Here is a 144,179-nt window from a genome sequence, read left to right on the forward strand (position 1 = left end):
TTAGTTTTGCTTTTCATGTGCAAAATGTGATGCAAATAATAAATACTTAACCCCTTAAGGACGCAGCCCTTTTTCACCTTAAAGGGGTAGTCCAGTGGTGAAAAACTTATCCCCTATCCTAAGGATAGGGGATAAGTTGGAGATTGCCCCCTGCAATCTCTCTGTACGGGGACCAGGCTCTCCGGCCAGATAGCGGGTGTCGACCACCGCACGAAGCGGCGGGCGACACGCCCCCTCAATACATCTCTATGGCAGAGCCGGAATTGCCGAAGGCAGTGCTTCAGCTCTGCCATAGAGTTGTATTGAGGGGGGCGTGTCGGCCGCCGCTTCGTGCGGGGGTCGACACGCCCCCGTCCAGCGGGCTGTCGGGGCCCCGTACAGGAGATCGTGGGGGGTCCCAGCTTTCGGACCCCCCGCGATCTGCAACTTATCCCCTATCCTTAGGATAGGGGATAAGTTGTTCACCACTGGATATCTCCTTTAAGGACTGAGCCCTTTTTCGCAATTCTGACCACCGTCACTTTACGCATTAATAACTCTAAAATGCTTTACCGAATATTCTGATTCTGAGATTGTTTTTTCGTGACATATTCTACTTTATTTTGGTGGTAAATTTTCATCGTTACTTGCATCCTTTTTTGGTGAAAAATCCCCAAATTTCATGAAAATTTAGAAAATTTAGCATTTTTTTTTTACTTTGAAGCTCTCTACTTGTAGGGAAAATGGATATTCCCAATAAATTTTATTTTTATTCACAAATACAATATGTCCACTTTATGTTGGCATCATAAAATGGACATATTTTAACTTTTTGAAAAAAGTTAGAGGGCTTCAAAGTAGAGCAGCAATTTTCAAAAATGTCATGAAAATTGCAAAATCTGAAGGGACAGATGTTACAGAACTACAACTCCCAGCATGCCTTGGCAGTCTAGGCATGCCGAGAGTTGTAGTTTGGCAACATCTGTAACACTGGTCTCCAAACCGTGACCCTCCAGATGTTGCAAAACTACAACTCCCAGCATGCCCAGACAGCCTTTGGCTGTCTGGGCATGCTGGGAGTTGCAGTTTAGCACCCACTAGAAGGGCAGCAGTAAAGATCGTTTACTGCCCACTTCCTCCCCCCCCCCCCCACACTCGTTTCCCTACCTGCGCCGTGATCTTCGCTGATGTCTCTGATGATCACCGGGCCCCATCGCATCTGGTCCTCAGGTAAAGGCCTCCATCTTCTCCCCCCGTTCTGCCCGACATCCAGGGTCACCCACTGTCCTGCGCTGCCATTGGTCAGAATTCAGTTCTGACCAATGACAGGGGATAGGAGGAGATCGCAGCATTGCGACCTCGCTCCTATCCCTCAGGATGATCGGGGCTGTCACTGACAGCTCCGATCATCCCTATTTTCCGGGTGATCGGGTCACCAGAGACCCGATCAGCCCGGAATAGCAGAAAATCACATGTCTGAATTGACATTTGATTTTCTGCGATCGCCGACATGGGGGGTCTCAGGACCCCCTTCGGCGATGTGCCGGGATGCCTGCTGACTGATTCAAGCAGGCATCCCGGTCCGGTCCCCAACCGGCTAGCGGCGGGGACCGGATTTCCCACGGGCGTATGCATACGCCCTACGTCCTTAAGGACTCAGGATGCAGGGCGTATGCATACGCCCTAACGTCCTTAAGAGGTTAAAGAGGTACTCCAGTCCTAATACATCTTATTCCCTATCCAAAGGATAGGGGATAAGATGTCTGATTGCGGAGGTCCGGCCGCTGGGGACTCCAGCAATCTGTCATTCAGCGCCCATCTTTGTGAGTTCTCTGCAGCGCTGGAGGCTCCGAGTGTGCAGCGTGACGACCACAGGGCCGGAGTATCGTGATGTCACGACTCTGACTCCGTGTGACATCATGCCCCTCCCTCTCAATGCAAGTCTATGGGAGGGGGCTTGACAACAACCCCCGCGATCACACATCTTATCCTTTAGACAGGGGATAAGATGTATTAAGTCTGGAGTACCCCTTTAATTTAATGGTGAAATGTTCAATTCTCTGAAAGGGGGAGCTTGCATCCTTTAACTACCAAGTACCAAGATACATCAATTTTCTGTGCCAGCTACTGGACCTTTATGAATGTGTCCCTTCGGATGGGACTGACTTACATTTCAGTAGACGCTGATGGTGTTGGGACTATCCATCCCCCATTCTGGAACACGACAGTGTGTTCCTTGGGGCCATTTCTTAAACCTCACTTAAAGGGGTTATCCAGGAAAAAACTTTTTTTTATATATCAACTGGCTCCAGAAAGTTAAACAGATTTTTAAATTACTTCTATTAAAAAATCGTAATCTTTTCAGTACTTATGAGCTGCTGAAGTTGAGTTGTTATTTTCTAAGTGCTCTCTGAGGACACCTGTCTCGGGAACTGTTAAGAGTAGAAGAAAATCCCCATAGCAAACCTCTTCTACCCTGTGCAGTTCCCGAGACAGACAGAGGTGTCAGCAGAGAGCACTGTTGTCAGACAGAAAAGAACAACTCAACTTGAGCAGCTGATAAGTACTAGAAGGATTAAGATTTTTTAATAGAAGTCATTTACAAATCTGTTTAACTTTCTGGAGCCAGTTGATATCTAAAAAAAATTTTTTTCCTGGAATACCCCTTTAATGTTGCAGATCAAACAAGCAATAGGAAACATGGATGTGGCCAACCTGCAATGACACCCTGAAAATGTTAACCTGTGTACCTGTCACTTTCAGAAATTTTTGGCATGTCATAGAGACACCTGAAATGTTTTGTTTGGCCTGGGTCTTGGTGTTTAGACCCCCACCATTCACTAGAGGATACAGGCCTATAAACTTAATTTGGAAGTATGGCACATGCACAGAGCCGGGAGAGAACTGTTAGCGTATACTCCTCCTGGCTCATTCTAGAGATTGGTTGGGGGGGTCTGGACACCAGACCTCGGCCAATCAAAATGTTTGTTGGAAGTGACAGTGCTCATTTAAAATCCTTCTTTGTCCCAAAATCTGTTGTTTAATCTTCGACTCAACAATTGTGATGGGAGATATTGAGGACAGCTCCCAATTTAGGCATAACCAATATATATGGGTACCTTTTCTCTTCTTCATGACCCCAAAGCAGCCATAGGTCCTTACTCCGGGATATACATTTACAGTGACCCCTCGACCTACGATGGCCCCAACATACGATCATTTCAAGATACGATGGCCTCTCAGAGGCCATCGCATGTTGAAGGCAGCATCAACATACGATGCTTTTGTATGTCGGTGCCATCGCATAAACGGCTATTCGGCAGCGCAGGCTGCTTCAGCTTCCACCGGATAGCCGTTTACGGTGCCCCGTGTGTTCCGCTGACGATCACTTACCTGTCCTCAGGGCTCCGGCGCATCCTCTTCAGGATCCCCTGCATCGTCGGCGCTCTCCATCGACATCATCACGTCGCTGCGCACGCCGTCCCGTCATCCAATAGGAGCGGCGTGCGTAGCAACGTGATGGCGGCGACAGAGAGCGCGGATGCCGGGGAAGCAGAGGCCTTACCGGAGCGTCGGGGACACCTCGGGGATGCGGCGACAGCGATGGACGGTGACATCCCGGGCAGCGGTGACGGTCCGGAGCGGCGGGGACAGGTGAGTACAACTTCCTATACCAGTGGTCTACAACCTGCGGACCTCCAGATGTTGCAAAAGTACAACACCCAGCATGCCCGGACAGCCATTGGCTGTCCGGGCATGCTGAGTGTTGTAGTTTTGCAACATTTGGTGGTCCGCAGGTTGTAGACCACTGTCCTACACTTTACATTGCACGGATCCCTCAACATGCGATGGTTTCAACAAGCGATGGTCCATTTGGAACGGATTACCATCGTATGTTGAGGCAACACTCTACTTAGTATAAGAATAATCAAGTTCAGAAAGGTAGATAACCGCTTCTCACCATGGCCTCTGAAATGTATTCTGCTATCCCCATTCATGGGATATTACCTAAAAAGTAAAAGTCCAAGTGTAAACATACAAAATGCCTAAAGAGGATTCTTATTGCTTGTACTTAGCATTAGACTTTTCTTTAGTTTCACACGTGACCACCATTATATAACAGCTAACTTTTTGCATGCTACAAGCCCCCAATTGTGACACATTAAGCATCCCGGTGATTAATTCTACCTCTGCCTAGAAAACACGGGTATTGCTTATCAAAATGATTCGAGGAGGATTTGCTCCACATCCTTCTCTGTCAAGGCTGCTGGCAGTAGTAGAGTTTTGCTTTCAACTTTAACCAGAAAAGCCTTTATTTCCCTTTGTTGACAGTGAAAATGTATTAATCCTGTCTATTGTATGACACCCATCATTAATCAGAAGAATTTACCCTCTGTGTGATGACAGCTGCCGGGTTTCTTTTCTCTACCATGAAGAGAATTACATAGCATTTCGGAAGGAGAGGAACTTATTTAGTTCTAATGAAACAGTATATGATATTCGGGGTCCGTGTCCACATGGGAAAGGAGGGCAATGTCCATTGGGAAGTAGTCATTCAATTCAAAGACCAAAAAAGGGACCCTTTGGAAGTCACAGAACATATGCAAAACGTAATATGAATACACGGAGAACAAGCGTATAATGAATCAAAGATAGAAAAAGTTTATTTCAATATAAATCATTAAAAACAGTCACAGACAAAAAAATAACCTTAAAAGCAAGGAAAAACTGACAGTGAAAACCGAAGAAATGGAGTCCAGCACTTGGAAGGGAATCCCAAATATAGTCCCCGAATATAAAACCTTGATCACCAAGGTAAACCAATAGTGAGGGAAACGGGATAGTTGGTACCCACCCAGGGGTTAACACAGACAAAGTTAGTAAACAGTGATCACATAGTGTGAAATAACATTACCAAACAATGCAGACCAAGTACAGGACGCCACTGCCCGACGTTTCGCCACTCAGGGAGGCTTCTTCCGGGGTGTGGTCTTAGCTACAACTGTCCACCATTAAATATATGTCCCCATCCAATCACAGGGCCGGTGCAAATCACATGTGCGTTACGTCAGCGCTCAATGTGAGTTGTCAGGAACCAGGTCCCGAGGCCACCCCAGACCACGCATGCATCCGTAAAGTGGGCCCGGCCCGGGCTCCCCACCCACAACCAATCCGCGGACACCATGATGTAAACAAACCTACACGTGCATATTACATCCGCGCTGTACATGAAGGACGCCGGCACCAGCCCCGCCGCCCGAGCGTGCAAGCGCACAGGCGACGGACCAGGAGCCAGCCCCCTCCACCACAGCGACCAATAGAAAAGTACAAGTTGTATGGGACATGCCCTGCAACAGCAGGAGGACATAAAACTGGGCCACCCTGAGTGGAACCCAGTAATGGACCGACCACTCCCCGCAGGATGAAGACCCACCGCATCCCCGCCCCCCAAGGCAAGCGCGACCGGGGGCGACGACACCAAGCACATAGCGAGGCAGCGTCGACCCCGGTCGCGCACACCCAGCGGGGACCAGCGGTACAACAGCACACGGGGAGCAGACAGTATCGGCACCAATTAGAAAAAACCTGATAGTTCAGAAATAAATAAGTAAATATACATGTATTTCAATGTGGGCTCCAAGTCCCTCAGGGATCATAATAAATAATAAATCATCCAATATACAAAAGTAGAAAATCTTCATACATATAATAAATACTCAAAAGTGCATGTCATATCCGCACAATGTGTATATGTGCATACATCCTAATAATCCATAAATCACAGTGCAAATATATAGACTAAAAGTATAAAAAAATAAAATATATATATATATATATATATATATTGATTTAAAGGATGCTGACCCACAGGAAATAAGATCAGCAAAGCCTATGGTGAAAATGATGAACAGTAATAGACAGTTTTTAGAGAAGTTGATGTACAACGTCCACAGGAAAGAACATGGCCAATGTACGTGGTAAAGAAGATGGAGGGTTTACATATGGAAGAAAATGACTGATGTCCATGAGGAAGATGTCTGATTTCAATGACAAAGAAGATGATTGATTTCTGTAGGAAGAATATAGGCAATATCCATGGGAAAGACGATGGAAAAAGCTGACTGATTTCTGTAGGGGGAAAATATCCATTTCCATAAGGAAGAGGACAGATACAATCTACGAAGAAGAAGATGGGCAATGTCCGTGATAGAATGCCGGTGGGAAGATTTACATGGGGAAGAAAGTTGTTACTACAGACAGAAAAAACTAAAGACAGAGCTTCCTATTGAGTAGTATGTTTAGCGCTGCAAGTGTGCAGGGTAGGGGGTATAAAAATAGCCGCTCACCTTGTGAGGTTGTGTTTGGCACACGACAACCTTATAAGCCTTTAAACATGATAGAATCGCAGAGCAGCCCTTCTGGATTTTCTCGAGTGAAAAGGCATTTCCACTCGATCTGTAAGCTTCTCAAAATGGCAATAGTGGGAAAAATTCTCCAGATGAGTGGCGCAAACCGCTTGAGGAAATAACTTGAATAAACTTGTATATGATCCAAGAATATTTTTATTCTTCTTATCAAATGCGTTTCGAGGAGTATTACCTCTTTCTCAATGACCACAGCAGAGGTAATACACCTCATTGAGAAAGAGGTAATACACCTCAAAACGCGTTTGACAACTTACAACTTGACAACTTAAATCAGAGTTGGTACCCATGGACACAGACATTGCATCTACATCATGAATACTGTACATTGGTATCATTTGAAGTACTCCACTGAGTTCCAGTACAGTCTCATTATTCTCTTCAAATTCCTCTTGTATAGACGTCTGCAAGGATACACGTCTCATGTTGTTACACAGACTGTAAGTAATCCATAGCATCATTTGTATGTATGACCGCTATACAATTTCTCTTCTGTATGCCTGATTGATCCTCGCTTTCTCTTCATATTCTGTTCACGTGGACATCTGAACAGGTCGCTTTTTCCTCGCTATACTGTGGATAACCGTTTCAATGCAGTTACTTTGTAAAATCTCACAGATGTAGCAAGATGGAATATGTTATTGAACTCAGTCTCTTGTACACCGTGACAACTCTCTCAGATCATGTATTAGGTTGGCCTGCAGTCCTATGTAAAACCACATAGAAATCATACAAACTTAAAAGTGGCTTACAAACCATTTTCCTATTCTGAAGGGGTATTTCTGCTATTACAACAGTGGACGCTTATATACAGACCTATTGTTTCAAATGGGATGGGGGTACAGTACTAAAGTGCTGAACTTACTTTAAGAGCGCTTATATTCCTGCCTTAAACCACAAACAGCACATAGTGTTATAAGAATTATGAGAACAACCACAGCTATGTAACCATTTTGGTTCTGTGGGATGAATGCCATTGGGGCTGGCCCAATAAGGCAAGGACCCTTGGACTAATGTGTACTTTGGCATAGCCATCCAGAGGGCCTTCATGCAGCACCATAGCCATTGGAGAAGAGACCATCAAAATAAAGTGATAGCACCTCTCCTATGCTGTGCCCTCAGATGGCCAATTGCTCAAATTACTTTTTAACCCTCTGTGGCCTCTTGGAGCATTAAGGGGAACTTATCAAACAATTTAGACTGCTTTTTTTCATCAAAATTTGTTGCAGGGAAAGTCGCAGGCTGGTCCCGTGAGACTTTTCCTGCGACATTTCATTAACGCTGTTTACACTGACCTGATTTAAATCACTTTGTACAGTGGTCACTAATTTATCATGTGCGACTTTTCTGTGAAAAGTCGCAAAAAAGTTGCACCGACCAGATATAGGAGAAATCACAGGCCAATTCAATCCTGCCCCCTATCACTCCATGCGACAATTGTATTAAGGTCTGTGCGGCTTTTAATATAGTTGTCGCACCATTCGCATAGCAGTTCAGCGGGCAATTCCTCATCGTCTGTGCGATATTTGATAAATTTGGCTCATGGACGCCCCTTTACCAGCAACATTTTTCATCTAAAGTGAACAAAAAACAAGTTCACATTTGATAAATGCCCCTCATTGTGTGTATAAGATCCTATTGTCTTACTTTGCCGGTGAAGATAAGAGGTTAAAAGACTTGGTAGCTTTAGAGAATCAGAAGTGTTTCTCAGAGAATGAATGACAAGGCCTTATGAGTTACTGCAAACAAGGGCTCCTATGCATCTCTGAAGTGGCGCCAAGTCTAAAGCCTTAATGCTATAAGACTCTCACACCGGCCTGGATGTAATTACCTGAGCTTGGCTATTATCATGCCACTGTATGTGTCACAGCCTGGCATCTGCGAGAGGTGATTTACATGTTGAATGTTTGGATCCCTGCCTTCTCCAGCACGAATATACCAAGCTGACTGATGAAGGTCACCACGTAGGAGTCATTTGCATGAATATCAGAGTGGCTGCTCCGCACATCTGCTTGTCCCCTGCAGAATAATTCTCCATGTGCCTTTGCTGCCTGCAAGATAAAGCACAACTCCAGCTGTGACATTCTACCCGTAAGTGGCATCTCTCTAGGTGCCTAGGACCAAAAGGTGTTGGAAACTGAAGAATGGAAAAACAGAAACACCCTACTTAAATGTTTTTAGTTAGGTCCCATGATGCATTATTTCCCAACACTGTTTGCAGACCTTACTTTTGGGCAGAGCTCAGCTGGTGCATGACTGTGGAGACAATCTACATTAAGGGTAGGGTCACAAGTGCGCGTCTGTAACATGTTTCACGCTGCGGAGGCGCTGACAGCAGTTACAAGAGCGAGCTCCCTGCTGCGGCCGGGCAGCTTTGTGTGTCCGCTCGTAGTTACGAGCGGACACACAGAGCTGCCCGGCCGCAACAGGGAGCTCGCTCTTATGACTGCCGTCGGCGCATCCACAACGTGAAAGACGTGGCGGACATGCTTCCTGTGACCCTACCCTAAGGGTGTATTCACACATACAGTATTGATGCTGGAGATTTGAAGCTGTGTACAGTCATATAGTTTACATTGAAATTTGCTGCATAAAATCTGCAGCTTCAAATCCTGTGCATCAAATATGCGCAGGATACTGTATGTGTGAATATACCCTAAAAAGGATCCTAAAAGGGTAGGAATAGAAATCCCTGATACTCTGCAAGTGATTATCCTAGTTCTATAGTGAAAGATAACTTATCCACTATCCAAAGGATAGGGAATAAGTTATAGAAGATCGCTGGGGGTCGGACCGCTGGGACACCCCGTTATCTCCTTAAAGGGGCCCCGGTAGTCTGCTGTAAAGGGGCGTGATGACTTCTGCACGGAGCGGCAGCCAACACACCCACTCCATATATGCCATAGAGATACATGGAGGGGGTGTGTCAGCCGTGGCTTCCGGCGGGGGTTGGAACAGCCGCTTCCGGCAGACTGCTGGGGCCCCTCTGGAAAGGGGATAAGTTATGTCCTGCACTATTCCTTTAAAGCTGTGATGGGTCCACTGCACAATGAACCTCACTGACTTACAATGGGGTTCATCAGGTTCTGCTGGGGTGTCCATCTTTTTGGTTTGTGGCCGAATAGGTAATGGAGTGGTCAATGCAGATGTGAATACGGCTTTATATGCAGACCTGTTACTTCATTTTTAAGGTTTGTTTCAATACTATCCAATTCTCTGTCAGCTAAACACATCAACACATCTCTCTACTGCCTTGAATATTTGCTATAATGTATTAGTACAGGTCAAATATATTACCCCATGTCACGATGCCGGCTGGCAGGTAGTGGACCCTCTGTGCCAGAGAGGGATTGGCGTGGACCGTGCTAGTGGACCGGTTCTAAGCCACTACTGGTTTTCACCAGAGCCCGCCGCAAAGCGGGATGGTCTTGCTGCGGCGGTAGTGACCAGGTCGTATCCACTAGCAACGGCTCACCTCTCTGGCTGCTGAAGATAGGCGCGGTACAAGGGAGTAGGCAGAAGCAAGGTCGGACGTAGCAGAAGGTCGGGGCAGGCAGCAAGGATCGTAGTCAGGGGCAACGGCAGAAGGTCTGGAAACACAGGCAAGGAACACACAAGGAACGCTTTCACTGGCACTAAGGCAACAAGATCCGGCAAGGGAGTGCAAGGGAAGTGAGGTAATATAGGGAAGTGCACAGGTGATAACCCTAATTGGAACCACTGCGCCAATCAGCGGCGCAGTGGCCCTTTAAATCGCAGAGACCCGGCGCGCGCGCGCCCTAGGGAGCGGGGCCGCGCGCGCCGGGACAGAACAGACGGGGAGCGAGTCAGGTAGGGGAGCCGGGGTGCGCATCGCGAGCGGGCGCTACCCGCATCGCGAATCGCATCCCGGCTGGCAGCGGGATCGCAGCGCCCCGGGTCAGAGGACGTGACCGGAGCGCTGCAGCGGAGGGAGTGAAGCGAGCGCTCCGGGGAGGAGCGGGGACCCGGAGCGCTCGGCGTAACAGTACCCCCCCCCTTGGGTCTCCCCCTCTTCTTGGAGCCTGAGAACCTGAGGAGCAGACTTTTGTCAAGGATGTTGTCCTCAGGTTCCCAGGATCTCTCTTCAGGACCACAACCCTCCCAGTCTACTAAAAAAAAATTTTTCCCTCTGACCTTTTTGGCAGCCAAAATTTCCTTGACCGAGAAGACGTCCGAGGAGCCGGAAACAGGAGTGGGAGGAACAGATTTGGGAGAAAAACGGTTGAGGATGAGTGGTTTGAGAAGAGAGACGTGAAAGGCATTAGGGATACGAAGAGAAGGAGGAAGAAGAAGTTTATAAGAGACAGGATTAATTTGACACAAAATTTTGAAAGGACCAAGATAGCGTGGTCCCAACTTGTAGCTAGGGACACGGAAGCGGACATATTTAGCGGAGAGCCATACCTTGTCTCCAGGGGAAAAAACGGGGGGAGCTCTTCTGCTTGAGGAGGCCAGGACTTGGGATCAGCATTTTTTTTGGTTAAAGCCACGATAGGAGCCACAATGGTAGAAAAATGTGGAATAAATTGCCTGTAATAATTGGCGAACCCCAAAAAGCGTTGGATAGCACGGAGTCCGGAGGGGCGTGGCCAATCTAAGACGGCAGAGAGTTTGTCTGGATCCATCTGTAGTCCCTGGCCAGAGACCAAATATCCTAGAAAAGGAAGAGATTGGCATTCAAACAGACATTTCTCAATTTTGGCATAGAGTTGGTTGTCACGAAGTCTCTGAAGAACCATACGGACATGCTGGCGGTGTTCTTCTAGATTGGCAGAAAAAATTAGGATATCGTCCAGATATACAACAACACAGGAGTATAACAGATCACGAAAAATTTCATTGACAAAGTCTTGGAAGACGGCAGGGGCATTGCACAGTCCAAAGGGCATGACCAGATACTCAAAGTGTCCATCTCTGGTGTTAAATGCCGTTTTCCACTCGTCCCCCTCTCTGATGCGGATGAGGTTATAGGCGCCTCTTAAGTCCAATTTAGTGAAGATGTGGGCACCTTGGAGGCGATCAAAGAGTTCAGAGATGAGGGGTAAGGGGTAGCGGTTCTTAACCGTGATTTTATTAAGACCGCGGTAGTCAATGCAAGGACGTAGGGAGCCATCTTTTTTGGACACAAAGAAAAATCCGGCTCCGGCAGGAGAGGAGGATTTACGGATAAAGCCCTTTTTTAGATTCTCCTGGACGTATTCGGACATGGCAAGAGTCTCTGGGGCAGAGAGAGGATAAATTCTGCCCCGGGGTGGAGTAGTGCCCGGGAGGAGGTCGATAGGGCAATCATAAGGCCTGTGAGGAGGTAGAGTCTCAGCTTGTTTTTTGCAGAAAACATCCGCGAAGTCCATATAGGCCTTAGGGAGACCGGTTACTGGAGGAACCACAGAGTTACGGCAAGGGTTACTGGGAACCGGTTTTAGACAGTTCTTGGAACAAGAGGACCCCCAACTCTTGATCTCCCCAGTGGACCAATCCAGGGTTGGGGAATGAAGTTGAAGCCAGGGAAGTCCAAGGAGAATTTCTGAGGTGCAATTGGGGAGGACCAAAAGTTCAATCCTCTCATGATGAGCTCCGATGCTCATAAGAAGGGGCTCCGTGCGGAAACGTATGGTACAGTCCAATCTTTCATTATTTACACAATTGATGTAGAGGGGTCTGGCAAGACTGGTCACCGGGATGTTGAACCTGTAGACGAGAGAGGCCAAAATAAAATTTCCTGCAGATCCAGAGTCCAAGAAGGCCACCGTAGAGAAGGAGAAGGCAGAGGCAGACATCCGCACAGGCACAGTAAGACGTGGAGAAGCAGAGAAGACATCAAGGACTGTCTCACCTTTGTGCGGAGTCAGCGTACGTCTTTCCAGGCGGGGAGGACGGATAGGACAATCCCTCAGGAAGTGTTCGGTACTAGCACAGTACAGGCAGAGGTTCTCCATACGGCGTCGTGTCCTCTCTTGAGGTGTCAGGCGAGACCGGTCGACCTGCATAGCCTCCACGGCGGGAGGCACAGGAACAGATTGCAGGGGACCAGAGGAGAGAGGAGCCGAGGAGACGAAACGCCTCGTGCGAACAGAGTCCATATCTTGGCGGAGTTCCTGACGCCTTTCAGAAAAACGCATGTCAATGCGAGTGGCTAGGTGAATAAGTTCATGTAGATTAGCAGGAATTTCTCGTGCGGCCAGAACATCTTTAATGTTGCTGGATAGGCCTTTTTTGAAGGTCGCGCAGAGGGCCTCATTATTCCAGGACAATTCTGAAGCAAGTGTACGGAACTGTACGGCATACTCGCCAACGGAAGAATTACCCTGGACCAGGTTCAACAGGGAAGTCTCAGCAGAAGAGGCTCGGGCAGGTTCCTCAAAGACACTTCGGATTTCCGAGAAGAAGGAGTGTACAGAGGCAGTGACGGGGTCATTGCGGTCCCAGAGCGGTGTGGCCCATGACAGGGCTTTTCCGGACAGAAGACTGACTACGAAAGCCACCTTAGACCTTTCAGTGGGAAACAGGTCCGACATCATCTCCAGATGCAGGGAACATTGGGAAAGAAAGCCACGGCAAAACTTAGAGTCCCCATCAAATTTATCCGGCAAGGATAAGCGTATCCCAGGAGCGGCCACTCGCTGCGGAGGAGGTGCAGGAGCTGGCGGAGGAGATGACTGCTGAAGCTGTGGTAGTAACTGTTGTAGCATAACGGTCAGTTGAGACAGCTGTTGGCCTTGTTGCGCTATCTGTTGTGACTGCTGGGCGACCACCGTGGTGAGGTCAGCGACAACTGGCAGAGGAACTTCAGCGGGATCCATGGCCGGATCTACTGTCACGATGCCGGCTGGCAGGTAGTGGACCCTCTGTGCCAGAGAGGGATTGGCGTGGACCGTGCTAGTGGACCGGTTCTAAGCCACTACTGGTTTTCACCAGAGCCCGCCGCAAAGCGGGATGGTCTTGCTGCGGCGGTAGTGACCAGGTCGTATCCACTAGCAACGGCTCACCTCTCTGGCTGCTGAAGATAGGCGCGGTACAAGGGAGTAGGCAGAAGCAAGGTCGGACGTAGCAGAAGGTCGGGGCAGGCAGCAAGGATCGTAGTCAGGGGCAACGGCAGAAGGTCTGGAAACACAGGCAAGGAACACACAAGGAACGCTTTCACTGGCACTAAGGCAACAAGATCCGGCAAGGGAGTGCAAGGGAAGTGAGGTAATATAGGGAAGTGCACAGGTGATAACCCTAATTGGAACCACTGCGCCAATCAGCGGCGCAGTGGCCCTTTAAATCGCAGAGACCCGGCGCGCGCGCGCCCTAGGGAGCGGGGCCGCGCGCGCCGGGACAGAACAGACGGGGAGCGAGTCAGGTAGGGGAGCCGGGGTGCGCATCGCGAGCGGGCGCTACCCGCATCGCGAATCGCATCCCGGCTGGCAGCGGGATCGCAGCGCCCCGGGTCAGAGGACGTGACCGGAGCGCTGCAGCGGAGGGAGTGAAGCGAGCGCTCCGGGGAGGAGCGGGGACCCGGAGCGCTCGGCGTAACACCCCAGAATCCAGAACAAACACTTTTTGGAGACGGACCAGTAAGCTTCACGTCCTAATGCAAAGTTATTTAAGGCTAGGAAAGGAGAGCTCACTGTTTTTCATAAAATAAAAATAAAAACTATTGAAGATACACTTTAAATGGCATACCTACAATATTTAAATGGTTACTGTGATATCAAATAATTTCTTCCTTTTCATAGCCTATGTGATTCCTAACATATTTATAAATCACTTTATTAACTATATATGAGTCCTTCCCCAGCTTTGTTGTTTTGGCAACTAGATATTTTACTCCCTGCTATTTTCTGTCCACTCTCAGGGGAAATCTGTCACTAGTAACAGCGAGATCAGGACAAATAATTGGGGTGGAGCTTAGCATGTGCTCTGTGCAGGAGAGCAGAAGAAAGCCTGGGCTGTATACCTGCAAGCTGAGTTGCAACTAGTCTGCATGCTGAAGATAATTCACATTGTTTCTCAAAGTTAAATCAAGGCTTCCTTCTCATCTCTAGCCAGCCATAATGCTCTAGGCAGCTGCCCCTTGTGTAGATAGCACTGTATATATACTACTGTATGTCCTCTGTAATCTCACCCCGTCCCCAGCTTGTCAGCATCAGTACCTGCACAGTACTTAGTGGCAACCCTTTCCTTGTTGAGATCCAGCTGTTGTTTCGGTTTCTTAAATTCAATGGCAAATTAATATGTGCCAGGGTTACATACAAAATATTATAGTGCATGTGATTCAGTGTAGCTTTATGCTGGGTCCAAAATGATCCCAGGACATTTAAGCCCAGGAAATGCCCAGGAATGGCCAAACCCGCCATACTCTGCCCCTCTGGAGTAGCCTTGCCTCCTTGGCACCTGTTGAACGGACATATGCATTAAAGTGTACCTTTCATCAAATAAACTTTTGATATATTTTAGATTAATGAATGTTGAATAACTTTCCAATAGCATGTTAATGTAAAATATGTTTCTTTCTATTGTATTTTTCCCGATCAGTCCTGTCAGCAAGCATTTCTGACTCATGCTGGAGTCCTAAACACTCAGAGCTGCCAGCCTGCTTTGTTCACAGCCAAACAGGCTGTGAACAAAGCAGGCTGGCAGCTCTGAGTGTTCTCCTTTGTGAACAAAGCAGACTGTAAGCTTGTAGTGTTTAGGACTCCAGCATGAGTCTGAAATGCTTGCTGCCAGGACTGGTAGGGTGACCCCTAGTGGTCATTTCTTCAAAGTGGAAAATTAAATAGAAAGAAGCATATTTTTTAATAACATGCTATTGGAAAGTTATTCTGCATACATTAATCTATAATATATCAAACGTTTTTTGATGAGAGGTACCCTTTAAACACCCTGTGTTCCCCACTATCAATTTGCCCATGTTTCTTAAATATCTTGCCCACTGTGACTTTACAGATGTTTCCCACTTCATAAGGGAATAATTTTAGGGGTGCAGAGGTAGAAAAAAGCAGTATTATAAATGGTATAAAGTAGGAGCCGAGGAGATTTAATGTATGTGTCTGGCACTACAAGACTCAGCATGCCCTGCCAGGTAATGGCTGGTGCATACATGTGCTCATAACTGGGCTGCTGCAGGTTGCCCACCACCCTAAATGCGCACGTTCCTGTCCTCTCAGGCAGCTGCACCCGGGTCTCGAGCAGCGGTAGGGTTGTATTAGTATTCCACACCATTAGGAGATGAACAAGGTTGAAAGGAGAGTGTTTAATCCTGGCTCTGTGCTCAGCCATATCTCAGCTCCAGAAGGTGGAAGAAATTTGCCCCATGTAGTGAAGACGAACAGACAGCACTGCTAACCAGAGGAGGTGAGCACGGGGGTCTCCCACACCTTCTACGTCCTTTCTCTCATGCATATTTTGTGGCGTGTTCCCCTTCTGGCAACTGGGGTAAAATCTCCTTTTACAAATTCTCTTTCAACTACTCGCCTGCTGAATTGTTATTTTGGTTCCTCGGATTCCCAGCCTCTGTTTTATTTATCAGTGCCCGACTGCAAGAATTTTCTGACGTCAAGTCAATCCCAGAGCTCGTTCCCTTATAAAGTGCATATAAAAAGAGGAAAGTGTCATTGCGCCACCCAGCTTTCTTGCCCCTGTCAGTAGAGGGCATTGTATACGTTTGGATTGTAGGGTCATTCATGGTCTCTAGCCCCTGCAGTAAGGGTTAATCATAGTGGCATGAGCTGGCTGAACATCACAAGCTACCATTGATTTGAAAAGTATTCAGCTGTGATGGCAGCTCCGGACAGGGACCATGCTGCATCATTTAGATTCAGGTCCGACAACTTTTTACCCATCATTTCCTGTTGTCAAGGTGAAAGCTTCTAAACGGGTTTTTGTTGATCTGAGGTGGGAGGGGCTCTGGCTTTTGGAGGAATCTTTTTTGGAGCAGTCTATGGGGGAGATTTATGAAAACCTGTGTGGAGGAAGAGTGGTGCAGTTGCCCATAGCAACCAATCAGATTGTTTCTTTCATTTTTAAAATGGCCTCTGAAAAATGAAAGTAGCAATCTGATTGGTCACTATGGTCAACTGCACCACTCTTCCTCTACACAGGTTTTCATAAATCTCCCCCTATTTTCTTTCATTTTGGCTGTTGGGAAGTTGTATTCCCAACTCCCTCAACAAGGAAAACTACACTAGGCCATCATCCCTGTTGTAGACCATGAGGTAGGCCACCATCCCTGTTCTAGACCATGAGCTAAGCCACCATTACTGTTCTAGGCTACCATCACGGTTCTAGAACATCATCATTGTTTTGCCACGATAACTGCTCTATGCTACATCTGTGTTTTAGGCCAATATTACTGCTTTAGGTCTCTATCACTTTTCTAGATCATATAATTCACAAAATCCAAAAAGGAAATGCTGCAGCACACATCCGATATTACTTCTTTTTTTGTAGCAATAGGAGGTTGCAAAAGTGACTCTTTAGGCAACGATTGTTTCGCTGTTACTGCAGCTTCATCAAAGCCTCAATAGGTCTACACACTCCACCCCATCTAAAACACGTATTCACACAACTTTATTAACAAATAACAAAATCCATTAGCACAGCTGCCTGCTGTATGTCTTACTGCACATATATATATTTTTCACTCACATATCAAAATTTCATAAATAAATATTCATGTCCCCTGTCTCATTTCAGCCCTCAGGACCTAATGCTTCCAGTTCTGATATAAATTCTGTTCCTCTTCAGAGTCGTTTTTTGTGATAATCTACCCCCCCCACCCCCCCCCCCCCAGTGGACCTTCCACATAACTTGGAGCAATTTAGGTGATCGTACCCTGTTGAGAGTGAACGGAAATGTTCCCCAATGCATTTGAACGGTGGCCTGTTTTGCCTATGTAGAAAAAAACACATTCACAAATAGCATGTACCACATACAATGCCCTACATGTTATTAGATCTGTAATCCTAATCTTTTGTTGACTTAATCTGACACATTCGGATATACAGTATATTGCTGGCTACAAAAGCATCAGCTTCCACATTTGTGTTTACCCTTCACCAAACTTCTCTGCAACCAAGTTATATCATAGGGTTATTTAAATTGTCCTTTATTCATAGAATCCCTCATTTACTTACAGCATGGAAATGATACCAGTGGGGTGGACTGTGTCCTGTGAGAGAGAGCTGGGCCGTCCGCTGCAATGTGCCAGTTCTTTCCAATAGCTGACCCAATCACATCACTCATGGAGCTATGTCTGAAAATAAAAGAAAAACTATCCCTCTTGTTCTGCATTCTTTTACTCCCCAGCAGTTGGTTTCTGGTTTTCTTTTCTTTTTTTCAATGCATTTTGGATTCATTGTTTAGGATGTCCCATAGAGAGATGAGTGAATCGAAGCTGAAGAACTCAAATTCATTATGAATTTCATGAAATATTTGATTTGCAACGAATGTGAATATCGCCGCGATTCTATCGTGCAAATCGCTTCATTAAACTCCATTAATTGCGGTCCAGGCTCCAGGGCATCTAAAATGGCAGATCCACATGTCAGTACATGGGGCAAGGAATGCTGGGAAGGCAAGGCAGGAAGGTAAGCAGGCGGGATGACCCTGAATGACATGCAGGATGCAGCCTATCAGCAGCCAGTCACCCCTGTGATGTCTCAGCCCTATATATTCAGCAGCCATTTTGTGGCTCGTCATATCAGTCATTACACTGCAGAGAGATAGGACAGACATCGCTGTGTGTGTGTGTGTTACACAGAAAAGCAAAAGTAATCACCGGCTGGTGTTTTACTCCAATACGTTTATTAAGCGTACAGTAGCGCATATTTCTGCTCTCATAAGTGAATACCACATACCTACATCTAAGTAGTGTACTATTTTAAACCTGCTAATCTGTCAAGGGCCTAGATACTGTGAAAGTGCAGGCAAAAGTACTCACCAGCTGTTGTTCTAGACAAATACTTTTTTAAGTGTACTGTAGCGCATTTTTCTGCCCTCATAAGTGCATACCACATACCTACATCTAAGTAGTGTACCATTTTGTACCTGTTAATCTGTTAAGGGCCTAGATACTGTGAAAGGACAGTCAAAAGTACACACCTGCTGTTGTTCTAGACAAATACTGTTTTAAGCGTAGTAAAGCATATTGTTCTCCCCTCATATACGCACTAAGTATGTAAGGCAGAGAAGTGCCAGGATGTGCACAGAGGAGTGGCATAGGCCTAAATTCATCAGGCAGAGGTCACAGCAGACTAAGGGCAAGTGGCAGCAGGAGTCGCAGCGAGAGGCCTGAGCTCCTGATATCAGCTACCGGTCGTGTCGCGACCAGCAACTTGCCGATTGGTTAACACGGTCATCCACTTCCTCACAAGTGACATCTGATACCCCCAGTCAACAGTCGGTGGGTTCCTCAGACACAACCCTCAGTTGGCATGGCCCGAGAGCAGTCCCTGTCCTCCCATTGCCTCTGTCCTATGCTGTTCCCTCCCCTAAAGAAGTAACTTATGCTGTGGGTTCAGCTCCACTATTCAGTGAGGACAATCTAATAGAGGACAGTAAGCAGCTACTGCCCAGCCAAGAAGTGGAGGAGATTTCTGCCGCTTCCCCCTCTAGGCGGGCAAGTAGTGATGAGGAGAGTGACATGGGAGGCAGTGTTGCCAGGGTTCAGGGTCCTGAAGCAGACACTGTTGAGGAACCTGAGGAGGACATCAGTGACATGCAGACACTTGTTGATGATGATGAAGCCGATCGCAATTGGGAGCCGGGTGCAGAAGGGGCTTCATCATCATCATGAGAAGAGAGTTGTAGGTCGCTCGTGAGGCAGCAGCTGAGCCAGCAAGGTGGTAGCATGGTTGGCAGTCAGCATAGTGGCAGAAGTGGAAATTCCAGAGCCAAACGTGCCCGGGGGAGACCACCTGCTTCGTGGCAGCCTACCTTACCGGGAGGTAGCGGAACAGGGGTTCCTGGAGACGGCGGCAGTACCAGTCAATTAGTGCGGAAAATCAGCTACTCGGCAGTGTGGCAGTTTTACATCAAGCATCCGGAGGAGGTTCACATAGCCACATGCAAGATATGTCGGCAGAAGGTGACGCGTGGCCAGGGTCCCAATGTTGGCACCACGGCCCTGCATCAACATATGCTTCACCACCATAAAGCGGCCTGGGAGAACCGTGGCTCCGATGTAGTGGTCCAGCCCGCTGCATCACACAGTGGCACGCCGCTCCCTCTTTCAGCCAGCCAAGGCTCCACCACCTCAGCCGAAGAGAGCTGTGTGTCATACCCTGCTCCTGCTCCTCCTACTTTTAGTCAGCCATTCTGCCAACAATCCATCGGCAAAGCCACGTCCAAGAGGAAACAGTATGCGCCCACTCAACCAACAGCGCAGAAGCTGAATGTGCTCCTGTCCAAGTTGCTGGCGCTGCAGTCCCTCCCTTTTCAAGTGGTGGACTCTGCACCTTTCAAAGAACTGATGGCTTGTGCCGAGCCGAGGTAGAGAGTGCCAAGCCGTCATTTCTTTGCAGAGAAGGCAGTACCAGCCCTGCACAATTTTGTTCAAGAGAAGGTGGGCCAGTCCTTGAGCCTGTCGGTGTATACCAAAGTGCGCGGCAGACATCTGGAGCTGTAACTATGGTCAGGGACAATACATGTCTTTTACGGCTCACTGGGTGGATGTGGTTCCTGCACAGCCACAACACCAACTTGGACAGGTCACGCCACTTGACTGACAAGGGGAAGGACATCTTGCATGCGCTGTGACTGGGAAGGTTGAGCCATACACCCGGCATGGCACACGTGTTCCATCTGGTTGTGAAGTAGTTCCTGAAGTGCTCCCCCCATTTGCAAGACCTCCTAACAATGGGAAGGAAACTTTGCATGCACATCAGCAACTCGTTCACCTCAAAGCACACCTTCCTTGAGCTGCAGGGTCAGAATGGTATCCCCCAACATAGTCTGATTTGTGACGTTGCCACACGTTGGAATTCCACCCTCCATATGTTGGACCAACTGTACGAACATAGAAAAGCCATCACCGATTTCTTGATGATCCAAGCGGATAGGGGTAACTTCATTGTGAACCAGTGGCAGCTCATTTGTGACACCTGCCGTTTGCTGAGGCCCTTTGAGGGAGCCACATTATTAGTAAGTCGCCAGTATTACAGGATGAACTACGTCATTCCACTGCTTAATTTCCTATAACACATGTTGGAAACCATGGCTGGTCAGGGTCCTGGAGACGTTGCGCCTATATCTCATGGCTACATGAGCCCTGTGGGGGCTGAACTGGAGGAGGGGGAGGGGCACAGTGGAGCACAGTTTAGGTTTTGCCAAATGGGCGGTTTTTCTAGTAATCTAACAGGAGAGGAGGAGCAGGAGCAGCCAGAGGAGCTAGAGGGTTAAGAGGAAGGCGAGACAGAGGACCCAGACACACTGTGGCAGTATGCAGTGGAGATGGAGGCAGGGAGTCCCTCCGAGTCTCTTGCACAAATGGCACGATGCATGCTCACTTGCTTGCATAGTGACAGCCGAATTGTCACCATTCGGCAGCGGGATGACTTCTGGATCTCCACATTATTGGACCCTCGCTACCGCCACAAAATAAGGGCCTTTTTTTACACCCACTGAGAGGGAGGACAAAGCGACCTACTTCAGAGGCATCCTATGTAGTCAGTTTGCCGATGCCTATTGGCACCATAGTTCATCCTCTCGCAGGTCTGAATTGGGGGGCCCCCTGTGCTCACCTTCCACTACTATGGCTGCTGGGAAGGGGTGGGGTGGCAGGAGCAGTAACAGCTCCATCAGCAGCAGCCTGCATCTACAGTCACTGATGAGTAGCTTTCTTCACCCGCATAGTGAAGCAACTCATCAGCAGCAGGTATACCTGGAGCAGGACCTGAACTAGCAGGTGGTGGCATTCCTTGGCATGCCCATGCTCACACACCTTGAAGATCCGCTGGACTTCTGGACAGCCAAACTTGATTTGTGGCCACAACTAGCAGAGTTTGCCCTGGAAAAGGTGTCCTGCCCAGCCAGTAGTGTGCCATCAGAGCGGGTGTTTAGTGCGCCAGGGGCCATAGTCACCCCAAAGAGAACTCGTCTGTCCACGAAACGTTTGGAGAGACTGACCTTTGGGAAGATGAATCAGGCATGGATCAGCCAGGATTTCCAACCACCAATGCCTGATGCATCAGAGTAGATTGACCATGGTGCCACACCAACACTTCACAAATATGCATAGTGCCAAACAGATTTAAGGCGCTGCTCCCCAGTTACAAACATTCCTCCACATCAGACCTTTTGTTACCCACCTCGGGTCACCAGATACTGGTATTGCCACCCACTGCACCACTCTGTCACCGGGTCACTTTCAGGACTCCTGATGCTGCCACCTCCAGACTGTCTCATTCAGCCACTATATGGTCTCTTCTCATGCTTCAGCCAACTCCAGGCTGTGCCATTCAGCAACTATATGGTCTTTTCATGCTGCCACAAACTCCATGCTGTGCCATTCAGCCACTATATAGTCTCCTCATGCTTCAGCTACCTCCAGGCTGTGCCATTCAGACACTATATGGTCTCCTCATGCTTCAGCTACCTCCAGGCTGTGCCATTCAGACACTATATGGTCTCCTCATGCTTCAGCCACCTCCAGGCTGTGCCATTCAGCCACTATATGGTCTCCTCATGCTTCAGCCACCTCCAGGCTGTGCCATTCAGACACTATATGGGCTCCTCATGTTTCAGCTATCTTCAGGCTGTGCCATTCTGCCACTTCATGGTCTTTTCATGCTTCAGCCACCTCCAGGCTGTGCAATTCAGCCACTACATGGTCTCCTCATGCTTCAGCCAACTCCAGGCTGTGCCATTCAGCCACTATGTGGTCTCCTCATACTGATGGCTCCAGGCTCTGTCATTGTGCTGCCATGTGACATGTGACTCCTTGTTTGATTTGGTCCTTTGTACCCACACGCCGTGGCCCAGGACACTAAAACTTGGGAGTAAAAATTTTAATTAAAAAATCCTCAATTTCAAAATCTTAAATTTCAATTTCAAAATCTTAAATTTCAATGGTCTCCTCATGCTTCAGCCAACTCCAGGCTGTGCCATTCAGACACTATATGGTCTCCCCATGCTGCCACAAACTCCAGGCAGTCATTCAGCCACTATATGGTCTCCTCATACTGATGCCATCTCCAGGCTCTGTCATTGTGCCGCCATGTGATATGTGACTCCTTGTTAAAGGGGTATTCCAGGAAAAAACTTTTTTTTATATATCAACTGGCTCCAGAAATTTAAACAGATTTGTAAATTACTTCTATTAAAAAATCTTAATCCTTTCAGTACTTATGAGTTTCTGAAGTTAAGGTTGTTCTTTTCTGTCTAAATCCTCTCTGATTACACCTGTCTCGGGAAACACCCAGTTTAGAAGCAAATCCCCATAGCAAACCTCTTCTAAACTGGGTGTTCCCGAGACAGGTGTCATCAGAGAGGATTTAGACAGAAAAGAACACTCTTAACTTCAGAAGCTCATAAGTACTGAAATGATTAAGATTTTTTAATAGAAGTAATTTACAAATCTGTTTAACTTTCTGGAGCCAGTTGATATAAATAAAAAAGTTTTTTCCTGGAATACCCCTTTAACCCCTTAAGGACACATGACGTTCTCATACGTCTCCATTTCCGAGTCCTTAAGGACACATGACGTATGAGAACGTCATGTGTTTTACCGGCCCCCCGCAACCATCTGGAGCGGAGCCGGTCCCCGATGCCTGCTGAAATCGTTCAGCAGGCATCGGGGCATATCGCCCAGGGGGTCATTATGACCCCCCATGTCGGCGATGGCCGCAGATCGCTGGACAATTCAGTCCAGCGATCTGCGGCGGATTCCGGGTCAATCGGGTCTCCAGTGACCCGGTGACCCGGAATTATTGGCTGATCGGGGCCGTCAGAGACGGCCCCGATCAGCCAGAGCCAGCAGGGGTGAGGTGGCACTGGTGCCACCTCACGATCGCCCTGATTCGTCGGCCGGATTACCGGCCGACCAATCAGGGCGCCTGCTGCGGGTGTCACTCCCGCAACCCGCTCCGCCCCTCTTCCGGAGGACGTGAGCGGGTGCGGGACGTGCACCCCGGGTGCTGGGGACCCCGATCCCCGGCGCCCCTGTTGGGATCGGGGCCCCAGGAGCAGCGGCGGCGGCGGAGACGACGAGGGACTGACCTGTGCGGCGAGGATCGTTGGAGGTGAGTGACAGCCTCCTGCTGTTGCTTAGCAACAGCTCCCAGCATGCAAAAAGGTCATGCTGGGAGCTGTAGTTATGCAACAGCAGGAGGCAGACCACCACAACTCCCAGCATGCCCTTATGGGCATGCTGGGACTTGTAGTTTTGCAACAGCTGGAGGCACATTCTTTCTATGGAAAAGTGTACCTTCAGCTGTTGTGTAACTACAACTCCCAGCTTGCACAATCAGCTAAAGTGCATGCTGGGAGTTGTAGTGGTGCATCTGGTGGTTGCATAACTACAACTCCCAGCATGCCCGTTGGCTGTCGGTGACTGCTGAGAGTTGTAGTTTTGCAACAGCTGAAGGCACACTGAGTTAAGTAGTAAACCAGTGTGTCTCCAGCTGTTGCATAACTACAATCCCCAGCATCCCCAGCCAAAGTAGTATGCCTCCAGCTGTTGCATAACTACAACACCCAGCATGCCCTTCCGCTGTCCGTACATGCTGGGGGTTGTAGCTTTTGCAACAGCTGAAGGCACACTGGTTGCAAAACACTGAGTTTGTTACCAAACTCGGTGTTTCACAACCAGTGTGCCTCCAGCTGTTGCAAAACTACAACTCCCAGCATGCACTGATAGACCGTACATGCTGGGAGTTGTAGTTTTGCAACAGCTGGATGTTCCCCCCCCCCCCAATGTGAACGTACAGGGTACACTCACATGGGCAGAGGATTACAGTTAGTATCCGGCTGCAAGTTTGAGGTGCGGCAAAATTTCTGCCGCAGCTCAAACTGCCAGCGAGAAACTACTGTGAACCCCCGCCCGTGTGACTGTACCCTAAAAACACTACACTACACTAACACACAATAAAATAAAAAGTAAAAAACACTACGTATACACATACCCCTATACAACCCCCCTCCCCTCCCCAATAAAAATGAAAAACGTCTGGTACGCCACTGTTTCCAAAACGGAGCCTCCAACGGTTGCAAAACTACAACTCCCAGCATGCACTGATAGACCGTACATGCTGGGAGTTTATAGTTTTGCAACAGCTGGATGTTCCCCCCCCCCCAATGTGAACGTACAGGGTACACTCACATGGGCGGAGGATTACAGTAAGTATCCGGCTGCAAGTTTGAGCTGCGTCAAATTTTCTGCCGTAGCTCAAACTGCCAGCGAGAAACTACTGTGAACCCCCGCCCGTGCGACTGTACCCTAAAAACACTACACTACACTAACACAAAATAAAATAAAAAGTAAAAAACACTACATATACACATACCCCTATACAACCCCCCTCCCCAATAAAAATGAAAAACGTCCGGTACGCCACTGTTTCCAAAACGGAGCCTCCAGCTGTTGCAAAACAACTACTCCCAGTATTGCCAGATAGCCGTTGACTGTCCAGGCATGCTGGGAGTTTTACAACAGCTGGAGGCACCCTGTTTGGGAATCACTGGCGTAGAATACCCCTATGTCCACCCCTATGCAAGTCCCTAATTTAGGCCTCAAATGCGCATGGCGCTCTCACTTTGGAGCCCTGTCGTATTTCAAGGCAACAGTTTAGGGCCACATATGGGGTATCGCCGTACTCGGGAGAAATTGGGCTTCAAATTTTGGGGGGTATTTTCTGCTATTACCCTTTTAAAAATGTAAAATTTTTGGGAAAACAAGCATTTTAGGTAAAAAAAATATATATTTTTTTTACATATGCAAAAGTCGTGAAACACCTGTAGGGTATTAAGGTTCAAATTACCCCTTGTTACGTTCCCCGAGGGGTCTAGTTTCCAAAATGGTATGCCATGTGGTTTTGTTTTGCTGTCCTGGCACCATAGGGGCTTCCTAAATGCGGCATGCCCCCAGAGCAAAATTTGCTTTCAAAAAGCCAAATGTGACTCCTTCTCTTCTGAGACCTGTAGTGCGCCAGCAGAGCACTTTTCACACCCATATGGGGTGTTTTCTGAATCGGGAGAAATTGGGCTTCAAATTTTGGGGGGTATTTTCTGCTATTACCCTTTTTAAAATTGTAAAAATTTTGGGAAACCAAGCATTTTAGGTAAAAAAAATATATATTTTTTTACATATGCAAAAGTCGTGAAACACCTGTAGGGTATTAAGGTTCACATTACCCCTTGTTACGTTCCCCGAGGGGTCTAGTTTCCAAAATGGTATGCCATGTGTTTTTTTTTTTTTGCTGTTCTGGCACCATAGGGGCTTCCTAAATGCGGCATGCCCCCAGAGCAAAATTTGCTTTCAAAAAGCCAAATGTTACTCCTTCTCTTCTGAGACCTGTAGTGCGCCAGCAGAGCACTTTTCACCCCCATATCGGGTGTTTTCTGAATCGGGAGAAATTGGGCTTCAAATTTTGGGGGGTATTTTCCGCTATTACCCTTTTTAAAAATGTAAACATTTTGGGAAAACAAGCATTTTAGGTAAAAAATAATTTTTTTTTTTTACATATGTAAAAGTCGTGAAACACCTGTAGGGCATTAAGGTTCACGTTACCCCTTGTTACGTTCCCCGAGGGGTCTAGTTTCCAAAATGGTATGCCATGTGTTTTTTTTTTGCTGTTCTGGCACCATAGGGGCTTCCTAAATGCGGCATGCCCCCAGAGCAAAATTTGCTTTCAAAAAGCCAAATGTGACTCCTTCTCTTCTGAGACCTGTAGTGCACCAGCAGAGCACTTTTCACCCCCATGCGAGGTGTTTTCTGTATCGGGAGAAATTGGGCTTCAAATTTTGGGGGGTATTTTCTGCTATTACCCTTTTTAAAAATGTAAAATTTTTGGGAAACCAAGCATTTTAGGTAAAAAAAATATATATTTTTTTTACATATGCAAAAGTCGTGAATCACCTGTGGGGTATTAAGGTTCACTTTACCCCTTGTTACGTTCCCTGAGGGGTCTAGTTTCCAAAATGGTATGCCATGTGTTTTTTTTTTGCTGTCCTGGCACCATAGGGGCTTCCTAAATGCGGCATGCCCCCCAAAAACCATTTGTCGCTCCTTCCCTTCTGAGCACTCTACTGCGCCCGCCGAACAATTAACATAGACATATGAGGTATGTGCTTACTCGAGAGAAATTGGGTTTCAAATACAAGTAAAAATTTTCTCCTTTTTATCCCTTGCAAAAATTCAAAAATTGGGTCTACAAGAACATGCGAGTGTAAAAAATGAAGATTTTGAATTTTCTCCTTCACTTTGCTGCTATTCCTGTGAAACACCTAAAGGGTTAATACACTTACTGAATGTCATTTTGAATACTTTGGGGGGTGTAGTTTTTATAATGGGGTCATTTATGGGGTATTTCTAATATGAAGACCCTTCAAATCCACTTCAAAACTGAACTGGTCCCTGAAAAATAGCGAGTTTGAAAATTTTGTGAAAAATTTCAAAATTGCTACTGAACTTTGAAGCCCTCTGGTGTCTTCCAAAAGTAAAAACTCATAAATTTTATGATGCAAACATAAAGTAGACATATTGTATATGTGAACCCAAAAAAAATATATTTTGAATATCCATTTTCCTTACAAGCAGAGAGCTTCAAAGTTAGAAAAATGCTAAATTTTCATTTTTTTCATCAAATTTTGGGATTTTTCACCAAGAAAGGATGCAAGTTACCATAAAATTTTACCACTAAGTTAAAGTAGAATATGTCACGAAAAAACAATCTCGGAATCAGAATGATAACTAAAAGCATTCCAGAGTTATTAATGTTTAAAGTGACAGTGGTCAGAATTGCAAAAAACGCTCCGGTCCTTAAGGTATAAAATGGCCTGGTCCTTAAGGGGTTAAATTTGGTCCTTTGTACCCACACGCCAGGGCCTGGGGCACTAAAACTTGGGAGTTAAAATTTCAATTTCAAAATCCTCAATTTCAATTTCAAAATCTTAAATTTTAAAATCTTAAATTTCAATTGTCTCCTCATGCTTCTGCCAACTCCAGGTTGTGCCATTCAGACACTATATGGTCTCCTCATGCTTCAGCCACCTCCAGGCTGTGTCATTCAGCCATTTTATGGTTTACTGATGCTGCTGGGCCTGGGCCTAAATAATTTATGGTAGCACTAGCTACCATAAATCTTCAATTTAAATTTCAAAATTCATCTTTTAATCTTAGGGATTGTGAAGCCCTAGTGTCTACTCATGTTGCTGCCAACTCCTGGCTGTGCCATTCAGACACAATATGGTCTCCTCATGCTGCTGCCAGCTTCGGGCTGTGTCATTCAGCAACTATATGGTCTCCTCATGCTGCCAACACCTCCAGGCTGTGTCATTCAGCCACTATATGGTCTCCTCATGCTGCCAACACCTCCATGCTGTGTCATTCAGCCACTATATGGTCTCCTCATACTGATGCCACCTCCAGGCTCTGTCATTGTGCCGCTCTGCGACAGTGATTCTAAAAGTGATGCCTGTAATCTGCATGTTATTCTGAATAACAGTATTATTTCACTACCCCCAGCACACTCCATTGTCACAAAGAACTATTCAGGAGAGAAACAGAATTTATATTAAAAACAAAAGTGTTAGGTCCCCTGGGCTTAATTGAGAGAAAGGACATTAATGTTTGTTTATGAAATTTCTATATGTATGAGCAAAGATATGTGCAACACATAGCAGGTCATTTAGGGTAATTTATTATGATTTTAAAAGTGGTGCTAATGGATTCTATTGTTTGTTAATAAAGTTGTGTGACTACAGGTTTTAAATGTGGTAGAGTATGTAGACCTATTGAGGCTTTTAAAGGGGTTCTCCACGCCTAGACATCTTATTCCCTATCCAAAGAATAGTGGATAAGTTGTCTGATCGCGGGGGTCTCGCCAGTGGCTCCCCAGACATCTTCGATCCGTGCCGGATGGCTGGCTATGTGGGGCAGAGGCTCGTGACGTCACGGCCACGACCCACTCATGATGTCACAGCCACGCCTCCTCAATGCAAGTCTATGGATTTGCATTGACGGGCGTGGCCGTGACATCCTGAGCGGGGCGTAGCCATGACATCATGATCATCCGGTGCTGCACCCAATGCTCTAAATGAATGCAAGGTGCAGCAGGGAGATCGCGGGGGTCCCCAGTGATAGGACCCCTCATGAACAGACATCTTATTCCCTATCCTTTGGATAGGTGATAAGATGTCTAGGGGAGGAGTATCCCTTTAAAAAGCCGCAGTAGCAGCAAAACAATTGTTGCCTAAACAGACACTTTTGTTACCTGCTTTTACTACAATGAAAGTTTGGACGTCTGCTGAATAGTCAAGGTGGCCTAGAACAGTAATTTGGTCTAGAACAGTATTGGTGGACTAATCACGGCCTAGAACAGCAATGATGGTCTAGAACAGTATTGGTCATCTAGAGCGGTACTGGTGGCCTAAAGATGTAATCGTAGATTTTGTGCTTTATCTGACTACTTGGTCTGATGATGCACCATCAGATTGTACAAGGTGAATTCGGGGCTGTAAAGGCACACGTACCCTTAAGAGTATAAGCAGTGCCACCTGCTTTGGTGAATTCTACATAGTAACAGCGTTTACAAGGTTAAAAAAAAAGACCAAAGAGTCCATAAAGTTCAACCTAAAACCCCACTGTGTTGATCCAGAGAAAGGCAACCCCCCCCCTCCTCTCTATGAGGCTGATGCCAATCAAAATAATCCCTGGATCAACGTTCTATCCACATAAATCTAGTATCCAATACTTGTAATATTATATTTTTTCGGAAAAACATCCAGGCCCCCTTTAAACTTGTTTATTGTGTCAGACATGACAAAATCACGTGGCAGAGAGTTTCATAGTCTTACTGCTTTTACAGTAAGGAATCCCTGTCTGTGATAATGGTTCTAGACCATCATTATTTTTCTAGGCTATGATTAGTTCTCTAGGCCACCCTTTCTGTTCTACGCCACCATTTCTATTCTAGGTGACCATTACTGTTTTAGGCTGGAATGACTCCTCTAGGCCACCATTACTGCTCTAGGCCATCACTACAGTTCTAGATCTCATTATGGTCCTAGGATACCATTTTTGTTCGCCATCATTGCTCTGTGTCACCTGTTTGGACTGAATGTTACATATTTGGGATCAACAATTTTGGAGCCTTAAGGGCTTTTCTGACTACAGTGTTCTATGATATGTCAATAGGACCACTGTGACCCTCACCAAGTGACCATTCTTTATTGAAATTAGTAGGAGTTTATTTCAGTAAAGAGTGACCACATATGTCTGTCCCATTCTGGGGATCAGTGGGGTCCCAGCACTATACAGTGGTCCCTCAACATACGATGGTAATCCGTTCCAAACGGACCATCGTTTGTTGAAACCATCGCATGTTGAGGGTTCCGTGCATTGTACAGTATAGGTCAATGGTCTACAACCTGCGAACATCTAGATGTTACAAAACTACAACACCAAGCATGCCCGGACAGCTGGGTGTTGTAGTTTTGCAACCTCTGGAGGTCTGCAGGTTGTAGACCACTGTTAGAGGAAGTTGTACTCACCTGTCCCCGCCGCTCCGGACCGTCACCGCTCGTCACCGCTGCTCTGGATGTAGCCATCCATCGGTGTCACCGACGCTCCGGCAAGGCCTCTGCTTCCCCGGCATCCGCGCTCTCCGTCGCCGCCATCACGTCGCTACGCACGCCGCTTTTATTGGATGACGGGACGGTGTGCGCAGCGCCATAATGACGTTGATGGAGAGCGCCGACGATGCAGGGGATCCCGAAGAGGCTATCCCGTGCCAGCTGAAGCAGTCTACGCCGCCGGATAGCCGTTTATGCGATGGCCCCGACATACAAAAGCATCGTATGTTGATGCTGCCTTCAACATGCGATGGCCTCTGAGAGGCCATCGCATGTTGGAATTATCGTATGTCGGGGCCATCGTAGGTCGAGGGGTCACTGTATTGACTAGAGTGTAAAATCCTTTGAAACCATTGACTGGTTACTTAATATTCACACTGTATTTATACAAGACCTATTATAAATTCCTGTTAGAGCCATATCTGCAAAATGAGCCAAAGGCTAGAGATTCAGCGGTGAAGAAAATCCCCTTTGAAGCGTGTGACATTGTGTCCGCTGCCTGTGATCCATGTGTTGATGTGCTCCGATGATCTGGCCTGGACACTGCGCTCTGTGTGTTGTGGCGTTTGCACTGGGAAATTACAAATACCTTTTGATGCTGGTCAGAATAATCCAGGCTTCTCCCAGGAGACTGTAATCTGTTTAGTCAGTCGTTACATCCAATCACCAGAGACTTTTATTCTCACATGGACAGAAAAATAAGAAGAGCAAACACAGGAACATACAATACGTACTACACAATACACCACCACAACCACCACAACAGCAGCATCCTGCACACAAAGGAATAGCAAGATATTACATATCATCAAGATACATTCTTATACATAGGGGCAGTATTGTAGCAGTTATAGTACTCTCAGCCACCTGCAGTGAATAGGGTGCAGAGCTGTCTGCACTGAATAAAGTGTAGGCTGCAGAGCCCTCCACAGTGTCAGTGAATAGAGTGCAGACTGCAGAGCAGTCCACAGTGTCAGTGAATAGAGTGCAGGCTGCAGAGCAGTCCACAGTGTCAGTGAATAGAGTGCAGGCTGCAGAGCCCTCCACAGTGTCAGTGAATAGAGTGCAGGGTACAGAGCCCTCCACAGTGTCAGCGAATGGAGTGCAGGGTGCAGAGCCCTCCACAGTGTCAGTGAATAGAGTGCAGGCTGCAGAGCAGTCCACAGTGTCAGTGAATAGAGTGCAGGCTGCAGAGGAGTCCACAGTGTCAGTGAATAGAGTGCAGGGTACAGAGCCCTCCACAGTGTCAGCGAATGAAGTGCAGGGTGCAGGGCTGTCTACAGTGTCAGCGAATAGAGTGCAGGCTGCAGAGCAGTCCACAGTGTCAGTGAATAGAGTGCAGGCTGCAGAGCCCTCCACAGTGTCAGTGAATAGAGTGCAGGCTGCAGAGCAGTCCAGTGTCAGTGAATAGAGTGCAGGCTGCAGAGCCCTCCACAGTGTCAGTGAATAGAGTGCAGGCTGCAGAGCAGTCCACAGTGTCAGTGAATAGAGTGCAGGGTGCAGAGCAGTCCACAGTGTCAGTGAATAGAGTGCAGGCTGCAGAGCAGTCCACAGTGTCAGTGAATAGAGTGCAGGGTACAGAGCCCTCCACAGTGTCAGCGAATGAAGTGCAGGGTGCAGGGCTGTCTACAGTGTCAGTGAATAGAGTGCAGGATGCAGAGCAGTCCACAGTGTCAGTAAATAGAGTGCAGGATGCAGAGCCCTCCACAGTGTCAGTGAATAGAGTGCAGGGTGCAGGGCTGTCTACAGTGTCAGTAAATTGAGTGCAGTGTGCAGAGCTGTCCACAGTGTCAGTGAAAGAAGTGCAGGGTGCAGAGCAGTCCACAGTGTCAGTGAATGGAGTGCAGTGTGCAGAGCAGTTCACAGTGTCAGTGAATGGAGTGCAGGATGCAGAGCCCTCCACAGTGTCAGCGAATGGAGTGCAGGGTACAGAGCAGTCCACAGTGTCAGTGAATAGAGTGCAGGATGCAGAGCCCTCCACAGTGTCAGTGAATAGAGTGCAGGATGCAGAGCCCTTCACAGTGTCAGTGAATAGAGTGCAGGATGCAGAGCCCTCCACAGTGTCAGTGAATGGAGTGCAGGGGGCAGAGCCCTCCACAGTGTCAGCGAATGGAGTGCAGGGTGCAGAGCAGTCCATAAGTGTCAGTAAATAGAGTGCAGGATGCAGAGCCTCCCACAGTGTCAGTGAATAGAGTGCAGGGTGCAGGGCTGTCTACAGTGTCAGTGAATGGAGTGCAGGGTACAGAGCAGTTCACAGTGTCAGTGAATGGAGTGCAGGGTACAGAGCAGTCCACAGTGTCAGTGAATGGAGTGCAGTGTGCAGAGCAGTTCACAGTGTCAGTGAATGGAGTGCAGGGTGCAGAGCAGTTCACAGTGTCAGTGAATGGAGTGCAGGGTACAGAGCAGTTCACAGTGTCAGTGAATTGAGTGCAGGGTACAGAGCAGTCCACAGTGTCAGTGAATGGAGTGCAGTGTGCAGAGCAGTTCACAGTGTCAGTGAATGGAGTGCAGGGTGCAGAGCAGTTCACAGTGTCAGTGAATGGAGTGCAGTGTGCAGAGCAGTTCACAGTGTCAGTGAATGGAGTGCAGGATGCAGAGCCCTCCACAGTGTCAGTGAATAGAGTGCAGGATGCAGAGCCCTTCACAGTGTCAGTGAATAGAGTGCAGGATGCAGAGCCCTCCACAGTGTCAGCGAATGGAGTGCAGGGGGCAGAGCCCTCCACAGTGTCAGCAAATGGAGTGCAGGGTGCAGAGCAGTCCATAAGTGTCAGTAAATAGAGTGCAGGATGCAGAGCCTTCCACAGTGTCAGTGAATGGAGTGCAGTGTGCAGAGCAGTTCACAGTGTCAGTGAATGGAGTGCAGGGTGCAGAGCAGTTCACAGTGTCAGTGAATGGAGTGCAGGGTACAGAGCAGTCCACAGTGTAAGTGAAAGAAGTGCAGGGTGCAGAGCAGTCAACAGTGTCAGTGAATGGAGTGTAGAGCCGTCCACTAGTGTTGAGCAGCATAGGCCATATTCGAATTCACGAATATTCGCGAATATATGGACGAATATTCGTCATATATTCACGAATATTCGCATATTCGTAATACCCTCGTTTTATTTCCGCATACGCGAAAATTCGCGCATGCGAAAATTAGCTTATGCAAAAATTTGCATATGCGAAAAGTAGCACAAACAGAAATTCATATGTGCAAAAATTAGCATAAACAAAAATTCGCATATGCGAAAATTTGCATATGCAAATTTCCGTATATGAGTAAATTCGCACGCCAGTCTCACACAGTAGTATTAGAGCCTTCTTTACACCACACAAGCTGGAAGCAGAAAGGGATGATCACTGTGATGTGTACTGTGAAAAAAACAAAAAAAAACAAAAAAAAAACGAATATTCGTAATTACGAATATATAGTGCTATATTCGCGAATATTCGCGAATTCGCGAATATGCGATATTCGCGAATAAAATTCGCATTGCGAATATTCGCGAGCAACACTACATACCGCCTGGTCCAGCTAATGTGATGCCCAGATGACTCCTCACTATGTCAGCGCATTCTCATCCTCTATATGAAAAAAAGTATTATTATAAACCTGCCAGACACTGTATCCTCTAAATATAAAACTACTATACACTACAATCTTTGATTATAAAGTGTTTTTAGTGCACCGTTGCTGGGATGCTCAGATTTGGGCACCTCTGCGGCCATCTCGCAGGCTGAGGACGTTGCCCTGACTGCTACACGCCCTTTTGGTGGTCAGGCAGGCACTACAGGGGAGAGCGTTTGGTGAATGTGTGTTGTGCTGGCCTACGGTTGCTCCTGCTGTGGGTGGGGTAATCTGTAGGAGTATATAGGTATGTGTGGTAATGGGGTGTGATGAGGGCAGATGGAATTAACCCCTTGAATTCGTGACGCCAGGGCATGGTTTATCCTCGATACCACCCGAAGGTATACCGCTAGATCCTGGGCTAGGCACGGGGGCAATAATGACTCTGACGCCAAGTTACGGATAACAGTAGCTTTACTGAGGTAGACAGGTGGAAAAATCCATACAGTTCAGCAATGGCCCACGGAGGTGACCAGTGACTCAGAGACCTTAAGGGCTTGCTGGGGACTTGTAGTAGATGGGGCTCAATTTTATGCAGGCGACGTTGACTTGACAAATGATGACTGTGACTGACTGGACTTGACTGATGACTAGCAATACTGATACTGTGGCTTACTTGTACCTGCTTGTGGCTGCAGACTGGACCTGAGGCCTCCTATGACTCTGGACACTCTAGGACTCGACTTGACCTCAGCAAAGACTTGTAAGGAAAGAAAGAGAGCTAGCTCCACCCAGGGCTTATATGGGGAGACTAGCAGGGAGCCCATAAGTCACCCCTGGGATCACTTGATCACTGGTACCTCCTGGGTAACAATCCCATGACAAGTCACATGGTAAAGTCTTAAAGGGACAATGCATACTGAACACATTACATGGTATAATACATTAGAAACATATTTACATGGGGGACAGATGCAAGGGTGTAGGGAGGCTGCCTGACAGGGCAGTAAGGGTACGGGGTAACACCTCCCATACTGGGCTACCACAAACTCCCCCTCTTGAATATAGCCATCCTAGGTGCCCAGTCCTGAAGGGCAGACGACTAACAGTGGCCACTGAGGCCTAGTGACAGTTCCTGGGGCATATTGATATAAAATGCCCTTAATAGTTAATAACAAATGGGGATGAGTCCATGTAGCACTTTAGGAATGTCCGTACATGCTCATTAGGGAAATAAATTCATAGACACAAGAGATTCATTACACTCTAGACACTGAAACACATGAATTGCGGATTGGGTTCTAACCAATCCCCTAGCTACCGGGGCCCCTTGGTACTAAAACACTTCTCCCCAGAACTCTATACATGTCTTAAACAACACACCATTGTTACCTCTATATACAGCATTTCTGTCACTTTACATGCACTTGGACTATGTGTGATACTGTTTTTACTCCCTATATCTAGCGGGAAGCTGTCCTTGAGTAGACCTTTGGGATCTACGCAACACCACCTCGGGGGAATCTGGAACTCTTGCGTCTTCTGGAGCTCTTGGAACTTCTGAGTCCGCAGCTGGTTCATCCTCAGCGAACTCAGGAGCTGGTATTAGTTCAGGACTGGTAGGGCCCAGAGTAGCTGACATCTGCGCTGGAGAGGCTGGAGACAGAGTTGGTTCTCTAGAGACTGGTGTATAGACCGGAGCCAATGGTGACAAGACTGGGATTGGTGTAGAGACTAGAGTTGGTTGAACAGGCCCCGGTGCTGGTAAAACATAGAAGATCGCAGGCTGGGTTGGATAAAACATGGGGAAATCCATGGATGGGTGGATTCCCTCGCCTGGAACGTACTCTCTCGCAGGTTTGACAGCTGGAGGAGGTGACGCTGGGAGCACTGGTAGATCTTCTTTCAGACACAACTTGATTCGTTTTTGGTGAACATGAACATCTTGCGGATAGGGTATGGCCGTCACTGTGTATGGTTCCATCTCCTAGATAGAGTCTAACTTGTGGGTACTTGGAAACTTTCACAGCCAGACTTTATCGTCCAATTAAAGCAGTTTGGCAGAGGCATGATGGTTATAATCCTCCTGTTGTCTCTGCTGAGAATCGCCCATCTTCTTGCTGACAATTTCTTTGGCCTCTTGGCTTCTTCTCTGGTGGTCAGAAGAGACCCACTCCAGAAAGTCTTGCAGAGAGTTATTGGCCCATCATCAAGTAGAAAGGGGTGTACCTCGTAGAACAATGGACTGTGTTATTATAGATCTCCAATAGTTCGGGCAGCAGTCGGGGCCACTCTTCTTGTCTTGACACAGAGGCTGCTCGCAACATGTGGATACAGACTTGATTGATTCGCTCACAGAGCCCGTTCCCCTGGTGGTGGTAAGCAGTAGTCCGGAGTTTCTTGCAGGCATGGAATTGACACAGCTCTTGAAAGAGTTGGGCCTTGAAGGCCGTTCCATGGTCTGTCAGGACAGACTCCGGACACCCAAGGGTTTGTACCCAATTGGAGTAGAACACCTGGGCCGCTGTCTTGACTGTGAGGTCTTTAACGGGTACAACGACAACCCATTTAGAGTAGTTACACAGCAAAGGAGAAAGCTTAGACCCGCACTAGACCTGGTCAGAAATCCTGGATATGCGAGGAGGCTGATTCCAGCAGTCCCGTGCTCAGCGGAAACAACAGCAGTGTGTAAATCCTCAGGAAAGAAGAACATATGATGATGCTATTAAAAACTTCTTTTTATTGCCGCATAGCAGGTAACACAAGTGAACAGTCAGACAACTGCAAGTTTTGCGTCAAATGACACTTTCTCAAGGCGTGATTCTTTCTCAAGGCGTGAGCATTTAGAGTAGTGATCCACCATGGTCAGAGCATAATTGTACCCGGACCAGGTAGGAAACAACTTGACATGGTCTAGCGTGACCAACTGGTAAGGCCTTTCACTCTGGATGGAATGGAGGGGTGATCTTGCATCCTTGCACACATTTTTGGTGACGTTACAGACAGCACATTCACTGCACCATTGCTCAATGTCGCTCGGCATTCCGATCCAATAGAATCTTCGCCTGACAGTAGCTTCAGTCATGTGGACTCCAAAATGTCCCGACTGATCATAGTATGCGTTAAGGACCATTGCTGCATCTCTTCAGGAACCATAATCTGATGAAGTCGATCACCAGAGACCGGATCCAAAGAATATCGGTACAACAGTTCTTTGTGCACAAACAGTCGCTTCCTCTGTCGCCACAGATATTTCAGCTCGTAGTCACACTGGAACCGGCGTAGACGGGTTGGTACCTTTTTCACCAGAAGGTAGTCCAACAGATCCCTCATGACTCGACTTTTGTCCTGAAGAATCTTCCAGGTATATAGGTCTTCTTTAACCTTTTCGGACCTGGATTTACCGTCCATGATAGCGGTCACAATATTCTGGTTCACGAACCATTAGTAGAATGAGGGCCTCTCCACGTCTTCGGCAGGGGGTCCTTCGCCGGGTCATCCTAAACAGTACGTTGGCTTTGACATTCAACTTACTGCTTCTGTACTTGATGGTGAAACTGTAATTGGCTAATCTTGAAGTCCAACGCTGCTCCATTGCACTCAACTTGGCACTGTTCAGGTGGGCCAATGGGTTATTATCCATGTAGACCGTAAATGGCGTGGCAGCCAAATAGTCTTTGAACTTTTCAGTCATGGCCCACACCAGGACAAGAAGTTCCAACTTTAATGAACTGTAATTTGCATCATTCTTCTCTGCTCTTCGCAGGTTATGACTGGCTTAGGCAATTACTCGCTCTTGCCCTTCCTGGACTTTGGACAGGACAGCTCCCAGACCTTCAAAACTGGCATCAGTATACAGCCGGTATGGCTGACTGTAGTCTGGATACACCTAGATGGGTGGTTCTGTCAGCTTGAAACGCCATTGTCACGATTCGGCTGGCAGGAGGTGGATCCTCTGTGCCAGAGAGGGATTGGCGTGGACCGTGCTAGTGGACCGGTTCTAAGTTACTACTGGTATTCACCAGAGCCCGCCGCAAAGCGGGATGGTCTTGCAGCGGCGGTAGTAACCAGGTCGTATCCACTAGCAACGGCTCAACCTCTCTGACTGCTGAAGATAGGCGCGGTACAAGGGAGTAGACAAGAGCAAGGTCGGACGTAGCAGAAGGTCGGGGCAGGCAGCAAGGATCGTAGTCAGGGGCAACGGCAGGAGGTCTGGAACACAGGCTAGGAACACACTAGGAAACGCTTTCACTGGCACAATGGCAACAAGATCCGGCCAGGGAGTGCAGGGGAAGTGAGGTATACATAGGGAGTGCACAGGTGAACACACTAATTAGAACAACTGCGCCAATCAGTGGCGCAGTGGCCCTTTAAATCGCAGAGACCCGGCGCGCGCGCCCTAGGGAGCGGGGCCGCGCGCGCCGGGACAGGACCGACGGAGAGCGAGTCAGGTACGGGAGCCGGGGTGCGCATCGCGAGCGGGCGCCACCCGCATCGCGAATCGCATCCCGGCTGGAGGCGGTATCGCAGCGCACCCGGTCAGTGGATCTGACCGGGGCGCTGCAGTAGCGAGGATGTTGCGAGCGCTCCGGGGAGGAGCGGGGACCCGGAGCGCTCGGCGTAACAGTACCCCCCCCCCCTTGGGTCTCCCCCTCTTCTTGGAGCCTGAGAACCTGAGGACCAGACTTTTGTCTAGGATGTTGTCCTCAGGTTCCCAGGATCTCTCTTCAGGACCACAGCCCTCCCAATCAACCAAAAAAAATTTTTTCCTCTGACCTTTTTGGAGGCCAGTATCTCCTTCACGGAGAAGATGTCAGAAGAACCGGAAACAGGAGTGGGAGAAACAAGTTTGGGAGAGAAACGGTTGATGATGAGTGGTTTAAGAAGAGAGACATGAAAGGCATTAGGAATACGAAGAGAAGGAGGAAGAAGAAGTTTGTAAGAGACAGGATTAATTTGGCACAAGATTTTGAAAGGACCAAGATAGCGTGGTCCCAGTTTGTAGCTGGGGACACGGAAGCGGACATATTTAGCGGAGAGCCATACCTTGTCTCCGGGAGAAAAAATGGGGGGAGCTCTTCTTTTCTTATCGGCAAACTTTTTCATGCGAGATGAAGCCTGTAAAAGAGAATTTTGGGTCTCCTTCCATATGGTGGAAAGATCACGAGTCACTTCATCCACAGCGGGCAAACCAGAGGGCAAGGGAGTAGGGAGGGGGGGAAGAGGGTGACGGCCGTACACCACGAAAAATGGGGATTTAGAAGAAGATTCAGAGACTCTGAAGTTGTACGAGAATTCGGCCCATGGTAGAAGATCTGCCCAGTCATCCTGGCGGGAGGAAACAAAATGCCGTAAATAGTCACCCAGGACCTGGTTAATTCTTTCTACTTGCCCATTGGATTGAGGATGATAAGCAGAAGAGAAGTTTAATTTAATCTTGAGTTGTTTACAGAGAGCCCTCCAGAATTTTGACACGAATTGGACGCCTCTATCCGAGGTGATCTGCGTGGGCAAACCGTGAAGACGAAAAATGTGTACAAAAAATTGTTTTGCCAACTGAGGCGCTGAAGGAAGACCAGGAAGAGGAATAAAATGTGCCATCTTGGAAAATCGATCAACGACCACCCAAACAACAGTGTTGCCACGGGATGGGGGTAAGTCTGTAATAAGATCCATACCAATCAGAGACCAAGGCTGTTCGGGGACAGGCAGAGGATGAAGGAGACCAGCAGGCTTCTGGCGAGGAGTCTTATCCTGGGCACAGACAGTACAGGCCCGCACAAAATCAACAACATCCGTCTCCAGAGTCGGCCACCAATAGAAGCGAGAGATGAGTTGCAAGGACTTTTTGATGCCCGCATGGCCAGCGAGGTGGGAGGAGTGACCCCATTTGAGAATCCCGAGACGTTGGCGTGGAGAAACGAAGGTCTTCCCTGGAGGAGTTTGCCTGATGGAGGCTGGAGAAGTGGAGATCAGACAGTCAGGAGGAATGATGTGTTGCGGAGAGACCTCTACTTCCGAGGCGTCCGAGGAACGAGAGAGAGCATCGGCCCTAATGTTCTTGTCGGCAGGGCGAAAATGAATTTCAAAGTTAAAACGGGCAAAGAACAAAGACCACCTGGCCTGGCGAGGATTCAGCCGTTGGGCAGACTGGAGATAGGAGAGATTCTTGTGGTCGGTGTAAATGATAACTGGAAATTTTGATCCCTTCAGCAGATGCCTCCATTCCTCAAGTGCCAATTTAATGGCCAGTAGTTCTCGATCCCCGATGGAGTAGTTCCTCTCCGCCGGAGAGAAGGTCCTAGAAAAAAAACCACAAGTCACAGCATGCCCGGAAGAATTTTTTTGTAGGAGGACAGCTCCAGCTCCCACTGAGGAGGCATCCACCTCCAATAGGAAGGGTTTAGATGGGTCAGGTCTGGAGAGCACGGGAGCAGAAGAAAAGGCAGACTTGAGCCGTTTAAATGCGTCTTCCGCTTGAGGAGACCAGGACTTAGGATTGGCATTCTTCTTGGTTAAAGCCACGATAGGAGCCACAATGGTGGAAAAATGAGGAATAAATTGTCTGTAATAATTGGCGAACCCCAAAAAACGTTGGATAGCACGGAGTCCGGAGGGGCGTGGCCAATCTAAGACGGCAGAGAGTTTATCTGGGTCCATTTGTAGTCCCTGGCCAGAGACCAAGTATCCTAGGAAAGGAAGAGATTGACATTCAAACAGACATTTCTCCATTTTGGCATAAAGTTGATTGTCTCGAAGTCTCTGAAGAACCATGTGGACATGCTGGCGGTGTTCCTCTAAGTTGGCAGAAAAAATCAGAATATCGTCCAGATACACAACAACACAGGAATATAAGAGATCACGAAAAATTTCATTAGCAAAGTCTTGGAAGACGGCAGGGGCGTTGCACAGGCCAAAGGGCATGACCAGATACTCAAAGTGTCCATCTCTAGTGTTAAATGCAGTTTTCCATTCGTCCCCCTCCCTGATGCGGATGAGATTATAAGCACCTCTTAAGTCCAGTTTGGTAAAGATGTGGGCACCTTGAAGACGATCAAAGAGTTCTGAGATAAGAGGTAGGGGGTAGCGGTTCTTTACCGTGATTTTATTAAGTCCGCGGTAATCAATGCAAGGACGTAGGGAGCCATCTTTTTTGGACACAAAGAAAAATCCAGCTCCGGCAGGAGAGGAGGATTTGCGGATAAACCCCTTTTTTAAATTTTCCTGGATGTATTCAGACATAGCAAGAGTCTCTGGGGCGGACAGAGGATAAATTCTGCCCCGGGGTGGAGTAGTGCCCGGGAGGAGGTCAATAGGACAGTCATAAGGCCTGTGAGGAGGTAAAGTCTCAGCTTGTTTTTTGCAAAATACGTCAGCATAGTCCATATAAGCCTTAGGGAGACCGGTTACAGGGGGAACCACAGGGTCACGGCAGGGAGTACTGGGAACCAGTTTAAGACAGTCCTTGAAACAAGAAGTACCCCAGCTCTTGATCTCTCCTGTGGACCAATCAAGGGTTGGGGAATGGCGTTGAAGCCACGGTAGTCCAAGGAGAATTTCGGAAGTGCAATTGGAGAGGACCAAAAACTCAATTTTTTCGTGATGAGGTCCGATGCACATTAGGAGGGGCTCCGTGCGGTAACGCACGGTACAGTCCAATCTTTCATTGTTAATACAATTGATGTAGAGGGGTCTGGCGAGACTGGTCACCGGGATGTTGAACCTGTTGATGAGAGAGGCCAAAATAAAATTTCCTGCAGATCCGGAATCCAAGAAGGCCATAGTAGAGAAGGAGAAGGTAGAGGCAGATATCCGCACAGGCACAGTAAGGCGTGGAGAAGCAGAGTTGACATCAAGAACTGTCTCACCTTTGTGCGGAGTCAGCGTACGTCTTTCCAGGCGGGGAGGACGGATAGGACAATCCTTCAGGAAGTGTTCGGTACCGGCACAGTACAGGCAAAGATTCTCCATGCGGCGTTGTGTCCTCTCTTGAGGTGTCAAGCGAGACCGGTCAACTTGCATAGCCTCCACGGCGGGAGGCACAGGAACGGATTGCAGAGGACCAGAGGAGAGAGGAGCCGGGGAGAAAAAACGCCTCGTGCGAACAAAGTCCATATCCTGGCGGAGCTCCTGACGCCTTTCGGAAAAACGCATGTCAATGCGAGTGGCTAGATGAATGAGTTCATGCAGGTTAGCAGGAATTTCTCGTGCGGCCAGAACATCTTTAATGTTGCTGGATAGGCCTTTTTTAAAGGTCGCGCAGAGGGCCTCATTATTCCAGGATAATTCGGAAGCAAGAGTACGGAATTGGATGGCGTACTCGCCAACGGAAGAATTACCCTGGACCAGGTTCAGCAGGGCAGTCTCAGCAGAAGAGGCTCGGGCAGGTTCCTCAAAGACACTTCGAATTTCCGAGAAGAAGGAGTGTACAGAGGCAGTGACGGGGTCATTGCGGTCCCAGAGCGGTGTGGCCCATGACAGAGCTTTCCCAGACAGAAGGCTGACTACGAAAGCCACCTTAGACCTTTCAGTAGGAAACTGGTCCGACATCATCTCCAAGTGCAGGGAACATTGAGAAAGAAAGCCACGGCAAAACTTAGAGTCCCCATCAAATTTATCCGGCAAGGATAGTCGTAGGCCGGAAGCGGCCACTCGCTGCGGAGGAGGTGCAGGAGCTGGCGGAGGAGATGATTGCTGAAGCTGTGGTAGTAGCTGCTGTAGCATCACGGTCAGTTGATACAGCTGGTGGCCTTGTTGCGCTATCTGTTGCGACTGCTGGGCGACCACCGTGGTGAGGTCGGCGACAACTGGCAGTGGAACTTCAGCGGGATCCATGGCCGGATCTACTGTCACGATTCGGCTGGCAGGAGGTGGATCCTCTGTGCCAGAGAGGGATTGGCGTGGACCGTGCTAGTGGACCGGTTCTAAGTTACTACTGGTATTCACCAGAGCCCGCCGCAAAGCGGGATGGTCTTGCAGCGGCGGTAGTAACCAGGTCGTATCCACTAGCAACGGCTCAACCTCTCTGACTGCTGAAGATAGGCGCGGTACAAGGGAGTAGACAAGAGCAAGGTCGGACGTAGCAGAAGGTCGGGGCAGGCAGCAAGGATCGTAGTCAGGGGCAACAGCAGGAGGTCTGGAACACAGGCTAGGAACACACTAGGAAACGCTTTCACTGGCACAATGGCAACAAGATCCGGCCAGGGAGTGCAGGGGAAGTGAGGTATACATAGGGAGTGCACAGGTGAACACACTAATTAGAACAACTGCGCCAATCAGTGGCGCAGTGGCCCTTTAAATCGCAGAGACCCGGCGCGCGCGCGCCCCAGGGAGCGGGGCCGCGCGCGCCGGGACAGGACCGACGGAGAGCGAGTCAGGTACGGGAGCCGGGGTGCGCATCGCGAGCGGGCGCCACCCGCATCGCGAATCGCATCCCGGCTGTAGGCGGTATCGCAGCGCACCCGGTCAGTGGATCTGACCGGGGCGCTGCAGTAGCGAGGATGTTGCGAGCGCTCCGGGGAGGAGCGGGGACCCGGAGCGCTCGGCGTAACAGCCATCTCTTGCTCTTCAGCCCATTCAACAGGTAGTCTTTTATTGTAGTTCTCCTTCGCCGTACCCCGTAAGAGAGCTGTGAGGGGTTCTGCAATCTGGGCGAAGTGGGAACTGAAATGGCAGTAGTAGCTGGCAAACCCTAGGAAGCTCCTGACATCTTTCACTGTGCGCAGGGTTGGCCAGTTCTTGACAACTTCCACCTTTTCAGGATTAGGCTGGACTCTCTCTGCGCTGACAATATGACCCAAGTAGTGGACCTGAGGTTTGAGCAAGTGACACTTTGATGGTTTGATCATCAGCCCATGCTTGATCAGGACTTGGAAGACGTCTGACAGGTGGCTAAGGTGGTCCAGGTACAATAGGACACTTTGAAAATTCAGATGGCCCACGCACCTTTCCATCAGACGCTGCACAACCCAAACGGCATACTTTTAAACTCAAACAGTACCATGGGTGTCACGAAGGCGGTCTTCTCCCGATCCTCCAAGGCCATGGGCACTTGCCAATATCCACTGGTTAGGTCCAGGGTGGAGAAGTAAGGAGCCGACCCAAGGGCGGTGAGTGACTCCTCGAGCTTTGGCAAAGGATAAGTGTCCTTGTGTGTGACATTGTTCAATTTCCTGTAGTCAACACAGAAGCGGATGGTTCTGTCCTTTTTCTTGAGTAGGACAAGTGGCGCCCCCCGGGGGCTCTGACTTACCTGGATTACGTCTGCCTCTTTCATGTCGGCCAGCATCTTCTTGACAGTCTGATACATGCCAGGCGTGACCGGACGGTGTCTTTCCTTGATAGGTGGGCTGTCACCTGTGAGGATTCGGTGCTGGATCATTGAAGTCTGCCCAAAGTCTGTGGGGTGATTGCTGAAAGCCTCATGGTACCTCTTTGCAACATTGATGATTCCATTGACTGACCCTTGGGGTAGTGTCGTCTCCAACCAGTAGTTGCTCCCACCAGAGCTCTGGAGGGCTCACACTGGATCCTTCGGCCAACTGAGCTGCACGCTGTTGGGCCACCAGACGTTCTGTCACAATGTCTTTCAACTCTAGGAGATACAGCTGGGCTACATGAGTGTATTTGGGCAAGACAGTAGCAGAATCAGACAGGTTTACTAACCGCATCAGGACCCTCCTGTTGGTGACAGTGACAAGGCTTCTCGCAGCTCGAACAAGAGGATGATCTTCTAATTGCATAGGTTACAGCTGGGCTTGATAGTCCCTATTCTTGACTCCGGGACGTGCACAACACGAGATGATGGTCTCCGTGTTGGGTTGTAAGGTCACCGACCTGATGTCTTGAACTCGTACTCTGCAGATTTCACCTTGCTTGTTGGCTAACTTCTGCTCCACCTGTAGAACTTTCAAGTGGTGCTGTGCAGCCTGCTGGCCTGAAGGGGACATATGGGGAAGAGAGGCATGCAAGGCTTCTAACACTTCAGTGAAACAATTCTTCATAATAATCATCCCCATTATAAACTCAGCAGATCCCTTATCTGTCAAATTAGTTACAATTACTCCCTGCCCGCTATATACATGCTCTCCCAACTAAATGGTTGGCTCCCAGTATCCATGTCCGGGGACTGGTTGCCCATTACCTGCCACTACTCTGAAGTTAACATCATCAGGCTCACACAATAAACTAGCATCCCAATGCTGATAGAAAACACTTTTAGGTATAGTAGACACTTGTGACCCTGTATCTATCAATGTCTGCTTCCATTGGTGGAGTGCTATAGGCACCCTGATTGAAAACCACAGGTCTTTTGAATGGATGCAGCTCATTCATGTTTCAATGGGTGGGGTGTCTGATGTCTGAAGCGCAGATCCTTCCTAAGCATGTACATTATTGTCTCGCAGGTACGTACTAAAATCACCTTATGGTGGATGACCCCTTCAACCTATGCCACAGATAGCTGCTCCTTTGGACACCAAGTAAGGGCGGCTCTATTTTCCTTTTTTCGGACACTGTGTGTACTGTACAGGACCCTAAAGAAGCTCCTGTCCTCTACATAGACAGTGATTTACAGCTCCCAGCAGCTCTTTCTTACTTTTATATGCTTTATCTATGTTAGTTATCTACTTATTTTTGTTTCATCCTCAACTTTTCCTACTTTTGGATGACATTTTGGTGGCTTCAGAACCAATTACCAGGTTTTCATAGAGTTATGGTCTCAACATACAATGGTTTCAACATACAATGGTCATCCTGGGACCAATTAATATTGTAACTTGAGGGATCACTGTATATATATGGCACATGATCACCAGAAGATAAGTGGATTTGTAGACAGTGACACATTTTATTTGGAGATCCCCGAGTCTTTCTTAATTTCTTTATTCAGTTATAGTAGGTATATTATTATACACAGGGTCCAGCATTATGGTAGTTATATTCTCATACATAGGGGGTAGTTTTGTTTATCTGTATCAGGTGACATTATGCATATTTTATGCTATACACAACCTTTGCATTTCATTACACCTTCATTAGTTAACAAATTACTGTACAAAAGAATTGCGGCATACTTGAAATTAAAGCACTTCATTGCCACCCGCTGGTTAGGAACTGTACAGCATCCTAATTAATGTGCTCTGACTAATAGGAAGCATAGCTCAACATGTGTTAACACAAAGCTCAACATGTGTTAACGGTTATTCTGTATGTTCTTTAATATATGACTGGATCTTCTTTGTGAATCCTAGATCTTATGTCTTAGCATTAATGAGTCACATGTTTATCCTTCTTATTATCACTTGATGTTAAGCACCATACCCATGCCTGTTGGATCTTTGTGCAGTGTTAGGTGTGGTGGTGTATTTGGTACATATCTTGCTTACATTGACCACATACATTGCTGTATGATGAATGGTTTATACGGATGGCAGTGCATAGGTGTTAAATGCTGTGGAAAGCAGCTGTACATTACAGGAGGATTAATTACTCCCATTACTGTCTTCTGGTTAGTGGGGAGTCAGACTTTGATGAATGGGCTTCTCGCTGCCCCCTGTCACACTGCACTTGTAATTTGTTGCACACTTCCAAAAATAAAGTGTCCTGTTGCCATCCAGCATGGCCCAGATGAGGAAGAGACATGAGTTGATTTAATGAGGACAGTAGACATGGATGATGACAGACAGAAGTAGGATGAGATACGTCCCATTACATGAGCTTCCTTAGAATCTTATTAGCAAGTCCTGTCTTCTGTACTGGAGAACGTTATCACTGTGACAGATTCATGCCGGAAAATAAGCTAAAAATCGTCTCCTTTAAACATGTATAAAAAGGAGGAGAGTGAGACGTGCGTGAACGTCGCCTCTGACACACACGCTGACATGCCAGTGAAAACACAGATACAAGCTGACATGTTGAACACTAATGCCCTCATAAGTAGATAGATAATACAGATATAGACATTCTGCCAGGCAAGACAACACAGAAGCCTCAATGAGATTACAAGACAACCATTGACAGGGAACCTATGCCATGGTGCCCAAATCATTGATGCAGAATTTACTGTCTCAATTTACTGTAAGCAATTTCTACTGCTTACAATTAATGGGCAGGTGAAGCAGGCACATACCTACTTGGCGAGGCTCTGAGTACCATAGTGGCTGCTAGTGGCCTAGTGCAGATTGTGTACTTTTGTGGAGATGGTTGACCCAATGGTTGGGCCTGTTGAGATAGTTGGTCCTTTCTACTCTGTTGTTCATTTTATTCAGTTCTATTTTTTTTTAATCAAATATTTATTTAAATTTCAAGTACAACAAAGGTAGAGAACATTTTGTCACTGTCTTCAATTACAATACAGGCAACATGTTGTTGAAAGATACAGCGGCAGCAATACAACAACTGAGCCTAAAGTAACAATATGGCTCTAAAAGGTTCTGGGTTGGGATGAACTATTGTGTAACACGACTTCAGTAATAGTCACGTCCCTTTAGTGACTAATGGTTATGAAGTCTATAGAAAGAATAAGAAGGGACAGAAAAGAAAGAATGGGAGGCGGGTCTCTGCAAACTAAGAGGTAACAGGGGAGCTTCCAGTCAGAGGAGGTTGTGGAGAGGAAGGGGGGGGGGGGGCAAGAGAATGGGTACAGGAAGTAGAGTAAGGGAGGATAGGATGAGGAGGGTAACAGTGCAGTATGTTGGGGGTCAAAACAAGGATCTTCGCAGTTACTAGCCATTAGTGCCAGTTTTCAGGAGAGGGGTGGTACGATAGGCAGGAAAGGGGAGACAGGACGACAATGACACAAGACGGACACAATAAGGGAAGACGATAGGGGGGGGTAGTAGGGTTGGGATATATGGAGGGCAGATGTATAAGCTCACAGGAGTGTCCAACTGAGCTTAATAAGCGGTGGTTAGGAACCAATCTAAATGAGGCCCACACTAGGTAAGGCCGATAGGGCGAGAAGGACCCCAGTTCACGCAGTCAGTTTATGTGCAAATTTGTTATAAGGTATCCCTATATGCCCTCAGTGGTGACCGAATACTCTGGAATTGGGCGTGCATGTGGGGGATCCAACTAGACAGTTCTTCCATCCTACATATGTGGTAGACTTTACAAATCCACTCCTGCTTTGTAGGAGGGAGAGCCATGATGTGGTGGGTCTATGCTCAGAATGAAGCAGGGCAGGTACAACACGGTATAGGGGGAAGCCAAGTACAGATCATCTAAACAGTTCTTTGCACCACCACAGTTTCACATCAGCAAAGCATCCTGCATGGTGGGTTCAAGACACTTTCGTAGTCAGGGGAACCCTTAAGAGATGGGCCCGCAGGAGGGAGAGTGAGAAATGATGTTGGGGGGGCAGAGGTTTGGGGACAACGTGGAAGTATGGTGCATAGCGGCATTATTAGCTATCTTTGCAGTCAGAGAGGTGAAATGAAAAGGGCAATTCAGTGGATATAACAGTGGCAAGCAATAAACATGGGCCTCGGGTAACATATGCAGTCCCAAAGACGAAACGGGTTAACAGCACCCTTTATTATACAGAACCACAACACCCCAATTACCCTACATCACCCCACAAGGCTCTCCACACCGTGCTTCACCACAAAGCCTTTTTCTTGTGACGAACAGGATTCGGGTGTGTGCCTGCTGCTGTTGCCACTAGTGAAATTGTACTCCCCCCAATATAATGGACTTTATTCATGGACTGTGGATTACATTGTAGTGTACGGGTCTGTGTGCACAGTGCTGTGTGGAGAAAGTGCGCATGTAAAGTAAGGGGGGAGGCGAAGAGTACAGCGGAGCTACAGTCCGCAGATGAAAGAGTTAAAGTTAGCACAGGGCCTTCCCGTGTGCGGGATTCAGAAGCTCCGCCCACCGAAACTCTCAGGGCCGCGGCAGATATTTTACCCGAGTCTAGAGCCGGAGATCCGAAAAAGGACATAGTTCAACGCACGAAAAAGTGCAGAGCGCAGAGTGGATTGAAAGTGGTAAAGAGCCGGAGCAATACAGGACTCTAAGACGCCAGATTGCCAATTTGAGGTCCTGTATAGATTCCCTTCAGCTGCCGATCAAAGCACTCAAATTTCAACTCAACGCGATCAAGTTTCATGTCACCGCTCTCAAATTTGAAATCTACGCACTCCAGTTCCAGATTAGAGAACAACTGTGTACCACCTTGGGACCCAGGAATCCAAGATTGATTTAAAGGACTAGCACGTCAATACAAAGATGTCAGAACTAGTGTTGCTCGCGAATATTCGCAATGCGAATTTTATTCGTGAATATCGCATATTCACGAATATTCGCGAATATAGCATTATATATTTGCAATTACAAATATTCTTTTTTTTTTTCACAGTACACATCACAGTGATCATCCGTCTCTGCTTCCAGCTTGTGTGGTGTAAAGAAGGCTCTAATACAACTGTGTGAGACCGCCGGGCGAATTTTCGTATATGCGAAAATCTGCATATACGAATTTTCGCATATGCAAATTTTTTATATGCTAATTTTTGCGTATGCGAATTTTCACGTATGCGAAAATAAATTGCGAATATTACGAATATGCGAATTTAGCGAATATATGACGAATATTCGTCCATATATTCACGAAGTATCGCAAATTTGAATATGGCCTATGCCGCTCAACACTAGTCAGAACCAACAGTGCCATTGTCACCACCTGAGCAACAGGAGGGTGATGCTCCAGTGACCCCACCAATGGGGTCTCCACCTTGATTTAGAAGGGTTCTGCCGCCCTCGCCAACGCTGCCTTCGCCACGGGCAGAACAGGATCCATCTAGTCCACCTCCAGTTTCTCCCTACATGCTGGGAGCTGCTGTTGCTGCACCTGTCTTCTTGGGAAATCCTGTGCTCCCCACCTATAACGGTGACCCTTTCACATTAAGAGACTTTAAAGTAAAGATCTACAGCCTCTTCAGATTCTACGCCCTTCTTCCTCATCAACAAGTACAGTTGCTTCTGGGACAGCTCCAGGGACCTGCTTTAGAGGAGCTCCGCACCTGGCCAGCGACTGACAAAGCCACAGTGGGACAGATTTTTGAGGGACTCTCTCAAGTGTTTGAATCTCATTCCCCCTCTGAGGTACGCCTCAGACTATATGAGCGACGTCAGAAACCAGGTGAGACTCTCAGGGCGTACGCGGTATCTTTGCAGAATGCATTAGAGGCGGTGGAGAAGCTGGATGGCATCGCGCCCGATCAGGGTAACCGAGTACTGATGGACCGATTCATAGAGGGGGCACAGAATAAATGGGACAAGGCCCAACTTAGGATGCTAGCTGTGCAAAATCCCGACATGGCCCTCCCAGCTTTTAAGAGACTAGCAGTTAAAGTGATTGAATCAGGACCCCAGGCAGAGGAAGTTAGTGTCCCCACTGCAGAATCCCCAGGGACCTCGCCTCAGTCACCTGTCCCGTCCCAGACTGCCCTTGCGACACCTCCCCCTAGCCCTTGGACAGCCGATTTGCAAGACATTAAGCAGGACATTGGGCAGTTACCCAAGGCTTTCAAAGAAATGGCTGTTCGGCCCAATCCCCCTAGACCTGTAACACTCCCACCTAAGAAACCTGACCCCCGCCCTGCCAATCCACCTGATACCCCTCCTGTGAGGCCGTCTGGGAGTCAAAGACCTGTCTGTAGCTATTGCAACAAGAATGGACACTGGAGGAGCCAATGCTGGGCTTTAAACGGGCGTCCCCTGGTGTCGAGGACCGCACCCCAGGAGTAGCTGATGAAGGTCCAGAACCAACTGGCACCAAGAAAGGACTGTCTGCAAATGTTGCTCCTTGTCCTTATGTCCAGGTGATAGTCGAGGGGATCCGGTTGCAAGCGTTAATAGATACTGGGTCTCAGGTGTCCACTATTCCTCAGGGAGTTTTCTATAAATATTGGGGTCCAGAAAGGTTATGTGAGCCTAAGGAGGCGGAGTTTACAGTGATTGCAGGGAACGGGAAACCAGTACCCAGGCATGGCTACTGGGAGCCCACGGTGCAGGTGGGAGAGCATGTTTTAGAAGGACAGGGTGTAATTGTCACCAGTGTTAGAGATGAAGGGGCAGCTGATTTCATTTTAGGCATGAACATCATGAGGCACTGTTTTGATGACATTGTTAATTCATTGCATGCATCTCTCTCTCACATGTCACCTCCAGGCCGGCGAGCCGCGCAACACCACCTTAAGATACTCCAAGCAGATCAGAAGTTTGTGAATCATCAGGGAGAAATCTGTTGAGTCAGGATCCAAGACATACGTGCTGTTGTCCTACAGCCCCAGGCAGAAACAGTTGTTTGGTGTCGTGCCCGTCCTGGGGTGAAGAATCGGGATTACCAAGCACTCTTAGAGCCCATCATACTGAACGACTACCGGTTGGTGCGAGCTGCTAGAAGTCTGGAGACAGTCTGAAGTCTGGGAAAGTTCCGGTGAGACTTAACAACCTCTCTGAAGTGGCCGCACGGCTATCCAAGTATACCCCGATGGCTACGCTGCACCATTTGGACGCAAAAGATGTGGTCTCGAAGTCACAAGTTGTTCAACGAGGACCTGATCAGGACCCTGCAGAACCCTGGTGGGCCCAACTACAAATTGGGAACGAAGACACACCCAAGGAACAGGTGGGAGGAGTCATCCGGGTAGCTAAGCAATACCAAGAAGCTTTCAGCAAGTTCCCTACTAACTTTGGCAGATCCAGCATTAGATCCTCACTGGTCGCAGTCATCCCATTAAAGAGAGGCATCGCCCAGTGGCCCCTGGGATCTGTATCAGACCATAAAAAAAATGTTAGTCGAAATGAAAGAAGCTGACGTTATCCAGGAGAGCCAGAGTCCTTGGGCGGCACCTTTGGTCCTTGTGAAGAAGAAGGACGGTACTATCCGTTTTTGTGTAGACTACAGAAAACGGAATGGAATAACCCACAAGGACGCTTACCCTCTTCCCCGTATTGAGGAATCTCTGACTGCTTTGGGGTCCGCTGCCTATTTCTCTACGCTGGACTTGACAAGTGGATACTGGCAAGTACCGATGGTGGAGGAAGACAGGGAGAAGACAGCATTTGTGACCCCCATGGGACTCTTCGAGTTCAAAAGTATGCCCTTTGGACTGTGCAACGCACCTGCTACTTTCCAACGCTTAATGGAGCGATGTTTAGGGCATCTCAACTTCCAGAGGGTTCTCTTATACCTAGATGACGTCATTGTCTATTCCCGGACATATCAGGAACATCTGGACCACTTGAAAGAAGTCTTCCAAGTTCTTATTCAACATGGGTTCGGTGTGAGACGTCCGAAGTTTCTTGGGATTTGCTGGCTATTACCGGCGGTTCATCCCACATTTTGCTCAAATAGCCGGGCCCTTGACCGAGCTACTGAGAGGCACTGCCCGGGAGAATTACAATGGAAGGTTACCAATACAGTGGGCCGAAGATCAGGAAGATGCCTTCCGAGCTTTAAAGTACCTTCTCACGGCACCCCCTATTCTGGCGTATCCTGACTACAGCCTGCCGTTCCGTCTGTATACAGATGCCAGCTTCGAAGGTCTGGGCGCAGTCCTATCTCAGGTCCTGAATGGCAAAGAGAGAGTAATCGCTTACGCCAGCCGACACCTCCAAGGCGCGGAAAGGAACAACGCCAACTACAGCTTTCAAACTAGAGCTTCTGGCCTTAGTCTGGGCCATCACTGAGAAATTCAAAGACTATCTGGCCGCTACTCCCTTCACTGTCTATACCGATAACAATCCTTTGGCCCATTTGAACAATGCTAAGTTGGGGGCTCTGGAACAACGCTGGGCCTCCCGGTTGGCCAATTATGATTTCAACATTAAGTACCGCAGCTGAAAAACCAATGTTAATGCGGATGTGCTTTCTCATATGGCCCCGGGCGTAGAACCCCCCGCCGAAGATGTGTGGCAAGATGTAGATGTACCCCCTTCTGCTAAAGGTTCGTGAGCCAGAGTGCTCTAACTGCCCAGGAGGGTGACGAACCTAGACCTCTCAAAGTCCCTGAAGATTTATCTACATGGAAGACACTTCAGGACGAGAGTCGGATTATCGGGGATCTCTTGGACTATTGTCTTCACAAGAAAATACCCACTCGGCTTCACAAGTCACACGGAGACTTTGAGTTAAAGTGGCTGTGGCGACAGAGGAATCGCCTGTTCCTGCAGAAAGGGTTGCTGTACTGCAACTCCTTGGACCCAGTTTCCGGAGAACGCCTGCATCAAATCTTAGTCCCTCGAAGGGATGCGGCCATGGTCCTGAATGCATACCACGACCAATCAGTACATTTCGGGGTCCATAAGACTGAAGCCACGGTACGGAGAAGGTTTTACTGGACAGGGATGCGGGGAGACATTGAGAAGTGGTGCAATGAATGCTCTGTGTGTAACGTCATTAAGAATCCCCGGAGGGATGCCAGGGCCCCTCTGCATCCCATCCGCACAGAAAGGCCTAACCAGATTGTTGCCCTGGATCATGTGAAATTGACCCCCACTCGGTCTGGCTACTGCTATGCCCTGACCATGGTGGACCATTATTCCAAATGGGTGGTCATGGTCCCTGTCAAGGACCTTATCGCCAAGATGGCTCTCCAACTCTTCTACAGTCACTGGATCTAACCTCTCGGGTGTCCCGACTCGGTCCTCACGGATCGAGGAACAGCCTTTGAAGCTCAGTTGTTCCAGGAACTTTGCCAGTTGCACGACTGCAGGAAACTTCGGACGACAGCCTACCATCCCCAGGGGAACGGTCTCTGTGAGAGGATCAATCAAGTGTTCATCCACATGCTCAGAGCCGCCTCTGTATCAAAGCACGAAGAGTGGCCTCGGTTGCTACCTGAGTTCTTGGAGATTTACAACAACACTGTTCATTGCTCTACGGGGTCAACCCCCTTCTTTCTGATCATGGGCCGACATGGCCAGTTGCCGAAGGATCGAGTCTTTGGGTTGTAAGCCCCTTTCAACAATTTCCCCCAAGTCTCTCAAGGTTGGGTCTCGGAGCATCAAAGGAGGATAGAAGAAGCCAGACACATTGTTGAGAAGAAAATGGGTGAGGTCCATGGCCGCCAGCAGAAGGATTATAATCGGCATGACTCAGCTCAGCCCTTGCAGCTTGGAGATAAAGTGTGGCTCCGAAAATTTCCCAGGACCCACAAGTTAGACTCTCTGTGGGAAACGGAACCTTATACTATTACTGCAATACCCTATCCTGAAACGGACGTGTATGAGGTACAGATGGAAGGGTTTGAGCCCCAAGTGGTCCACAGAAATAGAATGAAGGCGTGCCTCAAAGAAGGTTTGCCTGGACCACCTTCACCTACTCCTCCTCCAGCAAGGCCAGTGAGAGAATATATACCTGGAGAAGGGATTCATCCTACCATGGACGTTCCTTTGTTCTCCCCTCATCAGCCTGCCATGTATTGGGGTATGCCATGTCAAGCTCTACCCAGTCAACCGCCACTGGTTGCTCCACCCAGGCAGCTGCCAATAGCCACTCCACCCACCAGCTACCAATAGCTGCTCCATCCAGTCAGCCACCATTGGTTGCTACACCAAGCACCAGTCCTGCTCCTGTGGCTACTCTCAGTCCTGCTGTACTTTCTCCACCTGACTTCAGAGAATCTCCCAGTCCAACCAAAGATGTTACTACTGTGTCCAGCCCTCAAGCTGGTCCCTCGGAGACTGAAATGTCTGCAGAATTGTTATGTGAAGAGACTCCTGAATGCTCTGAGGTGGTGTTGCGACGGTCTCAAAGGACTACTCAGGGAAAACTACCCTTAAGATATCAAGACTAACTACTAAGCAGTACTTGCACACATAGTGCCATAAATTGCTCACTTAATTGTACTACCTCAGTCTTCTCCAGTACATACACAAAATAAAAATATGTCTCACACTCAAGAAACACTTTAGGAATTGTAGCCTATTGATACCCAATTCCTGCCACTGTTAGGTACACTAATCTTTCTTCTTCTCTTTTATTACGTGTGTGAGATGCTCTACCTGGCCAGTAGGTGCTCTTGCGAGCTTAAAATTAAACACGTATTTCTAAAGGTAACCTAGGTAAGTGTTACGCCGAGCGCTCCGGGTCCCCGTTCCTCCCCGGAGCGCTCGCCTCATCCTCGTTGCTGCAGCGCCCCGGTCAGATCCACTGACCGGGTGCGCTGCGGTACCGCCTCCAGCCGGGATGCGATTCGCGATGCGGGTGGCGCCCGCTCGCGATGCGCACCCCGGTCCCCGTACCTGACTCGCTCTCCGTCGGTCCTGTCCCGGCGCGCGCGGCCCCGCTCCCTAGGGCGCGCGCGCGCCGGGTCTCTGCAATTTAAAGGGCCAGTGCACCAATGTTGGTGCCTGGTCCAATCTTCCCAATTACCAATTAGTGTGATCACCTGTGCACTTCCCTATATTACCTCACTTCCCTTGCACTCCCTTGCCGGATCTTGTTGCCTTAGTGCCTAGTGAAAGCGTTCCCTTGTCTGTTCCTAGCCCGTGTTCCTGACCTCCTGCCGTTGCCCCTGACTACGATCCTTGCTGCCTGCCTCGACCTTCTGCTACGTCCGACCTTGCTTCTGCCTACTCCCTTGTACCTCGCCTATCTTCAGCATCTTCAGCAGTCAGAGAGGTGAGCCGTTGCTAGTGGATACGACCTGGTCACTACCGCCGCAGCAAGACCATCCCGCTTTGCGGCGGGCTCTGGGGAAAACCTGTAGTGGCTTAGAACCGGTCCACTAGCGCGGTCCTCGCCAATCCCTCTCTGGCACAGAGGATCCACCTCCTGCCAGCCGGCATCGTGACAGTAGATCCGGCCATGGATCCCGCTGAAGATCCTACACTGGTCGCCCAGCTAGCCTTAAAGATCGCCCAACGAGATCAACAGCTGGCATACTTGACCTCCGAGGCACTGCGTATTCAGTCACAGATACAGCAGCTGCAGATACAGCAACAGCTACAGCTGCAACTACCATCTCCTCCGCCGGCTCCTGCAACTCCTCCGCAGCAACCGGCCGTTCCTAACCCCTGCTTGTCCCTGCCGGACAAGTTTGATGGGGACCGCAATGATTCTGCCACAGCCACAGTCCAGTCCTTCTTCGCTGAGGTCCGTGGTGTCTTCGAGGAGCCTGCCCGAGCTTCTTCTGCCGAGATTGCCCTGCTGAACCTGGAACAGGGTGTTTCTTCCATTGGCGAGTACGCCATTCAGTTCCGTGCTCTTGCTTACGAGTTGTCCTGGAATAGTGAGGTTCTCTGCGCGACCTTTAAAAAAGGCCTATCCAGCAACATTAAAGATGTTCTGGCCGCACGAGAGACTCCTGCTGACCTACATGAACTCATTCATCTTGCCACTCGCATTGACATGCGTTCTTCCGGATGGCGTCTGGAGCTCCGCCTGGATATGGACTTTGTTCGCACGAAGCGTTTTTTCTCCCCGGCTCCTCTCTCCTCTGGTCCTCTGCAATCCGTTCCTGTGCTTCCCGCCGCGGAGGCTATGCAAGTTGACCGGTCTCGCTTGACACCTCAAGAGAGGACACGACGCCGCATGGAGAATCTTTGCCTGTACTATGCCGGTACCGAACACTTCCTGAAGGATTGTCCTATCCGTCCTCCCCGCCTGGAAAGACGTACGCTGACTCCGCACAAAGGTGACACAGTTCTTGATGTCAACTCTGCTTCTCCACGCCTTACTGTGCCTGTGCGGATATCTGCCTCTACCTTCTCCTTCTCTACTATGGTCTCCTTGGATTCCGGATCTGCAGGAAAATTTTTTTTGGCCTCTCTTATCAACAGGTTCTACGTCCCTGTGACCAGTCTCGCCAGACCCCTCTACATCTATTGTATTAACAATAAAAGATTGGACTGTCTCATGCGTTTCCGCACAGAACCCCTCCTAATGTGCATCGGACCTCATCACGGAAAAATTGACTTTTTTTTCCTCAGGTTCTTTGGCCCCAAGAAGAGGGGGAGACCCAAGGGGGGGGGTACTGTTACGCCGAGCGCTCCGGGTCCCCGTTCCTCCCCGGAGCGCTCGCCTCATCCTCGTTGCTGCAGCGCCCCGGTCAGATCCACTGACCGGGTGCGCTGCGGTACCGCCTCCAGCCGGGATGCGATTCGCGATGCGGGTGGCGCCCGCTCGCGATGCGCACCCCGGTCCCCGTACCTGACTCGCTCTCCGTCGGTCCTGTCCCGGCGCGCGCGGCCCCGCTCCCTAGGGCGCGCGCGCGCCGGGTCTCTGCAATTTAAAGGGCCAGTGCACCAATGTTGGTGCCTGGTCCAATCTTCCCAATTACCAATTAGTGTGATCACCTGTGCACTTCCCTATATTACCTCACTTCCCTTGCACTCCCTTGCCGGATCTTGTTGCCTTAGTGCCTAGTGAAAGCGTTCCCTTGTCTGTTCCTAGCCCGTGTTCCTGACCTCCTGCCGTTGCCCCTGACTACGATCCTTGCTGCCTGCCTCGACCTTCTGCTACGTCCGACCTTGCTTCTGCCTACTCCCTTGTACCTCGCCTATCTTCAGCATCTTCAGCAGTCAGAGAGGTGAGCCGTTGCTAGTGGATACGACCTGGTCACTACCGCCGCAGCAAGACCATCCCGCTTTGCGGCGGGCTCTGGGGAAAACCTGTAGTGGCTTAGAACCGGTCCACTAGCGCGGTCCTCGCCAATCCCTCTCTGGCACAGAGGATCCACCTCCTGCCAGCCGGCATCGTGACAGTAAGGTTATACTGTTGTATTCTAGGGGTAAGTAGTGTGTAGCCGATAGACCCTAGTAGCTAACCTTATTGGTAGAGAGCCTCAGGCAAGCCAATATACCCTTCTGTGTATTAACAGGTGGCTCATTGTGGCAAAACAAAAGAAAATGTGTTGAGATTTCAAAAATGTTTAGTCAGCTTGAAACTAAAGGTATAGAGAGCTGTACTAATGTCTAGTTAGCCTATGTATAGAGAGCTATAAAAATGTCCAAGGAGCTAGAAACTAAAGGTTAGATAGCTTCATCAATGTCTAGTGAGCTTCAAAATGTCTAGTAAGTTTTGAAATGTATAGAAAGCTTCCAAAATGTCTAGATAGCTTCATAACTGTCTAGTCAAAATGCTAGTCAGAGTATCAAGAGAATTTAAAGGTGTCTAATGTTTACTCAGATTTTGTCAGGATGTGTATTTTAGTTGGTAATCCTGTCCTAGCCCTAGTCCCTCTGCCTTAGGGGACAGGCGTCGGGGTCGACTTGTTTTAAGTAAGGGGGTTTGTGGTGTCCCGGTACCGTATTACATACGTTACCTTGTGGTGAGGTCCCCAAAGTCAGAGTCTCTAGGAACAGTGGGGGTTCTCTTCCTTAGTTAACCCCTCATCACCCCTCAGTTAGATATAATTTATGTAAATATAATTGTAAAGATGTATATTAAATATTCCTACCTTGTTCGTGTCGCAGGACCTGTGGGTCATGTGACCGGTTTACAGAACTCTATGGTTTGCTGAAGGACCTTTGGTGGTTCTAGTCAGGTGATCACCCACAATCCATTGTAACGGTGAGTGACAGCTTATATGGACCAATCCAAAACGGCCAGCCCCTACCCATATAAGGGAGCTGCGCCATTTTAACGCTCTCTCTTGTTCCTGCGCTACCAAGCAAGCAGCATCATTGCTCTTGGGCTGCTGACTCTGGACGAGGTAGGACCTCATCAGCTTACAAGACATTTACTAGGCCAAAGCCTTGCGGCCTAGGCCTGCGCTAGAGACGGATAGTTCTTACAAATCCCCGCTATCTCCACAAGACCTCTGGACCTAATCTAACCTCTAAATTCAGCGGATCTATGCAAGTACAATCCTCCTAATCTTAAGAGAACTTTCCGGTCCTAAGCAACTGTCAGTCACTGCTGTGCTGTCTATATAGACTCTGTTATCTGGACTGTTACCGTTACTTCATGTACAGAAAATCTTCAGTAAAGTTCCTGCAAGTTTTAAGTTCAGCACTGTTGTGGACAATCCATTTATTTTACACTCACCTATCACTCTTGGGAAGGGTGGCGATAGGCCCAGCATCACTACAGAGTTTTAGCCCGCACCCTGGCATCACGAGTGACAAGGGTTAACAGCCCCCTTTATTATACAGAACTGCAACACCCCAATTCCTCTACATCACCCCACAAGGCTCTCCACACCATGCTTCACCACACAGTATTATAGTAGTTATATTCTTGTGCAATGGGAACTGCATTATAGTAGTTATACTCTTGTACATAGGGGGCAGTATTATAGTAGTTATATTCTTGTGCAATGGGAACTGCATTATAGTAGTTATACTCTTGTACATAGGGGGCAGTATTATAGTAGTTATATTTTCGTGTATATGCAGGAGTACTACATTAGTTATATTGTTATATAGTAGTTATTATCTTGTACACAGGATCAGAGGGAAGGGTGCTAAAGCCCCCGGATTTGGTGCCCATAGCCCCGGGTCCCCGGGCCTGAGGCTGCACCTGCTAAACAAATTAATGCCAACACTACTTGAAGACAGTAGTGGCTTCTGGGAACAGACATGCTGCGCAGGCATGCCCCAGTGGCGTTCTACTCTGGGCTGCCAAAAAGAAGTGTGAAAGCCCTTGGGCAATAATTGTGGGAGGGGCGGTCTCCTACAAATACCCCCCTCTCACCTTAATCAGGGACCCCTGGGTTTAAGCAGCTGGCACAGCGGCCAGTGCACATGCAAAGAACGGTACCAGGGCCGAGACGGCACTTACCTTACAAATCGCCGAAGCGGACTGGAATTGTACACACGGTAAACACACGTGGAACACCCGGGGAACGTAAGGACTCACTGCAATGTAAACACATGTGCAGCACACAGGGGCCAGCTCCCGGAGCGCACGTACTAAAAAGTGTTTTATGCCCACTTGTCCTTGCCTTGTGTGCTGCACCTCGGTGTCTCATGGTTTCCCCTGTTGTCGAGACCTCCGGTTGCGCAAGTTGCTTAGAGCAGAGTCAGAGGCTGGATCCGGTCAAGAGACCGGAGGGACCACTTCGGTTGAAAACCCCGTCACACAGCTACACGATATGATGAGCTCGGTCCTGGATGCAGTCTCAGATTTTCAGAACAGGCTGTACTCTATGGACAGAGACAGGGTGCAGGCTGCTCAGACAGTGGCAGCAGCCGCGATACAGGCCCCTGCTCAACAGGTCCCCGAGCCTTGTATCCAGCTGGTACCAGTCGTGCCCGGTCCACACGCGGGCTCCTCAGGTAGGATGCTGGAACCGCCCGGGTCAGCCAAGCTTACTTCATCAGTCCTACCCTCAAGAAGGACATTTTAGAGTGTAGAGACGTCAAATTAGCGTCCTTGCTGATCGCCACCCATGACATCACTGAGACCAGGGTAGTCTCATGCGGAGAACTTTCCGTAATGTTTAAAAGCAAGGACACCAGACTCAGTCGGAAGCTAACGATTCCGGAGTTTATCATAGGCTTTAGTATGTACCGCGATGTCATATGCTCTGTGAGGCCTGACAGGAGAGAGGAGCTGGATGCGTACCTACTATACATCACCGATCTGGGCTACAGATATGGTGGCACAGCATATTACGACTACCATAAGTCGTGACGGATTGGTCGAGAGTAGACACAGAGCTTTTCTGTCAGCACTTTGCGGGCTTAAGGTCTCCGGTGTGTGGGACGTGTCAGTCCATCTCCCACACGGTGGCCTGGTGCGACCTCGACCCCAAGGAGGCCCCGGTGGGAAGAGACGCTGGCATGTTGGCAGGCACGTGCCCGAAGAGCATGCCTAGCAATGACAGATTAGGAAGGCCAGTCCGTTACCTAGGCAGAAATCAAATCTGCAATAACTTCAACACCTCTACGTGTAACTGCAATCAGTGTAGGCTCCTCCACGTATGTTTCAGTTGCTACCGAGGCCATCCAAGGACGGTCTGCCCCCAGAAGGCCTCCCAGGCATGACTAGGCGTGGTCCGTGTCTCGGCCCTGGGTAGGATTCTGGGGGCGCATCACAACCAAGGATGGGTGAAGTGGCTGTTGGACGGTTGCAAGGATTCCACATGGGGTTAATAGCCCTGCCCCAGTCCACCTACGAGTGCGAAAACCTCAGGTCCGCCTCCCACAATCCGGATGCAGTGACGGAACTGCTCCAGGCGGAGGTAAACAAGGGCTTCGTCATTGGACCTTTCTCCACACCTCCATTTGACGCTTGGAGGGTGAGCCCCATCGGTATTGTGGTGGGGAAATTTAATAATAAAAGGCGTCTTGTGTACGATTTGTCAGCTCCTCATTCCTCCATAGTTCCCAGCCTCAACTCCTTAATTCCATCTGAGGAGTTTAGGATGAAGTACGCCTCCATAGACCAGGCCATCCAAATGATCCTGCAACTGGGCGCAGGGGTGTCCTTGTCCAAAATTGACATAGCGGATGCTTTTAAATTGCTGCCAGTAAAACAAGAACTATGGCAGTGGTACGGCATCAAGTGGATGGAGAAGTACTACTTCACGGTGAGGCTAACATTCGGGTCGAAGAGCAGCCCATGGCTCTTTGACCAACTGGCCATAGCCCTTCACTGGGCACTAGAAAAAGTGCTGGGTTGCAAACACATTGTCAGGATTCGGCAGGCTGGGGGTGGATCCTCTGTGTCAGTGAGGGATTGGCGTGGACCGTACCGGAGGACCGGTTCTAAGTTGCTACTGGTTTTCACCAGAGCCCGCCGCAAAGCGGGATGGTCTTGCTGCGGCGGTAGCAACCAGGTCGTGTCCACCGGTAGCGGCTCAACCTCACTAACTGCTGAGACTGGCTTGGTACAGGAGGACTAGACAGAGGCGAGGTCAGACGTAGCAGAAGGTCAGGGCAGGCAGCAATGGTTCGTAGTCAAGGGCAACGGCAGAAGGTCTGGAAACACTGGTAATGGCACACACAAAAACACTTTCACTAGGCACAAGGCAACAAGATCCGGCAAGGACAGGAAGGGGAAGTGGGTTTTTATATGCCTGGAGCAGATGGAAGCTAATAGACACTGATTGGGCCAGGCACCAATTAATGGTGCACTGGCCCTTTAAATCTCAGAGAGCCAACGCGCGCGCGCCCTAGAGAGCGTGGCCGCGCGCACCAGGACAGTCGGGGAACGGGACAGGTGAGTAGATTGGATCGCATTGAGTCTCCTTCCAGATAACGGAGAAGTCCCGGGTTACTTCATCTACGGCAGGAACTCCAGAAGAAGTGGGAATGGGGAGGGGGGGCAAAGGGTGAATCCTGCCACGGGGCGAAGTGGTACCAGGAAGAAGGCTATGAGGAGATAAGATCTCTGCTTGCTTTTTGCAGAAAACATCAGAAAAGTCCTGGTAAGCCTTGGCCCGGTAAAGGTGGAGCCTCAGGGATATGACAAGTGGGAGCAGATGTGAGGCATCTTTTGTGACAAGAAGGACCCCAACTTTTGATCTCCCCGGTGGTCCAGTCGAGGCTAGGAGCATGACGTTGGAGCCAGGGCAGGCCGAGGTGCAGTTAGGCAGAACGAAAAATAAAAAATTTTCATGGTGAAGTCCAATGCTCATGGGCAGGGGTTCAGTGCGGTAGCGCACAGTGCAGTCCAATTTTTCTCCGTTAACAGAAGAGATAAAGAGCGGTTTGACGAGACGGGTTACTGGGATACTGAACCTATTAACGAAAGAGGCCAAAATAAAGTTTCCAGCAGAACCTGAGTCCAAGAAGGCCACTGCTGAGAAGGAGGAGTTGGCGGAAGGAGAAATCCGCACAGGTACAGTCAAACGTGGAGAGGCAGAATTTACACCAAGTGACGCCACTCCCACGTGAACAGGGTGCGTGCGTGCGTTTCCCAGACGCGGAGGACGAATAAGGCAGTCCACTAGGAAATGTTCGGTACTAGCACAGTACAGGCATACATTTTCATTTCTGCGACGAGACCTCTCTTCTTGGGTCAGGCGAGACCGATCCACTTGCATAGCCTCCTCGGCGGGAGGCACAGGAGTAGATTGCAGAGGATTCTGGAAGAGAGGTACCCAGTGATCAAGGTCCTTTTCTTGGCGGAGCTCTTGGCGTCTTTCAGAAAAACGCATATCAATGCGGGTGGCCAACTGGATAAGTTCAGACAGGGTGGCAGGAATTTCTCGTGCGGCCAGCACATCTTTGATGTGACTGGATAAGCCTTTCTTGAAGGTCGCGCAGAGGGCATCATTATTCCAGGATAGCTCAGAGGCGAGGGTGCGGAACTGGATAGCGTACTCGCCCACAGAAGAACTCCCTTGGACAAGGTTCAATAGGGCTGTCTCGGCTGAAGAAGCCCGAGCTGGCTCCTCAAAGACACTGCGTACTTCAGAGAAGAAGGACTGGATTGTAGCAGTGGCAGGATCGTTGCGATCCCAAAGCGGTGTGGCCCAGGACAAGGCCTTTCCAGATAGCAGGCTGACCACGAACGCCCCCTTAGACCGTTCTGTAGGGAATTGGTCTGACATCATCTCCAGGTGCAGGGAACACTGGGACAGGAACCCAGGGCACAATTCAGAGTTCCCATCAAACTTGTCAGGTAGGGACAAGCGGAGTCTGGAAGTGGCAACTTGCTGCGGAGGAGAAGCAGGAGCTGGCGGAGGAGATGGTTGCTGCTGTAGAGGCAGAAGCTGCTGTAGCATGGCTGTCAACTGCGACAGCTGTTGTCCGACCACTGTGGCGAGGTCAGCAAGACTTGGCAGCAACACCTCAGCGGGATCCATGGCCGGATCTACTGTCAGGATTCGGCAGGCTGGTGGTGGATCCTCTGTGTCAGTGAGGGATTGACGTGGACTGTACCGGAGGACCGGTTCTAAGTTGCTACTGGTTTTCACCAGAGCCCACCGCAAAGCGGGATGGTCTTGCTGCGGTGGTAGCAACCAGGTCGTGTCCACCTGTAGAGGCTCAACCTCACTGACTGCTGAGACTGGCGTGGTACAGGAGGACTAGACAGAGGCGAGGTCAGACGTAGCAGAAGGTCAGGGCAGGCGGCAATGGTTCGTAGTCAAGGGCAACGGCAGAAGGTCTGGAAACACTGGTAATGGCACACACAAAAACGCTTTCACTAGGCACAAGGAAACAAGATCCGGCAAGGACATGAAGGGGAAGTGGGTTTTTATATGCCTGGAGCAGATGGAAGCTAATAGACACTGATTGGGCCAGGCACCAATTAATGGTGCACTGGCCCTTTAAATCTCAGAGAGCCGACGCGCGCGCGCCCTAGTGAGCCGGGCCGCGCGCGCCGGTACGTGACAGCCAGGGAACGGGACAGGTGAGTAGATTGGGATGCGACCCGCAGGCGGGCGCGTCCCGCCACCCGGATCGCATCCCCGCCGGCAGTGACAGTACAGCACTCCCGGTCAGCGGGTCTGACCGGGGCGCTGTAGAGAGGAGAACACCGCGAGCACTCCGGGGAGGAGCAGGGACCTGGAGCGCTCGGCGTCACACACATGTTGCACTACTTGGATGACTTCCTACTGATCGAGCCACCAGGGGTTTGTCTATACCAGTTAAAGGAAGGACTGCAGCTTTTTGACAGACTGGGAATCCTGGTGTCAACCAACAAGGTAGAAGGGCCGACTAGGTCACTAACATTCTTAGGGGTAGTTTTAGATGGAACTAGGATGGAGGCCAGGCTTCCTCAAGAAAAGTTAGAGAGGATCAGAGCGGTGATTGGTAGGTCCACCCGTTCTCAAGTCACCACTAGGGTGGAGTTACAGAGCCTCCTAGGCATGCTGGCGTTCGCAATGAGGATAATTCCTCAAGGGCGTTCGTTCGTGTCGCGGCTTCTAGCACTCTTGTCTGCGGCTCCATGCCAAGACAGTATCATCCACATTGGTCACGAGGCAGTAGAAGACCTAATCATGTGGCAGGAGTTCCTCGACTCCTGGAATGGAGTCTCCTTTTTTACACCGATAGCATCAGACTCCTCTCCTAAGGTATTCATGAACGCTTCCTCAGCGTTGGGGTTCGCGGCCATTTTCGGTAGCCATTGGGTAGCCGATCAATGGCCAGCGCAGGTCAGCAGCGTCCCCGGGTTTGCAACATGCTCCACACTGTTCTAAATTTTTCCGATAGTGGTTGCAGTGCAGGTCTGGGGTTACAGCTGGGCTCGACAGTTGGTGACCTTCATTTGGGACAACTCTGCCACAGTGGAGATTTTAAACAAGAGGAGGTCCAGGTCCCCACAGGGCATGAAGTTCCTTAGGAGACTGGTACAGTTGTCCTTACAGAAAAACTTCCAGTTTAAGGCCCAGTTTTTAGAAGGGTCGCACAATGTAGCAGCTGACGCCCTATCAAGGAATGAAATTAGTCTTTTCTTTCAGACGCGGATCCCATGGGCACAGCGGAACCTCCGTTCCAGTCGCTGGTGCTGGGTTGAGCCAGTATAGACGGCTGGCAAATTAACTCATCACCAGTTCCCTCTCGGCCAGAAGAAAGTCCTGCTATCAGTTAGGTTGGGACACATACCAGAGGTTCCTCTCCACACATCCAGAGGAGAACACTGATTACATTTCTTCACTACTTAGCTTTGTTGCTTTTTGCCACTCTGCTTCATCACTATCACACAGTACTATCAAGAATTATTTGGCAGGGGTGCTGCATTTTTTGTCCATGCAGTACACGGGTAGGCCTTCTTTATTTGCATCACATCCCATTAAAGCCATTCTCAGAGGGATTAGCAACGTGGCCCCTACTAGGGCGCCCACTCGGGTTCCTGTCTCTAGTGAACTCTTCAGGGGTATGTTGGATATGCTGGACATGTCCCCGTTTGGCTTACCCCTCAGTCTCACCATAAAGGCAGCCATGTATCTTGGGTTTTACGGGTTCTTGCGACCCGGTGAGTTCACATGCGGTTCTACTTCAGGACAGGGGTTGACCAAGGGGCAGTTGACGCGCAAGGGCAACAACCAGGTACTTACGCTCCGGTCCACTAAAACCTTAAGACCGGAGGTCCAGGTCACCTACTTCCCGGCCGGACACAAATGGTGTCCAGTGTCGGTATTAGACAGTTTACAGTTAGCCCACCAGCACGCACCTCACAACAGTCCACTACTGCCGCTCGATTGCCGTCCACTTACAACAGCCACTTTTGTCAAACATATAAGCACACTGGTGGCAGCATCAGGGCACGATCCTAGAACCATATCTGGACATTCTTTCCGCATGGGTGCGGCCTCAGCAGCCTCTCGGCACAACGTACCAGCCCACTTGATTAAGTCAATGGGCAGGTGGAATTCCTTCTGCTTTGCTCGTTACATACCTGACCCTCATGTCGAGGTTGCCCAGGTCTTTACGTACTTAGCTTTGTAAACTGTTGAACAACGAATAAAACACTTTAGCTAAATCATGTGTCTTTTGCCCTCTATAGGCGTGCCCATGCTTTACGGTTTTGGCACACCACAGACCGATAGGTTAGGTTGCTAGAACAATGTTGGTAAGTACATTTCCATGCAAGCCACGACCACAAGTGTGAAAGCCCTTGGGCTATAATTGTGGGAGGGGCGGTCTCCTATAAATACCCCCCTCTCACTTCAATCAGGGCGTATGTGGCGTTGTACGAAACCCACCCTAGCCTTCCCTTATCAAAGACATCCCATGGGGCATGCCCTCTATAGGCGTGCCCACGCTTTACGGTTTTGGCACACCACAGACCGATAGGTTAGGTTGCTAGAACAATGTTGGTAAGTACGTTTCCATGCAAGCCACGACCACAAGTGGAGAGTGCCACAAACATAATACATAAATCGTATGATGATGACATAATTTTGGTGCCCTGTGCACTTCTGAGTGAGACTGGCTCTAAGATCACCAGGCATCTGCACTTACCACCATAAATCCTGGCTGACTTGACAGGGCTCAAGCCATCATTGTGGTATAGTTGCAGGCAGCATTACCAAAGACACCAATATAACAGCATTGTGTCTGCCAGGCTGCCACCATGTGCTCTTCCACCTACATCTTTACTATAGAAAGGGAGCAACTCCAAGTCCTTGCTGTGACTCTAGCTTTTTAGGCAGTGTTTACCAACCAGAGTGCCTCCAGCTGTTGCAAAACTACACCTTATAGTATGCCCAGACAAGCTTTGACTTTCTAGGCCTTATGGGAGATTTGGTTTTGCATGAGCTGGAAGCACCGGGTTGGGAAACACTGTTCTAAGGGATAATATATTGATTTGGAGTGTTTTCCCCAGGCTCATTTTCTCTCCATGGCACCCGTCCCTGTTTCCACCCAGTGGTGACTTATTCTTAATTTATACACCTCTCAAGCACTTATGTCTCCTAAATAAGCAATAGCTGCGGCTGCACTGTAACAGTAATGGACACACAGCCACTTAACAGCCAGAACTGTACAATGTGGAACTTAAGCGATTGGCAGACAGAGTCCTATCGCTTCCAAGCTGCCTTAGAAACAACAAGGAAAACTTGCAAAATATAGAAGATGCAGAAATGTCTGAACTTTTACAATATGAAGTTCTTCTGCAAAAGTGCATTGCTAACAAGGAAATCTCCCAAAAGTTGCAAAATGGTGTTTTTTTCCAAAAATACCCACACAAAAATATATTTTTTGCTTTGCTCTACATTTTATGATAAAATGAAAGGTGTCATTGTGAAGTACAATTGGTACCACAAAAAAACAAGCCCTCATGTGGCTCTGTGAAAAAGAAGAGTTATGAGTATAGGGGGGTCCTCCTAACCTCAGGCGACAGGGTGACAACATTATTACTGTTAAAGAGGTATTGTCACAATTTAATATGATCCCAGGGATGACTAGGTATGGGTGGGGGTTTGACTGCTGGGTCCCCCCAAAATGGAGGAAAAATGTCTCCGAAATGAAGGACCAGCACTCCATTCATTCTATATAGAGAGGCACTGCTTCATAAACAATGAATGGATGTTACACGCATATGTGTGGTGTGTTATTACAGTAGTAGGTGAGCTTAGGTGAGTCTGAGGGTGTGATTAGGTGTTTGTCTGAGGGAGCGGTTATGGGTGTGGTTAGGGGTGTGACTGGGGCTATGGGCTCTATCCCTGGGTCTTATGAAGACCTAGCAACCACCCTGCATAGGAGGTAGTATTATAGTAGTTATATTCTTGTACATAGGGTATAGTATTATAGTAGTTATATCCTTGTACATAGAGGACAACATTATAGTAGTTTTATTCTTGTATAGGGGCAGTATTATAGTAGTTATATTCTCGTACATATAGGACAGTATTATAGTAGTTATATTCTTGTACATAGGAGGCAGTATTATAGAAGTTATATTCTTGTATATAGGAGCAGTATTATAGTAGTTATATTCTTGTACATAGGAGGTAGTATTATAGTAGTTATATTCTTGTACATAGGAGGCAGTATTATAGTAGTTATATTCTCGTACATATAGGACAGTATTATAGTAGTTATATTCTTGTACATAGAGGACAGTATTATAGTAGCTATATTCTTGTACAGGGGGCAATATTATAGAAGTTATATTCTTGTACATAGGAGACAGTATTATAGTAGTTTTATACTTGTACATAGAGAATAGTATCATAGTAGTTTTATTCTTGTATAGGGGGCAGTACAGGGGCAGACCGACAACACTCAGGGCCCCCAGACCAAATAAAGCAAGGGCCCCCAGTTGGCCCCTGGCCACACCTCTCTGCCTCATCCTTATTCTATCCAAATCCGTCCTCATGAACCACTTCTACATACAAAATAAAATGAAATATATATATAACGTATGTAAGATAATTTTCCATGACCAATGATACCTGTATACAAGGAGGAAATATATACCACCACACAATAACTGGATAATACCAACATACTGTACTGAATGAAACCACTATACACACACCAGTATTCCCCCATACAGTTCCGATATAGCGGTTGATACCAGCTGTATACAGGATCTGTATACCATATAAGTTATTATATACAGGGCCATATAGAGATAGACACCAGCTGTACACAGGGTGTGTATACCATATAAATGATTACAGTTACATTTGAGGACTCACAATCAACATTTTTTCTGATCAGTGTCGTCCTTTTTCGTTTTCTTCTCTGTCCGCATCAGACCGTCATGTCGACTTCTTCAAGCCAAAACATATGTAAGACAAACATGTTACACTCTGCATTTTTACAGTGCCCTCCCCTCCTCTACACAATCTCCCCATCTACAGGACCCGAACTGTTATGATGCTCTCCTCAACAGTAAAAGGGCAGGTAGGTAGGTAGACAGGTAGGTAGCTAACTAGATAGTTAGGTAGTCAGGTACTGTATGTAGGTAGGTAGCAAGCCAGATAGGTAGGTAGCCATCCAGATATGTAGGTATGTGTGTAGTTAGGTAGCCAGGTATATAAGCATCCAGGTAACTAGCTAGGTAGTTTGTCATTATCATTTTGCTCTGGCTGAGTCTCTCTGAAGCTTTGGTTTGTATTCTAAAGTGTTGTATTCTTAGGTGTGAACCTCTGAGAAGTTTTATACGCAGAAGTTTAAAAAGCAGTAGTTGTAAGCAGGACCTTCTGTAACTGTAAGTATTACACCCTTGATAAGGTGTATCCCTTGATAAAAGTAGTTTTTCTTAATAGTTAATAACAGCTGTTTGTCACCAAGGATATGGACAGCAGGATTGGAGGTTTTCTTCAGTGCACATTGTGCCACATGTATACATCTCTGGAGCAGCAGCTTCAGGGTGAATACCGCTGTGACAAATGTGAGCATGTTGCCCACCTGGAAGCTCGTGTTAGAGATCTAGAGGAGCAAAATGCAATATTGAGGCCGATTGACAATCTTGAAAGGAGCATACTGCTTACAGAGCAAGCACTTAGTGGGGTAGAAATGGAGGTCCGAGAAACTAGCCAGGAGGCCCAAGTAGGGAGCTGGGTTAATGTAGTTAGAGGGACTGGAAAGGGGGCAAGGAAAAGGAAGGCCACTTCTGCTTCTGATCTCCCAATTAAAATTGCCAAGTTGGGCAATGATGCAAGGGCCTCAGTATCAGAGATGGCAACCATAGTGGATACTGGTCTCCCTAACAGCCGAGGGAACAGCTCAACTAGTAGTGTGGGGGATGGTAACGCAGGTAGGCCAAGACAGTTAGTTGTGGTAGGGGATTCTATAATCAGGAAGACGGATAGAATAATTTGTCGCCAAGACCACCTCAACCGAATGGTTTGCTGTCTCCCTGGTGCTAGGGTTCGGCATGTGGTGGAAAGGGAGGACAAATTACTAGGGGGGGCTGGAGATGACCCAGCTGTCGTGGTACATGTGGGAACCAACGACAGAATACATGTTAGGTAGAGGTCCTTGAAGAATAATAACAAGGAACTAGGTGCCAAGCTGAAGGGAAGGACCTCTAAGGTTGTGTTCTCTGGAATACTTCCTGTGCCATGCGCATCGCAGCAAAGACAGCGGGAGCTTAGGGAGTTAAATGCATGGCTTAAGTCGTGGTGTAAGGGGGAAGGGTTTGGGTTTTTAGAGCACTGGGCTGACTTTTCATTGGGTTACAAACTCTATTCTACGGATAATTTGCACCTGAATGGAAGGGGGTCCGCTGTGCTGGGGGAGAGAATCCTGGAAGGGGTGGCTGAGTATTTAAACTAGGTGAGTGGGGGGAGGATAATAAAGCAAAGAAAGCAGACAGTGGGATGGATAGGTTAGAGTGGGGTCAGGACATAATGGTGGGTGGAGAGGAGTCCTGTGGGGGGAGGTTAAGTGGATAAGGAGATCCATGGGTTACAAACCAGCCGTAAAAATAAATGTAGCCCGAAAAATTGTAATCCCAATAATTCAAAAATTCCATTAGCCCCAATAACTCAATAACTACAATAAGCCCCATTAACTCAAAAAATACCATTAGCCCCAATAACTTAAATAGTACAATTAGCCCTTATAACTCAAATAATAACATTAACCCCAATAACTCAGAAAATCCCATTAGTGAGACTATATGTGTAAAACTTAATGGAAATGTAAAGTGTATGTTCACAAATGCCAGAAGCCTAGCAAATAAAATGGGGGAGCTTGAGGCCTTGATACTGGAGGAACATATTGATATTGTTGGGGTCACTGAGACATGGCTGAACTCCTCACATGACTGGGCTGTTAATCTGCAGGGGTTTACATTGTTTCGCAAGGATAGAATGAACAGAAAAGGTGGTGGAGTCTGTCTGTATGTTAGAAGTGGTATGAAAGTCAGTGTGAACGATGCCATAGTGGGTGATTGTCACGATGCCGGCTGGCAGGAGGTGGATCCTCTGTGCCAGAGAGGGATTGGCGTGGACCGTGCTAGTGGACCGGTTCTAAGTCACTACTGGTTTTCACCAGAGCCCGCCGCAAAGCGGGATGGTCTTGCTGCGGCGGTAGTGACCAGGTCGTATCCACTAGCAACGGCTCAACCTCTCTGACTGCTGAAGATAGGCGCGGTACAAGGGAGTAGACAGAAGCAAGGTCGGACGTAGCAGAAGGTCGGGGCAGGCAGCAAGGATCGTAGTCAGGGGCAACGGCAGGAGGTCTGGAACACAGGCTAGGAACACACAAGGAAACGCTTTCACTGGCACAATGGCAACAAGATCCGGCGAGGGAGTGCAGGGGAAGTGAGGTATACATAGGGAGTGCACAGGTGAACACACTAATTAGAACCACTTGCGCCAATCAGCGGCGCAGTGGCCCTTTAAATCGCAGAGACCCGGCGCGCGCGCGTCGGGACAGGACCGACGGAGAGCGAGTCAGGTACGGGAGCCGGGGTGCGCATCGCGAGCGGGCGCCACCCGCATCGCGAATCGCATCCCGGCTGGAGGCGGTATCGCAGCGCACCGGGTCAGTGGATCTGACCGGAGCGCTGCAGTAGCGAGAGTGTAGCGAGCGCTCCGGGGAGGAGCGGGGACCCGGAGCGCTCGGCGTAACAGTACCCCCCCCTTGGGTCTCCCCCTCTTCTTAGAGCCTGAGAACCTGAGGAGCAGACTTTTGTCTAGGATATTGTCCTCAGGTTCCCAGGATCTCTCTTCAGGACCACAACCCTCCCAATCGACCAAAAAAAAAGTTTTCCCTCTGACCTTCTTGGAGGCCAGTATCTCCTTTACGGAGAAGATGTCCGAGGAGCCGGAAACAGGAGTGGGAGAAACAAGTTTGGGAGAGAAACGGTTGATGATGAGTGGTTTAAGAAGAGAAACGTGAAAGGCATTAGGAATACGAAGAGAAGGAGGAAGAAGAAGTTTGTAAGAGACAGGATTAATCTGGCACAAAATTTTGAAAGGACCAAGATAGCGTGGTCCCAATTTGTAGCTAGGGACACGGAAGCGGACATATTTAGCGGAGAGCCATACCTTGTCTCCAGGAGAAAAAATGGGGGGAGCTCTTCTTTTCTTATCAGCAAACTTCTTCATGCGTGATGAAGCCTGTAAGAGAGAATTTTGGGTCTCTTTCCATATGGTGGAAAGATCACGAGATATTTCATCCACAGCGGGCAAACCAGAGGGCAAGGGAGTAGGGAGGGGGGGAAGAGGGTGACGGCCGTACACCACGAAAAATGGGGATTTGGAGGAAGATTCAGAGACTCTGAAGTTATACGAGAATTCGGCCCATGGTAGAAGATCTGCCCAGTCATCCTGGCGGGAGGAAACAAAATGCCGTAAATAATCACCCAGGACCTGGTTAATTCTTTCTACTTGCCCATTGGATTGAGGATGATAGGCAGAAGAAAAGTTTAATTTAATCTTGAGTTGTTTACAGAGAGCCCTCCAGAATTTTGACACGAATTGGACGCCTCTGTCCGAGACGATCTGCGTGGGCAACCCGTGAAGACGAAAAATGTGTACAAAAAATTGTTTTGCCAACTGAGGCGCTGAAGGGAGACCAGGAAGAGGGATGAAATGTGCCATCTTGGAGAATCGATCAACGACCACCCAAACAACAGTGTTGCCACGGGATGGGGGTAAGTCTGTAATAAAGTCCATACCAATCAGAGACCAAGGCTGTTCGGGGACAGGCAGAGGATGAAGAAGACCAGCGGGCTTCTGGCGAGGAGTCTTATCCCGGGCACAGACAGTGCAGGCTCGTACAAAATCCACAACATCCGTCTCCAGAGTCGGCCACCAATAGAAACGAGAGATGAGTTGCACGGATTTCTTGATGCCCGCATGACCTGCGAGATGGGAGGAGTGACCCCATTTGAGGATTCCGAGGCGTTGGCGTGGAGAGACGAAGGTCTTCCCTGGAGGAGTTTGCCTGATGGAGGCTGGAGAAGTGGAGATCAGGCAGTCAGGAGGAATGATGTGTTGCGGAGAGAGCTCTACTTCCGAGGCATCCGAGGAACGAGAGAGAGCATCGGCCCTAATGTTCTTATCGGCAGGCCGAAAGTGAATTTCAAAATTAAATCGGGCAAAGAACAGAGACCACCTGGCCTGGCGAGGATTCAGCCGTTGGGCAGACTGGAGATAGGAGAGGTTCTTGTGATCGGTGTAAATAATAACTGGAAATCTTGATCCCTCCAGCAGATGCCTCCATTCCTCAAGTGCTAATTTAATGGCTAGTAGCTCTCGATCCCCGATGGAGTAGTTCCTCTCCGCCGGAGATAAGGTCCTAGAAAAAAAACCACAAGTAACAGCATGCCCGGAAGAATTTTTTTGTAGAAGGACCGCTCCAGCTCCTACTGAGGAGGCATCAACCTCCAATAGGAAGGGTTTAGATGGGTCAGGTCTGGAGAGCACGGGAGCCGAAGAAAAGGCAGACTTGAGCTGTTTAAAGGCGTCTTCCGCTTGAGGAGGCCATGACTTAGGATTGGCATTCTTTTTGGTTAAAGCCACGATAGGAGCCACAATGGTGGAAAAATGTGGAATAAATTGTCTGTAATAATTGGCGAACCCCAAAAAACGTTGGATAGCACGGAGTCCGGAGGGGCGTGGCCAATCTAAGACGGCAGAGAGTTTGTCTGGATCCATTTGTAGTCCCTGGCCAGAGACCAAGTATCCTAGGAAAGGAAGAGATTGACATTCAAACAGACATTTCTCCATTTTGGCATAAAGTTGATTGTCACGAAGTCTCTGAAGAACCATGCGGACATGCTGGCGGTGTTCTTCTAGGTTGGCAGAAAAAATCAGGATATCGTCCAGATACACAACAACACAGGAATATAAGAGATCACGAAAAATTTCATTAACAAAGTCTTGGAAGACGGCAGGGGCGTTGCACAGGCCAAAGGGCATGACCAGATACTCAAAGTGTCCATCTCTAGTGTTAAATGCCGTTTTCCATTCATCCCCCTCTCTGATGCGGATGAGATTATAAGCACCTCTTAAGTCCAGTTTGGTAAAGATGTGGGCACCTTGGAGGCGATCAAAGAGTTCAGAGATGAGAGGTAGGGGGTAGCGGTTCTTTACCGTGATTTTATTAAGACCGCGGTAGTCAATGCAAGGACGTAGGGAGCCATCTTTTTTGGACACAAAGAAAAATCCGGCTCCGGCAGGAGAGGAGGATTTGCGGATAAAGCCCTTTTTTAAATTTTCCTGGATGTACTCAGACATAGCAAGAGTCTCTGGGGCAGAGAGAGGATAAATTCTGCCCCGGGGTGGAGTAGTGCCCGGGAGGAGGTCAATAGGACAGTCATAAGGCCTGTGAGGAGGTAGAGTCTCAGCTTGTTTTTTGCAAAAAACATCCGCAAAGTCCATATAGGCCTTAGGGAGACCGGTTACAGGGGGAACCACAGGGTCACGGCAAGGAGAACTGGGAACCGGTTTAAGGCAGTCCTTGAAACAAGAGGAACCCCAACTCTTGATCTCCCCAGCGGACCAATCCAGGGTTGGGGAATGGTGTTGAAGCCAGGGTAGTCCGAGGAGAATTTCGGAAGTGCAATTGGGGAGGACCAAAAACTCAATTTTCTCGTGATGAGGTCCGATGCACATTAGGAGGGGCTCCGTGCGGAAACGTATGGTACAGTCCAATCTTTCATTGTTAACACAATTGATGTAGAGGGGTCTGGCGAGACTGGTCACCGGGATGTTGAACCTGTTGATGAGAGAGGCCAAAATAAAATTTCCTGCAGATCCGGAATCCAAGAAGGCCATAGTAGAGAAGGAGAAGGTAGAGGCAGATATCCGCACAGGCACAGTAAGACGTGGAGAAGCAGAGTTGACATCAAGGACTGTCTCACCTTTGTGCGGAGTCAGCGTACGTCTTTCCAGGCGGCGAGGACGGATAGGACAATCCTTCAGGAAGTGTTCGGTACCGGTACAGTACAGGCAGAGATTCTCCATGCGGCGTCGTGTCCTCTCTTGAGGTGTCAGGCGAGACCGGTCGACCTGCATAGCCTCCACGGCGGGAGGCACAGGAACGGATTGCAGGGGACCAGAGGAGAGAGGAGCCGGGGAGAAAAAACGCCTCGTGCGAACAAAGTCCATATCCTGGCGGAGCTCCTGACGCCTTTCGGAAAAACGCATGTCAATGCGAGTGGCTAGATGAATAAGTTCATGTAGGTTAGCAGGGATTTCTCGTGCGGCCAGAACATCTTTAATGTTGCTGGATAGGCCTTTTTTAAAGGTCGCGCAGAGGGCCTCATTATTCCAGGATAGTTCAGAAGCAAGAGTACGGAATTGTACGGCGTACTCGCCAACGGAAGAATTACCCTGGACCAGGTTCAACAGGGCAGTCTCAGCAGAAGAGGCTCGGGCAGGTTCCTCAAAGACACTTCGAATTTCCGAGAAGAAGGAGTGTACAGAGGCAGTGATGGGGTCATTGTGGTCCCAGAGCGGTGTGGCCCATGACAGAGCTTTTCCAGACAGAAGGCTGACTACGAAAGCCACCTTAGACCTTTCAGTAGGAAACTGGTCCGACATCATCTCCAAGTGCAGGGAACATTGAGAAAGAAAGCCACGGCAAAATTTAGAGTCCCCATCAAATTTATCCGGCAAGGATAGTCGTAGGCCTGAAGCGGCCACTCGCTGCGGAGGAGGTGCAGGAGCTGGCGGAGGAGATGATTGCTGAAGCTGTGGTAGTAGCTGCTGTAGCATCACGGTCAGTTGAGACAGCTGGTGGCCTTGTTGCGCTATCTGTTGTGACTGCTGGGCGACCACCGTGGTGAGGTCGGCGACAACTGGCAGAGGGACTTCAGCGGGATCCATGGCCGGATCTACTGTCACGATGCCGGCTGGCAGGAGGTGGATCCTCTGTGCCAGAGAGGGATTGGCGTGGACCGTGCTAGTGGACCGGTTCTAAGTCACTACTGGTTTTCACCAGAGCCCGCCGCAAAGCGGGATGGTCTTGCTGCGGCGGTAGTGACCAGGTCGTATCCACTAGCAACGGCTCAACCTCTCTGACTGCTGAAGATAGGCGCGGTACAAGGTAGTAGACAGAAGCAAGGTCGGACGTAGCAGAAGGTCGGGGCAGGCAGCAAGGATCGTAGTCGGGGGCAACGGCAGGAGGTCTGGAACACAGGCTAGGAACACACAAGGAAACGCTTTCACTGGCACAATGGCAACAAGATCCGGCGAGGGAGTGCAGGGGAAGTGAGGTATACATAGGGAGTGCACAGGCGAACACACTAATTAGAACCACTTGCGCCAATCAGCGGCGCAGTGGCCCTTTAAATCGCAGAGACCCGGCGCGCGCGCGCCCTAGGGAGCGGGGCCGCGCGCGCCGGGACAGGACCGACGGAGAGCGAGTCAGGTACGGGAGCCGGGGTGCGCATCGCGAGCGGGCGCCACCCGCATCGCGAATCGCATCCCGGCTGGAGGCGGTATCGCAGCGCACTGGGTCAGTGGATCTGACCGGAGCGCTGCAGTAGCGAGAGTGTAGCGAGCGCTCCGGGGAGGAGCGGGGACCCAGAGTGCTCGGCGTAACAGTGATGATTCTGAGGATGTGGAATCATTGTGGGTAGAATTACAAAAGGAGGGAAATATTGAAAAAATAGTATTTGGTGTAATCTACAGACCCCCTAATATCACTGAAGAGATAGAAGGTCGGCTGCATAAACAAATAGAGAGGGCCGCCCGGGCAGGTACAGTGGTAATAATGGGAGATTTTAACTATCCAGATATAGATTGGGGCCGGGGGCTGGCTAAAACTACTAAGGGGAGAAAATTCCTAAATTTATTGCAGGATAATTTTATGGGCCAGTTTGTGGAGGACCCAACAAGAAGTGATGCCTTGTTGGATCTGATCATTTCCAACAACGCAGAGCTGGTTGGTAATGTAACTGTGCGGGAAAACCTTGGTAATAGCGATCACAATATATTTACTTTTGACTTAAAATGTAGAAAACAAAGACAGACGGGGAAGACAAAAACATATAACTTTAAAAAGGCAAATTTCCCTGGGCTGAGATCTGCACTACAGGACATAGACAGGGGGGAGGTGTTGTCAAATACTGATACAGAAGGTAAATGGGACATCTTTAAATCAACTCTAAATAACTATACAGCTAAATATATACCAAAGGGGAACAAATATAAACGATTAAAACTAAATCCTACATGGCTGACAAATGATGTTAAAAGAGCAATAAACAACAAAAAAATAGCCTTCAAAAAATACAAATCTGATGGGTCAGCTATAACATTTAAACAGTACAAGGAGCTTAATAAAATCTGTAAAAATGTAATAAAAACAGCAAAAATACAAAATGAGAGACAGGTGGCCAAAGAAAGCAAAACTAATCCTAAATATTTTTTTAGATATATAAATACTAAAAAACCAAGGACAGAGCATGTAGGACCCCTTAATAATGATAATGGGGAGGTTGTCACGGGCGATCAAGAGAAGGCGGAGCTACTGAATGGGTTCTTTAGTTCTGTATACACTATGGAAAAAGGAGGAGCTGACATTGGCCAGGTCAGTTCTGGTAACACATCATGTAATGTACTGAACCGGCTTAATGTAGAGATGGTACAAGGTAAGTTAAGTAAAATAAATGTAAGCAAATCTACAGGACCGGATGGATTGCACCCAAGAGTTCTTAGAGAGGTAAGTTCAGTAATATCTGTACCCTTGTTCATGATATTTAGACATTCTCTGTTGTCTGGTATTGTGCCAAGGGACTGGCGCAAGGCGAATGTGGTGCCAATCTTCAAGAAGGGCTCTAGGTCTTCGCCAGGCAATTATAGAACGGTAAGTTTAACGTGCATTGTGGGTAAATTGTTTGAAGGAATTATAAGGGATTACATACAGGAATACATAGGGGATAATAGTATTATAAGTGATAGCCAGCATGGGTTTACTAAGGATAGAAGTTGTCAAACCAATCTAATTTGCTTTTATGAAGAGGTGAGTAGAAGCCTTGACAGAGGAATGGCTGTGGATATAGTGTTTCTGGATTTTGCTAAAGCTTTGATACTGTCCCTCATAGACGTCTGACAGGTAAGTTAAGGTCTTTGGGTTAGGAAACTTTAGTTTGTAACTGGATTGAACACTGGCTCATGGATCGTACCCAGAGAGTGGTGGTCAATGATTCGTACTCTGATTGGTCCCCGGTTATTAGTGGTGTACCCCAAGGTTCAGTACTGGGCCCGCTGTTGTTTAATTTATTTATCAATGATATAGAGGATGGCATTAACAGCTCTGTTTCTATCTTTGCAGATGGCACCAAGCTTTGTAGCACGGTACAGTCTATAGAGGATGTGTATAGGTTACAAGATGACTTGGATAGACTAAGTGTCTGGGCATCCACTTGGCAAATGAGGTTCAATGTAGATAAATGTAAAGTTATGCATCTGGGTACTAATAACCTGCATGCGTCGTATGTCTTAGGGGGGGATTAAACTGGCAGAGTCACTGGTAGAGAAGGATCTGGGTGTACTTGTAGATCACAGACTACAGAATAGCATGCAATGTCAGGCTGCTGCTTCCAAGGCCGGCAGGATATTGTCATGTATAAAAAGAGGCATGGACTCAAGGGACAGGGACATAATACTCCCCCTTTATAAAGCATTGGTACGGCCTCACCTGGAATATGCTGTTCAGTTTTGGTCGTCTGTACATAAAAGGGACACTGCGGAGCTGGAAAGGGTGCAGAGACGTGCTACTAAACTAATATGGGGCATGGAACATCTTAGCTATGAGGAGCGATTAAAGGAGTTACAATTGTTAAGCCTTGAGAAGAGATGTTTAAGGGGGGGATATGATAAATGTATATAAATGGCCCATACAAAAAATATGGAGAAAAACTGTTCCAGGTTAAACCCCCCCAAAGGACGAGGGGGCACTCCCTCCGTCTGGAGAAGAAAAGGTTTAGTCTAAAGGGGCGACACGCCTTCTTTACCATAAGGACTGTGAATTTATGGAACAGTCTACCTCAGGAACTGGTGACAGCAGGAACAATTAACAGCTTTAAAACAGGATTAGATACATTCCTGGAACAAAATAACATTAATGCTCATGCAGAATTATAAAACGACATCCCTTCCCCTTATCCCCTTACACCCTTCCCTTCAATTCCCTGGTTGGACTTGATGGGCGTATGTCTTTTTTCAACCATAGTAACTATGTAACTATATATGTAACTATGTAACTATAAAACCATAAAATCTATGGCAAATAATATTAGTGGGTTAAATTTTCTTTTAAAAACAGTGCAGTTTGCTAATTTTGGAGGGGTCTGTTACTACATAAAAATGACACATTGGCCCAGATTTATCAAACTGTATGAGAGAAAAAATTGAGTGATTTTCCCACAGCAACCAATCACAGCTCAGCTTTCACTTTACCAGAGCTCATTAGCTGAGCTGTGATTGGTTGATGTGGGAAAATCACTAAATATTTTCTCCCACACAGGTTGATAAATCTGGGCCATTATCTTAATGATAATAATATGAAATTATTACAACGATGCCCACATTATATAGGTTTTGTGTTTTACTACTTTTAAATAATTATATATTTTTTTCGGAAAATGTGTATGTTTCAAATCATCTTACCCCTATAACTCTTATTTTTCCGTATATGGTGATGTATGAGGGCTCATGATCTGTAGTTTTTATCGGTACCATTCTTGTCCAGATTGGACTTTTTGATCTTTTTTTTTATTCATTTATATATATGAAGGTATAAGTGACCAAAACTCAGCAATTCTGGACAAATTATTGATGTCATTCCAAAGCAAAATTGGTGGCGCAAAAAACGAGCCCTCATATAGTTCTGTAGGTAGAAAATTGAAAGTATTATGATTTTTTGAAGATGAGGAGGAAAAAACCAAAGTGCAAAAATGAAAAAGCCTGGAGTCCTATATTAAAGTTTTCTCACCATTTTGTAGTCCCATTAGGGAACTGTCACATGTCACCTTTTGTTTCCAAACACTGAACAATGCTGCACTATAGCACAGCATTGATCAGTGTTATCGGCATTCTATTTATACAGGCTGCCTATATTCTTGGAGTGCCGATCTGACGGCACTGAGCCAGGTAGGGCCCCTTTAGCCTTCCCCTTAGCTGATTGGGACCCTGCAATTTTGCTGCTGTGGTCCCTATCAGATTCCCTAACTGACTAGCACATGCATTTTAACACTTTTAGACATTGCCATAAAGGGTTAATGTCTGACATCTGCCTGATTGGTGATGTCTGGCATTAGCCGAGGGTTCCAGATAATGATTTATGCAACACAGTAGGAGCAGGCACTGTGCGTACATGTACGACTTGCGTCCTTAGGGCTCATTCACACGGAAGGATCCGCAGCGTATTTTACGGTGCAGATCCGCTGACAATGGACCCTACAGTGCTGCCTCCATCTGTGCTTACTAATAGCGGCAATCTGCCGCTATGAGCAGACACGCTTCGATGTGCGAGTCACCGCGCGCATGCGCACTATAATAGAACACATCGCGGCTGCTCTCAGTCTAGCTCAGCAAGCAGGGCCGCGATGTGTGCAAGTATACTGTGCATGCACGCGGTGACTCGCACATCGCAGCGTGTCTGCTCGTATCGGCGGATTGCCGCTATGAGCAGGCACAGATGGAGGCAGCACTGTAGGGTCCATTTTCAGCGGATCTGCACAGTAAAATACGCTGCGGGTCCTTCCGTGTGAATGAGCCCTTAGGGTACGTTCACACGTACAGGATCTGCTTTATATTTTCTGCAGCTGATTTTGCTACCCATTGAAGCTAATGGGTTGCAAAATCAGCTGCATAAAATATGCAGCAGATCCTGGTTAATGATAAACAAGCAGTGTGTTCACGTTGTCGCACCAGTGGGGTCACTTTCCCTCCTCCAGTGTCCACAGGTCATCAATAGGTCACATTACCAGAACTATTTAACAAAAAATTGCGGCAGAAATGTTGCCGCAATTTTACTGTGGTGTTACCGTGATTTTGAAAAATTGCGTTAAAACCGCGCCATTTTGCCGCAATGTTTTCCAAAAATTGTTCTAGTAATGTGAGCTGTTGGTGACCTGTGGACACTAGAGGAGGGAAAGTGACCCAACTGGGCTTCTACTTTACACCCCCCAGCCCCAGGTTATACTGCTAGTCAGTAGACATCACTCAACCTCACATGAAGTGGCTGCTCTGTGTTCCTGGGAGGCCTGTCAACTCTCGGCCCCGTCCTCTTCCTGTGCTGGGGGCGGAGCCATCAATAAGGTCCTCTACATCCCTGCGCTGCTGCCTGTTTTGTTAATGATATGCAGACCAGGAGCAGTGCAGGGATATTTACATATAAGGGTCTGACTAGGGATCGGGGACAAGTGTCCTGGATCCTCAGCAGCGGCAGCGGACCCTTTACCCGGCCGGGCCCTCGGACTACGTCTGAATGGACCGGCTAGTAGTTAATGTTTTAACCGTCAATTCAAAGACTTACTAATATTAAGAGATAAGACAATTATTCACAGTGAGCTTTAATCTCAGTATTGTTGACATTTTGTGGTTATTACATAACAGCACTTAGACACATTGAAGTAGACAGTGAGTGGGGATGTCAGTGTTTTACAAAGCGTAGGTTGACTTTCATCCTGAACAGAACTCCCAGAGGACCTGGGGATCTGCTTAGTGAAGTAGAAGCTAAGATTGGCTAAGCTTGTAGTTAAAGGAAAGAAATGTTTTTCTTCAGTAACTGTGCTTTTTATACCAAAAAAAAAAAAAAAAAACTTGTCATATAAAGTTTGGGCCCAGAGAAACTCATGTGTTATTTTGTCTTGGGACAGAGTATTGGGCAGGTTGACTAGCATGGTTTGTGTTGTCCATGACTTAGGCATTTTCTACCTTAGTTTTTTAAAGGGGTACTCCCCTGGAAAACATTTGTTTTAAATCAACTGGTGCCAGAAAATTAAACAGATTTGTAAATCGCTTCTATTAAAAAATCTTAATCCTTCTAGTACTTATCAGCTGTTGTATGCTCCACAGGACGTTCTTTTCTTTTTGAATTTCCTTTCTGTCTGACCACAGTGCTCTCTGCTGACACATCTGTCCATTTTATGAACTGTCCGGAGCAGGATAGGTTTGCTATGGGGATTCGCTCCTACTCTGGACAGTTCCTAAAATGGACAGAGGTGTCAGTAGAGAGCACTGTGGTCAGACAAAAAGCAAATTCAAAAAGAAAAGAACTTCCTGTAGAGCATACAACAGCTGATAAGTACAGAAGGGATTAAGATTTTTTCTAATAGAAATAATTTACAAATCTGTTCAACTTTCTGGCACCAGTTGATTAAAATGTTTCTTTCCAGGGGAGTACCCCTTTAAGCATTTGGAAGTATGTGAGTCAGCCAGACACCTGTTTCTTTCTTTCCATCTCCGAGGCCTCCATTCCCTCCTCCTCACGTTCCTGTACTTTCATACCTGCACTTCAATCTTGATGAGATGTCGTATGAAGTGTTCTGTTTGTGTTCCCCCGCGTGGTTAGCATCTGGGGTTGCCTAGGTTATCGGATAAAGAACATAGTTATAAGAATTGTCTCTTTGTGGCCTCTTCTGATGAATGTTGCCTACGTCTCATCATCGCTAGGACACGGCTGCTCCCACACCCTTTGTTGGTAATCATTGCCATTGTCTACCGAATGTAAAGAGATGGAACAGACCCAGCAGCAGATACGCTTGCCTTATCAATTAGCGGGCACCTCTACAATTATAGGTTGTGTGTTTAACCTCAATAGAACATTAAAAATAACAAAGGCTGAATAAAAGTACATTAATCACATGGGAGGAACTGACAAAAGTGGATGATTGAGAAAAAATAGGTAAATTACAAGATATAGACCATAGCACAATTCGGTTATATAATACTCCATACATGGAACACCACCACTCTGAATATGACCATAGTACAATTCTATACAAGAAACACCACAACTCTCAACATGATTCGACCGCTGAACTAGAATGTGAACACTGAATTCTATTATACTTTATATATAGAACACTACAACGCCCAACATGATGTGGCCTCTGGACATAACCATAATACAATTCTATTATACTATATTCAAGGAACACTACAACTCTCAACATGGCTAACCGTTGTGCATGGCCATATTACAATTCTTTTATACTATATACATAGAACACTAAAATCCTCAACACAACCTGACCCTGGAGATGACCATAATACAATTCTATTATTTTCTATATATGGAATACAAAAACCCTCAGCATGACCATGTTGCAATTCTATTATATTCTATACATGGAACACTATTACCCTCAACATCATTATAATACAATCATATTATACTCTATACAAGGAGCACCATAACCCTCACCATGATTCGACTACTGAACCTGATAATAATAGAATTCTGTTATACTCCATATATAGAACACTACAACCCCCAACATGATTCTATCACTGGACATGACAATAATTCAATACTAATATACTACAACCCTCTACATGGCCAACTATTATACATGACCATAATACAATTCAATTGTACTCTATACAAGGAAAACTACAACCCCCAGCATGACCCAGCCATAGACATGAGCAATTCTTTTCTTGGTGCTGTAAGGTCTCTGGATGACAAACTTCTCTCGACAGCTGAGCAGCTGAAACAGCTCAATTTCTGATCATTTCAGATCATATTTGGTTCATTTGTGAGGCCTTTTCCTGACCTTGTGCAAAAGTGACACTTTCAAGGATGGAGACGCTGCATAAAAGTGACTTGGAGCAGTTGACCTCTTACGCGTGCGCACTTTCCTGCAGGGGTGTGAGGGAGTCAGGCGGAGAGCGTTCCCTTGGGGTCCATACGTCAGCTCTGCTCAGCTTCAGAGCTGTCTTCGGCCTTCTGCCATCATCACTCGGTGATTAGCCATCTTGATTAGCATACGGTGAAACTTGTCCAAGGGTGGGAGCCGAGGCCGGCACATTAACCTCATCATTGCCAGAGGGTCTGCAGCAAATCGCAGTGTTAATTGTTAGAGATATTATTAACTTGAAGAGGACGGCTTATAAAAGGACATCTTATCTTATAATGATTTTTAATACTAGATGCTATTGTCAACACTAGTGTGAATGGACTGTTCCCGGAGGGTCTCCTACTAGATAGATAGCACCCATATCTCAGTTTCCCAGAAGAAAATAATAGAGATAATAACTGCAATCCTATTTGCATCAAGAGTAACTTTTTCCATTGACCATTGGTTTCGTAGGGCCCCTTGTTGTTGCTATATAAGCTCTCAGCTTGGGAACTAGAATGTATACAAACTGAACAACCCTATTAAGATGTGCCCTCCACTACCAGTTTCCCTGGAGGAAAGAAGACAATATACTTCCTATCTGATACACCCAGGTGTCCCATCTGCTGCAATGTTATGGGTGGGGGAAGATATCATGATTGTGTTGTGGCCTCTGCTCTCTCATACTAACACGTCTGTACAAAGTAATAGAACCACTCAGGATCATGTCGACAGTACGAGACTCTGCATTTTAATTTCCTATCTGAAGATTTTCACTGCTGCCACTGAAGCACCTGAGTCAAGTCGAGAGCCCCCTTATCTGCTCGGCACATGGGCACCACAAATGGAAATTGAGAATTTAACCTTATAGTGAGCACAAAACGCATTTTATATACAGTATATAGTAATGGAACACTGTACCCCACTACTGCTAGATATAGTGGGCAAAAATGTTGTCTTCTTTGTCTTTGTCTTCTTATCCAGTCATGGATAGGGTAGCAATACTTTATATCATCTGGTTGTAGAGTGATACCCCATACTAGTAAATCAAAGTTTAGCTTCAGTCTATCCATCGATCCTTCCTTACAGATTCGTAGGAAAAGACACAAAACACAAAATCTCCTTTCCATCCCACTTATGGACATTTTGACCTAAGTTCACCATTTCCCCACTTTTTGCTAATGTGTTGCTCCTAAAGCAGACTGATCCATATAGGTCATGGCCACTTACTACCATACTCACTATCACATTACACTCTTATACTGGATTGGCACATTAGATTAAGGCAGCATTCATTCCTTTGGATTAAGGACCCTATCTAGTTAGAGCCCTGGCTTACTAGCTAATTGTCCAAATTGTTGATCTACTACTAGATGTGGTTCCCATAGAAAAGAGAGAGCCCTGCTCAGGTTTAGATTACCACAATACAAGGATAAAGCGCCAACCATATCAGTAAGGCCAACAATCTCAATCTGGCTTTCCCCGTCACCTAGCAGACATTATAATGTAGAAAGAGGTCCCGGCACACGGTATATTGCTTTGCAACGTTTATTTAGCTTTCAGCGGTACTGCACGCATTAAGGCTTACACCTGAGCCTTCATCAACAGCTGATTACATTCAACGAAAATCTAATAGCATCCCAGATGGGCGTTACTGCACGTATCATGAATGCAATTACTTCTCTAAATTAAACAGGTAAACCTAAACATAAATATACAATGTACATAACATACTTCCAAAAACATAAATCTCACATTATAGAGATCCTAAAGATGAATATTCAAGGTATTTCTTGCTGGGCCTGAAAAGAAAACATCAAAAAGTATTCTTCAGAAAGTTATTATTATTTCTGCCATACTAAATATTGCGAAATTTCATAATCTCCGTTCAAACCTCTCGGTGACAAAGTATTCAATGTGTGTGTCCAATACGTTTCACAGTGGAGGGCGAGTCTCTTGGTATCACCCCCGTCTAGGATGCCTAATCTGTTCTAAAATCTGAAACTGTAACTGGGCTACAGAGTGTCCCTTTACTTGAAAGTGATAGGATAGTGGAAGTAATAAATTCTTACATCGCATGGTAGATTTATGTTTACTAAGACCATCTTTACTAAGACTATCATACATAGAGGTTTCTCCTATGTATACTGCTCAAAAAAATAAAGGGAACACTAAGATAACACATCATAGATCTGAATGAATGAACTAATCGTAGGAAGTACTTTCATCTTTACATAGTTGAATGTGCTGATAACAAAATCTCACAAAAATTATCATTGGAAAACAAAGTTATCAACCCATGGAGGTCTGGATATGGAGTCACACTCAAAATCGAAATGGAAAACCACACTACAGGCTGATCCAACTTTGATATAATGTCCTTAAACAAGTCAAAATGAGGCTTAGTAGTGTGTGTGGCCTCCACGTGCCCGTATGACCTCCCTACAACGCCTGGGCATGCTCCTGATGAGGTGGCAGATGGTCTCCTGAGGGATGTTCTCTCAGACCTGGACTAAAGCATCTGCCAACTCCAGTCTGTGGTGCAATGTGGTGTTGGTGGATGGAGCTAGACATGATGTGCTAGATGTGTTCAATCGGATTCTGGTTTGGGGAACGGGCGGGCCAGTCCATAGAATCAATGCCTTCCTCTTGCAGGAAATGCTGACACACTCCAGCCACATGAGTTCTGGCATTGTCTTGAATTAGGAGGAACCCTGGGCCAACTGCACCAGCATATGGTCTCACAAGGGGTACCTAATGGCAGTCAGGCTACCTCTGGCAAGCACATGGAGGGCTGTGCGACCCCCCAAAGAAATCCCACACCATTACTGACCCAGCGCCAAACCGGTCATGCTAGAGGATGTTGCAGGCAGCAGAATGTTCTCCACGTCGTCTCCAGACTGTCACGTCTGTCACATGTGCTCAGTGTGAACCTGCTTTCCTCTGTGAAGAGCACACGGCGCCAGTGGCGAATGTGCCAATTTTGGTGTTCTCTGGCAAATGCCAAACAACCTGCACGGTGTTGGGCTGTAAGCACAAACCCCACCTTTGGATGTCAGGCCCTCATACCACCCTCATGGAATCTGTTTCTGACGGTTTGAGTGGACACATGCACATTTGTGGCCTGCTGGAGGTCATTTTGCAGGGCTCTGGCACTGCTCCTGCTGCTTCTCCTTGCACAAAGGTGGAGGTAGCGGTCCTGCTGCTGGGTTTCTTGCTCTCCTACGGCCTCCTCCACGTCTCCTGATGTACTCGCCTGTCTCCTGGTAGCGCCTCCATGCTCTGTACACTACGCTGACAGACACAGCAAACTTTCTTGCCACAGCTCCCATTGATGTGCCATCCTGGATGAGCTGCATTACCTGAGCCACTTGTGTGGGTTGTAGACTCCATCTCATGCTACCACTAGAGTGAAAGCATCGCCAGCATTCAAAAGTGACCAAAACATCAGCCAGGAAGCATAGGAACTGAGAAGTGGTCTGTGGTCACCACCTGCACAGCCATTCCTTTATTGGGGGTGTCTTGCTAATTGCTTATAATTTGAACCTGTTGTCTGTTCCATTTGCACAACAGCATGTGAAATTGATTGTCAATCAGTGTTGCTTCCTGAGTGGACAGTGCGATGTCACAGAAGTGTGATTGACTTGGAGTTACATTGTGTCCCCCTTATTTTTTTGAGCAGTGTATAACAGTCCACATGGACACTTTAATGCATTTAAAACGTTAGATGTATAACACGTGAAATTACCTTTAATTTTATATGATGTCCCTCTATACGGATGAAAGATCTTGTCCCCTTTTATTACGCTTGAACAGTAGGTACAATGTAGACATGGGAACGTCACATTTCGTGTATTCAAACAACTTATTTGTGTCACATGCTAAAGCTTGGTATCGTTTTGTAGATGACATATTTTGCGTGTGGGAGGGGCCGCATTCAACATTACAGGAATTTTTCAATGAGATCAATGCAGTATGGCCAAAACTTAATTTTACTATGTTGTCCAGCTTAGATTAGGTGAGTTTTCTTGACACTACTGTCACAAAGATGAGAATGGCACTTTATTTACTGATCTCTATATAACAAGTACAAACAAAAACAGTATTTTACAGTATTTTTCAAGAGAGTGAGATGTATTTTCTCCAGAGCAAAGACACAAATAACGAGTATAGATGAGGAACAAGTTTTTGAATAGAGGTTACCCTCCTTGTGTATAAAAAAAAAAGCAGAAAATGATTCATTACAGGAAGGGAGACCCAAATTGAGAGAACCACGTATGTATTTTATACATAAATTTCATCCCTTAAATGGTAAGATTGATGAAGTGTTATGTGGGACACTGGCACATTTTAAAGGAAGCTTACCCACATATTAAAGAATTCAATAATGTGTCTATTTGTTGTAATAAAAAAGCCCCCAATATAAGAAACAATTTAGTATGAGCAGATACTGGGAGTATTATTTAAAAAAAAAAACGTATCCACAATTTCTGTCTAGTCGCAAGAATGGGATGTTCCCATGTCTACATTGTACCTACTGTTCAAGCGTAATAAAAGGGGACAAGATCTTTCATCCGTATAGAGGGATATCCTTCACGTGTGATACATCTAAGGTTGTATATGCATTAAAGTGTCCATGTGGACTATTATACATTGGAGAAACCTCACACCGGATAAAAGATAGTCTTAGTAAACATAAATCTACCATACAATGTAAGAAATTATTACGCTACTATCGTATCACTTTCAAGAAAAGGGACACTCTGTAGCCCAGTTACGATTTCAGATTTTAGAACAGATTAGGCATCCTAGACGGGGGTGATATCAAGAGACTCCTCCTCTGCAGTGAAGCGTATTGGATACACACATTGAATACTTTGTCATCAAGAGGTTTGAACAGAGATTGTGAAATTTCGCAATATATGTAGTATGGCAGATATAATAATAATTTTCCTTTTTGATATTTTCTTTTCAGGCCCAGCAAGAAATACCTTGAATATTCATCTTTAGGATCTCTATAATGTGAGATTTATATTTTTTGGATGTTATTATGTACATTGTATATTTATGTTTAGGTTAATAATTTCCATTATTAACCAAACACTTATAGTACCATAGGCCACTATACAATACTCTCACCAAAAAACGATGAGGCCACTTATGGAAAAAATATTGAAAAACGTTATTGAAAATTTAATAAAAAAACACATAAAATAACATAAATAACGGATCGGTGGTCACAGAACACATACTGAAAACATGGTGAGTATATCCCTAATATGGAGAAAGGATAGTGAATGGACTTATTCAATGCAATGTCAATTACGATTACATACATGTCACCTGCGCGACGTGTTGGATAGGCGCACGTCATTTATGCACGTCCCACAGTACAGCATGGCCCAATCAGGTATGCACATTTAGACGCATGATGGCGTCCGGACCTCACACAGGTGTGGTCCGGCATTCTACTTTTCTGCGGCGTTCCCAATTGGCTGTACCTACCTATTTATACCTAGCATTTCCTGACCAGAGACATGCCCCCTGATGAAGTGGCAAGCAAAAACGCGTTTGGGGTAGGTGAGCTGTCCCATGATAGGGTGCATGACCGGTTTTCTACTTATATGCATTGATCTCCACTCTGTCATTCCTTCTGTATAGGCTTCTATATGTGACTGTCTTATTCCAACTTGCATTTTCTTACCTCTTGCTTCATTTATGCATTATACCAATACCTTTGTCAATTCCATCATTGCATTGAATAAGTCCATTCACTATCCTTTCTCCATACTAGGGATATACTCACCATGTTTTCAGTATGTGTTTTGTGACCACCAATCCATTATTTATGTTATTTTATGTGTGTTTTAATAAATTTTCAATAAAGTTTTTCAATATTTTTTCCATAAGTGGCCTCATAGTTTTTTGGTGAGAAGATGTAATTTCCGTTGTATGTAATCAGCTGTTGATGAAGGCTCAGGTGTGAGCCGTAACGCACGCAGTAACGCTGAAAGCTAAATAAACATTGCAAAGCAATCTACCGTGTTCCGGGACCTCATTCTACATTGTATTGCCTCTCCAAGAGCACCGGACTTCTAACTGCAGTGCCGACCACTCTATTTCATTCTAGCAGACATTATGGCACATAGAGATTTGCCAAGTGGATTCACGCCTAATGGTTGTGATAGCTATAGGGAATCTTCTTTATAAGCCTTTTAAAGAGGTAGAACGTTTCAACCACCTCCACAAGATCAACCATCTTGAAAAGACCAAAAATATGTAGAGCTTTTCCAAATGTGTGTGACATAAGCCCACTTGCTGTGATATGTATAGATATAGAGAAAAACCTGTAATTGACATATGTACCAAGTGTATATATGGTATGGCTTGGTATGGGTAGAGACAGACATTCACATAACCAATGAAGAGGAAAAATGGACTTCCAAAGTAGATGTACAGTATGCCTTCTGACTAGGATATCCTGCAAATTTCTGATAAAATATCTGCAAATTTCCACAGGGCCAGTCATCTCCACACAGCAAACAATCTCTATTTGTCCCCAACAGCAGCTAGGGTACCTAGAGCATTGCCAAGTAGGTGAATGACAAATGGCTGCCATGTCTATGAATTCAGAAAGATCTGTAAATGATTGATAGAGGAATATAGGGTCAACTTCCTCCACTGGACAAACCATGTTCATATGTCCATCAATCTCCACCTGTCCCATACCAGCCATTATGATACAGAGAGACTTACCAAGTAGATATATGCCTACTGGCTGTGATATCTGAGGATAGAGAGGGACCTGCACATGACACAAAATGAGGGAGAGCTACTCAATCCCCACATGAATCCTAACAGCCACTATAGTACTTAGAGTCTTGACAAGACAATATACAATATGCCTACTGGCTGTAATGGCTATCAATGGACAGAGAGAAAAATGCACATGCTCTATTTTAAGAGAGAAAGGGACAACTGACTTCTCAAAGTCAGTAATCTCCATTTGTCCCCTAGCAGCCACTACGGTGCTTAGTCTTGTCAAGTGAATACACAGTATACCTACTATTAATGAGAGATAGAGAGAGGCTTAGATATGAGCCATTATTAGGTAGAAAGGGAAAACCTGCAAGAGACTGATATAGGGGGAAACAGTTCAACCACATCCACAGGGCCAACCATGTTCCATCTTCAGTCTTCACCAGTCCCATAACAGCAACTATAAAATCCAACTTTCTTTATTGATGGCAAAGCGTAATACAGCAAAGTGTAGTCTACTACACTTTTCACGTAGTCATACCCTTAATCATAGCATGATTTAGGGTATGAATACCTGAAATGTGTAGGTGACTGTTGTGGTGACCGATGGTGTATGGCGGGACCACGGGGTGTAGCAGTGTAGGTGGAGGGGCAAGATGGCATTAACCCCCAGGGCATGGTGTTGTTAACCCCTAATGTTCGTGACGCCAGAATGGTTTTTGGGTACCGGAACCACAGGAACGGCATGTCCGCTATTCCAATGGCTAGGCAGTGAAAGGAGAGTCCACATCCAATTATGGTTTAATGGAGGCTTTACTAAGTTTAGATACATAGTATTATCTTCCCAGCTAGGCCAGATTCCCAGGGAGGTGGCCAGGAACACAGAAGGACCTCGCATTTTGCTGGGACCAGTTTGACTCGTAATAGATTTTAGATAATTATCTTAAAGCTTGATCTTAGACTGGACTTGACTATGGGTAGTGACAGCAGACATAGACTTTTGACTTACTGGAATGACTGTAGATTTGAGGTCTTCCAGGTGCTGGTGACTAGCACTGTGATCTCTAGTGTTTTCTGGTCTCAGTAAAGTGATGGAAGAAAAATAATTGTAATGGCCACCCCCTTATATAGAGGGGGTCTGAGCCAAAGCGCATTGGTCAAGCTGTGGGTCATAGGTTAAGCTGGTGCCCTCTGGGTAACATGTGACAACATAAACATAACATGTGACATTTCACAGATCCTTTAGAAAACTGCTGGAGTCCTCCAAAGGTCCTTTATACTGACTATACATTAGGACACTTACTATCCATAAAATAAAATACATAACAGTACAGTAACAGCAGGGGAGACACTGCAGGAGATCCCCAGGTCACTAAGGGACTCAACTTGACATGGCCTAAGGGTAGTAAAGAACCATGTTTTGTACTGGGACATTGCACTATGCTCTGTAGTATTATGCTTCGCCTTTAATAAAGAAAGTTTGATTTATCTGGTAACCTGGTGCCAGACATCACTTCTTTTTGCATTGCTGTTGGGTGGGAGCCACTGCCTACTGACCTGAGCACAGAAGCAAATTGGAGGATCGTGAGGATTGTGGCAGTCTATTCTATCACATCGGTAGTAGCAACTATGGTACATAGAGCCTTTCTAAGTAGATATGTGACTACTGTTTGTGATAACTATGGATATAGAGAGCCCTATATGATTCATAAAGAGGTAGGCAGGGTCATCCATTGCTATCAGGCCTACAATCTCCACCTGTCTTCTAGCAGCCACTATAGAACTCAGACCCTTTCCTAGTGGATGCACAATATGCCTACTGGCTGGGTTATCAACGGATAAAAATTTAACTGAATGGAGGGCGGAGCCTCACAGCTGAGCTGGATGGCCGCTTAACAGAGCAGCTCTCCACAGCCGCAGCCTTTCCCTGTTCTTAACGGCATCTCCAGGATCTCAACATGGGCAAAACTGACAAAGAACAACTGGTGAACACCCCCAGCACCACTAAAGGGCAAAAGAATCAGGCAGACATGGTGACATTTCTGAAAAAGAAGATGCAGCAGAGCCCGGAAAGGCCCCCCTAGATGGCGCCGGCTGCCGCTGACGAGGCTGATCGTGGGGAGAACACAGACGGGGACAGCTGCTGTGGCAGTCAAATTGAGTCGGGTGGCGAGGACAACAGACTGTCCTTCACCAAAACCTTCCTGAAAAAGACCGTCCAGCAAGCCGTCGCCAAAGCCATGCAGGTCGCCTTTGCCCCAGTCCTCCAAGAACTGGTGGAGATTAAGGCAGAAGTGCGCCATGCCGGGACCTGCACGGACCACCCTGCACTGTCTGAAACGGTCTCGTTCTGCGACCCTGCCTCGCATCAGCTACAACTACACGAAACCCAGCTGAATAGGGCCTTTCTGATGCTTGAAGATCAAGAGAATCGGAGCAGACAGAAGAATATCAGAATAAAGGGAGTCGAGGAATCGTTTGCAGCCGAGTCACTACCCGCTGTGACAAAACAGATCTTCACATCGCTCTTGGGTGAAGAACAGGCAACCGCCATTACTATTGAGAGGGTCCATAGGGCCCTCAGGCCGAAGCCACCGCCAAACGAGCCTCCACGAGACCTGGTCTGTGGACTGTTAAGCTTTGTGGATACGGCAGCCATACTAAAGGCGAACAGAGAGGCCGATTCCCTGCAGTTTGACAGCAATCCTGTTCTTATATTCCAAGACATCGCAGTGTCTACGCTGGCGAAACGCAGGTTGCTTAACCCTTTGTTGCATAAGCTGCGTGAGCACCACTTACCATACGTGTGGCTCTATCCATTTGGCCTCTCCATCCTGAAAGATGGAAGACGCCTCTCCATTCGGCATCCTGAGGAGCTGGAGAAAGTGTGGGAGTTTACGGGCCTTGATCCGATCCAAATTCCTTTGTGGCTCCCGGTGGACATGTGCCATACCCTGCCTCCTTTACCTAAGTTGCAGATGAACCATGAAAGCCCGCAAACAATCTGCGAAAGCCCAAAAGCAATTGGATGTGACCTGAACCGAGAGACTCCTGGCTGTCCCTATGCTAAGTATCTCTAACTGTTCTTTGCCTTTACACTGTTGAAGTCGTTTGCTTACAGAGCCCCAGTGCTCTCTTTACACAAAGGCAATCCAATCCCTTGTCACTCGTGACGCCAGGGTGAGGGTTAAAACTCTGTAGTGATGCTGGGCCTATCGCCACCCTTCCCAAGAGCGATAGGTAAAATAAATGGATTGTCCACAACAGTGCTGAACTTAAAACTTGCAGGAACTTTACTGAAGATTTTCTGAACATGAAGTAACGGTAACAATCCAGATAACAGAGTCTATATAGACAGCACAGCAGTGACTGACAGTTGCTTAGGACCGGAAAGTTCTTTTAAGATTAGGAGGATTGTACTTGCGTTAATCTGCTGGATTTAGTGGTTAGATTAGGTCCAGAGGTCTTGTGGAGACAACGGGGATTTGTAAGAACTATCCATCCCTAGCGCAGGCCTAGGCCGCAAGGCTTTGGCCTAGTAAATGTCTTGTAAGCTGCGGAGGTCCTACCTCGTCCAGAGTCAGCAACCCAAGAGCAATGATGCTGCTTGCTTGGCAGCGCAGGAACAAGAGAGAGCGTTAAAATGGCGCAGCTCCCTTATATGGGCAGGGGCTGGCCGTTTTGGATTGGTCCATATAAGCTGTCACTCACCATTACAAGAGATTGTGGGTGATCCCCTGACTAGAACCACCAAAGGTCCTTCAGCAAACCATAGAGTTCTGTAAACCGGTCACATAACCCGCAGGTCCTGCGACGCGAACAAGGTAGGAATATTAAATACATATCTTTACAATTATATTTACATAAATTCTAGCTAACTGAGGGGTGACGAGGGGTTAACTAAGGAAGAGGACCCCCACTGTTCCTAGGGACTCTGACTTTGGGGACCTCACCACAAGGTAACGTATGTAATACGGTATCGGGACACAACAACTGCTCCCCTGTGTACAAGAATAAACTACTATAATACTGCCTCCTGTATACAATAAGATAACTACAATAATACTACCCCTTATATACAAGAATATAACTACTATAATAAAAGCTCCTGTCTAAAAGAAGAGAACTACTTTAATACTTCCTCATATGTTCAAGAATATAACTACTATAATACTGCTCCTATGTACAAGAATATTAGTACTATAATACTGTCCTTCATGTACAGTAATATAACTACTATAATACTGCCTCCTTTGTACAATAATATAAGAAAATCAATTGAGAACCATGGCTTTCAGATACAATATTTAGATTTAGATATCATATTTAGACATTACTGGGCCCCAACCTCAATAGGGATTCACTATTAGGGCCCCTCATACTGTCACATGCCTTATATATGCTATGAGGGACCTTCACGCCTGACAAGCTGCACCACCAGAGCCAATCCTTGAGAGATAATCCCATGATGACATTCCTTGACCTTCTGAAGGACAGGCGGTGTTTGCAGTCAATATTATATGTGATGGTAATTATTTGCCTCTGATGTGACTAAATGCCATTTATTAAAAAAGACAATGACAATCTGCGACAAGGTCTACTACCACCCCGATCAGCATTCATGATGTGTCATGAGACAGTACGACCTGACAAAACGGTGGGACGTGATCACTTCACTGAATACTGCTGGCTACCTTTTCCTTGGACTCTTTCTTACTACAGATTCCTTACGCTCTCGCTGTCCCTTTGCCATTTCTTCCCACTATTTCGTCTTAGCAACTCTTCTGCTTCACTGGGTTTCACACTAATTTGTGTGGCGGTAGAAATGTTTCTTTTCAGAAGTTAACTCTTACCTATCAAGCAATGAGATGTCTTCACAAAAGGATTTATCTATCTCGAGAATCGGTTGCATTCATGGAAGTAGCAAATGTTCTTTTGTGAAGCAGGAGACAGTCTCTCTGAGCCTTTCACTGTACGCAGTGTTCGAGATGAATCAGTCACAATGGCTATGATGGCATTTTTTTCATGAGCCAACCAGGGCCATGTTTACAGCTCTTTGTGTCCCAGGCACTAACCATGAATACTGTAGAAACGGGTAGTTACACAGCTTACCTTCACTTCCCGTGGTGTGCTCGGATTTTTGTCAGGCCAGAAGTTGAATTGGAATGCCATAAAGAAAAGGAATCCAACTCATCCTTATAACTTGCTTTTATGTGGTAGGCATTCAAATCAATTCAAACACTGCAGCACTACTGTAGATCCCACATCTCATGTGTCTCGACACGATTCACGAGCATGAACAGTAGTGTTGCAGTGTGTGAAACGATTTTAATGCATACCCAGTAAAAGCAAGTCTTATGGAAGAGGTGGATCGACAATTCCTTTCTTTATGGCATTCCAATTCAACTTCTGGCCTGACGCAGATCCGAGCGCTCCATGCGGAGCTGTGTAACTATCCATTTCTACAGTATGCAGGGTTAGTGCCTGGGGCACCAAGAGCTGTAAATACAGCCCTGGTTGACTCATTAGTCTTTGTGACTAACCCTGAATACGCCCCAATAAAGCCACATATAGGCTCTCCAAGTATTGCCGTGATTTGCTAGTTTCTGAACAATCAAACTGGTCAATGATAACAAAAGAAAAGATCAAAATCAGAGCTACTGTTTATTGTTGATCATGAAATATAGCATCATATAGTATAGTACCATTTACACCATAGTACCATTTGGTGCCCAGCACACAGCCTGGTCCTGGTGGTCAGTAATGACTGTGCTTCTCAAGACTCAAATGCTCTATGGGAAAATAGTTACATCGTTTATAAGGTTGAAAAAAGACCAGAGTCCATCAAGTTCAACCTATATCCCTAATAAGTTCCTACTGAGTTGGTACAGAGGAAGGCAAAAAAAAAAACTCATACTAGAGGTAAAAATTCCTTCCCGACTTCAAATATGACATCAGAATAAATCCCTGGATCAACCTTCTGTCCCTATAAATCTAGTATCCATAACCTGTAATGTTATTACTCTCCACAAATGCATCCAGACCCCTTTTGAACTCTTTTACCGAGTTCACCCTGACCACCTCTTCCGGTAGAGAATTCCACAGTATCACAGCTCTTACAGTAAAGAACCCCATCTGTGCTGGTGTAGAAACCTTCTTTCCTCTAGACGTGGAGGATGCCCCCTTGTTATTGATACAGTCCTAGGTATAAATAGATTATGGGAGAGATCTCTGTACGGTCCCCTGATATATTTACACATAGTTATTATGTCTCCTCTAAGCCTTATTTTTTCTAAACTAAATAACCCTAATTCTGATAATCTTTCTGGGTACTGTAGTCTTCCCATTCCCGTATTACCCTGGTTGCCCCTCTTTGAACCCTCTCCAGCTCCACTATATCTTTCTTGTACACTGGTGCCCAGTACTGTACACAGTATTCTATGTGTGGTCTGACTAGTGATTTGTACAGCGGTAGAATTATTTCCTTGTCGTGGGCATCTATGCCCCTTTTGATGCACCCCATGATTTTATTTGCCTTGGCAGCAGCTGCCCAAAACTGGTTGCTACAGCTAAATTTACTATTAAAGGGTTACTCTGCTACGCCGTGTCCGGAAAATTGATTTCCGAACACTGTGTGCAGGTTTCCTGTTTTCACAGCCGCCCCCTCGTGACATCACACCCCATCATGTGATGTCACGTCCCGCCCCCTCAATGCAAGTCTATGGGAAGGGGGCGCAACTGCTGTCATGCCCCCTTCCCATAGACTTTCATTGAGGCGGCAGGCCGTGACATCACGAGGGGGCGGGTGTGAACACGGAAGCCCGCACACATGTTCGGAACTCAATGTTCCGGTTGCTGGGGAGCAGAGTAACCCTTTAACTAAGACTCCCAAGTCCTTTTCCATTTCAGTCCTCCCAAGTGTGCTCCAATTTAATACATAATCCCAGCCTGGATTTTTCCTCTCCATGTGCATAACCTTACAATTATCTGTGTTGAACGTCATCTGCCACTTCCCAGCCAAAACCTTCAGCCTATCCAGATCCATTTGTAATAGTGCACTGTCCTCTATTGTGTTGACCACTTTGTGTTACAGAGTATAGTATCATCTGCAAAAAATTTCTACTTTACTATACAATCCCTCGACAAGGTCATTAATGAATATATTAAATAATATAGGACTCAAGACTGAGCCCTGTTGCACCCCACTAGTAACAGTCACCCAATCAGAATAAGTACAGGGTGCACTATGTTGTACCGTAACCTTGAAACTGTATACATAGAGTACCCCTAACTTTCCCTCAAGTGATAGTAAATCATGCCACCATACATTGGATGGAGAAAGCTGGGCTCACACCTGGGTTGAGGGCTCTGTTCGATATCACTGCCACAGGATTTTTTTTTTATGAAGATCAAGTTTATTATACAGAAGAGGGGTAGTGTACAACATAGGAAAGGCATAGGAAAACAATAGCATTTAAGAAAATGGCCATGAGATGGATTTCAAACTACCACCGATTCCGATAAACAATGCAGCCATCCTGGAGCCACTCATCAGGAAGGGGCAGTAATCTACAGAAAATTGGCATAAAATAGATTTCAGATTACATTTTATACTTAAGACGTTTGCACCTGGCACAGCCCTCGCTATGGTGCAGCTACAACTTCCAGTAAAAGTTCCACAGTGATAACATGTGTTTTAGGGTGCTACTACACATAAGAAGTTAGGAAGGTATTTATGAAGCCTTTTACTCTTGTTTTCCTGGGTAACTTTGTCGCAATATTTTGGCGCAGTGCCTTTTTTGGGACTTTTTGTGCAACTTTTCATATAAGTGCATTCCTGTGTTTTCCTGTGGTAGACGTGTTTTGATTTGTTTTTGCAGTGGTCAGGAATTTAGAAAACTGCGACTTTTTCCTGCATAATTTGGCACAAAGCACACAAAAGGGCACATATCACAACCAAATAAAAAAAAATAAAAAAAAAACAGCATATAAACTAACTGTAAAAAGTCACATAATTGTCGCACAGGTTAAAAAGTCACACAAAAACCCCATACAAAGTGGAGTATTGATGTAAGAAATGTGATCAGCACTAGATTTATCACATACCCTGCACATGTAATAAACTTGGTGCAGGTTCAAAATTTCCAGCACATGAATTAATGGAGTAAAAATACGTTTACCTACACCACTTTTCATAAATACCCCATTAGTGTCCACAAACAATGCAAGAAGAAAGCTGGAGCACTCACCATAAGAAACTCTTGCAAGATGTTTTATTCTATAAATGACATAACTAACATCTGTTTTAGGGTTTTGCAGAGCAGAGAATACAGGAGCATTTCACTAGATGACAGCAGCCATTTTGCGACATTGGGTGTTTCCTCGGGCCCATAGGGGGAGATTTATGAAAACCTGTCTAGAGGAAAAGTTGCTGAGTTGCTCATAGCAACCAATCAGATGGCTTCTTTCATTTTCAGATACCTTTTCAAAAATTAAAGAAGAGATCTGATTGGTTGCTATGGGTAACTCAGCAACTTTTCCTCTAGACAGGTTTTGATAAATCTTCCCTATAGTGATTTCAGATTACCATATGCACCTAAGCTGGGGCCATTGAACAGGGGTGAACAGTAGTCTACAGACTCCAATATATACTGCAGGTAAGATGGAGTTTCTAGTCAGGAAAGGAGTCGGACAGTGGTTTACAGAAAATATGCAGATTAGATTTCAAACTACTATATATTCTAAGGGCTTGTCCACACGACAGACATTCAGCTAGCTTGCAGCAGAGTCCCATTGTTTTCAATGGGTTTCTGCTGCTTGGCTCAGACTGTGGAATTCTGCCTGCCGAATGGATGTTCATTCTTTGGGCGGCATTCCGCATGATTGCATCGCAGTCTATAGAGGTCGTATATACATAATAACACTAACTAAGTAAACATTAACTCTGCTTTTGCACGCTCCAAAGACTACAAGCCAGGCCCGTGCTCAGCAGTGTTGTGCAGGTCACTACGCTCCTCCTCAATAAGGCGCACACACAGTCACATCAATGAACACAAGGGGAACTTCCACAATATAAGGCAGGCTGTTATGGCCGATCCGCGTACATAGAACTTCAAAGCACTGAATCCTCTTGCTGATTTACACCACCCAAGAACAAATGTTAGCTTGTTTATTTGGTACCCCCTTCCCTTGTTATCTGACATTGTAATACATGTGGAGAAGTAGGTGCTCTGCGGAAAGCAGATGGGGCTAAACAAAGACACTCCAAAGACAAAAAATTTCTTGACAGTGTTTTTTTTTTCCTTGTTCCTAAGTTTAAACTCACAGCAGCAGCTCCCTGTTCTTGCGTGCTCCAGATACTACAGGCCCAGCCCGCTATGCCTCTACTCAATAAGGCATAGAGATGCAAATGCAGTCAGGCCACAATCACGTAAGTGATGTGATGTCAATGCCAGGGATGTAGCTTTTTTGGGGTCCCACTACTGGGACCTCTATCGGTCACCTTATTTCAAGTGGCTCTCCAGGTGTTGGAGTGCCTCAGGGATTATGGAAGTTGTAGTTTTGTCCATCATCACTGCATAAACTTACAAGTGACTACAGCTCTAATGGGACAGTCAGCAGAATACACAATTATATTAGTGACTACAGCTCTAATGGGACTGTCAGCAGAATACACAATGATATCAGTGACCTGAGTGACATCTTCTCTGTTGTCTGTTGTCTTTTATTTTTTTCGTGCCATGACAGTTCCCAGCTATATTTTCCCTCTGCATAGTTTGATGCCCGCACATCATTGGTTCTTCATTTTGTCAGTAGACAATAATGACTATAATCCTGCCACACACTGTGCCCCCTGAATATAATCCTGCCACACACTGTACCCTGAATATAATCCTGCCACACACTGTACCCACTGAATATAATACTGCCACACACTGTACCCACTGAATATAATACTGCTACACACTGTACCCACTGAATATAATACTGCCACACACTGTACCCTCTAAATATAATACTACCATACACTGTACCCTCTGAATATAATCCTGCCACACATCCTGCACTGTGCTCCTCCAGACTCCTCTGTCTTCCTCCTGGCCCCTCTGCCTTCCTCCTCTGTTCTACTCCCAGACCCCCAAGTCCTCTCCACACTCCTCTGCCCCCCTTTCCAGACCACTAAGTCCTCTCTAGGCTTCTCTGCCCCCCTCCCTCAGACTCCTAAGTCCTGCTCCAGAAGGCTGTCAGAACATGATAGGAGTTGTAGTAGTGCAACAGCTGTAGAGCAACAGATGGGGGAACACCAATTTAAACCAATATTCCACAACCTGTACTCAATCGTCCCCCAGGCCCCTCACCCCTCTGCATTAATGTACAGTATATCTATGTATGATATATGTGTGTGTATATACTGTATGATGTATGCATGTATGTATGATTGTAAAACACAAAGAGAAAAAGAAACACAGCCGCACATCCACCATTTGTATTTTGATCTACTTGCTTCCCAGCATAAATTCAAACACTAACAGGTTGCTAGTATACATTTTGATCAAAAAGTACAAGCCCACTCGCCACGTCAAGGCCACCTATTTAGTGTGGGTCCCTAACCCCCTTCACCCACATCACCACCACAATGCCATGCCCCCAGGGGGAGCGACCCAGTGGCCAGGCAGCCCCACTGCTGCCCGACCAAACCCCTGGCTCCGTGCCACACCACCCCTCAGACAAAGCATCACAGAAACAATGATCGCCACAGTGCAACCACACCAATGTGAATACTTACCAAATACTTCCTGCCAGAGGGCTGGGAGAATGCTAGGAGGAAACCCTTATGCAGTCTCCTGCTAATTAAAAATGCCTGGGCCGAATGGGTGAAGCAGAGTGCTGGCTATGAAAGAGGGAGGAGATACTACAAATGTAATGAGGGGGAGAGACTAAACATGTATGTATGATAGATGTGTGATCTATCCTACATACACACATCTATCATACACGAATCTATCATACATACATCTAGCATACACACATCATAAATAGCAAAAGAAGAGATGATCCTGTGTAGAATGTGCAATCTTCAACAATTTATTGTTTAAGGGTTGATTTACATGTACAGAATCTGCTGCATATTTTTGCTGCATATTTTCTGCAGTTAATTTTGCTACCCATTGAAGTTAGTGAGCAGCAAAATCAGCTGCAGAAAATATGCAGCAGATCTCGTGCATTTGGACGTACACTAAAAACTGACATCAGGATAAGGAAGTCAGGTGATGTCTTCCTGCGTTTCCCTATATAATAAAACCCTTTCTATGGAGTACTATGTACAGCTAAGGGTGTATGCTGACACCTGAAATCCATCATATGACTTTCCTTGTCCTAATGTCGGTTTTCAAACAATAAATTGTTGAAAGCTAAACGTTATGCACTGGACAATTACTTATTTTGCTATACCATGCTATTGGTGTTTAGTGTTGAGCGGCATAGGCCATATTCGAATTTGCGATATTTTGCGAATATATGGATGAATATTCGTCATATATTCGCTAAATTCACATATTCGTAATATTCGCGATTTATTTCCGCAAATTCGCATATGCGAAAATTAGCATAAAAAATTAGCATATGCGAAAACTCCGCATATGCAGATTTTCGCATATACGAAAATTCACCGGCAGTCTCACACAGTAGTATTAGAGCCTTCTTTACACCACACAAGCTGGAAGCAGAGAGGGATGATCACTGTGATGTGTACTGTGAAAAAAATAAATAAATAAAACGAATTTAAGAACAGTGGATAAGGAGATTCATGCGTTACAAACCAGCTGTAAAAATAAATGTAGCCCGAAAAATTGTAATCCCAATAATTCAAAAAATTCCATTAGCCCCAATAACTCAATAACTACAATAAGCCCCATTAACTCAAAAAATACCATTAGCCCCAATAACTTAAATAACAACGTTAGACGCAATAACGCAAAAAATCCCATTAGCCCCAATAACTTAAATAATAACGTTAGACCCAATAACTCAAAAATTCCCATTAGCCCCAATAACTTAAATAGTACAATTAGCCCTTATAACTCAAAAAATGACATTAACCCCAATAACTCTGAAAATCCCATTAGTGAGACTATATGTGTAAAACTTAATGGAAATGTAAAGTGTATGTTCACAAATGCCAGAAGCCTAGCAAATAAAATGGGGGAGCTTGAGGCCTTGATACTGGAGGAACATATTGATATAGTTGGGGTCACTGAGACATGGCTGGACTCCTCGCATGACTGGGCTGTTAATCTGCAGGGGTTTACATTGTTTCGCAAGGATAGAATGAACAGAAAAGGTGGTAGAGTCTGTCTGTATGTAAGAAGTGGTATGAAAGTCAATGTGAACGATGCCATAGTGTGTGATGATTCTGAGGAGGTGGAATCACTGTGGGTAGAATTACAAAAGGAGGGAAATACTGAAAAAATAATATTTGGTGTAATCTACAGACCCCCTAATATCACTGAAGAGATAGAAGGTCGGCTGTATAAACAAATAGAGAGGGCCGCCCGGGCAGGTACAGTGGTAATAATGGGAGATTTTAACTATCCAGATATAGATTGGGGCCGGGGGTTGGCTAAAACTACAAAGGGGAGAAAATTCCTAAATTTATTGCAGGATAATTTTATGGGCCAGTTTGTGGAGGACCCAACAAGAAGTGATGCCTTGTTGGATCTGATCATTTCCAACAACGCAGAGCTGGTTGGTAATGTAACTGTGCGGGAAAACCTTGGTAATAGCGACCACAATATAGTTACTTTTGACTTAAAATGTAGAAAACAAAGACAGACGGGGAAAGCAAAAACATATAACTTTAAAAAGGCAAATTTCCCTGGGCTGAGGGCTGCACTACAGGACATAGACTGGGGGGAGGTGTTCTCAAATGCTGATGCAGAAGGTAAATGGGACATCTTTAAATCAACTCTAAATAACTATACAGCTAAATATATACCAAAGGGGAACAAATATAAACGATTAAAACTAAATCCTACATGGCTGACAAATGAGGTTAAAAGAGCAATAAACAACAAAAAAATAGCCTTCAAAAAATACAAATCTGATGGGTCAGCTATAACATTTAAACAGTACAAGGAGCTTAATAAAATCTGTAAAAATGTAATAAAAACAGCAAAAATTCAAAATGAGAGACAGGTGGCCGAAGAAAGCAAAACTAATCCTAAATATTTTTTTAGATATATAAATACAAAAAAACCAAGGACAGAGCATGTAGGACCCCTTAATAATGATAATGGGGAGGTTGTCACGGGCGATCAAGAGAAGGCGGAGCTACTGAATGGGTTCTTTAGTTCTGTATATACTATGGAAGAAGGAGCTGACATTGGTCAGGTCAGTGCTGGTAACACATCATATAATGTATTGAACTGGCTTAATGTAGAGATGGTACAAGGTAAGTTAAGTAAAGTAAATGTAAGCAAATCTCCAGGGCCGGATGGACTACACCCAAGAGTTCTTAGAGAGGTAAGTTCAGTAATATCTGTACCCTTGTTCATGATATTTAGAGATTCTCTGGTGTCTGGTATTGTGCCAAGGGACTGGCGCAAGGCTAATGTGGTACCAATCTTCAAGAAGGGCTCTAGGTCTTCACCAGGCAATTATAGACCGGTAAGTCTAACGTGCATTGTGGGTAAATTGTTTGAAGGACTTATAAGGGATTACATACAGGAATACATAGGGGATAATAGTATTATAAGTGATAGCCAGCATGGGTTTACTAAGGATAGAAGTTGTCAAACCAATCTAATTTGCTTTTATGAAGAGGTGAGTAGAAGCCTTGACAGAGGAATGGCTGTGGATATAGTGTTTCTGGATTTTGCCAAAGCGTTTGATACTGTCCCTCACAGACATCTGACAGGTAAGTTAAGGTCCTTGGGCTTGGAAACTTTAGTTTGTAACTGGATTGAACACTGGCTCATGGATCGTACCCAGAGAGTGGTGGTAAATGATTCGTACTCTGATTGGTCCCCGGTTATTAGTGGTGTACCCCAAGGTTCAGTACTGGGCCCGCTGCTGTTTAATTTATTTATCAATGATATAGAGGATGGTATTAACAGCTCTGTTTCTATCTTTGCAGATGACACCAAGCTTTGTAGCACGGTACAGTCTATAGAGGATGTGCATAAGTTACAAGATGACTTGGATAGACTAAGTGTCTGGGCATCCACTTGGCAAATGAGGTTCAATGTGGATAAATGTAAAGTTATGCATCTGGGTACTAATAACCTGCATGCGTCGTATGTCTTAGGGGGGATTAAACTGGCAGAGTCACTGGTAGAGAAGGATCTGGGTGTACTTGTAGATCACAGACTACAAAATAGCATGCAATGTCAGGCTGCTGCTTCCAAAGCCGGCAGGATATTGTCATGTATAAAAAGAGGCATGGACTCGAGGGGCAGGGACATAATACTCCCCCTTTATAAAGCATTGGTACGGCCTCACCTGGAATATGCTGTTCAGTTTTGGTCGCCTGTTCATAAAAGGGACACTGCGGAGTTGGAAAGGGTGCAGAGACGCGCGACTAAACTAATTTGGGGCATGGAACATCTTAGCTATGAGGAGCGATTAAAGGAGTTACAATTGTTTAGTCTTGAGAAGAGACGTTTAAGGGGGGATATGATAAACGTATATAAGTATATAAATGGCCCATACAAAAAATATGGAGAAAAACTGTTCCAGGTTAAACCCCCCCAAAGGACGAGGGGGCACTCCCTCCGTCTGGAGAAGAAAAGGTTTAGTCTAAAGGGGCGGCACGCCTTCTTTACCGTGAGGACTGTGAATTTATGGAACGGTCTACCTCAGGAACTGGTCACAGCAGGAACAATTAACAGCTTTAAAGCAGGGTTAGATACATTCCTGGAACAAAATAACATTAATGCTTATGCAGAATTATAAAACTACATCCCTTTCCCTTATCCCCTTACATCCTTCCCTTCAATCCCCTGGTTGGACTTGATGGACGTATGTCTTTTTTCAACCATACTAACTATGAATATTCATAATTTCGAATATATAGTGCTATATTCGCGAATATTCGCGAATTCGCGAATATGCGATATTCGCGAATAAAATTCGCATTGCGAATATTCGCAAGCAACACTATTGGTGTTGCCTTGCAGCAGTCTGAGATGCAGTGGGCAGTTGCGAGTAAGATGGACACTGCAATTGTTTCTCAAAACACATCATACATACATACATCACACACATCTCTCATACATACATCACACATACGCACATCTATCATATGCACACACACACCATACATACATCATACATACTCATATTTATTATATGCACACACATCATACATACATCACACACATCTATCATACATACACGCATCTATCATATGTACATACATCATACAAACACATACACACGTCATACATACATCTATCACACACATCTATCATACATACCCATATCTATTATATGCACACACATCATGCATACATCTATCACACACAGCTATCATACATACATCATACATACGCACATCATATGCACACACATCATATATACATATGCGCACACATCAGCTCATCAGCTCCCCCCATCCTCGGCAGCCTCCTCATCAGCTCCCCCCCCCCCCATCATTGGCGGTCTCCTCATCAGCTTCCCCCCCATCCTCAGCGGTCTCCTCATCAGCTTCCCCCCCCCCCCCCATCCTCGACGGTCTCCTCATCAGCTTCCCCCCTATGCTGGGCGGTCTCATCAGCTCCGGTGCAAGTCTTCTCCCAGCAGCCCCTGGCATGTCCGGCCTTGCGCAGATTTTGAAAGTGCCCGCTCCCGGGAAAAACCCAAATGTGCTAACAGTGACAAGTGCGACCTGCTGCTGCAGCGTGGTCAGTGCTGCTCTCCCTGGCAGCAATTTTAATCATATATCTGCGCTGCGGCGGCCATTCCCACTGCCCTGCCTCTGCAACCGAACTTGTATGTATTTCATCTAGTAGTGCGGCTGCCTGTCATGTTTTGCGGCACACGCCTTTAAGTCCATAGTGTCGACAAACCCTAATACACAATGCAGCTAAACGAATTGCTGATCTTACATGGGTCCTAGTGGAACAAAGCAAAAAGCAACCATGAGAGTCATAGTAGTTAAACGGTAGGATAGAGGACGGACTTTTACTTTAAAATATATAATATATAAAATTATACAACACCTCTCCTTTAAGAACATCACCATACAGCAGTATTATTCTGCACTGTGTGCAGTTGACTCTAAGTGAATCAGTTTCATGTGTTCTGTATAATACTCATTCCCAAGCACGGGCTGTAATTTCCAGGCATGCAATGTACAGAAGTGATTTAGTTCCTCTCTTATATTGGGTTATACTGGTTATTACACTGGCTGCTAAAATGTAAATTTCAATCTGAATAATATACAGTTTCAAAGCCTTTAAGGTACAGCACCCTATTTACAAGTAATATTCCGTATTTATTGGATTCCTTTATAAATTATTCTGCAATGCAGCTCGAATTCTGGGAAGATTAACACTTATTAATGTTATGTGAACCGCTATATTCAGCACAGGCCGAGGAAGTCATCTAATCAGGTTGCAGTGATACATAGAAATTTTACAACTGATTTGCTATCCATTATTTATATATCATATAGCACCAATATCCATCTGTCACAGTTCTGCACACAGGATGTTTGCAGTCGTATTAGCTGTTACGCCGAGCGCTCCGGGTCCCCGCTCCTCCCCGGAGCGCTCGCAACATCCTCGCTACTGCAGCGCCCCGGTCAGATCTACTGACCGGGTGCGCTGCGATACCGCCCCCAGCCGGGATGCGATTCGCGATGCGGGTGGCGCCCGCTCGCGATGCGCACCCCGGCTCCCGTACCTGACTCGCTCTCCGTCGGTCCTGTCCCGGCGCGCGCGGCCCCGCTCCCTAGGGCGCGCGCACGCCGGGTCTCTGCGATTTAAAGGGCCACTGCGCCACTGATTGGCGCAGTTGGTCTAATTAGTGTGTTCACCTGTGCACTCCCTATGTATACCTCACTTCCCCTGCACTCCCTCGCCGGATCTTGTTGCCATTGTGCCAGTGAAAGCGTTTCCTTGTATGTTCCTAGCCTGTGTTCCAGACCTCCTGCCGTTGCCCCTGACTACGATCCTTGCTGCCTGCCCCGACCTTCTGCTACGTCCGACCTTGCTCTTGTCTACTCCCTTGTACCGCGCCTATCTTCAGCAGTCAGAGAGGTTGAGCCGTTGCTAGTGGATACGACCTGGTTACTACCGCCGCTGCAAGACCATCCCGCTTTGCGGCGGGCTCTGGTGAATACCAGTAGTAACTTAGAACCGGTCCACTAGCACGGTCCACGCCAATCCCTCTCTGGCACAGAGGATCCACCTCCTGCCAGCCGAATCGTGACATTAGCCCTATGCACAAACTAGTCACAGTGCCTTAAAGGGGTACTCATAGACTTGCATTGAGGGACGGAGGGCGGAGGCGTGACGTCACATGCCGCCGGCCCCGTGATCGACAGTAATCAGACCCTGAGCGAACATGCTCCGGGGACTGATTACAAACGGGGTGCCGCGTGCAAGATCACAGGGGTCCCCAGCGGCGGGACTCCAGCGATCAGGCATCTTATCCCCTATCCTTTGGATAAGGGATAAGATGTCTAAGCATCGGAGAACCCCTTTAAAGGGGATGTCCACCTTGTAACAATATGTCATTTTAAGGGCCTCGGCTGTCTGGGCATACTGGGGGTGGCCCAGACATTTGGAGGTCCATAGTTTGGAGACCACCGCCCTAATACATCTTCAAAGGGGTCATAGCTCTAATTTTCTGATACAAAGATCAAAATTCTTCCCGCATAAACATTACATTGAATAAGATGGCAGGCCGACATTTATCATTGTCTTTAGACTGTTTTTTGTGTCTACAAGAGGCGCAAAAAGGCGCAAGCAGGGTTTATTTGCGCCTTTTTGTTTACACATTTCTGCTGATTTTGAGTTGCAATCCACTGATTTTGGCAATACACATGATACTGAAAAGTGTCTAAAACTACACCATCCCAGCTTTTTAGTGTATGTGAAGAGAGACATTTTGGAAAATGTTTACCTGCACAAAATTTATCAAATGCTTGGTGAACATTTAATAAATCTGGTGATCCTACACATAATCAGCACACAAAAAAAAGGTGTAAAAAATGCCTCACTTACACCTACAATCATAAATGTGGGCCGCAATGTTTATATGTACACAGCAACCTTCTAAATGCCCTCTAGTGGACTAATAAATACCCTCTTGTCTCATCAGTGGTGGAAACTTTTTTTCAATAATATTAGAACTTTCCTCTACATAGGGAACATTGCCCCGAAAACATGTAACCGATCAAAAAGTCACTGGCGTGGAAGTGAACATTTCACCAACTTTGAATTACACCTGATGCCGGAGAGCGGAGAGGAGCACTGTGAGTCATTTTTCAATCAGATGAGATGACCCTTCATGTCCAAGGAAATGGAGAGTGTCAGAAAGAGGGAGACCGTGAATTCTTTGTCATGCTTTGTGACTGTTCTATCCAAATGCAGAATAATTTACTCTCAGAACTGGAATGTAAAAACTAACAACAACAAACAAAATTCTCTCACTGCAAAGCATGAAAAATGTGTATCCAGTGACATCTGGATCATTGAAAAATTATCACTAGTATCAACAAAGCAACAATAACAGAATTACAGATATCATGTTATTCTCGTGCTGAGAAAAGCATCCACGTGCTCAGTAATGTACTTTGTAGAAATTGGGGGGGGGGGGGGGGGTACTGCTCTGTAAACATTTCTGATGTTAAATAACTGACATAATGATTTTATTATAAGTTGTATTGTTATAATCAAGAATAACTACTATAATACTGCCCTATAGGTACAAGTATATAACTACTATAATGCTGCCCTCTATGTGCGAGTATATAACTACTATAATACTGTATCATATGTACAAGAATATAACTACTATAATACTGCCTCCTATGTACAAGAATATAACTACTATAATACTGTATCATATGTACAAGAATATAACTACTATAATACTGCCTTCTATGTACAAGAATATAACTACTATAATACTGCCACCTATTTACAAGAATAGAACTACTATAATACTGCCCCCTATGTACAAGAATATAACTACTATAATACTGCCCAATATGTACAAGAATATAACTAATATAATACTGCCCACTATGTACAAAAAATATAACTACTATAATAATAATAATACTACCTCCAAATACAAAAATATAGCTACTATAATACTGCATGCTTTGTTTAAGAATATAACTCCTATAATACTGCCCCCTAAGTACCAGCATATAACTACTGTATTACTGCCCCCTATGTACAAGAATAGAACTACTATAATACTGCCTCCTATGTACAAGAATATAACTACTATAATACTGCCTACTATGTACAAAAATATAACTATTATAATACTGCCCCCTAAGTACAAGAATATAACTACTATAATACTGTCCCTATATGCAAGAATATAAATACTATAATACTGCCTCCTATGTACAAGAATATAACTACTATAATACTGCCTCCTATGTACAAGAATATAACTACTATAATACTGCCTGCTTTGTTTAAGAATATAACTACTATAATATTGCCCCTATGTACAAGAATATAACTACTATAATACTGCCCCCTATGTACCAGCATATAACTACTGTATTATTGCCCCTATGTACAAGAATATAACTACAATAATACTGTCCTCTATACAAGAATATAACTACTAAAATACTGCTCCTAGATACGTGAATATAACTACTATAATACTGCCTCCTATGTACAAGAATATAACTACTATAATACTGCCCCCTATGTACCAGCATATAACTACTGTATTATTGCCCCTATGCACAAGAATATAACTACAATAATACTGTCCTCTATACAATAATATAACTACTAAAATACTGCTCCTAGATACATGAATATAACTACTATAATACTGCCACCTATGGACAAGGTACAATTATTTTGGTGATATTGGGGATTTTCCTGCCTGGTGTTTTCTGAGATACATTGGTTCATTGTGGCTGTAGTACTGGGTGTCCTGGGCAGATATATAACAGTATAACAGTGATCACTACATTACAGGATGCTGTTCCCCCTGTATGTCCGTACAATCTCTGTTATGTTTTTTCCAGCCTGACAATGGAATTGCCATAATTAATGGACTTGGAGACTCCATCACACTCCTTAACCTTCATTGTCCTTCATGGGGACACTTTTTGGCCCCTGGCCTTGCATCTGCTTAGTGTGATGAGGCAGTGACTGCTGTTTGTGCTGCTTAGCCTCCGCATGAGCTCTGAATTCTTAATGGAGATGATTTTGAGGAGATCTGTAAATATGAAGATGCCGGGTTGTGTGTATGAGGACCTCTCTCGAGCATTTAACCCATCGGTTTCTACAGCCGTTGAGCCCAGTTAGGGGTTAAACTTTGGAGCCTGGGACTGTGCAGCCTTCATTAAGTAGGCTCTATGACAGTGATGGATGGGACGCCGCCTTAGCTCTGCTATATATTTATGTGCTAGGGATTGTTTCTTTCTCATGTCATATTTTGGAAGAAACCATTTCCATCTCCACTGTTAGAACTTCGATCACAGTGTCATATCCCCAGACTAAAGCTTTCAGCTGTAAATAAGCTATACGGGAATACAATGTAGTTCTGCTGAGAAAAGAAGAATTTACATTTGGCATCTGGCTGCCATTTTGAGATAAGCTCCTGGGTTTTGCTGACCCGGGCTGAAAATGTTTAGCTTCATAGTCGTTCTAATTTGCAGTTCTGATGGTGTAAACTACGGCACCATGAAGCTCCGACTTTGATTTAGGATGTTCAAGGAAAAGGTATAAATTAGGGAAATGAAAGGGCTTTTACTCACCCTCACCCTCCACCACATCTACTATGCCTGAATTACCTCTGAGTGATATCAAGATAATTTCATATAGTGTGTGCATGTGCAGCTGCAACGTCTGCACACCCTCGTAGATAAGCCTTTTATCCCTATGATTTCACACTCGGACCCCCACTATCATTATTTTATTCAACGTGGCTACAAAGTGTCAGACATAATTAAGCTATTTGTAGTTTGAAACACTGTGGGCAAAAAAAAAGTCTGCATGGGAGCTGCATACAATATACGGCAGGAGATTTGTAACCCAGAATAAATTTCAATGCAACAGTAAGTGATGCAAGTCTATAGACCACACAACTTTTCTTCCCACATGCTTGTAGATTGTCTAGTTCCATAGATGCATTTTTACCCTGGATGCTATTGACATCCATGTAAATGTTTATTGGGTGAAAATGTTTTCTACCATTTTATAATTTAAAAAGAACTTAAGCGAAAATAAAGACGTGTAACAAAGCGAAGTATTTATATCAGTAGTCATAATATGAGTAACTTCTGCCTCCAAGTGGAGATACTGAGAAATGCATTGTTGTTCACTTTGTACATACATTAACTTAAAGCGATCATCTGGGGAATAAAATGTATAAACCAGCTGACACATATGCAGGGACATCACTGCAGGAGGTGATTGGCAGAGCGAGACCAGTTTGTCCCGAAAGTAGGGGCTGGGGTGCTCCAAGGAAAGAGATGGGTCTAAAGAAGTACAAGAACTGCTGTTGTCCCATTTAAAGGGAACCTCTCATCAAATAAACTTCTGATATATTTTAGATTAATGAATGTTGAATAACTTTCCAATAGCATGTTAATGAAAAATATGCTTCTTTCTATTGTATTTTTCCCGATCAGTCCTGTCAGCAAGCATTTCTGACTCATGCTGGAGTCCTAAACACTCAGAGCTGCCAGCCTGCTTTGTTCACAGCCAAACAGGCTGTGAACAAAGCAGGCTGGCAGCTCTGAGTGTTCTCCTTTGTGAACAAAGCAGACTGGCAGCTCGTAGTGTTTAGGACTCCAGCATGAGTCTGAAATGCTTGCTGCCAGGACTGGTAGGGATACCCCTAGTGGTCATTTCTTCAAAGGGGAAAATTAAATAGAAAGAAGCATATTTTTTAATAACATGCAATTGTAAAGTTATTCTGCATACATTAATCTATAATATATCAAAAGTTTTTTTGATGAGAGGTACCCTTTAAGAAGGATCTACGCTTGTCTTGGGGCTAAATGGCTATGTTGTGAGATCACCATAACACTGTGGCTAGCTTTTTGTGAACTGGTATTTCCTGTTTGAATTTCCTTCTTTACCTACAAATCCCATAATTCCATTTCTCTCCCTCCCACACATCAGCCACCCACCCATTTAAACATTACTGAGCTGCATCCATTCAAAAGACCTGTGGTTTTCAATCAAGGTGCCTGCAGCTGTTGCATGAGTTGCAGATTGATCCCTCCACCCATTGAAGCATACAGGCTCCCTATCATCAGCTGACTAGTGATGTCAGGTCATTTAAGTGACCGCGATGCTGCAGATGCCGTGATCTGCGTGGTTAAAGGCGGACATCCGCGGGATCGCGGGTGTCCACCATTACCGGCGGGTCCCTGCTACGATCAACAGCCGGGACCTGCCACGCATGATCCGGCCATCGCTCCGATGCCCGCGGTTATGCTTAGGACTTAAATGTACGTCCTTCGTCGTTAAGGGATTAAACAAAATTCATAAGCATAAAATTGTCCTTTTCTGACCTGACCTTTTTTATTTTTCCGTATACGGGGATGTGTGAGGGTTCATTTTTTGTGCTGTGATCTGTAGTTTTTATCTGCACCATTTTTGCTTTGATGGGACTTTTTAATTTGTTTAAAAAAATTTTTAATAGAGATATGATGTGATTAAAAATCAGTATTTTTGTGTTTGGTATTTTTTTTTTATGTTTACACCGTTTTCAAGGCAGGGTCACAAACATTTTATTTTCATAGTTTGGACATTTACGCACGCGGTAATACCAAATATGTTATTTTTTTGTAAAATGGGAAAATAAGGGTAATTACATTTTTTTATTAGGGGAGGGGGTTTTATATAATTTTAGAAAACTTTTTTTATACTTTTTAACCCCTTAGGGACTCAGCCTATTTTCACCTTAAGGACTCTGCAAATTTTCGTGTTTGCAATTTCGCTTTTTCCTCCTTCCTTTCTAAAAATCATAACTCTTTCAATTTTGTACCTACAGACACATATAAGGGCTTGTTTTTTGCGTCACCAATTGTGATTTGCAATGTCCTCACTTATTTTAGAATATAACCTGCGGCGAAACCCAAAAATTTTTTATTTGTGGGGTGAAATAATAAAAAAAAAAAATTGTAATTTTGGGGGCACACGTTTCTACGCAGTGCAATATTTGGTAAAAATAACAGCATATATTTATTCTGTAGGTCCATACGGTTACAAGGATACCCAATTTATATAGGTTGTATTTTATTTTAATACTTAAAAAAATTCTAAACTACATGCACCAAAATTAGTGTGTTTAAAATTGGCATCTTATGACCCCTATAGCTTTTTTATTTTTCCGTGTACGGTGCGGTATGAGAGCTCACATTTTGTGCCGTCATCTGTAGTTTTTATCGGTTGCATTTGTGTTTTGATGGGACTTTTTGATCGCTTTTTATTAATATTTTTATGGTATATGAAGTGACCAAAAATACACAATTTTGGACTTTGGTATTTTTTTACTTGTACGCCATTGACCGTGTGGTTTAGCTAACCTTATATTTTAATAGCTCGGACATTTACACGCGCGGCAGTACCATATATGATTATTTTTATTCTTTATTACATTATTTTATTTCAAAAATGGGAAAAGGGGGGTGTTTTAAACTTTTAATAGGGAAGGGGTTAATGAACCTTTATTACACTTTTTTTTACAATTTTTTTACAATGCATTCAGAAGATACAACATGCATCATCTGAATGCATACACTATTCAGTACTCTGTCATTGCAAAGCACTGATCAGTGAAACTGGCGGTCTGCTGCTCTAGCCTGCTGCGCAGGCATGGAGCAGTGGATTGCCGATCAGACAGCGGAGAAGCAGGTGAGGTCCATCCCGTCGTCCGGTAAGCTGATCGGGACATCACAATTTTCTCGCGATAGTCCCGATCAGCTCCGCTGAGCTGCCGGGATTATTTTACTTTCGTTTTAGACGCCGCCATCAACTTTGATCGCGGCGTCTAAAGGGTTAATGCCAGGCATCGGCCCGATCGGCCTTGTCCGGCATTAGCCGTGGGTCCTGGCTGCCCGTAGCAACCAGGACCCTACGGGTTTAACCTGTTCTCTGCTGGTGAGAACGGTTTAAACCCGATAAATGGGATCGGGGCGTACAGGTATGCCCTGAGTCCTTAAGGATCGGGGATGCAGGGCGAATGCATACGCCCTGCGTCCCCAAGAGGTTAAGTCCCCAGAGGGGACATTGATATGCAATCATTAGATTGCATTCACTGTATGCCTATGGCATAGCATTATACAGTATGATTGGCTATCCACTGATCTAGCCTGGCTACATCAGGGGGGACTCCCTCCGCCATTTTAGCTCATGAAACCCCCGAAATCAGGAAAGCCCCTCGGAGTTACCACAGATGTTTCACTTTCACTTTAGATGCCATGATTGGCATTGATCACAGCGTCTAAAGGGTTAATGGCTGGCAGCAACAGGATTTCTGCCATCTGTTATTAACAGTGAGTGTCTGGCTAATGATGGTAGCCAACTGTTCTGAAGCGAGTGCAACTCCTTTTGCTCGCTTCAAAGCCACTTAAAGGGGTACTCCGGTGGAAAACTTTTTTTTTTTTATTAACTGGTACCAGAAAGTTAAACAGATTTGTAAATTACTTCTATTAAAAAAATCTTAATCCTTTCAGTACTTTTTAGCAGCTGTTTGCTACAGAGGAAAATCTTTAATTTTTGAATTTCTTTTTTGTGTTGTCCACAGTGCTCTCTGCTGACACCTGATGCCCATATCAGGAACTGTCCAGAGCAGGAGAAAATCCCCATAGCAAACCTATGCTGCTCTGGACGGTTCCTGACATGGACAGAGGGGTCAGCGAAGCACTGTGGACAACACAAAAAAGAAATTCAAAAAGGAAATAATTTTCTCTGTAGCATACAGCTGCTAAAAAGTAGTAAAAGGATTGAGATTTTTTAATAGAAGTCATTTACAAATCTGTTTAACTTTCTGGCAACAGTTTATAAAAAAAAAAAAAAAAAAAAAGTTTTCCACCAGAGTACCCCTTTAAGGATTCAGGGCATAAAGGTATGCCCTTGGTAAAAAAAAAAAAAAAAAGGCACTGTCATTGTGAACAACTTTTATACAGTATGTTACAGAGCTAATCATAATGTTACGGAGCTGGATGTGGATCTTCTAACCTGTGTGGCTGATGACTCGGACCGTATCGGGGAGCGGAAACTAAGGTGCCGCTGGTCTTCACCAGAGCCCGCTCCAAGGCAGGATGGACTTGCTACGGCAGGCGACACCCAGGTCTCTTCCCCCAACACGGCTCGACCACACAGTTAGCTGGGAAAGGCGAGGTACCAAAGGATAAGGCAGTAGCGTAGTCAGACATAGCAGTAAGTCAAGGCAGGCGGCAAAGGTGCAAAGTCAAATAACGTAGCGGAAAGGTCTGGATACATGGATAAGGCAAACAGGCAATATGGAATGCTTAATCTCAGGCTAGGGGCACTGAAGATCCGGCAGTGAAGTGGGGGAGGTGCAGGAGCCCTAGGAGACGGGGACGCGCTTGCCAGAGCTGAGACACAGAGGAGGAGCGTGGTGAATGACGGGCTGGGATTCGCATGTGGGCGCGTCCCGCAATGCAAATCCCAGCCCCGCCGGAAGACGGGAACACAGGGACTCTGCGCTCACAGCCGGTGCTTGCGGCAGGAGCGCAGAGCGTAACAGTAACCCCCCACCCCCCCCCTTTGGTCTCCCCCTCTTTTTGGAGGAAGAACCTCTGGATTAGGTCACGGTCTAGAATATTATTTTGTGGCTCCCAAGACCTTTCCTATGGTCCGAATCCTTCCCAATCTATAAGTGGGAACGTTTTCCTCTGATAAGTTTGGGGTCCAGAATTTCCTTGACAGTAAAAACATCGGGGGTACCTGAGATGGGAGTAGGAGAAATGTCCTTTTTAGAGAAGCGGTTATGGATGACATGTTTCAAGAGGGAGACATGAAAAGAGTTCAGGATCTGGAGGGAGGAAGGCAGATGAAGAGAATAAGCCACTGGATTTAGATGTTTCTTGACCTTGAAAGGACCCAAATAGCGAGGACCCAGTTTATAGCAGGGTACTTTGAAGCGGATATATTTATATGACAACCACACTCTGTCTCCAGGAGAGAATTCGTGAGGAGAACATCTTTTCTTGTCCGCTTGAGATTTTATACGGGTTGTGGCATATAAGAGGGAGAGACGAGTCTTCTTCCAGATGGAGGTGAAATTCTGTACTAGTTCATCTGCCATAGGGACACCGGAGGGAGAAGACAAGGGAAGGCATGGACGTGGATGAAGTCCATAGACTGCATGAAAAGGGGAAGTCCCAGTGGATTTGGAATCCCTATGGTTGGAAGAAAATTTGGCCCAGGGAAGTAAATCGGTCCAATCGTCCTGACTTGGTTCACCATTTCGACTTGTCCATTAGATTGAGGGTGATAAGCCATAGAAAAATTTTATTTGACTTGGAGACGAATTTTGAGACGAATAGAACTCCAGACACAATATGGGTAGGCAATCTATGTAAGCGGAAGATGTGGTGGAGAAAAAGTTTAGCAAGCTGCAGGGCCGATGGTAATCCTGGCAGGGGTTCAAAATGAGCCATTTTGGAGAATCGGTCTACTACAACCCAAATGACTGTATTGCCACCAGAGGAAGGAAGGTCGGTAATAAAATCCATGGCAATATCGGTCCAAGGTCACTCTGGAGCTGGTTGTTGAAGTCCTGCAGGTTTGGAATGAGGGGTTTTGTCCTGGGCACAGACCGAACAGGAACAGACGAAGTCAACGACGTCCTGTTTTTTTTTTTTTTTAAACAAATTTTATTGAATTTTCATTGTTATAAACAAACATCACACATTGATGGTTAAGTGCGGAATATCGTCGAATAAGAGCCATAAGAACATTCAATAAATTACAAACCAGAAACTGTAAACTCCACACAGCTAATGGAGAACCCAAGTGGAAATGCGCGGCAGTATCACAATATTCATTCGCCTCGCTCAAATTAGGCGTGCCATGCTCGTAGTATGCTAGAAGTCAAGGTCAAGAGGTAAGTCGTAATGGACCCAGTGAATCACTCAAAACCCCAAGACAGTACCAGTCTGTCGAGCTAAAGGGCTTAACTATGTCCTCGATTTCAGCTGATGTGTAGTGTGCAACAATAAAATCTTGCCATTTGGCGAAATATTTTGCTGTGTTTGTGCTCATGTGTCGTTCAGTATCAAGCCTATCTATCCCACATAACAGTTTAAGTTGCGATATGACCATGGAGATGGTGGGAACAGAAGGGGAGAGCCAGGCTGCGAAGATACACCTAAGTGCCACTAAGAGGACAATGTGAACTAGTTGGGGTGTTTTGGTGGGGCCTTGGTCGGTCAAGTCAGGTGGTCTAAACTAATGAAACAATAGGGCTCTTGGTGTATGCGGTAGTGACATTTCCCATTTCTCTCTGATATATGATATAATCATTTGCCAATATCTTTCTGTATGGGGGCACGTCCAAACTCCATGCCACATATTCGTCAAAGGGGTAGCACATTTAGGGCAGGCCGTGATACGATCGGGGAAATCCGGGGAAGGCAGTATGTTAAACCCATATAAGGCTTTGTGAGCCATTTTGTAGTAGGTTTCACGCCATCTCTCATTGATAATACATTTACGGATGATATTCCACCCATTCAAGATACATTCCGAAATATCGTCTCCTGGTACCCATGAGGTCCACGCTGAAAAAATAGAAGAGGGTGTAAATTTCAGTAGTACTTTCCTAAGGGATGTGTATATCATGGAGATGGACAATTTACGGGGTTCCGAACCAATAAGATAGTCTAGTTCGTTCTTTGTGGCCTCTTTGGACAGGTTACGCAATCGACTAAAGAAGAAGGAGCATATCTGTTGTATAGGGAATGCATGAGACGGGGGAAGGTTGTGTAGGGAGAGCAGTGTGGTTGGTCGGAGCCATCGTTTCTGAGTAACGTCCATAAAGTGCTTGGCCTTCGTGAGGCCTTTGTCCGACCAAAGGCCAAGCGCCCCAGGAGGAAGTCTTGGGGGAAACTCTGGATGTTTCGCCAGTGGTAGATGTTTGGATAAGAGGTAAGGCAGTCCATATAACTTCCTGACCTCTTTCCAAGATGCCACCGTATCCCTCAGCAGTACAGAGCGTTTCACTATGGAGGGGAGTTTAGAGTATGTAGTATGTAAGAGGACTGCTAGGTTCCATGGGGCCGCCAATTCACTCTCTAGATCGTAAAAAGCATGGTAAGAGGATCCATGTATCCAGTCATTAACAAATCGAAAAAGACATGATAGATTGTATCCTCTTACATTGGGAAAATTCAGTCCCCCATCAGACCTATTGAGCATCAGTTTGTTTAGTGCAATTCTGGGCCTCTTCCCCGCCCAGATAAATTTGGTGAATGCTGAGTTTAAGCCTTTCACGTCAGTATGTTTTAACAGAAGTGGTAGGGTTTGCAGGGGGTATAGGAGACGCGCAAAGCTAACCATTTTAATGAGTGCACATCTCCCCATAAAGTTCAGGGGGAGTTTTTCCCATTTACGTAATTCAGCTTTAATCTTGGAGAAGAGGGGAGTATAGTTTAAACTATATATGGTGTCGGGCGTTCTCCCTATTTTGATACCTAGGTAGGTGATGGAGGAGTCAGCAATGCGGACTCCCATACCTGATATTTCTGGAAGCCACTGGTGACGGAAAGGACCTAGGGGTAAAAGTTCCAATTTAGACACATTTATTTTGTAACCCGAGAACGCCCCAAATGTTCTCAGATGTTCAAGAATGCGTCCTAGGGAAGCAGTCGGGCCATCAAGGAACAATAAAATATCATCTGCGAACATTGTCAATTTTACTTCATTCTTCCCCACCTTAATGCCAGGATAAATATTTTCAGACAGTAGGGAGAGCGCCAGGGGTTCTAACGCTAAATTAAAGAGTAGGGGAGAGAGTGGGCAACCCTGTCTGGTGCCCTTAAAGAGAAGGAAGGGTGTGGATAGGATACCAGGCGTGTGTATTCTAGCCATTGGGGTTGCATAAATCCCAGAAATGTAATTCCTAAATGACCCTTGAATACCAATCGCATCCAGCACCAGTCCCAGCCAATCCCATTTTACATTATCGAATGCTTTTTCAGCATCCAAAGTGAGCAAGGCAGGAGCTTCACCCCTCTGGGGCTGATGCTGTAGGCGATCTAGAACCGCCATAACCGTTCTCAAATTCATGGTAGCTGATCTGTTCCTAATAAAGCCCACTTGATGGGAACCGATTAAAGCTGGCATGAATCGAGAAAGACGGTCAGCTAAAATTTTTGATAGAATCTTGATGTCTTGGTTAATTAGAGATATCGGACGATAGGAGCCTGGGTCAGTTAGGTCCTTACCCGGTTTAGGCAAAACCTTTATGTGTGCAAGAGAGGCTTCTGTGGGTAACGATCCCGTAGACATGAATACCTGAAACATATCCCTTAAGACTGGGGCAATCTGCTCTGATAGGGCTTTATAAAATTCGCCTGAATACCCGTCAGGGCCCGGGGCCTTCCCGTTATGGAGATGACCGATAACTCCCTGTATTTCCTCCACCGACACCGGTGCATTAAGAATCTCCCTCTGTTCTTCCGTCAGTGTGGGAAGTTGGACCCGTTTCAAGAAGGCCTCACCCGCCGAAAGGTCAGAGGGAGAGTTTTCATAAAGCGAGCTATAATAGGAGGACAGCAATTTGTTAATGGAGTGAGGGTTTTTGTGCGTGACTCCCGAGGAGTCTTTAAGTGCTGTTATGTGAGGGGTGGGTATCTTTCCCCTAGCTATACGGGCCAGTAGACGTCCCGATTTGTTACCGTGTCTAAAGAGATCTACCTCAAAGTGGGACCTCCCTAGGCGTTCCCTTCTATCCCACCATAATTCAAAATTGGCTCTAGCCGATTTCCATTCCTCCCGGTTCTGAATAGTAGGGTGGGCTACGAAGGTGGCATAGACATCCCTTAGTCGAGCACTGGCTTCATTCAGATTTTTCAGAGAGGTGCGTTTTAGGTGGGCCACGTGTGCCATCAATTTTCCCCTTAATACTGCCTTCCCCGATTCCCAGAACAGAGTTGGGTCTGAGCGGTGTTCCCCATTATATACGGTATATTCTAACCACCAACCCCTAAGTAATTCGAGGAAGGTATCATCCTTGGCCAGCAGTGAGGGGTAACGCCAAAGAATATCTCTCCCTTTGGGGTAGGAGGGCTAGAGCCGTAGACAGAGAGGGGCATGGTCTGACAACGCCAGTTCTCCAATGTCTACTGAGCTAACTTTATGGTAAAGTTCCGGAGATGTCAGTAGATAGTCTATACGAGACCAGGAAGAGTGAGCATTGGAGAAATGTGTGAATTCCCTATCGTCCGGGTGGGACATTCTCCACACATCTAGCAGTCCCAATTGGTCCAAGAAAGGGGGCAATACACAGTCCCTGCTACGTATGGGGATTGCTTGAGATGTCGGGCCCTTTCTGTCCACTAGGGGGTCGAGGACTGTGTTAAAGTCGCCCCCCACTATTTTGTTCGTCGTGTGATCGTCATGAATTCTGTCCGCTAGAGCGTGAAAAAAGGACTTATTTTCCCCATTGGGACCGTATATGTTATAAATGTCGTGTGATATAAGACCAAATGCAAAAGATTTGTGGATCAAGGTGACCACTCCTGCTTTCCCATCCTGGGCCTGAGAACCAAACACCTGCCCCACCCATTGCTGCTGTAACCTAAAAAAATCTGAGCCAGCTAGGTGGGTTTCTTGGAGGAGGACAATGTCTGGGTGGAATCGTTTCAAGTATCGTATAAAAAGTCTTCGTTTTTGGGGGGAGCGAAGACCCTTGACATTCCACGATATTATGTTAGGCATGGTAAATCAAGACAATCTAGACAATCCCTCATGGAGGGCTGTGCAGATATTATATGTGTAAGTAGATATGAAAGGGCACAGCAGCAATGGGGGCATACCAAACATGACCCTGAATAAGTAATACCGTGTAAAGTATCTGTAAGGCAGGATAGGTGCCCGATAATAAACTGGGCAGTAGTTTTCACTAGAGGCTCCGAGCTGTGGGAAAGAACAAACAAAACAAAAACAGTATACAAGCAAATAACAGTTAACCATCCTGTAGAATATCCTAGAAAGTGTTGCTAATTTAGCGACACCTTCCTTTTGGATGATGGACTTCCTTTTTTCGGCCGACATAGGCATCAAAGTAATATCACACATTTCAGGACGCCCATGCTCCCCCCCCTCCCCCCGACCCCTTCTAAGATGGTCGAGTCCCTCAGTCAGGCAGGTGAAAGGCCAACCCTGCCGTGCGGCCGTGCAACATTACAGCACCAAAGCCGGGTTGGAATATGGCAACACTGGAAACCTTCTGTATAACAGCGCCATACAGGCGAGGAAGATAAAAATAAAGAGAAAACCTGGACGTCCGGTTCATCATTCCCGTAGTCCCAGCAGAAGGCTCAAAGGCAAGAAGGTGAAGTCATCAGGAACAAGGAACAAGGAACAGCTGTGGTCAGTCAGGTGAAGATCGCCTGTCGCTGTCATAGCCACGACCTGGAGAGCGATGACGTCTACGTCGGTGTCTTTGGCTTGCGGAGAATTGCGATTCTCTAGGTGCTGAGCGGGAACGATGATTCCTCCTTGGTGACCTTGAACGACGAGTGGGTGTCCGAGCCGGTGGACGGGAAGATGACGTGGAGGAAGAGGACAGCAGCTGGTCTATTGATGAAGATGCTTCCTCTGGAGTCTTGAAAGCGGTAGTAGAGGCGTCAGGATGGAACACCCTCAGGGTGGCTGGATACTGCAGTTGGAATCTATATTTCGCCTGAAATAGCTTAGTGCAAACAGTGCTGAAGGCCCTCCTTCGTTTCGCCACTTCTACCGAGAAGTCCTCAAAAATCAACAGGCGCATTCCATGAATTTCCAGGGGTTGTGTCAGACGGCGGTACGCCCTCAGAATATCAACTTTGTCGTTGTAGTCCAGTAGTCGCAGAATGACTTGACGGGGGCGGGCCTCCGGAGTGGAAGATGGTCGGTTAGGCTGGGGGTGTGAAGATGGGCCAATTCTGTGGGCTCGTTCCACCCTGCAGGGATGAGACAGGCCAAGCGACTTAGGAAGATCTCGCTCACAAAAGCGTTGCAGGTCAAGAGGTGCTACTGTCTCCTTAACCCCCACTATACGTAAATTATTGCGCCTAGAGCGATTTTCTAGGTCTTCCATTTTCTCGCCAATGCGGGTCATCTCTAATTCCATGTCATGTAGGCGTTTAGCTGCAGCCGTGTCGGTATCCTCCAATTGGGAGGTTCTGTGCTCCAATTCTGACAGGCGGCCAGTATGTTCCTGTACTTCTAGTTTTAGGTTTTGGAGAGTTGCTTTTAGGACCTCCTCCACTATATTTCGTACAGTTGGGGTAATACGCAACGCCATTTCATTCGCCAGGTGCTGGTAGTCTATGGAAAAGGCCGGCTGTCATGATTCGGCTTACAGGTAGTGGATCCTCTGTGTCAGCGAGGGATTGGCGTGGACCGTGCTGGTGGACCGGTTCTAAGAGGCTACTGGTGTTCACCAGAGCCCGCCGCAAAGCGGGATGGTCTTGCTGCGGCAGTAGCAACCAGGTCGTATCCACTAGCAACGGCTCAACCTCGCTGACTGCTGAGAAGGCGTGGGACAGAAGGACTAGGCAGAGGCAAGGTCAGACGTAGCAGAAGGTCGGGGCAGGCGGCAAGGTTCGTAGTCAAGATGGATAGCAGGAGTTCAGGTAACACTGGCTTTGGACAACACTAAACGCTTTCACTGGCACAAGGCAACAAGATCCGGCAAGGGAGTGCAGGGGAGGGGATCAGATATAGCCAGGGAGCAGGTGGAAGCCAATTAAGCTAATTGGGCCAGGCACCAATCATTGGTGCACTGGCCCTTTAAGTCTCAGAGAGCTGGCGCGCGCGCGCCCTAGAGAGCCATCACATGACAGCAGGGGACCGGGACGGGTAAGTGACATGGGACGCGATTCGCGAGCGGGCGCGTCCCGCTGTGCGAATCGCATCCCCGACGGCCATGTCAGTGCAGCGCTCCCGGTCAGCGGGACTGACCGGGGCGCTGCAGGGAGAGAGACGCCGTGAGCGCTTCGGGGAGGAGCGGGGACCCGGAGCGCTAGGCGTAACAGTACCCCCCCCTTAGGTCTCCCCCTTTTTTTGTCCGACAACTGCTTTACCTGGGACGAGGACACCGGGAGTGAATGGAGGGTTTCCTCAAAGGCAGGCAGTACAGCAGGAGTGGGAATGGGGAGGGAGGGCAGAGGGTGAAGCTTGGCACAGGGCAGGGTGACACAAGGACGGGGGCCATGAGGAGGCACTGAGGCTTGCCTGACGGGATTGGGAGGGGGGAGAGGCATCTCTTGTGGCAAGCGGAGTCCCAGTTCTTGATCTCCCCGGTGGTCCAGTCGAGGGTGGGAGAATGAAGCTGGAGCCAAGGCAGATCGAGGAGGACCTCAGAGGTGCAGTTGGGGAGGACGAAAAATTCAATCCTTTCGTGGTGGGGTCCAATGCACATCAAGAGGGGTTCTGTGCGGTAACGCACGGTGCAATCCAATCTGACTCCGTTGACCGCGGAAATGTAGAGCGGCTTGACGAGACGGGTCACCGGGATGCGGAATTTATTCACAAAAGAATCCAGAATAAAATTCCCAGAGGCACCAGAGTCCAAGCAGGCCACGGCTGAGAGGGAGGAGTTGGCTGAAGAAGAAATCCGCACGGGCACCGTGAGACGTGGAGAAGCAGACTTTGAACCAAGAGACGCCACACCCACGTGAGCTGGGTGCGTGCGTGCGTTTCCCAGACGTGGAGGATGAATAGGGCAATCCACCAAGAAATGCTCGGTACTGGCACAGTACAGACAAAGATTTTCTTCCCTACGGCGATTCCTCTCTTCCTGGGTCAGGCGAGACCGATCCACTTGCATGGCCTCCTCGGCGGGAGACCCAGGCGTAGATTGCAAAGGATACTGTGGGAGAGGTGCCCAGAGATCTAAGTCTTTTTCCTGGCAGAGCTCCTGGTGTCTTTCAGAAAAACGCATGTCAATGCGGGTGGCCAAATGGATAAGTTCTTGCAGGTTGGCAGGAATCTCTCGTGCGGCCAGCACATCCTTGATGCGACTGGATAGGCCTTTTTTAAAGGTCGCGCAGAGAGCCTCGTTATTCCATGATAATTCGGAAGCAAGAGTACGAAATTGGATGGCGTACTCGCCCACTGAAGAATTACCCTGGACCAGGTTCAGCAGGGCAGTCTCGGCAGAAGAAGCTCGGGCTGGCTCCTCGAAGACACTATGGACCTCAGCGAAGAAGGACTGGACTGTGGCTGTGGCAGGATCATTGCGGTCCCAGAGCGGTGTGGCCCAAGACAAGGCCTTTCCTGAAAGAAGGCTCACTACGAACGCCACCTTAGACCGTTCTGTAGGAAACAAGTCCGACAACATCTCCATATGCAGGGAACACTGAGACAGAAATCCACGGCAGAGTCTAGAGTCCCCATCAAATTTGTCCGGCAGGGACAAGCGGAGGCTAGGAGCGGCCACTCGCTGCGGAGGAGGTGCAGGAGCTGGCGGAGGAGATGGTTGCTGCTGTAGCAGAGGCAGAAGTTGCTGTAACATGGCGGTCAACTGCGACAGCTGCTGTCCTTGTTGGGCAATCTGCTGCGATTGCTGAGCGACCACCGAGGGAAGGTCAGCGAGACTTGGCAGCGGCACCTCAGCGGGATCCATGGCCGGATCTACTGTCACGATTCGGCTTACAGGTAGTGGATCCTCTGTGTCAGCGAGGGATTGGCGTGGACCGTGCTGGTGGACCGGTTCTAAGAGACTACTGGTGTTCACCAGAGCCCGCCGCAAAGCGGGATGGTCTTGCTGCGGCAGTAGCAACCAGGTCGTATCCACTAGCAACGGCTCAACCTCGCTGACTGCTGAGAAGGCGTGGGACAGAAGGACTAGGCAGAGGCAAGGTCAGACGTAGCAGAAGGTCGGGGCAGGCGGCAAGGTTCGTAGTCAAGATGGATAGCAGGAGTTCAGGTAACACTGGCTTTGGACAACACTAAACGCTTTCACTGGCACAAGGCAACAAGATCCGGCAAGGGAGTGCAGGGGAGGTGATCAGATATAGCCAGGGAGCAGGTGGAAGCCAATTAAGCTAATTGGGCCAGGCACCAATCATTGGTGCACTGGCCCTTTAAGTCTCAGAGAGCTGGCGTGCGCGCGCCCTAGAGAGCGGAGCCGCGCGCGCCAGCACATGACACAGGAGTACAGGTGGTCACGGAAAATATAATTGTCGAACTCCTAGAAAACTGCTGGAGCATTACAGAGTCCGAATGGCATCCCAAGGTATTCAAAATGTCCGTCAAGAGTATTAAACGTGGTCTTCCATTCGTCTCCTTCGCATATACGAATCAAATTATAGGCTCCACGAAGGTCTAGGTTAGAGAAAATCCTGGCAGCTCGCAGACGATCAAATAACTGAGATTAAAGGAAGTGGGTAGCAGTTCTTTACTGTAATCTTATTCAAGCCTCTGTAGTCAATGCATGGTTGCAAAGACCCGTCTTTTTTTTCCACAAAGAGGAAACCAGCTCCGGCAGGGGGAAGAGGACTTCCTGATTAACCCCTTCTAAAGGTTCTCCTGGATATAATTAGACATGGCCAGAGTTTCAGAGACTGACAAAGGGTAAATTCTGCCCCTGGGAGGAGTGGTGCCGGGCAGTTAGTCAATAGGACAATCGTAGGCGTAGACGATGTGGAGGCAAAACTTCAGCTTGCTTTTCACTGAAGACATCAGCAAAGTCCTGGAGGAACGAAGGCAAACCAGATAGAGGACAAGAAGATGATGGTTCCAACTTAGACAAACGTATATGAATACAGTGGCTGTTGCAATGCGGACCCCAGCGAAGAACTTCTCCAGTTTTCCAATCCAGATGCGGGGCATGGAGTTGCAACCATGGTAGGCCAAGCAGGAGAGGAGAAGTACAACGAGGTAGTACATAGAAGGACAAGTTCTCCTTATGCAAGGTTCCGACCTGCATAGCTAACAGTTCAGTGCGATATAGCACGGTACAGTCCAGTTTTTCTCCGTTGATCGTAGAGATGTACAGAGGCTTTAACAGGCGGGACACAGGCAGATGATACCGATATACTAGGGAGGCATCAATAAAGTTTCCCTCTGAGCCAGAGTCCAGAAAGGCAAGAACAGAGATGATCTCTTTGGAGGGTAGAAAAATCTGGACCGTCAAATTTAAGCGTGGAGAGGTGGTATTCACACCTAGGGAGGCCTCTCCCACAAACCCTAGGTGCGAGCATTTTCCTGTGACTGTGGACGCAGAGGACAATCCTTGAGGAAATGATCTGCACTGGCGCAGTATAGGCATAGATTCTCATTTTGTCGGTGAGTTCTTTCCTGCAGAGTCAGGCGAGACCGATCCACTTGCATAACCTCCACTGCAGGAGGCAACGTAGAAGTTTGCAGTGGTTGCTGGAAGACAGGTGCCAGACGAGGAAGGCGCTGAGGTCGTGCAGACTCCCTTTCTTGGCGTGGTTCCTCACGTCGCTCAGAGAAACGGATATCAATCTGGGATGCCAAGTGTAGAAGTTCATTCAGGTTAGATGGTAATCCTTCATATGACTTGATAATCCTCTTTTGAAGGTAGCGCAAAGAGCTTCATTGTTCCATGACAACTCTGATGTCAGAGTACGAAATCGTATAGCATACTCGCCCACAGAGGAGTTGCCCTAAGACTCAGCAATGCCGACTCAGCGGAGTAAGCTTGGGCTGGTTCTTCAGAGACATCTTGAAATTCTGACAGGAATGCCTGGAGATTAGTAGTGAGAGCATCACTGGTTACCCAGGCCAAAGCCCTTCCAGTTAAGAGCCTGATGACGAAGGCCACCTTTGCTCATTCTGTAGGGAACTGTTCCGCCATGAGTTCTATGTGCATGGAGCACTGAGTCACAAAACCAGGACAGGACTTGAGATCCCCCTCACATTTCTCTGGAAGAGACAAGCAGAGTTTTGATCCAGAGACAACTGCAGGAGCGGGAGTAAAGACCGGAGCAGGAGAAGGCTGTGGAGGTTGTTGTTGAGCAGTGAGTAACTGCTGCATCATGGCGGACAACTGGCTCAACTGCTGTGCCTGCTGGGCCAACTGCTGTGACTGGAGTGCCACGATGGAAGCGAGATCTGGATTATCTGGCAAAGGAACCTCAGCAGGATCCATGGCCGGATCCTTTTTACAATATAAATCTATTTTAAAAAAAATTTGATTTTCACCAGAAATTAAAACTGAAAATAGCCGCCATTAGGGGTCGTCCGTCTTTAACCAGACAGATTGGTCTGGATTTTGCAATATACTGCATGCTGGTATACAGTATAGGACATTGCCACTGCATGAGCTACAGAGTATGCGTGGGCACGCACTGCCTGTGAACGAGCACAGGGAGCGCACACACAGGCAGTGCAGAGTAATCCCGCACTGGAAACATAGAGAGGGATCCGGGAAACCACTACATGTGCCCTACAGTTTTAGGCTACCTCCCCCCCACCCTGCCTTCGGGACACCAAGGTAAATGTTGCATAATAATTCTTTCCCTGCACGGCAGTGAGAGGTAGCTACTGTGGCGGAACTCTGATGTCTGTAGCTACTGTGAGGGAACTCTGATGCCTGTTGTAGCTACTGTGGGGGAACTCTGATGACTGTGGTAGGTACTCTGGGGGAACTCTAATGGTGATCGCTACTGTGGTGGGACTCTGGTGCCTGCACCTACTGTGGGGGAACTCTGATAGCTGTGGTAGCTACTGTGAGGGAACTCTGATGCCTGGGGTAGCTACTGTGGGGGAACTCTGATGCCTTTGGTAGCTACTGTGGGGTAACTCTGATGCCTGTGGTAGCTACTGTGGGGGAACTCTGATACCTTTAGTAGCAGCTGTGGGGGACTCTGATGCCTGTGTTAGCTACTGTGGGGGAACACTGATGCCGGTGGTAGCTACTGTGGGGGAATTCTGATACCTGTAGCTACTGTGGTGGGAACTCTGATGCCTGTAGTAGCTACTGTGGGGGAACTCTGATGGTGGTAGCTACTGTGGGGGAACTCTGATGTCTGTGGTAGCTACTGTGGGGGAACTCTGATGCCAGTACCTACAGTGAAGGAACTCTGATGCCTGTGGTAGCTACTGTGGGGGAACTCTGATGTCTGTGGTAGCTACTGTCGGGGAATTCTGATGCCTGTGGTAGCTACTGTGGGGGAACTCTGATGGTGGACACTACTGTTGGAGAACTCTGATGCCTGCACCTACTGTGGGGGAACTTTGATGCCTGTGGTAGCTACTGTGGGGGAACTCTGATGGTGTCACTACTGTGGTGGAACCCTGATGCCTGCACTTACTGTGGGGGAACTCTGATGCCTGTGGTAGCTACTGTGGGGGAACTCTGATGCCTGTACCTACTTTGGGAGAACTCTGATGCCTGTGGTAGCTAGTGTGGGGTTACTACAAGTAACTGAGCAGCAGATAAATGTTATTTGCTCCAGATATATAGGTCCCAGACACATAAAAAAATATATGTGCATGATCAGGATTAGGTAGTGAGTAACATATAACTTTTTTTTGCACTATGACAGCTATGCTTTAAGTATAAGGATGCAAGGGCGTACCTGTACTCCCGTCGTTCTTAACAGGTTAATAAATTGATACAAATAGAGGTCTCTCACCTACTTGTATTATTGACCAATATCTATGTTTAACTAATTGAAAGATTGGTGGGTACACTGAGGACTGCAACTTTTGATTCTCTTTCTGGTTTACATTTTTGCACTTTTTTATGGGTTGAGTGTCTGCAGTTAACCTTGTGTGCTTTTGTTGTGAGCTGCACATTTCTGTCTTTCTGTGTAATTTACAAATGTGAATAACTTTCTGGCACCAGTTTATTTGGAAACATTTATTTTTTCCATCGGAATACCCCGTTAAGATAGTTTTCTTCCTTCTGGAGGATAGCTAATGCGTCTCTCCAAAACATTTCACCTACTCCAATCAGAACACAAAGAAAAAGAATCTGCAGCTGCATCCCCCTCCTACCCCACCTTCCTTTCTACTATCTATTGTATAATTCTATATGGGTACAGAGGCACTTTCTAAACATTTCCAAAAAGTCCAAAAGGAGGGACTATGCACCCAAGATTGTTGGAAGGTGAGGGAGATACTGTGATAGCCTGGGCGAGTAGGGTATATGGGGTGTAGCTGTGCGGTGACTAAAGGGTGTATGGTTAACCCTTTCTATTCGTGATGCCAGGGTGGGGGCTCCTCTGTAATGCTTGTCCTACCACCACCCTTCCCAAGAGCGATAGGGAGGTAATAATTGAATGCCCACAACCGGAGAATTTGCTGAAAACAGTTGGAACTTTACTGAAGATTTTATGCAAACTTCATAACCGGAACAGTCTCTATACATGCAAAGTCTCTTAGAGATTGACAAAGGTTGGGACCTTAAGCGTTTTAGAGTCCGTAGACTGATATGCGCTGTTCCACTGGATTTAGGGGGTTAGTTTAGCGGGGATTTAGTTTAGGACTCACAGTTTAGTTTAGGCTGAGGCCGCAGGTTTTCTTGCCTATCTTGTCTTTGAAAGTTGCGCAGATCCGTCCTGCTAGTCCAGCATTCACGAGGGCCGCAACCCAAGAGAGCGATAATTGACTACAGCTCCCTTATATGGGCAGGAGCTGGACTAGAGCTAATTGGTCCAATACTTCTGTCAATCATCTTTACAAAGGGTTATGGGTAAACATGTGACCCAAGGACCTCCAAAGGTCCTCTAACATACCATAGAGGAATTAACATAGTCGCATGACCGAAGGTCCTGCGACGCCAACAAGGTAAGTACTCTACTATGCATTATATTAAATATATACATTATTAAATATGTACACATAAAACATCATAAAATTAGAAAAGGATGAGGCGACTAGGGGCTGTCCCACCTGGGGAACTCTACCTGAACATAGTGAATCTGACTTTGGGGACCTCAACACTAGGTACGGTATGCAATACGGGACCGGGACACCACAATACCACTTTCACCTAACAAGATATATTACAAAGTATCATGTATTCATACATACTACAGTTAGATTTCTTCCCTCTGTAGGAAAGGAACTTTGCATATGTTTTTTTTTTGTTAATGTTATAAAGGAGAAATAGAAGTTCAGGACCATCTGATGGGCTCGGGGCTTTGTGCTCAGTGCTGTAAGATTTAACGGCAACAGGAAACTGTACCAAAGTGAGGGCATTACATCTGGAATAGCATGCTCACTCCAACATACAAAAAAATAATCCATTTACTGGGCTTATTATGAGAAAAAAAATGGAGAGGTCTCCAAAATACTGTAGATAGAAACACTTCTGGCTGCATTTCATGTACGGTATATACAGCGGGATTGTATTTTTTTATTTTTAGACTGTCCAAAGTGGGAGTTGAGAACCTTTATATCTGTAATAAACTTATGCATTCAGAAATGAGGACAATTGTTCCATATTATCACTATTGTTGGATCTTAATATTCACCAGAAGGGAAAGAGAATAATATTCCGAGCAGCATCGTAGAATATATTTTACATAATAAAGAAATGTATAAGGATAGTGTTCATTAAAAAAATCTGAATTTTTCTCTTTCCCTTTTGGCAGGGGGGCTCATTTGGCAGGGGGGCTCATTCTATCGAGTGTCCTGCTCTCTGCAGAGCATTTCCCTGATGCCGTTTGGGTCACTGAAAATCTTATAACCCGATTGAAGCAGAGACTCCCTTTGATCATGTTGCATACAGACAGCAGCAATAAAAGGGTTACATGACTAAGAGGGGCGTTTCCTCTGATCCTGGCCTTACTCAGGATTCCTAAGAAATGGAGTTGTATATGGCACCTTCAGTGGAGGAGCGTCCAGAGAGTGCAAACAGCACCTAGCTGCAGCGATAAGGGGTGGTAAGGGGTTAAATAATTATAAAGTCTGCTTGCTTTATATTACAGACAATACACTGATGTTGGTGCAGATCTGTAGCTGCTGACATCTTGAGGCTAAACCAGGTATTACATTCCACATATATCTGCTGTATTGGTAGTCTTTTTTCTGTCAAGGTGAAGGGCATATTCATAGCCCTGATGTATAATATACAAATAAATTAAAACTATATTGATAATAAAAGGCAGCACTTAATTATTTGTGCATACATTATACTTTATTTCTTTATATAGCACCAACATAGTCAGTGACAGTGCGCACAATCTATAAATCACTCCAGTCCCTGTATCCTTTGGGACACTCAATTTTTTCTATATTGTGTCCACTGAGGCTCAAGCACTTATTAGGATTAATATAAAGGGATACTCTAGGCACCATAAAATATAACTATTGGTCATGGTAGAAGTCTCAATCCCAGACCCAAAGTGTCATCTACATGATCCCAGTCAGTCCAGGAATATACAGATGTCTCACAGGAGGACACACCTGCAGTTCACAGTACACCCACATAATGGGCAGTCTGTATATTTGTGTTATTCCCCATACAGGTCCTCGGACAGGTCAAGTAAAGCACTGCCTAGCAGTGAGCAAGGAGCATCCTGCCAGAAGACAACCATGGATCCCTTGATAGGCTGCAACCATGTAGGTCAGACTTTGGGACTGTGGTTGGTGACACCAATCCACATAATAACTGTATTTTTAGCTTTTCCACATATCACATTAGTAGGAAGTCAGTTAAGTTTATGTGAAATTTGGCAGAAAACCAAAGTTTCTGGAAGAAATATTCACAAACACAAGGAGAAAAATAAACTTCCGGCAGACGTTGACCTGGTTTGGCTCATACTCATGGTCTGGACCTTCTGTCTCTACACTTACAAAATCTGTTCTTGAAGGTTCTGTAGAATCCTGCATTATCATGCTCCATAGCTGCACATACATACAGTTAGTTGCATTACTTATCCTGTACTGATCCTGAGTTATATCCTGTATTCAACTCCAGAGCTGCACTCACTATTCTGCTGGTGGAGTCACTGTGAACATACATTACATTACTTATCCTGTACTGATCCTGAGTTATATCCTTAGTATACCCCAGATCTGTACTCACTATTCTGCTGGTGAGGTCACTGTGTGCATACATTATATTACTTATCCTCTACTGATCCTGAGTTATATCCTGTAAATCTTTTATTAGAAAAGTATAAATCATAACAAACACAAAACCAGCACAACTTTGCCATAACTGAAAACAACAACATGAAATAACATAAACCCAAACATTTAAAATAAAAGAACATAAATCCTGCCTAACCGTCCAGTCCAGTTTTCCTAAAAATACTAGACATAACCAAATATCTAACAACACACTCACATGCATACTCAACTTGCATTACCAAAAAAGAAACATAAAAATAGCACTATTTAGCTGTAACTCAAAAACACCCAGACTTGGGAAAATCACACCCTTTTTTTTTCTCCAATTAAAAAAAAAAAATAATAATAACAATAATAATAAAAATAATAATACTATGCCACACACTACATGCACACACACACATCCATATCTTTACCTAGACAGAAAGAAAATTGAATCTACAACTCAAAACACCAAAACTTGGGAAAATCACGCATACAAACAGAATACACAACAAGCACTCCCACCACACACCATTTTTTTTTTAAATAAATAACATTATTAACCTCTTAAGGACATAGGGCGTACCTGTACGCCCTACGCCCGGTGTTTAAAACGGGTATCACACCGGGTCGGTCCCGACTGCTATTCATAGCCGGGACCCTGGGCTAACAGCGCGTGGCACAGATTGTTGTGCCGCGCGCTATTAAACCTTCAGATGCGGCAATCAAAGTTGATCGCGGCGTCTGAAAGTTAAAGTAAATGCTTCCCGGCAGCTCAGTCGGGCTGATTGGGACATCGCGATAAAATCGCGATGTCCCGATCAGCTAGGACGCGAGCGGAGGTCCCCTTACCTGTCTCCACCACATCCGATCGTGGTTTGATTGCTCCAAGCCTGAGCTACAGGCTTGAGCAATCAAGCCCCTATCTCGCTGATCCATGCAAAGCTATGGCTTTGCAGGGATCAGCATATGAGATCAGTGTGTGCAGAGCTATAGCTATGGGAGCTATAGCACTGCAAAAAAAAGTGAAAAAAGTTAACAAAGGTCATTTAACCCCTTCCCTAATAAAAGTTTGAATGACCCCCCTTTTCCCATTAAAAAAAAAACTGTGTAAAAAAAATTAAACATATGTGGTAGCGCCGCTTGCGGAAATGTCCGAACTATATAAATATATCGTTAATTAAATCGCATGGTCAATGGCGTATGCGCAAATAAATTCCAAAGTCCATAATAGCGTATTTTTGGTCAATTTTTCTATCATGAAAAAAATGAATAAAAAGTGATCAAAAAGTCCGATCAATCCAAAAATTGTACCAATAAAAACTTCAGAACACGGCACAAAAAATTAGTCCTCATACCGGCCCGTACACAGAAAAATAAAAAAGTTATAGGGGATAGAATAAATATAACATATACATTTTCCTGCATGTAGTTATGATTTTTTTCCGAAGTGCAACAATATCCAACCTATATAAGTAGGGTATCATTTTAAATATATGGACCTACAGAATAAAGATAAGGTGTTATTTTTACCAAAAAATGCACTGCCTAGAAACGGAAGCCCCCAAAAGTTACAAAATGAAATTTTTTCTTCTATTTTGTCGCACAATGTCACTGCAAAGTAGAATTGGTGGTGCAAAAAATAAGCCATCATATGGAATTTTATGTGAAAAATTGAAAGCGTTATGCTTTTTAGACGGTGATGAGGAAAAAAATGAAAATGCAAACACGGAAAACCCCTGTGTCCTTAAGGGGTTAACACTATACCACACACACACACATATATACATATCTTCTTAACTACATTTTACCTACGAGACCTAGACAAAAGAAAACTAAATCCACAACGGGATACAAAAATACCAAAGAAAAATTACTACAAAAATAACAACTGGTTCGACTGCCATATCTATCTCTACTATAAACACTATATAATATAAACAAAAATATTAAATAAACAAAAATATAACATATATTATACATACTATATACATATAAACTGTATACACTATTACGGACATTTATCAATGGGTTTAGTCAGGTTTTCTTTACTATAATTGTCGCAAAATTGTCGCAACTGCGACTACGCGATTTTTCGTGCAACATTTTGACTGGAAAGTGAGAAAAGCAAGTTTTCCAAAAAATTACTACGTAGTAATAATTTTAGAATGGACTACGGGTAGTCAGGTATTTATTAACTGCGACAGTCGCAACTGCGCAAAAAAAAGTCGCAACAGGGTTAAAAATTGACTAAATTTACTCCAGCACAAACATGGAGCAGAAAAAGCTACTACCAAAGTAAAAAAGGAAAAATTGCTTACGTGAAAGAAAATTATCAACAGGCTGAAACCAGTTGATAAATAAGTCACACATAAGCAAAAAAAAAAAGTAAAGAAAAAAGTACTTAAAAAAAGGAATACATAAGCAAACATTGATAAATGTCCCTCTATGAGGGGCATTTACTAAGGGGTTTAGTCATTTTTTTCTGACTATTTTTGGCGCAAAATTGTCACAATTGCGCCTACCCTATTTTTTGTGCGACTTTCTCTAGCAAGAGCTAGAAAGTCAAAAAAACATTTTCCCGCTTAATTTACGCTAGTTTTTAGTTTTTACTTGCAGTGGTCAGGAATTTATTAACTGAGACAGTCGCAGTTGCGCAATAAACTGTCGCAACGGCCGTAAAAAATGACTACATTTACTCCAGCTCCAACATGGAGCAGGAAAAGCTACTGCCGCCCGGGCTCCGACATACTTTCTCCCCGCTACCCTCACTGCGCTACCGGGACACTGCAGTGATTTATATCCCCCCCCCCCCCCTCTCACCTGCCAGCACCACACAACTTCCATCTGTCTGCTGTTGCAAGACTACAAGTCCCAGCATGCCCTTACAGTGAGGACACGCTGGGAGTTGTAGTCTTGTAGCAGCTGGAGCTGAGCGGCTCGGGCGGGAGACAAGGGGGGGGGGGGTAGCGGGGAGGCCGTATGAGGAGCCCGGGCGGCTGCACTGTAATCTCAGCCCGGGCTCCTGCCCTGAGAGCCAAAGGCTTTGGCTGTCAGGGCATGTTGCAAGACTACAACTCCCAGCATGCCTAGACAGCCTTTGACTGTCCAGGCATGCTGGGAGTTGTAGTTTTGCAACATCTGGAGGCAACCTGGTTGGGAAACCCTGGCCTAAAACAGTGTTTCCCAACCAGGGTGCCTCCAGATGTTGCAAGACTACAACTCCCAGCATGCCTAGACAGCCTTTGACTGTCCAGGCATGCTGGGAGTTTTAGTTTTGCAACATCTGGAGGCAACCTGGTTGGGAAACACTGGCCTAAAACAGTGTTTCCCAACCAGGGTGCCTCCAGATGTTGCAAGACTACAACTCCCAGCATGCCTAGACAGCCTTTGGCTGTCCAGGCATGCTGGGAGTTGTAGTTTTGCAACATCTGGAGGCACCCTGGTTGGGAAACCCTGGCCTAAAACAGTGTTTCCCAACCAGGGTGCCTCAAGATGTTGCAAAACTACAAGTCCCAGGTTGGGAAACACTGTGCCCGGCCTCCGCCCCACCTTACTGTAAGGGCATGCTGGGAGTTGTAGTCCTGCAGCTGGGGGCAGGGGACAAGCTTGTCACTTGGCCACTCATCTCCTGCACCACACAACTACAACTCCCAGCATATCCTTACTGTAAGGGCATGCTGGCAGTTGTAGTCGTGCGGGGCGGGAGATGTGTGAGCAGGTGATAATAAATGTACTAACCCATTTTTTATTTTTTTTCTTCTCATTTCAGATTGGTGTATCCTGTGGACTCCTTCGGATTCGGTGGACTACTTCGATGACCAGCGTTTTTCTTTGTTTGATTTTAATAAAATGGTTAACGAGGGCTTGTGGGGGAGTGTTTTTTGTAATAAATTTTTTTTAAACCTGTTGTTTTTTCCTTACTTTACTAGACAGGCTTAGTAGTGTAAGCTGTCTTATAGACGGAGTCCATTACTAAGCTGGGCTTAGCGTTAGCCACAAAAACAGCTAGCGCTAACCCCCTATTATTACCCCGATACCCAACGCCACAGGGGTGCCGGGAAGAGCCGGTACCAACAGGCCTGGAGCGTCAAAAATGGCGCTCCTGGGCCTAGGCGGTAACAGGCTGGCGTTATTTAGGCTGGGAAGGGCCAGTAACAATGGTCCTCGCCCACCCTGGTAACGTCAGGCTGTTACTGTTTGGTTGGTATTTGGCTGAGAATGAAAATAGGGGGGACCCTATGCGTTTTTGTTTTTTTTTAATAAAAAATTAAATATTTTAAAAAAACACATAGGGTCCCCCCTATTTTTATTCTCAGCCAAATACCAACCAAACAGTAACAGCCTGACGTTACCAGGGTGGGCGAGGACCATTGTTACTGGCCCTCCCCAGCCTAAATAATGCCAGCCTCTTACCGCCTAGGCCCAGGAGCGCCATTTTTGACGCTCAGGGCCTGTTGGTACCGGCTCTTCCCGGCACCCCTGTGGTGTTGGGTACCAGGGTAATAATTGGGGGTTAGCGCTAGCTGTTTTTGTTGCTAATGCTAAGCCCGGCTTAGTAATGGACTCCGTCTATAAGACAGCTTCCACTACTAAGCCTGTCTAGTAAAGTAAAAAAAAAAAAAACACAACAGGTTTAAAAAAAAATTTATTACAAAAAAACACTCCCCCACAAGCCCTCGTTAACCATTTTATTAACATCAAGCAAAGAAAAACGCTGGTCGTCGAAGTAGTCCACCGAATCCGAAGGAGTCCACAGGATACACGGATCTGTAGAAGAAGTAACCTAAAAAAAAAAAAAAAGTGTAAGTACATTTAGGGAGAAAAAAACTGTGTTAAAAAAAATGTAATAAACACACACACACACACACTAAACGCCGTTTACCACTTCTGAGCCATGACTACAATTTAGTTATTGAATTATTTAGATGTGGTGAAAAAACTCAAAAACAAAAGATCCACAAGGAAACCTAGCAGCCAAACCTATTCAGACAGCAGGAAAAAGGAACAGACTATGTTTTCTACTACATGAAGTAAATTTCCCACTTTTGCCTATGTGTGCCAAATTTATTAATGCCGTACAACAATTTAGTAAATTTGTCGCACATAGTCAAAAATGAAGTAGGAAAAAACAGGGTAAAAACCAGACTACATAGTAAAAGATTAGTAAATGCCCCTCTATATACACCTATAAATATACAGAAAACAAACCTACAAATACAATAAAACAACCTACTCTAAACTGTCCCTTCACCCACACCACCCACCCTCCTGTACATGGGTCATACAGTTCATAATCTTCAATGTCCAGTCCACAACTGACCCATGCCAGGTCCATCACCACCACCCACAAATAACAAATACACCCTCACAACCTAGAACTCCTCCCGACCAACTTTGTCTCTCACATATAGCTTCCCCTGAAAGCAGCACCAGGCCAAGTCCCAAAACTTCTGGGGGATCCTTTTCATGCTTAAAAGATACAACCCCACCCTCAGATCCCGACCTGGGCAGTCCCTGGGCACCCATTTATCAAGGAACTGCCTTGACTGGGTCCTGATCTCCCACACTCCCAGACCCCCCCGACATATCGCCCTCAGAGTTGGGGTAGCGTAAGCCGGAAGATATCTATGGGGCGTACGGAGGTCCTTCACTTGCCCTCCTCTCGCCCATTCCTGGAAGAAAGGCAAAAATAACTCCATGCAGGAGAGACCACACGGAGAAGCCCTCTCTGACCAGAGGTTTGTGATGTTAGCTTTTAAGAAGGTGTTTGTTAAGAACACCACAGGGTTTACCATAGATAAACCCCCTAGTCTCTTCATGCGGTACGTAACCTCCCTCTTGACTAGGTTCAACCTGTTCCCCCATAACAGTTGGAAAAACAGGCTGTAGATCTTAGTGTAGTAAGCCTCTGGCAAGATATATATACTGCCCAGAAAGATAAAAAAGGGAGCAGGTACAATTTGATAAGGTGTAACCTTTCCCTGAGGGTTAAAGACCAACCCTTCCACTGGTCCACCTTCTGAGTGGCATCCTGGAGCTTACCATCCCAGTTTTTGGTGGTATAATCATTCCGGCCGAATGTGATGCCTAACACTTTTGCTGATTCTTGTGGCAATAGAAGGGTGTCCGGAAGATCAAACGTGGGATCTCCCCCTCCCAACTAAAAACTTTCACACTTATCCCGGGTTGATCTTAGACCCAGATGCCTCCGAGTAGCGTTCCACCTCCAACAGCACCACATCGACCTCCTCTCTGGAGGACAGGAAAATGGTGACATCATCAGCATATCCCACTACTCTCTGGGCGACATCCATCTCCGCCAGACTCATCCCGACTCCTTTCAAAGGCTCACAATCACGAAGGAATCGATTGCACTACTCCGCTCCACTGCCTCCTGGACACTAAGAACAGCACTTAAGGTGCTGCGGCCTGGAACCGAACAGTGCTGAGCCCCTGAAAGGAGCCAGGGTGCAAACTTCATCAGCCGATTAAACAGTATCTTGGCCAAAAGCTTCCTGTCCGTATTGAGAAGAGCTATGGGCCTCCAATTCTCAATATGGCTGGGATCGTTACCCTTTGAGAGAAGAATCAGGGCTGACCTCCTCATTGACTTCGACAGAGTGCCCGAGGAGAGACACTCATTGAATAGCTCAGTAAAGAGGGGAGCTAAAAACTCCTTTAAAGGGGTACTCCAGTGGTCAATGTGTTTTTGCCATCTTAACTTACCCTTGTTGTTGTTTGTCCTTTGTTTCCTTTGTGTCTTGGTTGCCATTTTTCAGTTCTCTGGTATCTTTTTTGTCTGCAAGTTGATGTTTTTTATCTTTTGCTGTTTCCTTTTTGTTGCTGGGCTCCAAACTACAAATCCCAGCTGGCCACAAGCCCTGTTTTTTTTTCCTTTTTTCCTTTGGGGCGTGTACTTTTCTTTCGTTTGGGTTCCGCCCGGCTTACTGTTTGTCCGCCCTCAGTACATCCCCTTTGTTTTTTGGTGATGCCTAGTTCCCACCCTTCTGTTTAGCATTCTGTCTCTCATGTGGCTAGGTGTTTGGTTGCTATATTGGCCTGTCAGTGTTTGCTTATGTTTGTGGGGTATTGGCCAATCAGTGCACATGACACACACACAAACACACACGTACACATCAGTTGTTCATCCGTTAGTATCAGCCGTCTGCAGACTCCCGCAGCTGGAACTACTACTATTCCCATCATGGAACAGACTCCTTTCCATGCTGAGAGTAGTAGTTCCCTGGCTGTGGGAGTCTGCAGGGGGCTGGGAGGCTAGATTAGTGTTTTTACTACTACCCCCTTCATGGAACAGTTTGTTCCATGGTGGGGGTAGTAGAACAGGGGATAAGGGATTGATTGCACGAGGTCTCACTTCTGAGACCCAATGGGGTCAGCAGTTATTAAGCAGGGGAGCAGGCGGCATGGACCACTGCTCTTCGATGAATGTTTTTACTTTCATTTTTAAATCCCCCGTTGGGAGCCCTGAATGGCCGGTACCGAGGAGCATCTTTAAATATATCCCCCCCCGTGGCGCATTTTTAACTATATCCCCCCGCCGGCGCATTTTTAACTATATACCCCCGCTGCGCATTTTTCATATTATGCCACCATAGCGTTATATATGAATAGTATTCTATGAGCAGCGCATCGGGCCAGCAGCCGGCCGGCCCAATGCTGCTGATAGATTACTTTTCACATATAGCGTTGCAGGGGGCATATGTATATAGATGCGCTGGGAGGCAGACATATAGTATTATCTTGCCCCACACCCGTGCTTCCATATACATATGCACACACAGCGCTATGAATGTAAATTAGTCCATCAGCAGCACATCTGCCGGCCGGCTTCCCTGGTAAATGCGCTGCTGATATAATACTTTTCATACATACTGTTACGGGGGCATATATATATATATATATATATATAGAAGCGCTGGAGGGGACAGATAATACTATATGTCGCCCCTCATCCCCAATACATCTATAGACATATGACCCTTGCAACGCTATATGTGAAAAGTAATCAGCATCAGGCCAGCAGGCCGGACATAGTTGAAAATACGCGGCAGGGGGGTATATATTTGTAAATGCGCAGGCGGGGGGGGTCATATTTTTTATAAATGTGCAGCGGGGGCTAGATATAGAGTGCGATATGTCTCCCCCCTGCAGTGCTTTATATCTTTCCACCAACAGTGCTTTTAATAAACATATTCACACTCACATTGTTCATTTTATAAACCCTGACGGGAGCCCTGAATGGCTCCTTGGTACCGGCCATTCAGGGCTCCCGGCGGGGGATTTAAAAATGAAAGTAAAAACATTCTATACATCACAGAGCAGCAGACCTTGCCACCTGCTCTCAGAAGTGAGACCAGGTGCGATCAATCCCTTATCCCCTGTACTACAACCCCCAACATGGAACAGACTCTGTTCCATGATGGGGATAGTAGTACAAGCACTAATTTAGTCTCCCTAGCCACCCGCAGACTCCTATAGACATATAACACTATATATCTAGCCCCCCAGGACATTTAGAATATGCCCCCAGCATTGCTTTTAAAAAAAAAAGGGAACCCCCGCTGGCGCATTTATAAATATATACCCCTCGCCGGCGCATTTAAACTATATACCCCTGCAGCGCATTGATCATATTATGCCACCACAGCGCTATATATGAATAGTATTCTACGAGCAGCGCATCGGGCCAGAAGCCGGCCAGCCCGATGCTGCTGATAGAATACTTTTCACATATATGGGGGCATATGTCTATAGATGCACTGGGGGGCCGACATATAATATTATCTGTCCCCCGTAGCGCTTCTACATAGATATGCCCCCACAACGCTAAGTATGAAAAGTATTATATCAGCAAAGTGAAAAAAGGGGAGAACAAGCTAGTAATCATAAAGTAATGCACACCACCACATATTATCATAGAAAATGTATATGTATCAATTTATTATTGCACAATAGGCATACAAAACAAGGACTCACAAGTTAAAAACAATTAAAAACATAGAAAATACACAGAGTAGAGAAATGTAATCCTCACTCATCCCCCTATCTCACACTATAATAGCAAGGAACAGCACCTATCCTACATATGCATGCAATGCATGCCAAAAAGACTGTAAAGAAACAGTAAATAATTATGCTAGTATCTGCGATACAGTGATGCAAAAAAATATTAATGATGAGGAAATCACAGGAAAAAACCATAACTACAGTCCTAAGCCAGAACAAAATGATAGTGTAACCATGAATGAAGAATAAAATAAGACTTGCTGCAAATGCATTTAACGTGCAAGTGACAAACTACCTGTTAGGTTTACGTGTATGTGCCTGTGGCAGTATGTGAATATGCCTGAAGGAAAAAGCAATGGTAATGCCTGTGAAAATGCCCCACCAAAATGTCTCAGTGTAAGGACAGCTGAACCGGGAGAAGGGGGGAAAAGCACGCTCCACGCGTATCGCCAGCCGCTACAGTGGCTTCCTCAGGAGTGAAAGTCCTAATGTAAAGATGCCATATATATATATATATACACATTATAATCATAGTTATAATTGGTAAATGATAATCATTACCTGTATTCAGCGTGTGTTACAGACATGGCTACAAGCGGCGTCTAGTTCCGCCGGAAGTGGGGCAGGGATAGTGTAGTTGGACGGAAGTGTGGCAAAGGTGTTCCTGTGCATGTGCTAATATACGCATGCCCAGGACCTATCCACTGTCCAATAGAAGGACTCAGAGACGTAACCCCGATCCATGGGGCAGAGCTGGTACTGCGCATGCACCCGGCTGTGTCCTGCGACACAGTCTGCGACCAAATATGCATAGTGCATGCGCCTGAATCTGACACAGCGTCTATCCATATATAACTAAGTCAAAGATGAGTATACGAACCCATACACCGCCATTATGCAGCCCAATAGGTTCAATACTATGGGGAGGGAAAAATTAATTAATTAACCCCTATATTCTGCATTAATGCCAAAGAGACTCACAATTCCAAACAGAGCTATCAAAGGTAGGTAAGTACTAGTAAAATCAATGTAGGTATGCGTCTGTGTACTATGCTATTTATGATGAGACAAATGTGCATCAAAAGGTAAAGTATCTATTAAAAATATATTAATTCATGGATGCACATTGACCCAAACAGCACCAAATATCAAACAAGAAAAATATTAATGATTAATTAGTACCACAATACATAACACATATATAACCCAGTTCATGCCCCCTAGAGGATGCATCCCCCAGATGCGTCAATAAGTCGCATCTGTAACCTGATTGTATACACACAATGTACTGGTTATCACAAGAATGTCTATCATCTAGTAACGTGATATAGACAGAAAATCTGATTTTCTCTGCTGGGAAGAACTTTACATAGTCCTTGGCAGCCATCGGAGCAAGATAGGAAGGGGGTAAAACACGGTTCTTCCATATGTCCCCTTATACTGTTTTCAGGGCCATAAGCGAGGAAGCAGAAGATTTCCATAGTATTATATCAGCAGCGCATCTGCTGGGGAAGCCTAATTTACATTCATAGAGCTGTGTGTGCATATGTATATGGAAGCGCTGGGGGGCAAGATAATACAATATGTCGCCTCCCCCCCTCCCGCTCATCTACAGACATATGCCTCCTGCAACGCTATTTGTGAAAAGTGCCGATGGGACAGGACGGAGGCAGGTAGAGAACCTCCGCCTGTCCTCTCAGCTGATCGGGACACCGCTGGTTTCCTGATCAGCTCCACTGAGCTACCGGCAGTCACTTCAGCATTTTAGATGCCACGATCAGCTTTGATCGCAGCGTCTAAAGTGTTAATGCCGGATCGGTGATGTCCGGCATTAGCCAGCATGAAGACAGCTCAGCCCATGAGCTCTCTTCATACACCCGGTGCACCGTTTATTAACGGCGCCCAGCCGTGGTGGGGTTAATTCACCTCCCAGCGTTGCGCACAGTGAAGGGACCGGGCCGTGCTGCAGGGAGTTAACTTACCGCCGGAGCCCGGCTCTGCTCCCTTGTTTAATTGTCTGCTCCCGTGCGGCCTGGCTGGCCCCTTCATTGTGCGACCCACTGTATAAAGCATCCATGGTGAACTATGGCCGCGTGCTGCTCATAGAATACTATTCATATATAGCACTATGGTGG

Source organism: Hyla sarda, chromosome 12, assembly GCF_029499605.1.
Source record: "Hyla sarda isolate aHylSar1 chromosome 12, aHylSar1.hap1, whole genome shotgun sequence".
Classification (NCBI taxonomy): domain Eukaryota; kingdom Metazoa; phylum Chordata; class Amphibia; order Anura; family Hylidae; genus Hyla; species Hyla sarda.